The sequence below is a fragment of the Cibotium barometz genome, chromosome 22, assembly GCF_041138505.1.
Source record: "Cibotium barometz isolate CiBa-2024 chromosome 22, ASM4113850v1, whole genome shotgun sequence".
Lineage (NCBI taxonomy): Eukaryota > Viridiplantae > Streptophyta > Polypodiopsida > Cyatheales > Cibotiaceae > Cibotium > Cibotium barometz.
Window position 1 is genome coordinate 19,324,200 of NC_141067.1, and position 144,179 is coordinate 19,468,378.

At 45.1% G+C, this 144,179-nt stretch overlaps 2 protein-coding genes and 2 pseudogenes across 6 annotated transcripts; 2 read left to right on the forward strand and 2 right to left on the reverse strand.

The window, feature by feature from the left end:
- Positions 1 to 302: 302 nt before the first annotated feature.
- Positions 303 to 35,946, reverse strand: LOC147626345 (uncharacterized). The gene is made up of 6 exons (XM_086816487.1): positions 35,804 to 35,946; positions 35,622 to 35,727; positions 34,397 to 34,441; positions 34,167 to 34,275; positions 33,770 to 34,055; positions 303 to 748 (listed from the first exon to the last, which is right to left on the reverse strand). Exons 1-6 carry the CDS (start codon positions 35,879 to 35,881, stop codon positions 527 to 529), a joined length of 846 nt encoding a protein of 281 aa, XP_086672613.1. The 5' UTR covers positions 35,882 to 35,946; the 3' UTR covers positions 303 to 526.
- A 15,040-nt stretch (positions 35,947 to 50,986) lies between these two features.
- LOC147626346 (exocyst complex component EXO84B-like) lies at positions 50,987 to 111,254 on the reverse strand. Of its 5 annotated transcripts, none has more exons than XM_086816495.1 (8): positions 110,767 to 111,222; positions 102,716 to 102,831; positions 93,281 to 94,310; positions 66,126 to 66,650; positions 65,810 to 65,998; positions 65,534 to 65,670; positions 65,054 to 65,421; positions 50,987 to 51,574 (listed from the first exon to the last, which is right to left on the reverse strand). In XM_086816495.1, exons 1-7 carry the CDS (start codon positions 110,938 to 110,940, stop codon positions 65,271 to 65,273), a joined length of 2,322 nt encoding a protein of 773 aa, XP_086672621.1. In that variant the 5' UTR covers positions 110,941 to 111,222; the 3' UTR covers positions 50,987 to 51,574; positions 65,054 to 65,270. The 5 variants fall into 5 exon arrangements, with proteins under 5 accessions (XP_086672621.1, XP_086672620.1, XP_086672623.1 ...); XM_086816494.1 differs by having other exon boundaries at positions 50,987 to 51,627; XM_086816497.1 differs by lacking the exon at positions 50,987 to 51,574 and adding an exon at positions 52,092 to 52,441 and having other exon boundaries at positions 102,716 to 102,813; positions 110,767 to 111,254.
- On the forward strand, positions 71,982 to 72,636 carry LOC147626347 (glutamate decarboxylase pseudogene; annotated as a pseudogene).
- Positions 80,118 to 81,005, forward strand: LOC147626348 (glutamate decarboxylase pseudogene; annotated as a pseudogene).
- Positions 111,255 to 144,179: the final 32,925 nt, after the last annotated feature.

The following is a 144,179-nucleotide window of genomic DNA, read 5'->3' on the forward strand; positions in this document are numbered from 1 at the left end:
GTATTTGTATAGTAATCAATAATGACTCAAATTGCATGAATTTATGGATACACTACCAACATGTTTTCTCCCAGCTTTTGGTGTTAAGGCATTTGAACCCCCATGTTTGAAAACAAAGAACATTAATACCCAAGCAAGCCATAGAAAGAACTCTATTAGTGTCTATAAGACTTAGTTAATAAACCCATTGTTCTGGGTACCCATTCCAACTTGTGTGCGCACGCGCGAGCGTGTGTGGTGTGTGTGTGTGTGTGTGTGTGAGAGAGAGAGAGAGAGAGAGAGAGAGAGAGAGAGAGAGAGAATGAAAATCCTAAAATTTGCACCCTCAATCTGTGTCCATTATGCATTCTTTGCCTCTCAAATTTTGTCCTTACATGTACAATTTTTATCCAATCAAAAGGACCTTACAATCACAAGCAGCTCGAGCAGCTTTGCACCATACATACCCATTGACCTCTTTCATATCAAACAAGGTAATTAACAAGCTGTTGAAAAAGTGTCAATTTGAGTCTGACCCTTTGAAGAGTCACGAGTAAACATGGGGACCCTCATGTTCACTTGCACTTCCCTTCTCTTGCCATTTCTCTTGCCATTGCAGGTAACGCATCCTGTTGTACTCTCTCCTTTCAATCACACCCATCTTGCTTTTGCGCTTTTGCGAGGCCTTCCTGTTAACTGCCAATTTGCTGGACTCTTCTTCTGGTTCAGTTGCTAGTATGTTAAATGGATCTTCAACACCCTCAACATGCTGCAAAATAAGGCTATTATCACTGCCATATTTCAAAACTGGAACTTTAATACACGAGTGTCAGGAGGCATAAACATTGTTTATACAGAAACATGAACAAAGAAAGATCAATTGTATCAGATAAAACTGAGAACAATCCTCTGTTGAGGCAAAAGAGAGGGCTGGGGGCTAACTCCACAGCTGGCCAGATGTCCCACCAAAACACATAACCATGAAGATGTCATGAGCCAGCATTTGTGATACATGGACCCTAGGAGGGAGACTACATGTGGGAATCAGAGGGAAGAGCCACAGCAGGGAGTGTAGCACTATCTGTTCTTATCCATTGTGGCCATGGACAAGAATGGTACTCTGTTCCAGATGCACTGAAAAGCTGTTCTCTATTTTTGCATGGCCTTGGAATTGTTCTGAAGGTATTCCCAACGAATGTTAGAGATTTCTCCAAGTGGCACTGACAGACTTCCCAAATGGTTTGAGGAACCTCTCTCTGGTCTCTATGCAGCATGCCTGCAGACTGTGAGGCTGCTCATCACAAGGGCCGACCGGTTCGGGTAGTCAAGTGTGTCTGATGACTCGTGTCTGATGCCTCCACTACTATAATCCAATGCAGGTCAAGGTGCACTGCCATTCAGCCTTTCAGGTGCCATCTTCCTTGTAGTGGAGACCCAAGGCCCAAGCTACTGCTCTCCCCACCTGATGAATTGATTACTATGGCCATCTTGTGTAATGCTACACAAGGTGTAGTAGAAGTTCTTCATTGTGATTAAGGTGCGCATCAATTTGCTGATTATGGACGAGATTATGGAAGAGAGATAGAGAGAAGCAAATAGCATACACAGTACACCCGATGGGGTCCTAATCACCCACTTAAGCTACCCACCCCCCTCCCCATTTTTCCCCTTCCTCCGAAGAGAGTATTTGCTTGAATTGCTGTAAGAGAATGAGTACAAAAGATAAACTGTTTGCTGTCCCAACTGAAACTAACCTGAAATTAGGGTTGTCCCTTCTATGTTAGGCACCAGACTGGTCTGCAAGGCAAGCTTCTTGCAGCACGTTCTCTGGCGATCTGTTCCTGCAGTTCTGGAAATGGGTCATACCTTAAGAGCTGGCCAGTGCTTTTGAACCCACTTTTTTCAATGCATGGAAGGCCTCAAGAGCCTTACCCGTAACGGACACTTTTTGGCAGCGCATCGTCGCTCTCTTAAGCAGATCGGTGAGAGGTGCTGCAAGGTCGGAAAATTTGTCCATATGGGTACTGTAGGCCTGGCAGAGACCCACAAATGATCTGATTTTGTGAGCAGCGTGAAGCACTTCTGAACTCCCTCCCTCTCTTGCATGCTGCTTGCAGCGCCTCAGCCTCTCCCCCCTCTCCCTTCCGCACGCAGCTGCACCTCCCTGCCTTTCCACCCCCACCGCTGCCCCCCCCCCCCTTCCTCGGTTTTTTTCCGTCCTCCTTTTGTTTCTCATCGGCCATGCCCACCAGGATCCCGACCACGGCATCCTCACCATCGCTAGATCAGAACCATTATTGCTCGGCATCGGAGGCGCCTACCTCGCTGCTACAACCTCTCCATTCTAGACAGCCCCATGGCGGAGATACTTGATCTAAGGAGAGGGCAACACTTCAACTGATCAGCATACATGGATCTACCTGATGTACATTTTTCAGTATTTTCTACTGAGTATCATCTCGGAGTCTTACAGTTCTGTTCTTATAACTGTAGGACAATCAGTTTATTGTACTTTTTAGTCTCATTTAGTTGTTCTCTTTGATGAGACACCAACTTTACATGTACTCTCAGTTTTGACCTCATAGGCCACTATGGCCTCTTAGAGACGTTAATATATCATTTCATTTCATTTCTCCTTTTCTTTCCTCCCATGCAGGTTGGTGTTTTTAGGATCTTTGGGTTTTTTGCTCTATTCGGCAAGCTTCGACCTATTCTGGTCTTCGTCCTCAGGAGGACTCCATGGCCGCCGCTCCGTCATCCCCGACCAAGGCTGCCGTTGCTTGCATTTTTTTTTTCCGAAGTAGATCTTCAGATTCTCGCCACGACTGTTGCCTCACTTGAGGCCTCCACCCTGGTTTGCAAAATCGTTGGTAGCGACCCTGCGCGCGGACAGCTTAGGGATCTTTTACAGGTGAGCCACATTGGTGAACCTGCAAAGATCACCGATATTCACCCTCTAGGGCGCGGATACTACCAGGTGGAGTTCGGCTCGCCCTCGGCGTCAAACCGAGTCATGCAGCTGAGCCCCCTTGCATTGCGTACGGCACAAGCCTTCTTTGCATGGTGGTAGCACGGCTTTGATTCAGTGTCTGACCCTCTAGCTAGCGTTTCGGGCTTCCCAGTGACAATTTGTTTTCCAAGCCTTAGGAGGGCGTACCTTCCTCTTCTCTCAGTGATTGGTGATGCCATCGGGAGAGTGATGGAGTCTCCCCCCAGCCCTCCACATCTCTGTAGCCTCACCGAAGTCTGTGCCACATTGTATATCTATTCCTAGCCTCAACTTTCAAGGGCGAACCCATTCAGCAGCGCGTGGAGTATTCAAGCCTTCCAAGTCAAATGCTTCATTTGCAGGCAGATGGGTCATTCAGCCAAAGCTTGCCCTCAGGGGCAGTCCAAGAGAAACCCCCCCCCCCCCCCCCCCCCCCCCCCGGGAGTTTCTCGTGCTGACCCTCACCAGGGGGTAGGGAGAGAGGCAAGCCCTCAGGTAGCGGAGTACCAGGCCCTGCCTACAAACGACCCACCTGCCGGCGAGTGGCGGACGGTTGGCCTGCACCCGAGCTGCCAGACGACCACCAGAGCCAAGTGCCGCCGCCGCGCGCACCAGGCTGGCAGAGCTCAAGAGGATTCGTTTCTGTCAGAGAACCGTTATGAGCATTTATCTTAGCATTTTCACGTTGGTGACGTGCCCTCTCCAATCTCGGAGCGGGCCCCTCCAATCCTACCAGTATGGTGGCCGATCCCTCGTCGAGATCCCCCCCCGATCCCCCATGTTTTGTGAGACCGGCCGGCCTCTCTGAGGCCCCGACAGGCCCCTCCCTGGCCTCTCCGCCCCTCCGCCTGCCCCACCTACCCACCCCCCCCCCTCTCTCCATCCTCAACACTGACTCTTCCCGCAACAGTTCACCTTGCCCCGCCCTCATCATCCGAGACCTCCCCCTCCCATCTGCCTCTCCATAGCACTCTCGTCGCCCCCCAATAGCCCCTGACCCAGAGCGGAGGCAGTCGGTGGGTTCCGTCCATCGCTTTATTCACCAATTTTCTAAGCTAGTTGAGATGACCATTGCCGCCTCCCCGGTGAGGACTCTCCTGCCAGAGTTCCCAGGTGGGGCCCTCAGGATCTTAGGACAACCTGTGGACTATAGTTTCTTCCGTTGTCTGCCGATGGAAGGGACCGACATGTTTGAGGAAAGAGTAGCCCCTATTCGGGTATGTGTGGTTTTTCACGACTCTAGGCCCTCTATGCCGGATAACGGCGCGATGATCTTCTCTTTCCCCTTCAGTGGAGCCCCAGGGATATAGTGGGATCTCAAGTCGGTGGCAACTGCCATCCAGGGACAAGCAGTCGAGCTCTCCCACCACCTCCACGATCTTTGCATCACTAACATTCTCACCCATTTCTGGCGTTTGGCTAGGATGGAGCTTGGAGGTTCAGCCCATCAAGGCCAAGACGGGGAGATGGTAGCCTCCAGCCTGGAGGTGTTGCTTTTTGTATTCATGCATACTTTTGTCGCGGTACCTCTTCCCTCTTCTTACAAATACCTCCATTGTGATCAATGGAGTCCGGAGTATGCATACACTCCCGCTCGGACAGAGTGGCGTCACATGGAGGACAGGATTAGTGACCACCTGTCGCGCCTTCATCCACGCACGGATTGTGACTATTCGTCATCTAAACCCTCGCCCAAGACTCTTGGAGTGGAGGGCAGTTCTGCTAGTGCCACATCAAACAGAGATTGATATGCGGATTGTTTCATGAAACATTCAAGGTTTAGGGGAGACTTCAGTGCTTTCAGAGACGAGGTGTACTCAGAAGTGAGCTTCAGAGAGCCATAGTTGGAGGACCCATATACATTTTATTTCTCCAGGAGCATCACCTTTCAAAGGGGTGCACCCACCGATGCGGGAAGATTCTTCCAAGCAAGAGTCACACTTTCTGGTTCCCATCCTTTGGCCCCTCTGGGACGCACGGAGGAGTGTATTTCTACCAATGAGTAGTTGTTGCCGGCTCAAGGATCATAGTCTCGGGGCGTGCACAGTGGATTACCATTTTGATTTGAGAGGATAGTGTTGGCTTCCTCAATGTTTATGCTCCGAACGCCCTAATACGTAGAGCCCTCTTTTCGAGCACAATCCGACAAGCCCTTCCTCAAGCTAACTTTTGGTGCTTGGGTGGTGACTTTAACATGATAGAGGCAGCAAAGGATAGACTTGGAGGTGCCACGGCCACAGTCTCAGAAGCAGAGTATTCGTCTTAGGAGGAGATGATTCTTACACTCACGGTACAGGACCCTTGGCATCTTCCAGAGTTCGGGCGTACCCTAGGAGCCAGCCTTTGCTTCTCGAGATTGGATAGGAGGAGCATCGACCCCAACCTCTCTAGACTAGATAGGTTTTATGTTGATGAGTGGGCTTGCAGCCGCACGCGGTATGATTGGTATCTTGGCAAGCACTTCCTTTTCTCATAACGCCCCAGTTATAAGTATTTTTTTGAAACACCGTATTTTATCGTACGATAAGAAAAAAAATTATATCATACTATATTTTCCCGTACGGTATCGTATCGTAAGAATCGTATGGTATCGTACGTGACAACTATGAACGCACAACAGGGCCTTCTTTATACCTTTATGTGGAAGATTCTTTAGCATCCAATTCAGAGAGTAGAGAGACAAGAGAATGAGAGAGTGAAGTAGACGACATCTTGTTGGGACCCAATGTCACATGCACGCCCATGCCATCACTAATCTTCTGCATGAAGAGTCTTAATCCTTGGTTAGTGCAGCACTTAGGACAACATATAGTGTCATCATCAATAGCATCAAAAGCATCAGCATCAGTATCTACATCTCATCATCATCAGCATCAACCTCATCTGGGGGCATGGAACCTTGTCAGCAGGCAGACAGACAGCTGTCGGCAGCTAGCATACAGTCCCAAGCACTAGGCAGGACAGTACCCAATTGAATGGCTAGCAGTGGGACATATCACGCAGAAGCGCAACATTAAAGAGAAGGAAATTATGAATATTTGTCCAACATAGCTGACCGACAACAGGGGAATTGGCCGGCCTGGTCCTCGGTGAGATATATAAGCAACAAGTCATAATTCAGTTTGGCATTCAGTTCATCATTCATCTAGTCATCCAATAGAAGCATGTAGAAAGCGGCCAGAAGGTCAACCCCTTGGGGCTGACCAAGGCCCACACATGTACAAGCTTTTATGCAACCTTTTTGAACCATATTAAAATACCGAAAACCCTAACACCCAATCTCTCTCCTTTGTCTTAATCATGTGTTTAAATCAGCATCTTGTTCTTAATCAGGCTTAGGGTTGTGGATCAGTACAGCAAGGCTTCCGCGCATGCAACATTGGTATCAGAGCATTCAAGCTCAAGCCACAAGCAAAATCCCAAGGAAGGTGCACAGTTCCAACAAAAAGGATGTGGCAGGGTAGCAAATGGAGTGGTCTGCAACAGGAAAAGCCAAAGGAAGCATTCCCTAAGGGTATGCACGCAAAACTAGTACATCATTAAGCTCTCAAATCAGTTCCAAAGGCCTAGCAACAGGCAATCAGTTCTAGCACGTGACCCAACGCTGTGTTAAGGTTAAGGGAAAGCAAGCATGGGAACAACATTAGAACACATGCTCATTTCTTCAACAAGACTTGGAACTGGAGATCAAGAGTGAAGGTGTTGAGACAAAAATATCAATTCAAGTCAAAGTCAGTTATAGTAGAAGGTCAAAGTCACTAGCAATCCAGGGAGGAAGGTGTCAGAATATGCAGCGGAGATGAAGACAAGATCTGAAAACACAAGAGCAAGAGCACTGCAAAAAAACACAGCAATAGAGAGGGAGAGAGAGAGGCGTGTAACTCTGCTATATACACAAGAAATCCCGAAATACAGAATACAAAGTGTGGGGGGCCTAGGGGCCATTTTATATGGCCCCTATGATCCAGTTGGTCAGCACAGAAGGCAGTCGACAGCACCCTGAAGGTACCCGACCTGCAATATCTCCAGTCGGCCAGCTACATGCAGTCGATCAGCACTCAGGGACAGTCGTGCAGAAGCAGGAGCAGTCGGCCATCTCAACTGGATCAACCAAGAGCCACAAGACAGCCTCCCACACCAAAAAAATAGGGAAAAATATGGAGAGTGGGAAAAAATGAGAAAACACCTAAATCGGGCGGGCACACCCACAACAGAGGCCCTGGTGTAAATATACACATAGGAGATGACTGCTAACACCCCCTCTCAGCTCCTGGATGTGGAACCAACCCCAGTGAGCTGGAGTGCCGCCGGAGCAAAGCCTGAGATAGAGACTTCGTGAAGAGGTCAACCGCACTGTCCTCCGTCAAACAGAACTCTAGCAAGATGTCATCAGCAACGATCTTTTGACGAACAAAGTGCCTCTGGATGACCGTGGGTTCCACCTGTGGAAACCCAATCACGCCAAGTAACCTCTGCAACCTCACCACCTCGCAAGCAGCAGCACAAGCAGCCCGGTACTCTGCCTCTGTCGACGACAAGGCAATAGATGACTGCCTCTTACCGCTCCTGAGCCAAGGGAAAAACTATAGCCTGATGTCAAGATCCTCGTGTCTGGCTCTCCTCCCCAATCTGAGTCACTCCAACCGCGGAGTCTGACTCCATCCATCAATCCCCCTCCTGTGTAAAAGAGTCCAAGATCCTTCGCATGTTGCAGAAACCACAAGATACAAAAATCCTGCCTCCCAAAGAGTCCTCTGCAAACATGAGCTCAACAGCCTCATCAGGAAGCTCCCATCCAATCTGGTATGCATCAACCAAATCAATGAACCATTCTGCTTCCGAGTCAAGGAGGCATCATACTGCTCACAAGGATCAACATCTATAACGATGGGATGCCAAGTCCTGGAAACCTGCTGAAGACCACTCGAGGCTTCCGGAAACCTGTAAACCGCCCCCTTTGAATCCGGAATCACAAAGCCTGGAGAATGTGTAACATCCACCTCCTTCTGCAAGTAATCAACTGCCACCTGCTTGGCTTTCCAATAGGTCCCCATGGAAAGAACTTCCTCAACTACAGGAATTTCTTTGTCCCGAATGCTACGAGACATCAGAGCATAGGTTACCTGTAAAGTTTCATCTGACTGACGAACACAAGAACTACCAACATCTGTACTGGAAAGTTCCTACCAACTGCTACCATCATCCGGCAAGCCATCCACCATCTGGTCCGGGAAAGCCTGCACCTACAGTGTATCCACACTTAAGTGGCCATTACCAGACTGCCACTCATCACAAAACTGAGAACTTGGGAAAGAGAGTGCTGAAAGTTTGTAAACTCCATTCTCCACTCCGCCTTCCCAAACTACGTGGCATGTTGCCTCGTCCCGAAGAGCAACAAAATGCTCATCAAACTCCACCCGTATGCCAATCTTGCAAACCTAATGCACTGAAAACAGATAAAAACCAAGTGATGGAACATACAACACCTGGGAGGAATGCTTCCCCCTTCTGCCATCGGGAACTATCTCCAACCTGCTCTCACTGTGAACTGGATAGTGGATGTATCTCCAGTAAGAATGTGACCTGAATACCTGCAGAGATCCTGTAAAGCCGAACGGGAAGGAGTCATGTGCCTGGAAGTATCACTGTCTAGAATCCACTCTCAAGTATCCGTAGCGGAGAGTCCTCCAACCTCCTCCCTGCCCGAACAAAATGAAACATCGGTGTCCATCACCTCCAGGTGCACAAAAGCTGGAGTCTTCAAGGTTGTTGCTGAGGATTCTGCGCCCTTCTCGGTGCTCCGCTTGGGACACTGCTTCCAATAGTGGCCTTTCTTGCCACAATCATTACAGGTTCTCTCTGCCTTCAGTTTCTCGCGGTCTGAGTCGGACATCTTCTCAGAAGACTTCTCCGATGAAGCCTTCCCTTTGCGCTTGTTGTTACGGCCTTTCGACCGTTGGCCAGTCAAGGCCTTCGAACCTCCGCCCTGTGGAAGGTTCGTGAATCTTTCCTCTTGGTCCAAGACCATGGACACAAGCTCCTCCCATGTGATGGTGCTGAGCCTACCACTGGTAATCAAAGAAGAGTAAAATGCTGAGTTCTGAGAGGACAAATGCGACGGCAACGTTATGGCCATATCCTCCGATGATATCTCTTCCTAGCCCAGAGAACTTCCTGCTGAAGAGCCTGCAGCTTGTTGATGTGCTCCCGCATCGTCGATGACTTTGCACGATTCATCACCCACATCTGAACTTCCAAGGAGATCCTCTTCATGGGCGATACCCTGTTGTACAGAGAAGCCAAATGCTGCCAAATACCTTTGGCCAGTGTTATATGCTTGATATGATTGATTACCTAAGGTGTGCAATTGAGGAAAATGAAGGAACGGACTCTGGCATTGACACGATCCCATAACTTGTATGTGCCTCACGTTCCTTCCGAATCAAGGGTAACTCCCCTTCCTCTAACTCTGCTGTGGAACCCCAACAACAATGAAATCAACAAGGTCGTAAGACTCCAAAACAGATTCCATCATTACCTTCCATATGCCGTAGTTGTTCCCATCCAACTGACGGTCCAGTGGGAACGTGGGGAGTGATAGAATGTGCAGCGAAAGAAGGGAAAGTGGAAACACAAGAGAGAGAGAGAGAGAAAGATGGAGAGGAAACACAGGTGAGAACCTGCTCTCAATATCATCACCAAAAGGAATACATGTCCCGAGCAAGAGAGGAGAACCTCGTATGTGAGGAACTGCAACTAGGCAAGCAGTGAGATATGAGGGAGGCATGCCGGCTATATATATGCCTACATGAAGGCAACCGACTGGTGATAAAGTGCCTCCACGACTAGGAAAATACCCAGGACCATAAAATGGAGAATAAATATGGGTAAAATATATGTGAGGGGTGACCAACCCCTCAAGCTAACATGGTCAGTCCTAGAGGCTAAAATAGGACACCAAATAGGAAGCCAGCAAGTAGGGGATGATGTCTAACACCCCCTCTCAGCACCAGATGCTGAGTGAACTCCAAGAAGCCAGAGACGCCGTCCTCGATCATAGACTGCAGAAACAGGTACCTAGAAAGCTCCACAAGCAATCTCCTCAGCAACTCAACTACATAAGCAACAGAACAAGCTGCCAAGTACACCGCTCCTCTGGAAGAAAACAACCAAGTAGGCTGCGACCGTGCTGCTCCAAATAATGGAGCCAAACCCAAGTGTAAGAACCCTCCCCGAAGTCGAATGTCGTGTATCCAGCCTGGAGAAGGTATGAAAAACCTCATAACCAACCAAGATCAGATCCTGTATATAATCAATTCTAGGAGAAGCAAGTTGCTCCTCACTGGAACCCTCAAAAGAAAGAGTCAATCTGCTCCAACTCTGTACAAAGAGTAGCCAAATGCTGTATAAAAGCATCCTCTGAAAAGGTCAGCATCGCAAGATGTAAAGACTCTGTAGAAAAGATGGGGTCCATCTGCTCAAACTCCGTACCATGAGTTACCCAATGCTGTACATAAGTACACACAACTGAGGTGGGCATCGCAAGATGAAAGGACTCCACATCCCCCTCTGAAAAAAGAAGTCGTCGGACTGGTACAAGATAAGCCCAACCTAATTCTGATCCAAAGCCAAAAAACTCTGGAAGTACCACTTTGTCCCAAGCACGGTTAGCAACAACAAATCCAAGGCATCCAACCGGGTCCAAAAAAGCATCCTCCAAAACAACAAGCCTGCAGAATTGGCAGGGGGACGGGCATCCTCAAAAGCATCACAAAGAGAGGCAGAGGTAGACTCCTCACAATGAGGAAGGGAAGAAGGAATATAAACTGCAGTGGTAACAAAGTCCTCATCAACCTCATCTGGGGGCATGGAACCCTGGCGGCAAGCAGATAGACAGCTATCAGCAGCTAGCATAGGGTCCCAAGCACTAGGCAGGAATTCGATACCGTATGGGAATTTTGGTACGATATGAAAATTTGGAATACCGTACGATAAAATACGGTTTTTTTTATTTTACATTTACAAACTATGGAGCTTCAAGCTTGAATGTGAGGGAAGGTTGGAAGCAAGGTGTCCATAGTGCTTGAGGAACCAGAACATGGAGATGTGTCCCTCCATGTTGGATCTCCCAATTGTCACCAAAAAAGAGCCTACATGGCAATGCGATGCCGAAGGTCTCCCAGTGTAGTGTTTATGACTAACGGACCGTCCTTGCACAGATACGGGCAGTGCATCTAGGGTGATAGGTTAGATACGGGCAGTGCATCTAGGGTGATAGGTTTAGGGACTCCTCTGAGGATCAAAATGGCCATGTCCAAATCTTCTCCCTCGTACATAACTTGAGGATTGGACTGTCTAGCCTACCTATACGAGGATCTAACTGTCTAGCCTACCTATACCAAGGATCTCCAAGTGATGTAGCAAGATTCTCTCATCCTACCAATCAAATGTACACTACCAGTCTACCTTGCCAGATTCCTTGGGTCTCTCAGCAACCCGATAGGGAATGCCGAGTGGACAAAAAAGTTGCAAAGTATTGCAGGCATTTGGGATCTTCCGTCTTTAATTATTGAGCAAGATTTCTATTTTTGTTGAGCATTTGGGATCTATTTTTTCTGGAGGGGGAGGGGGATATAAAATTAAAAAAAAATCGTACCATAATACGAACCATATGGTACAAATTGGTTTGTATCAATACGAGAAACAACCATGATCTTAATTCAGTATTAATGTTCTTAATCAGACTTCGGGCTGTGGATCAATAGAGCAAGGCTTCCGATCTATTCATCACAAGTTCCTAATAAATAGGCTTAGCGCTGGATCAAGTACAACAAGGCTTCCATGCATGCAACGTGCGTATACACACACACACATTTCAGAAACCACTAGAACATGGTGTCATCCCACAAATTCCAGGTATTGTCATTTTTTGTTGTTGCAAGGCATTGTAGAATTTGGGATTGTAATTATGGGATTAAGGAGATTAAGTGTGATTTTAATTGTGAGGCAAAGACTAAGAAAAAGAAAAAGGGAAAAAAGAGAAGAAGTCGAAGAAGGGGGAGAGAGAAGAAGAGGGGAAGGAAGGAGAGGAGAGCAAGAGAAGGAGAATAAAGAAGAAGGAGAGGGTCCATGGGCATTCAAGTTGCTACTACATCGGGATCTACTCAAGGAAAAAAATTAGGGATTTTTTTTTTTGCATTTTTTCTCAAATCGTCATTGGCCAAGAGGTTTTGGCGTTTTTTGAGCAAAACATTTCAAAGGTTTCAAAACAATGAAACATGTTTTTTTTAAACCATGATGGAGGGGCAGGGGGGCTTCGACAATGGCCACTAAAGAGACCCATTCTAAGAGAGTTTGTAAAACTCATCCTCCAAATTGGTCAAGTACTGGGGTGGAAGAAACCTCGCTTTCAGGTCGGACACAAGGGTATCCCATATGTAATGTGTAGTGTCGGTGGTTGGATCTGTATGAAAACCGGACGAATGCTGCCACCAAGTAACGACTTTCCCAATGAGGTGCAGAGCCACCATATGGACTACCTTCAAAATCAGCAATCTTAGCCAACGAAAAATATGCAACAAATTGATGTATGAACTGAGTGACTGCAAAATGATCACACTTACTATCATACTTGTTGAAGTTTGGTTGAGCACGAATGACGGTGGTGGATGGGGTGGTGGAGGAATTGGGACCAAGTACCAATTTGGAAAGTGCTGCCAATCAGACTGGCCTATAAGGTTGCCAGTGTCTACTAATGCAACGTGCAAGAGTTGCATAGCTTCCCGATCGAGCTTGTGTTGATGCTCCAAAGCCATGTGTTCTGCCCGACGCTAGTCTTCTTTATCCTTGCGTTTGGCTTCCTTGGCCTTCTGTTCCTCATCAAGTTCCTTTTGCTACTTCATTAGAAGAGGCATGCGTTCAAAATTTGGGAGACCTTGCTCTTTAGGCTTTTCTACTTCTTTCGCTTGTTGAAGTTGTAACTTTAATAGCATGCTTTGCTCCATCAACTCTTGAAGGAAAACTTTAGTGCTTTGAGGAAGCGTTTCTTCTTTTGTGGTGTCTTCTTGGACACTTTCTTGACTTTCTTCTGCAGTGGTGTCTTCTTTGAAGCTTCTTTCTTCTTATCCTGACATGGTGAATGGTTGGGTGGTTTTTCCTACCCTTAATTTTATCATCCACGGCATGCTTTCATTGTAGGTAGCCAACCTGGGTCACAACCAGAAGCTCTAATACCATGTAACATGCAACGGTTTGATCGTGCGGCCTTCTTTACACCTTTATGTTAGTGAGCATGAAGCAATCCACTTTAAAGCTTTAATACAAGAGATAAGAGTTGTAGAGAGAGAATATGAAGAGTCAGCACCAGATTGGGTCCCAATCTACCCACTTAAGGGCCTCCTCCCCAAGCAAGAGTATTTGTTTTATTGCATTTTTCTTCTGTGCACAGCGGGCTTTGGAATAGAGCTGGCTACAGTTTGCTCCAAGTTTTCAAAGAAGGCTAGCTGCAAACCTGGAAGAAGAGTCTCACTAGCTCAGCTTTGTGTAGGGGAAGTGTTACGACCCTGTGTTTTTCCCTCTAGACAACAAGCAGACGGGCACGGGCACGGGCACGGGATGGACAGTGTGAAAGGCATCAATTTGGATATGAAGAGGAAACCCATATATGGTGGCCAGCCCAAGTGTGAAAGGGGACAAAAAGGATTTTTAAAGTTATAAGGTTTTTAAACCTTTGATGATTTAAAGGCTTATTATTATATTTTTTGAAAAGCATGCGTTTCCTTTAACCTTTGCTTTTTTGGCATTTTTAATAAAAGGGGCATCGCCTCTTTAAAAAGAGCGAAAGGTGGTGGATTGGAGGAGGTCGCCGTTGCATGGCGCATGGTGAGATGGCAAGCGCATCCCTAGTTACTGAGCAGGTCGCCGTGTGGGGGTGGCCGGATGTAATACGCCAGGTACTGCTGCTGTCGCCTGTTGCTGCTGCCACCGCCATGGTGTGCTGCTGCTGTCGCCAAGTATGCTGCTGACCACCAGGCGCTGCTACGCATGCTGCTCTTGCTGCCGTTGGGCGCTGATGCTGCCAGGTGTAACCACTGCTGTTGGGCGCTGTTGTGCAAGGGCTCTGCTGCATGGGCTGATGCCGCCGCCGCCGCCAAATGCTGATGCTGCCGCCAGCTGCTGCTGCTGCTGCCAGTTGAAACTCGCGGCGGGTGCCTGGGGGACTAGGGCCTTTGACACACTTGTTGATACCATCAATGCATATTAAAACATTTAAACATGGCCACAGCCTTAACACATATCCATCATCACTTTGCATAAAACATAAAAGCTGGAAAAAACATCCACAAATGCTGAAAATGGAGCTTGCACACGTGACACCGCATAGAGGCCGGAATGGGCCGACCCCCCCCTTGGAGTATTTTATTACCCAAGGAGAATATTATCATGTACAAGCTTTGAGGGCCTTACTCTCCCCACGGGAGATGCCGGACATCCATATACAAATGCCATAACACAGCCCAACACGAGGCAACTGAGCCAGAACATAGGCTGTAGAAATGCCGAGCCAACAATATAATCCATATACCTCCGTGTGGGTACTAATTCTTCCCCAAAAACCACGGGTCTTCATGCAATAGAAAGGGTACAGCAAGTACAACTCTCCATTCAGTCGGTACAACAGGTACAATGGTTGGTATAACCGGTACAGTGGCTAGTACAGCAGGTTCAGTGGCTGGTACAATCGGTACGGTAGCTGGTACAAGTACAACAAGTACAAAAGCTAGTACAATTGGTACAATGGGTGGTACAACAAGTACAAAAGCTGGTACAGCCAGTACAAGGACTTCAGTATTTCTTCGCGATGGAAGCCTCCAAAATAGTCCCCAACAGCCGGTATTCTTCATGGGCAGCCTTCAAGAGAGAGAGAAAGAGAGTAGCCATCATTAGGGCAGCTTGTAACGGTGGTAGAGGCTAGTGTGCAGCAAGAGAGCCTCCATTAATGAAGAGAGAGGGCTCCAATTTATAGATTTGGGCCTCCCATGAGCTAAAATGGCAAGAGAAGGCTACAATGACAAGTGGAGAGCCACACAATAGCTGAAGTGACAAGTGTGAGGCCACTTGTCTCACTTTGATCCACTTTCTAACAAGTGTCAGGCCACTTGTCTCACTTTGGTCCACATGTCCCAATCTAAGAGATGGGTCCTTCCATATACTTCATCTCTAAAAATATCCCAACTGGTAGACATTCTGTCATGGGCACTTTGCCAACTCTTGGTATCTGCTCAATTCCAGATGTAATGACGCGAACAGAATTTCCATCGGAGTCGAGCCAAAAATAGCAACTCCTAAATTTTAGGAGTGTGGTCCTTTGTATTCTAGCATTCCCAAAGCTTGTTCTTTCCAAATATTTAAACATCCTGGAGTCCACCAGACCCCTTTCAGACTGGGAAATGTCCAAGCTGGTGACATCCTCCCCAACTTCTTAAAAGTTGTCCACAACTTTAAACTTCAAGCCATATATTCAAGATATAATCATGTCCCATCGATTGGGCGAGACGAGACGGTCTCAAAAATCCAATATAACTGAAGAATCCATGTCCCAAAGAAATGGGCGAGACTAAATAAGTCTCCATAATACCAATATCAAAATCATGTCCCAAGATAAATGGGTGAGACAAAAACAGTCCCATAAGTTCAGATATCATAATCATGTCCCAAGATAAATGGGCGAGACAAATCAGTCCCATAAGTCCAGATATCATAATCCATGTCCCAAGTAAATGGGCGAGATAAAACAGTCCCATAAGTCCAGATATCATAATCCATGTCCCAAGTAAATGGGCGAGACAAAATAAGTCTCCTGCCAACAAGACATCGGTCCACATGACCGTTGGCATAGACATAAGTCCCGTCATGTCCACTTTACCACTTGCACTCCGTGTTGGTACTCTGACCACACACCTTGGATGAGAGGTGGGCTCAAGTAACAAGATAAAACAATCACTCGCAGGCATAGATAACCTGGTGTTCCATAAGCATTTCTCCTACACATAGTTTATAGGCATTTCGGCCACCAATAGTTTGTAGGCATTTCGGCCACTAACTGACACTACCCTCTCAAGTGCCCATGTTCCCTTCCATCTGCTCTCTATTGTTCCACCCACACATGGTAGAAACAATCTTCAAGAGAGCACGTAGGACAAGAGAACACTACACAGGGTATGTTGTGCTTGTCACTACCCTTTGAAGTGCCCATGTTCCCTTCCATCTACTCTCTATTGTTCCACCCTCACATGGTAGAAACAATCTTCAAGAGAGCACGTAGGACAAGAGAACACTACACAGGGTATGTGAATCATGAGTTTCATAAGTCCAATGCATCCCAAATAAAGGGAGCCAAGAAGAATAATCCATCCCAGTAAAAGGGAGCCATAAACATAATCCATAAACCTGAGGATGGATCCAAATCCCTAGAAAAGAAGTCCAGGAATCCATAGACTTGTATACCATAACTCTTACCACATACTCTGTGCTAACCACACACCTTGGAGTAGAGGTGGACTTTATCCATAAAAGCATCATATCCATGAGATATCCAAAGATTTCTTCTCTATAAACTCGGACAGATTCGTCCATAGATATCCAAAGATTTCTTCTCTATAAACTCGGACAGATTCGTCCATAGAAATTGCTTGTGAAGCCCAATATCTATATAAATCTCGTCCAAGAAAGAAATCTCCATGGATATAATCCATCCCAATAAAGGGGGCCATGAAAAGAATTCATCCCATTAAAGAGAGCCATAAACAATGTTTCCCTGAAACCATTGTTGGGGTAAAGGCATTATGCCCACCCTTATAGTGTGTACAAGCCCATAAGTTATAGTACATAGTACACTTAGTACTTTTAATGTACTAAGTGCACTATGTGTACTAGTGCAATATACACACTCATTCCCATGAGTTGACTTGTCCCCACAACTCTCTCTCTCCCTTGTTCTCTCTGTGTATGTCTCCCACACATGAACTCTAACTCTTAACCCTAATTCTCTCTCCCATTCAACTGGTATCAGAGCCATGCATTGGGGACGGCGACAAATCGGAGATGGACAACGGCCTCGGTAGATTTGCCATCATTTTAGGCACCGCCTCCATTAGTTCACTGCTGGACGGCTCTATCAGATTTCTGTGAGGCGTGGCTGCCCAGCAACGCGTAGCTGAAGCTGCAGCTGAAGCAGGTCGTGAAACGAGGGTACCGGCTGGCTGCCTCGCTGAAACCCACGGCCCACTCTTCCTTGTTGTCGACGTTCATTTCCATGCGGAACTTCACACTCCTGCAGTACGCCTGAAGAGCCCTCCAACAGCATCAGATTTCTGCAGAGCAGCACCAAATTCATCACCCATTTTTTTTCTGCAACAAAAAAATCAGAAATTACAAGGTATCTTGCTTCATTTTTTTTGGGACTTGCAATTGAGCAGGTACAATAATCAATTGAGCAGGTACAGGTGCCCAATTGCTCAATTTTGAGCAAAATTGGCAAAATCGGGTGACATTGGTCACAATCAGGATTAATTTGCAGGAAATTGGATGTCGAAATTTGGGGCTTTTGATGTAATTGTGCAATTAAGCACTCATACATGCTGTATGATGTGAGAAATCGCACATTCGGGCAAAATTTGCAGCAAATTGCAGTGCAAATCAAGGGGCTTTTGTGCCGATTGGATTGATTTGCATGCAGGCAATCGCATTTCATGCTGTGGATAATGTGTTGATGCCTTACAAGCACTCAATGTGCCTGTAAATCAAAGGGCTTTCATGTATTGGATGTATACGTGGCCAGGGGGAAGCACTGTGAAGACTTTGGATGCCTTCATGTGCGTCAATGTACCATGTATGATCAGAAATTGATCTTAAATCAAGGGGCTTTTCAAGTTCGTATGCTTGTTGAGCTTGGCAAAGCAGCAAGCAAGACTTTTATGCCTTGAATCCTCAGAAATCAGCTTGCAATCAAGGGGCTTTTGCCCAATTTCTGTTCGGGACTGTTTTATGCAGTGTTCGGGACTGTAAAAGTCTGATTTTTACTCATTTGGACAGCCAGGAGAGCATTTATTGCTACTGTACCTGCTGGTACAGATTTAGCACAGCTTTGTGCAAGTTTTGGCATGCTTGTACACTGATTTGAGTGAGGAAAAGGTTCAATTTCAGCTGCTGTACTTGCCGGTACAGGTTTGGTACATCATTGGTGAGCACTTAGTACTGCTGTACAGTACTTTGGAAGGGCAACAGAGCACATTTAAGGTGCTGTCCTAAATCTGCAGCAACCAGATTTTGGTGATTTCATCACATAAAGTGGGAGAAAAGTTGCATTTTTGCTTCCGCAGTGGGAGATAAAGCTTGGGAGAACAACTGTGAGCACTTTGTGTGCTTTTGGTGCAGTGTTTGCACATTTTGTAGGGAGTCAGACATTGACAGGTTGCATATTGCTATGGCAACCACAGGTGAGAGCTCTTCATTGCTTCACATCAAGAAGCTTGAAGGCTCACATAACTATGATATTTGGCAAACCCAGTGCTATAATGTGTTGCTCCAGAAGAAGCAGCACAAGCCTATCAAAGAAAGGGGTGTGATGCCTGCTTCTCTTACTGCTGAAGAGTGGGAAGATATGGATGAGCTGGCAAGATCTACTATCATGTTGTCTGTGTCAGACTCATTACTTTTCAGCATTCGTGAAGAGAAGACAGCTTGGGGAATGTGGCAGAGATTGCAGGACTTGTATGCCCAACAAAGTGCCTCAAGCAAAGTGTATTGGTTGAAGAAACTCATAGGTCTTCAGATGAAGGAAGGGGCGTCTATGACAGCCCATCTAAATGAGTTTAATGGTATTGTCAGCCAGGTCGTTAATCAAAAGTTGGCAATGGACGATGAGTTCAAAGCCACTTTTCTGTTATGCACTTTGCCAGAGAGTTGGGACACATTCAGGACAGCCACTAGCAATTCGCATGCTATGCTGTCATATGCAGATGTTGAGGGTGCTCTTCTTCAAGAAGAGATGAACAGGAAAAACAACTCTGTTGGAAAGTCCAATGCAATGAATGCACGTGGGAGATCCCAGCAAAGGGGAAAAAGCCAAGAAAGGGGAAGGAGCAAGTCTCGCTCCAAAAAGGATTTGGAATGCCATTATTGTGGCAAGAAGGGACACATTAAAAAGCAATGCTACAAATGGAAAAATGATCAAAAAGAAAAGGGAAAAGGCAAAGACAAAGAGAAAGATGAAGCCAAAGATGTAAAGCCAAAGGGCAAAAGTGGAGTCAAGATTGAAGAAATCAATGTGTCACATGCACGTGGCAGTGAGGATGAGGTCCTATTTACGTCTTCACTTGATGCCCATTCACTTCTTACAGGTGGTCATGGTATGCACTCATGGATCATTGATTCAGGTGCCTCCTTTCATGTCACAGGTTGCAGAGACTTGTTTGTCAGGTATACTGCTGGCAATGAAGGAGTGGTTTATTTGGGTGATAACCATGCATGCAAGATTCTTGGCAGAGGTGATGTGAGGCTTGTGTTTTCAGATGGCTCACAGCTTATGCTCCATGATGTCAGGCATGTGCCTGAGATCAAGAAGAACCTGCTTTCTACTGGACAGCTTGATGATGCTGATTATGTTACCACATTTGGTCATAGAAAGTGGAAGATTTGTAAGGACTCACTGGTTGTTGCCAGAGGCTCTAAGGTGGACACTCTTTACTTTATGCATGCAGGTGTTTGAAGGTGCTGCAGTGTTAGGGTTAGGGTTTACAGGAGTTTCAAGCAAGCGTGGAAACCAACAGTGAGAGAGGGCACGACTATTGTCTATTGCTTGATTATCAAAAGTGAAGTACAATAGCCACATAATAGTGACCCTAAAGATAAGTGTTCACATGTCCGGCCATAAAATGTGCCGGGTGGACCAAAACACTTATAAACTGCATATAAGTGAAACTGAACTAAACTGGGGGAAAAAACCTCCACTAACTGAAGTAAAAAGTGCCCCAGTAATCTACTGATGATCACTAGCACTCCTCTGGGTGCATACACAGCATAAAACCCAACAAACCCCCCTGGAGTGATATGTGATCAGTGTACATCATCCACCAAAAGGAAACAAATTCAAAGCATTGCGGAATGCTTCAAATTTCGGACGTGGTAATGCCTTGGTGAAGATGTCTGCCACATTCTGATCTGTAGGACAGTAGATCAGACTGATATCTCCTACCTGGAGTCTCTCCCGAACAAAATGATAGTGAATCTCAATGTGTTTCGTGCGAGCATGACCTGGACGTGGTTCATCACCACTAACAAAATCCCAAAGACCTTTTGCCACAAGCACATTTTTCAGCATAAAACTCTACAAGGAGTAGTTCGTGCCATCCAATTTGTCTTCCTTAGACAAATATGTGAATACATCACTTTGCTGTTGATTTGCCATTATGCTTACGCACAATGTTGTACCTGTTTATCAAAAAACCCAATAGCAGAAACCCTGATAATAACTGTACTCCACTGAATACAGTTCACCCAATTATGCCTGCACTCTCAATCCTCTGAATGTGCAGCTCAATGCACCAATGACTGAGTAGAGCAGCAAATGGCGTACACAATGCCAAAATGCCCCAAAAATGCCCAAATTTGCTGCACCCAAACTGTGCAAAAAACCTGTATAGTTCTTTGCTAGAAAATCTGCCTGTTGTGCCTGTATATTTTTCACAGAGAAAATAAAAATGCCCAAAAACAAAATTTTAATGCTTACCACTGAATGACTGAGTAGCTTGTGGTATTTCTGCAGGTACAGATCACCAAAGTGCAAGTACAGTTAACTGTACTTCACAGGACTGATGATGTGGAAGTATTGTGCAGGTACTGAAGGTACGGAAGTTTAAAGGCTTACTGTACGGGCAGGTACAGTACTTGAAGGCGGGTACTGAACAGGTACAGAACACCAAATATTGCAGGTCGCCTGTACTGACAGCTGTACGGCTTGTCTACGCAAGTGTGAACAGAAGCGCTGTCTGTGTACGGAGCAGACAGTGCTGTACGGTGCTGGGCGAGCAGGTACACGTCAGCTGCTGAAGGTACAGTACAGTGCTGGGCGAGCAGGTACACGTCAGGTACAGAAGCAAGTACGCAGCCTGCGCAGGTTTGTACAGTCGCCAGGTACGGAAGCAAGGTCACGCGTTGCACAGTACCTGAAGGCGGCGCTTGACTGTACGGGCCGGTACAGTAACTGAAGGCGACGATTTGCAGGCGGCGCAGACTGGGTGTACGGGCAGCAGGCGCACAGGTGTACGGCGCTCAGAAGTACGGGCAGTAGCACTGGCAGTGTACGGGCAGGGCAGGGCAAGCTTCAATGCTCTGATACCAAATGAAGGTGCTGCAGTATTAGGGTTAGGGTTTACAGGAGCTTCAAGCAAGCGTGGAAACCAACAGTGAGAGAGGGCACGACTATTGTCTATTGCTTGATTATCAAAAGTGAAGTACAATAGCCACATAATAGTGACCCTAAAGATAAGTGTTCACATGTCCGGCCATAAAATGTGCCGGGTGGACCAAAACACTTATAAACTGCATATAAGTGAAACTGAACTGAACTGGGGGAAAAAACCTCCACTAACTGACGTAAAAAGTGCCCCAGTAATCTACTGATGATCACTAGCACTCCTCTGGGTGCATACACAGCATAAAACCCAACAGTGTTTGTCACCATGCTAATGTAAATGCAACCGAGCTGCCGGAAATCTCTCTGTGGCATAGCCGGTTGGGACACATGAGTGTCAAAGGAATGGAGCAATTGTCTCGTTTGGGTTACTTGCCTTCTCTAAAGTTTTCAAGTTTTCAGTTTTGTGAGCATTGTATATATGGCAGGCAACTCCAATGCCCCCACAAGAAAGCTCTTGGACAGAAAGATGCTCAGTTAGAGCTTGTGCATACAGATGTATGTGAGATGCCTCAGCTTTCTTTGGGAGGGGCAAAATATTTTGTGTCTTTTATAGATGATGCCACACGCAAGGTGTGGGTTTATCCTCTTCGTTTGAAGAGTGATACATTCTCAGTGTTTGAGAAGTTTGTTGCTCTTGTTGAGAATCAAACTGGCAAAACACTGAAGGCTTTGCGTTCCGACAATGGTGGAGAGTATATGTCCAAACAGTTTCAGGACTTTTGTGATGCTAAAGGCATCAAGAGGGAGCTCTCTACTCCTTATGATCCTCCACAAAACGGGACAGCAGAGAGGATGAACAGGACCATTCAGGAGAAGGTCCGTTCTATGTTGTCACATGCTGCATTACCTCATGGTTTTTGGGCTGAAGCTGTTAGGACAGCCGTTCACCTTATAAACAAGTCACCTAACACGAGGCTTGGTGGGAAAGTGCCAGAGGAAGTTGTTGGAAGTCATCTCCTGTCTAGATTTATACACCAGGGCCTTTGTTGTGGGTGTGCCTGCCCTTATGAGGTGTTTTCCCATTTTTCCCCACACTCCGTATTTTTCCCCTATTTTTTCCCATTTTTCTGAGGCTTGGGAGGGCTGCCAGGTGATGCCAGGAGCACCCCAGTGCTGGCCGACTCCATGTTGATCAGTCGTGGGCTACTGGGCTGCTGGCCGACTGGATTTCATCAGTCGTGGGCACCTGTTTGCTGGCCGACTGCCTGTATGCAGTCGTGGGACATATTTATCAGTCGTGGGCTTCTCTGATGCTGGCCGACTGCCCTCTAGGGGAGTATATATAGGTCCTCAGCCCCCATACCTCATTTGTATCATATCTCGGGATCTTCTTGTGTATATAGAGCAGAGTTACACGCCTACATCTGTCTCTCTCTTGTGCTGTTTTTCTGCCTGCGTTTTTTGCTCTTGTGTTCCCAGATTTGGTCATCATCTCCGCTGCATATTCTGACATGGTATCAGAGCCTAGGCTCTAGATAGGTCTTGGGATTTGTGTGAGCAAGAGGGGGCTGTTTTGTGGCTGATTGGTGGACTGTTTTGGACTGTTCGGGAAGAGGAGAAGCAAGAGGAAGGCGGGCTGATTTGCTGGACAGCCACTTGCAGGTATCAGTTCTTCTTTGTTCCCACCCACCCACCCTTTTCAGAGTACATCCCCGCTATGGCAGATCTGTTAGAGATGGCCGAGAGACATGTGAAGATCCCGACACTCCCCACGTTCCCGGTGGACCGTCAGTTGGATGGGAGCAACTACGGCATGTGGAAGGTGATGATGGAATCCGTTCTGGAGTCCTACGACCTCGCCGATTTCGTCGTTGTTGGTGTTCCACGGCCGGAAGTAGAGGAAGGGGAGTTACCGTCGATCCGAAAGGACCGGGAGGCCCAGACACAGATGTGGGATCGTGTCAACGCCAGGGTCCGTTCGTTTATTTTCCTCAACTGCACACCACAGGTAATCAATCATGTAAAGCACATGACGCTGGCCAGAGGTATATGGCAGCATTTGGCTTCTCTGTACAACAGGGTATCACCCATGAAGAGGATTTCTTTGGAAGTACAGATGCGGGTTATGAGCCCTGCAAAGTCGGCGACGATGCGGGAGCATATTAACAAGCTGCAGGCTCTTCAGCAGGAAGTTCTCCAGGCTGGGAAGGAGATATCGTCAGAGGACATGGCCATAACGTTGCTGTCACATTTGCCCTCTTCGTACTCAGCATTCTACTCGTCGTTGATTACCAGAGGCAGGCTCAGCACCATCACGTGGGAGGAGCTTGTGCCCATGGTCCTGGACCAGGAGGAACGATTTACGAACCCTCGTCAGGGTGGAGGTTCGGAGGCCTTTATTGGCCAACGGTCGAAAGGCCGTAACTCGGGCAAGGGGAAGGCTTCATCGGAGAAGTCTTCTGAGAAGATGTCCGACGCTGACCGCGAGAAGCTAAAGGCAGAGAGGACCTGTAATGATTGTGGCGAGAAAGGCCACTACTGGAGGCAGTGTCCCAAGCGGAAGACCGAGAAGGGTGAAGACTCCTCAGCAATCATGAAGACTCCGGCTTTTGTGCACCTGGAGGTGATGGACACCGATGCTTCATTTTCTTCAGGCAGGGAGGAGATTGGAGGACTCTCCGCAACGGATACTCGGGAGTGGATTCTCGATAGTGGTGCTTCCAGGCACATGACTCCTTCCCGCTCCGGTTTACAGGATCTCTGCAGGCTTTCTGGTCATATTCTTACTGGGGATACGTCCACTATCCCAGTTCACAGTGAGGGCAGGATGGAGATAGTTCCCGATGGCAGAGGGGGGAAGCATTCCTCCCAGGTGTTGTATGTTCCGGCACTTGGTTTTCATCTGTTGTCAGTGCATCAGGTTTGCAAGACTGGCGTACGGGTGGAGTTTGATGAGCATTTTGTTGCTCTCCGGGACAAAGCAACAGGCCAAGTGGTTTGGGAAGGCGGAGTGGAGAATGGAGTCTACAGGCTTTCAGCACTCTCTCTCCCAGGTCCTCAAGATTGTGATGAGTGGCAGTGTGGTAATAGCTACTCAGGTGTGGATACGCTGCAGGTGCGGGCTTTCCGGGACCAGATGGTGGATAGCTTGCCAGTAGATGGCAGCAGTTGGCAGGAACTTTCCAGTGCTGATGTTGGTAGTTCTTGTGTTCGTGAGTCAGAGGAAGCTGAACAGGTCACTTATGCTCTGATGTCTCGTCGTGTTCGGGACATAGAACTTCCAGTAGTTGAGGATGTTCTTTCCACGGGGACCTTTCGGAAAGCCAGGCAGGTGACAGGTGTTTGCTTGCAGAAGGAGGTGGTTTCTCCAGGCTTTGTGGTTCCGGATTCGGAGGGGATGGTTGACAGGTTTCATCGGGTTTCCAGGACTTGTTTATGCACCGTAACAGGTGTTGATCCTTGTGAGCGGTGTGATGTCTCTGTGACTCAGAAGCTGGATGGTTCATTGATCTGGTTGATGGACACCGGATTGGACGGGAGCTTCCTGATGAGGTAGTTGAGCTCTTGGTTGCAGATGTCTCTTTGGGAGGCAGGATCGTGTTTCCTGTGGTTTCTGCGGCATGCGAAGGATCAGAGACTCTTTTACACAGGAGGGGGATTGTTGGATGGAGTCCGACTCCGCGGTTGGAGTGACTCGGTTTGGGGAGGAGATCCGGACACGAGGGGATCTACTTCAGGCCCAGGAGCAGTTCTACGGAGCAGCAGGAGGTTGCATGGCAGGTTTGGGCTTCCATTGGAGGAACCCATGGTCATCCAGAGGCACTTTGTTCGTGAACAGATCGTTGCTGATGACATCTTGCTGGAGTTCTGTTCGACGGAGGACAGTACGGTGGACCTCTTCACGAAGTCGCTCTCAGGATTTGCTCAGGCGGCACCCCAGCTCCCAGTGGTTGGTTACACAGCCAGGAGCTGAGAGGGGGTGTTAGAAGTAATCTCCTGTCTAGATTTATACACCAGGGCCTTTGTTGTGGGTGTGCCTGCCCTTATGAGGTGTTTTCCCATTTTTCCCCACACTCCGTATTTTTCCCCTATTTTTTCCCATTTTTCTGAGGCTTGGGAGGGCTGCCAGGTGATGCCAGGAGCACCCCAGTGCTGGCCGACTCCATGTTGATCAGTCGTGGGCTACTGGGCTGCTGGCCGACTGGATTTCATCAGTCGTGGGCACCTGTTTGCTGGCCGACTGCCTGTATGCAGTCGTGGGACATATTTATCAGTCGTGGGCTTCTCTGATGCTGGCCGACTGCCCTCTAGGGGAGTATATATAGGTCCTCAACCCCCATACCTCATTTGTATCATATCTCGGGATCTTGTGTATATAGAGCAGAGTTACACGCCTACATGTGTCTCTCTCTTGTGCTGTTTTTCTGCCTGCGTTTTTTGCTCTTGTGTTCCCAGATTTGGTCATCATCTCCGCTGCATATTCTAACAGAAGTATGGACAGGGAAGCGTCCGTCATACAAGCACTTGAGAGTGTTTGGTTGCGTTGTGTACGTGCACATACGTAGGGAAATGCGCACCAAACTTGATCCTAAGTCTCACAAATGCATATTCCTAGGATATGGTGACAGAGGTGAAATGGGGTATAGACTTTGGGATCCCGTGAATAGAAAGATTATACGCAGCAATGATGTCATTTTTGATGAAACATGCATGTATAAGGAGCCTGCAAGGCAACAGGAGCCTAGCAAAGTCATCTTTCATGATGATGGACATCATGGACAACAACCAAGGGCTGTAAATCAGCCATTACAGCAGGAAAACCAGCCCTTAAATGGTGCTGAAAATGTTCCAAATGGACAGCCAGAGATGGCAGAAGATATCCCTATGGATATACCACAGTTAGAGGAGATACCGGGCATGATTTTTCAGCCTTATGGCATGGAACAAGAGCCACCAATGGGTGATATGCAGGCTGGACAGCAACCTGCAAATGATGGTCATTGGGTACGGAGGTCCACAAGACCCTCCAAAGCCCCTGACAGGTTTGTTCCAGGGGTTGACTACTTGATGCTTACTGAGTGTGGGGAACCCTCATGTTATAAGGAGGCTTTACAGAGGGCAGACAAGGCTCTTTGGGAGCGTGCCATGAAGTCAGAGATGGATTCTCTGCACAAAAATGGAACATGGAAGTTGGTGCATTTGCCTGCAGGCAAGAAGGTTTTGCCATGCAAGTGGGTTTACAGGCTCAAAGTTGCACCAGATGCAAAGCCAAGATACAAAGCTAGGTTAGTGGCTAAGGGCTTCAAGCAGGAATATGGTGTGGACTTTGAGGAGATCTTCTCTCCAGTGGTCAAAATGACCACACTTAGAGCTGTGTTAGCTTTGGTTGCACATGATGATCTGGACTTGATTCAGATGGATGTGAAGACTGCTTTTCTTCACGGTGATCTCCATGAGGAGATATATATGCAACAGCCAGAGGGTTATGCAGTGAGTGGAAAGGAGAAGCTTGTATGCAAGCTGAAAAAGAGTCTTTATGGGCTCAAACAGGCACCAAGGAAATGGTATCATAAATTTGATACATTCATGAAATCCCAGAAATTCAGGAGAAGTGACATAGATCACTGCTTATACACCAAGAAAGCTTTGGATGGCAGTCTATTGATCCTCATCTTGTATGTTGATGATATGTTGATTGCCGGGAAATCTCGTAAGGAGATGGATACCTTGAAGCAGAGGCTGCATCAAACCTTTGATATGAAGGATTTGGGTGATGCAAATCACATTTTGGGTATGCGGATACTTCGGGACAGAAATCAGCATGTGTTGTATTTGTCTCAGAAGGAATACATTGGCAAAGTTTTGCAGAGGTTCAATATGGACGGGGGGAAGAAAACTAGTACTCCTTTGCCTCCATATGTGAAACTCAGTGCTATGGACAGCCCACAGTCAGATAGTGGCAGGGCTGATATGGCTAAGATTCCGTATGCCTCAGCTTGTGGCAGTCTCATGTATGCCATGGTTGCTACTAGGCCGGACATTGCATTTGCAGTGGGAGTGGTTTCTAGATACATGGCCAACCCTGGCAAGAAGCATTGGGAAGCAGTGAAAGGTGTCATGAGATACCTGAAGGGCACACAGGATATGTGTATATGTTTTGGCAAACAGGATGCATTAGTGCATGGTTACACGGATTCGGATTATGCCGGTCATCCAGATAACCGGAAGTCTACTACCGGTTATGTATTTACATTCACAGGAGGTGCTGTGTCATGGATATCCAGGATGCAGAAGTGCACTGCCTTATCTACTACAGAGGCCGAGTATATTGCAGCCACAGAGGCTTGCAAGGAGGCATTATGGCTATCTCGGTTAGTGGTTGATTTGGGTTATACAGGGGATATTCCATTGTTGCATTGTGACAGTCAGAGTGCCATCCAGTTGGCAAAGAACCCTGTCTTTCATGCAAAGACGAAGCATGTGGATGTGAAGTATCACTTCATCAGAGAGGTGATAGAGAACAAGCAAATTCAGCTTGTTAAGATTCATACGGATGACAACCCGGCTGATGTGTTGACAAAGAGTTTGCCTCCGGAGCGGTTTGCTCATTGCAGACACTTGATGGGCATTGGATGAGGCCAGTTTCAGCCTTGATATGGCCTTGTATATTATCATGTACATGCTGATTTTTCTTTTCCTTCATTTAAGGGCACTTTGCCTTTAAGTGGGAGGTTGTTGGGGTAAAGGCATTATGCCCACCCTTATAGTGTGTACAAGCCCATAAGTTATAATACATAGTACACTTAGTACTTTTAATGTACTAAGTGAACTATGTATACTAGTGCAATATACATGTGTGATAGGGGAGTCACACACTCATTCCCATGAGTTGACTTATCCCCACAACTCTCTCTCTCCCTTGTTCTCTCTGTGTATGTCTCCCACACATGAACTCTAACTCTTAACCCTAATTCTCTCTCTCATTCAACCATCTCAAGGCAAACAACAACACCTTTTTCCTTGCATAGCTATACAAGGGTTAGTGAACATCAAAAACACTTCATAGTAAATAGCCAAAGCACCAACTTTGCAAACTCAAAGTATACTTAGCTTTTCTTTGCCAGGTTGGTCATGAAGCCAAAAGAAATATCTCATCACCATATCCTTAAGATATCCTGAGATATATCTCCATATAGCTTGCCTGTAAGCTTGATAATGTAATCCACGATATCCATATGAAAAGAGTGCTAAACGTGTGCACATAAAGCCAACTCCATACTTCCAAGATAAATTTTGTGATTTCATAAATCCTTAGACCAAGCTGTCTATTGCTCATGCTCTTGCTTCATAGGCTCTGAAGTGGCTGGCCATGCTTAATAGCAATGATGGTAAGTGTGGTCCCCACTCCAGATCTTTTCTCTTCCTTATTGATAGAAGGAAGCCTCCGCTTCCAAGAAAGCCTATGCTCTGATACCAATGAAACTCGCGGCAGGTGCCTGGGGGACTAGGGCCTTTGACACACTTGTTGATACCATCAATGCATATTAAAACATTTAAACATGGCCACAGCCTTAACACATATCCATCATCACTTTGCATAAAACATAAAAGCTGGACAAAACATCCACAAATGCTGAAAATGGAGCTTGCACACGTGACACCGCATAGAGGCCGGAATGGGCCGACCCCCCCCTTGGAGTATTTTATTACCCAAGGAGAATATTATCATGTACAAGCTTTGAGGGCCTTACTCTCCCCACGAGAGATGCCGGATTATCCATATACAAATGCCATAACACAGCCCAACACGAGGCAACTGAGCCAGAACATAGGCTGTACAAATGCCGAGCCAACAATATAATCCATATACCTCCGTGTGGGTACTGATTCTTCCCCAAAAACCACGGGTCTTCATGCAATAGAAAGGGTACAGCAAGTACAACTCTCCATTCAGCCGGTACAGCAGGTACAATGGTTGGTACAACCAGTACAATGGCTAATACAGCAGGTACAGTGGCTGGTACAGTCGATACGGTGGCTGGTGCAAGTATAGCAAGTACAAAAGCTAGTACAACTGGTACAATGGGTGGTACAACAAGTACAAAAGCTGGTACAGCCAGTACAAGGGCTTCAGTATTTCTTCGCGATGGAAGCCTCCAAAACAATCCCCAACAGCCGGTATTCTTCATGGGCAGCCTTCAAGAGAGAGAGAAAGAGAGTAGCCATCATTAGGGCAGCCTGTAACGGTGGTAGAGGCTAGCGTGCAGCAAGAGAGCCTCCATTAATGAAGAAAGAGGGCTCCAATTTATAGATTTGGACCTCCCATGAGCTAAAATGGCAAGGGAAGGCTACAATGACAAGTGGAGAGCCACACAATAGCTGAAGTGACAAGTGTGAGGCCACTTGTCTCACTTTGATCCACTTTCTAACAAGTGTCAGGCCACTTGTCTCACTTTGGTCCACATGTCCCAATCTAAGAGATGGGTCATTCCATTTACTTTCTCTCTAAAAATATCCCAACTGGTAGACATTCTGTCATGGACACTTTGCCAACTCTTGGTATCTGCTCAATTCCAGATGTAATGACGCGAACAGAATTTCAATCGGAGTCGAGCCAAAAATAGCAACTCTCCTAAATTTTAGGAGTGTGGTCAAATTTTAGGAGTGTGGTCCTTTGTATTCTAGGATAATCCCCCATTCCCAAAGCTTGTTCTTTCCAAATATTTAAACATCCTGGAGTCCACCAGACCCCTTTCAGACTGGGAAATGTCCAGGCTGGTGACACCAGTTGTGGACTACAGCCAGGCAATATAGGGCAGCCAGGAGGCAACCAGCAATGGGTAGCCAGGCAAGCATCAAGCAAGAATTTCTCTGCAGATAGTTGGGCAGCCAGACGAGTGTCAGATGTTACCTTCTCTGCAAGCACCCACACGCTTCACCATGGGTTCAGCAGCCAGAGCTAGATTGACACGGGGACACCTCCCTGCTTGAAAAGGTCTTCTCCATCTCAACCATGGATCCCACGAACCCTTTTCCAAACAGCAGTAGGGCTGTACCAAACCATATGTCCTTCCTATAGTCACAGCCTGCATGTAACCTAGAGAAAACTAGAACTTGTTCACATGAATCCAGAGACATGCTTTCCACACGAAACCAAAGACTTGTATCTGATAAACCAAAGACCTGTATCCCATAAACCATAGGCCTGTTTCCTCGATACCAAAGTCCTGTTTCTTCTCGAAAGACCAATGTCCTATTTCCATGACAGATAAATCCACATATGCACCATCCAATCACGGTGCCAAAAACCTAGAGAGAGAAAGATAGAGGACGTGTCAAGCAATCCTTGTATACACATAAGTCCAAGATGAAGAGCTACACATATCCCTTCCAAGAACTTCATCCTGTGCATATGTAGCTTGATCCTCTGTATTCCAATCTCGTTAACAGAACCTGCTTGCGAAGAGAGATAGAGAGAAAGACCCCTTGGCTGTTAGCCCCTCGGTGCCTCCTTCAGCTCACCTTCTTCCAAGAGAGAGAGAGAAAGAAAGAAAGAAAGAAAGAAAGATTTTATTAACGTCTTCCAAAAGACCGAACTCGGCCTATGAGACAAATCGGTGTACTTGTATGGGGTATCCTCTGTCATCCCAACAAAATGAAAAAGTACTGAACTAAAAAGCTGAATCTGGGTGTGCAATAAGTACAATGAGTGGGGGAGGGTATGGAGCTCTACTACTAGGAGAATGCAAAGCTATATGCATGGAGTATACAATCATGATATGCAACCTAGCTAGCTCCATCCTGTACCATACTGGGGGTATAAAATGGTATACATCAATGAAGGGGGTGTCCACAGCTCCCTGAAGAACATGCCTGGGTGTGCTCTGAAGCGAGCCAGTCGCTCCGCACCCTCTCTATGAAACTGATCTCTGATCTCTGTCATCTCTCTCTGGTATAGGCGTGGTGTCCGAAAGCCAGGTGTCCTCTGTCTCCTGCGGGCTCTGAGTGTCTCTGCTCTCTGGAGAGTAATTCCCTGCCGTGTAGGGGCTGGGAGTGGGATGGATCTCTGAAAAAGTCGTCCCCCCTCTGGAGCTGTCTGAGCCTGTAATGATGTCTCTCTGTGACGCTGTATGTCTAGAATGAATCTCCCCAGTATGCGCTGGTCTGCTGCCTCAAAGATCTGGCGTAGGGAATGTGGCTCTCTGAATAAAATGGGATATCTCTCTCTGATGGCTGTATATGCTCTGCATCTGCATACATAATGCTCCTCACTCTCCACCTCCTCTCTGCACAATCTGCATACCCTCTCCTCTCGGGGGATCTGTGCTGCTTTGCCAGTCTCAATCTCCAATCTATGTGATGAAACTCTAAGCTGACCAATAGCCACTCGGGAGCCGTGTGGTAAAAAGCCCTCCATGTATCTAGGCCTCTCTATAAATCCATCATCAGTGATACTCATAAAGTGATCTCTGTAGTATAGCATCTTCGGTGGAAGAGGCTGTGTAGGCGATATCCATGTCTCTCGTGTATAGAGCTGCCACCATAGGTCCTGTCTCAAATCTCTGTTCCTCTCACTATGAGAGAGACGGATATGTGGTGCATCCCTGTCATATTGGAATGGTGGTAGATGATCCATGTCTAGGCCATGCTGTGAGAACCAATGTGTGACCTGTGCATACCATGATCCTCTGTCTCCCGCCTCAGCCAGCTGTCTAGATGCCTCAAAAGCTCTGGATGACAATCCGTCCTGTGGCATCTCTCTGAATCTGTCTAGCATGCATATAGTCTGAAATATGGCCTCTACCATCATAGGATGGCGCAGCAAACTCTGCTCGCATAATGTCATGAGGTACTGACGGTTTGCTGCGTATCATTCGTGCCATCATGAGGGCTTGTGGTCTCTCTATCTGTGTCCACCAATGGTGCGCCTACTCTATAGAGTGCTTTGATGTACTAAGCGAGAGTTCTTATTGGAAAAAGTCCTGGGTGAAAAGCTAAAAGGAATCCTATTGGTAAAGGATTCGACAAGTTGTACTTTGTACTCATTTTTGATCAAGTAAAGAAATACCGCAAGGGGCGCCACTGCGTTTTGGGGCCAATCGGTGTCCTTGTACTATTTGCAGGAGCATTCTAGCTCCCCTGTTTGTTTTGCTTTTCCAGGTTCTCATGGGTGATGAAGTGTTTTGTGTGCGAGTGTTTGTTCCACCGCCCATCAGATTTCTGAAGGCCGGTTTCAGGAAGTTCCATCTATAGCCTAGAATCTTCGCACTCACCCATGCACACATAGTTCACACAAGGAAAATAGTAGGCGGTGGACTCACCTCCCAATTGTAGGTCCGCTATACCAACATACCTAATTTCTTGCACATCACCATTGAGTTTAACTACTTTATCGATTTCTACACCACCACTCTCTATTGCATCATCAATTATGTCCCAAAATATAAACCAATTTTCTAACCTATCTCTACAACATTGATGTCTTTATCTAAGTGAAGGCCTAAATTTTTCTAGCTTTGAGTCTACGGCTCGAAACAAATCTTGGTCGCACGAGTAGGGCCTCTACTTCAATCACCTATGGAATCTTGTCCTTAAAAATTGTCATTTATTGACTTGCTCAAATTAAAAGAACCTAACAAAGCTCCCATCACTGTTGTGCATACCATGAGCCTTGAGCAAGCATTGAGTTGGAAACAAGCTTGACATTGCCTCTTTGAAAGTTTTTGGTTGTGACTGCTAAGTACACGTCCCTAATGATCTAAGGACAAAGGCAATGCAAAAGGCAAAGATATGTATCTTGCTTGGTTACTCATTACCCTCGCCATGCCTAGAATACATATGCAAAGTATAAAAGCTCAAATATAATTAGTTAGAGAAGAAGAAGAAAAAAAATAAGAAGAGTCAGTAGGTGAGTACACGTCCCATACCATGCATGGTACCAACCTACAAAGCTCAGTAGCCCTAGACCCACCTCGAGGATTGTCTAGATCGAGACCCACACATGTTTGGCTCCACACTGAATTATGCACCCACCCCTTGCTACCCATTGTCCTCACAATTGTCACTGATGCAACTAGCCAGTGGGCTAACCACTAGCTAGGCCCGTGTGAGGTCCCCCCTCCCAAGGTCTGAGTCCCACAAAGGAACTCCCAAAATAATGAGCCACAACCCATAATCCGTTCACATAAAGTAAACTGTCTGGTCTCATGCTAGCCCTGTTATGTCCAGACACGGAAGTTGGCTGTTGCGAAGGGTGGGCAGAGCCCAAAAGGAACATCTATCGTTCCGAACACCAAAGAGCATCTAAAATATACTTTCTTCCATAAAGTTTGAATTTAAAGCAGTATTTTGTACAGCCTTTACAAATGAATATATATTAGACTCACCATATGGGCATGACCGCCACCATGCACCCGTGAATTGTCCGTTGCTCCACTTTTGGCTGATTGTTTCGGCTTGGGAAGCCTATTCTCTTGTTGCAAAAAATGTGTGTCATCATCTGAATGACCTACTTCTACATTAGGCTTTTCCAAGCACGCTCCTGCTGACTCCCGCCTCCGCATCACGACACCAGGCATATCTTGACTACTATCATCATAAAGCGGTTCAAGATAGTAATGTTTTTCCAAAAGAGTTCGTATCTGGACGTTATGAGCTTGCTCTCTCTGCAAACTAGAGCATTAATCACGCTTCAATCCTTACATACATGTTGAAAATAGAACACACAAATCATGCTTTGAATGGAAGCTCCACAGCCCAAAACAAATAATACATACAACTCACATAACAGCTAGTTTTTCTTGAAGGTGGCTTCCATCAAGGGCAAGAATATCTTCAATACATGGGTTGACAGAGTGTTTTGCTATCAGATAGGCACCTGCAGCTGCCCCAGCTACGTAAAAACATTCCAAAGCATAGTCAAGGACTAGAAAAAAGCGGTGGTAGATTCAAAGCACATGCCTAGGTGCTGCACACACCAATTTGTATGAGCCATACTCTAGATGTGAGCTCACCTACTGTTGCAGTGAGTCTTTGCATAAGATTCAAGCCACCAGTAACTGTCTCACCAAAATAACAATACAAAAGAGTTAGAGAGCATATAAGCCTTCCATGAAGCAACTAAAAAAGCAGACCAATGGATCCCATCCCATCCTCCAATCCATCCTACACATTAAATCAAGGATGTGCCAAAGTCATTCCCCATCCTATCACTAGGACAGAGATGGAGGAAAAGTGTGCACAAAAGATCAGGGATGCCACACTCCCCACTCCTCCTCTGCTTCCTATCACTCAGGTGGCAAAGTTGTAAAAATCTGAAACACCCTTGACCTGGGTCCTGCGATAACTGAGGCTAGCGGAAAAAGTGATGTGGCTGTGGCTGCAGTCATTTCACCTACCCTTACATCTGAGTACATGTTGGGAGATTGATGATGATTCAAGTGCAACGCCTTCTCTTGAGAGAGTACTAAATTCACTATCGCTGCACGCTCAATGGTATATCAACCAATCAATTCCATACAGAAACACATCTTCCCCACATTAGCCAATCAAAAACACTACAAACATAACACACAAAGCTACCGTGTGTTCAATTTATGTGCTTTTGTGTGTGTGTAGATTAATGTAATATGTATGTATTATGTTCAATTTTTGTGCTTTTGTGTGTGTGTAGATGAATGTAATATGTATGTATTATGTATTTGGGTGTGTGCATGGGTGCAATCAGATGATATGTATGTATGTAATATATAAATTGTGTGTAACGTCGTGTGTATCTGATGTATGTATGTACGTAGGTGTATGTATGCATCTATGTATGTGTATGTAGGTATGTGTAAATGTATATATGAATGTAATATAAATGTGCATTTGTGCATATGTAACATGTGTGCCTGCAGAGTATGTATGTGGATGTGGATGTGGATGTGGATGTGTATCTATGTAAGTGTGTGCAAGTGTAGATGGATCGAATTCATATGTATTTATGTATGTATGTGGGTGTGTGTATGTGCGAGCGCCTCGCCTACAAAAGAGAAAGGAGCAGCCAATAGGTGACTGGGAAGGGGGAGGTCCCGGCTCCAAATCTGGGCAAGCTCCTAGTCACATCTGGGCCATTTGCCGCCATAATTCTACCGCCTTCGGACTACAGAAAGATCTACTTGGCCCCCGGGGTGTGGGGGGGTGTGTGTGTGTGGGTGGGTACGGAGGAAGGGAGGGAGGGGGGCGCAAACTACACACCTGACCAAACCGCACTGCCTGCTGCTACGAAGCCCTGAATCCCATGTTTTTTGACTCTGCTGCTGCATTTCACTAAGACTTCCGATTCCTCTTTGGTAGTTGCATACTGCAAGAAGTGCCCAAGAATGAAGATGGGCAAAAGGTAGTTCTGTTGACAGAGAAGGGTAGTGTTTCGGCCATACCTTTTCAGCCCGCAACATTTCAATCATTTGGGCGATCGGTGATTCTGTTTTCCTCTCGGAGGATGGTGCATCAGCCATGCTTCTGTCGACCCAAGCTATCCTTACACACCACTCTCACTTGAACATACTGAAATGAAAAGAAATTATTATTATTATTATATAAAGAAAGAGTTTCACGGGCTGCTACGTGGCGGGAATTGAGAGTCTTGGGGTTGCTACGTGGCAAGAATTGAGAGGCTTGGGCACGCACTTTGGAGGTTCGAAGACGGGTAGGCTCCTACCCGTCCAAGACGGGTGAGGTTACTCGTATTACAAAAATGCAGGTTTCTATTTCAGAGTAGTTACTGAAACTAGATGTCGTCAAGCTAGGCGAAACTTCCGTGCACCTCTACAAAAAATGCAGGTTTTTATTTTAAAGTGGGACTGAAATTAGATGTGTCCCTAAGATAAATTAAGGCTCTAGAGATAACGTTCAAAATGTTCTGAATGCTTGAACCTTTTCCCCAAAATATTGTGAAATCATCTAGAAAGGGTCTCATCCATTCTAGAAGCTATTCAATCAAGGTTTCAATCACCATCCTATAAAATGTAGCAAGAGCATTGTGTGACTCAAAAATGGAATAACTTTATAACTTATTCGTACATTTTTCCTATTGATTAGAAGCCACTAGTGGGGACCTGCTGCTGTTATAACAATCTATCCCCCCTTTGTACACTCTTGCCAAGTGGCAAAATCAAATGGCCCCACAGAGAGTGACATGTGGGTGAATGTTGTGGCCAAGGGCAAGAATAATGAGAATAATAGTGTGGAGATTGGTACTTGGTTAGCCACTAAATCAATTCATGAAGAAATACTACCCATGACTATCTATAACATCTGGAATTGCTATAGTAAATAGTAAGTACAACATAGTAAGGAGAATGTAAATGTGTCCTCCTTTGTCTAAGAGTTCCATTTTTATAGTCTACATAGACTCTTAGCTTAACTTTTTCGTTGCATCTGATTCATTTTGTATTTAAGTTACTTTATTAAGTGTGGCATGTTCTTTTAGTTCAATTTTATGCTTAAATATTTTTATATATAGAGCTTTGTATGACCATGCAAACATATTTGAGTATTCATTTAGGAGATTTATTAAAATTAAGATCTAACCCCTTCTTAAGCTTCAATGTTCTTGAATCTTCATCTGTCTCTCTCATTTTTTCTGAGCTCATCATCAATATGCCTTCTTGTGGCACAGGATCTCTAGCTAGCGTCTCATAAAATCTTCCCTCATGTTTTTTATAGATCTTGGTGAAAAACGATAGATTCTATCTCTTCTTAAGTTTTCTTGAGGTCTTTCTACCCATCATCCCTTTAAAATTCTAATCTTACACCGTGACAGTTTTGAGAATCTTTGTTGATAGGCTGTAAGTCCAAAGGCATCATTGATCTTGAGTTTTCTTGAGATTGTTCCCACAAATGTCTAGACTAGAAGGAGCACCTCGCCCATGATTTAACAATGGTTTTGTTCCCGCGCGACAAGTTTGCAAGGAGGCATCTTCATCAAAGACAGACTCATCAATGACAAACATTTTGGCTACATCAAATAAGTGAAAGATCATATGAGGTCAAAACTCTTGTGTAAGTTGTGGATTTATTGGGCATTTCCTTGGTAATTATTTCTATATTATTTTCTTGAGAAGGAATTGTTTTTTTAGAGACACACCCCAAGGTCAACTAAGGTGTGGGGTGATGGGGGTGGTGTTGTGTTTCTTGGCTCCCTAATTAAGCAGAAACATAAGCTGGTCCACATCTAACAAGACGAGAAGAAGCACCCCCCACGGCCAGTGGCGCCTATGCCCATCAAAAAAAGCAAACAAAAAGAACGATCTCATGGCTTAGCGTTGTCAAAAAGGCAGGGAGTGGGGGGGGGGCACAGAGAAGTATGTCATGGTGGCAAGCTCAGCAACAAGTTTGCTGCTCTACTTTGGAGCAACACTTGCTAACGTGACTGCAACCACATCGTTGAAGCTCAAAAGCAGGAGAAGGCTTGAGGGGGGGTTGTAGTGTTTAGCAAATCAAGGTAGTTGAGGTATATATTATATAAAGGAAGAGTTTCACAAAGCTACCACGTGGAAAGAATTTGGAGGTTTGGGAAGGGGAGGAGGAGGTTTGGGTAGAATTTGAATTTGGAAGCCTCAAAAGACATTCAAAGCACGGGTTGCCCACTAGCTCAGCCAAGTAGCAAGGAAGAAGGAGGTTGCAAGGCTGTGTGTCAGTGCTAAGCAGGAAAAGAGGGGTAACATCACCTATCATGGTACTGTAGCTTGAACAGCTAGGCATCATGGAGGAGCCATGTAGCACTGTAGAGTAGGTGGAGTGGTGTAGGTCGGGTCGGGGAGGTTGTGAGCAAGGAGTGAAGTGCTAGCCATTTTTGTGTGGTAGTGCAACGTGGCTTGAGAGGAGAGTAAGCAGCACTACGTGGCTCAATAGAGCAAGGAGAGCAAGAGGCGCAACACTTGAAAAAAGGAGGAAACAATGGTGTCAAGGCAGTATTGTGGGGCAATGCTGTAGCACAACGATGCGACTGGGGTTGTGTGGTGTTGGAGCTTAGCAAAGAAGGGGAGCTATTATCTAGTAGAAGCATTGTAATAACAAGGTAGCATAGCTCAGCCAACAAGCAGCAAGGAGGAGGTGTAGTAAGAAAAGGAGAAGGAAGGGAAGTGATGGCTGTGCACAGGTAACTCCCACTATCAAAGCGAAGGTCAAGATGGGGAGAAGGCGACTGCCGTCGACGCTAAGTTGAGCTCAAAGAGGGTCCCTCATGGGAAAGAAAGTTGCAAACGACCGCCAAATCTTCATCATGCACCTATACGGTTCTCCTTTTTATTTATACTAGTGGGCAACCCATGCTTCACACATCTTTTGAGTCTTCCAAATTCAAATTGTACCCAAACCTCCTCCTCCCCTTCTCAAACCTCCAAATTCTTGCCACGTGGTAGCTTTGTGAAACTCTTCCTTTATATAATATAGAGATATAGAGATTAACACCCGCATCCCTCACCCTCATTCTCTAAAGTACAAAAAGATTCAAAACTCAAAAAAAAAAAAGCAAAAGAGGAGTTTTATTCTTTTTGTGCCTTGATTTACCCCACACACGTCTTTTCACATTTGACATATCCACTAACATTTCTTAACACCATCTTGTAACTATGCAAGCATCTCCACACGAGCTTCATGCACATTATTCAATGGTGTGGGGTGTTTTCTTGTTCATTAAGGTTGCTTGGGAGGATTTAGCCAACCTCATCTTGGGCAAGTCATGGTTATCTCATTATGAGATAGTGTACTAATATTCCTTGCATTTCATGGCATTCCATGGTCATCTCAACATGAGATGATGTATTGATATTCCTTGCATTTCATGGCTTCCTGCATCTTCTTTTACTACTCCAAGGTCACGTGGATTTTTTTAATGCACATCTTAACATCAATCTACTTTATTTTGACCCTTGCATTGCCCCATCGCCTAAGGTCACATGGGTTTTATCAGTGTCACACATTCATTACTGCCTGCATCACTTGGACCACATCATGGTGTATCAGTGTCACACATTCATTACTGCCCGCATCACTTGGACCACATCATGGTGTATCACGAGAGGAGCTCCACATTCCCTTTATGGCCTCGCACATCGAGCTTTGTATCACCACATTTTGAGCCTTGTGAGGAGCTCCCATACCTCACATATCCTTGCCATCGAGCATTGTATCCGAGCACCCTCTTTCTCTTATAAAGGAGGATCTTCCCCCTACCACCACTGATACATCTTTTTGGGGGACACCCCTACACCAATGTGATTACTTGCCCCCCATTTGAGGCACATGCACCACTTCTATCATCATCCACCACCCTCACATTACAGGGTCTCACTCATCACTTACATTTGTGAGAGCCCCCGCTCTTAGCACGTACATGGGATCTAGGATCTTGGGGGACAGACACTTTAACCTCTTTATTAACTTTTGAGGAGGTTCCCACCTCTACCCTTGTTACATCTTTTGAGGGGAAGCTTCTTCATCCTTTCCATTCCACATCACATTCTGTACTAACTACGAATTCCAAGAAAAAAATCCATAGTTATTGGGAAATTAATTGATGTGGTGTGTCACACGCTTGGAGTGTGTTGGGTGAGATTCACACATGCATTGTGTTTTGTGGTGGTTTGGGTGATTTCGGCTTGGGTTTGGCACGCCTTTACGCATGGCACTCTTGCATGCGAACATGGAGGCATTCAAGAGTTGCCTTATTATAACATCCATGCCATCCATATAAGTGGACATGGAGGCGTCCTAGAGTTGCTTTAGGATGTGGACATTGCCATACACATTCACCACCCACGAGCATGACCTATAATGGTTGGATGACGCATGGTCATGATTTTGGTGTTAGTGATACACATGGTTACATGGCAGATGATGATCATGATGGTCTTTCATGGAAGGCATTTCACAAGTCATGGAGTGAGAGGATTGAATCCTTTGAGGATACACACATATACTGCTCTCGCAGTGGAGTTCGCATGGGCCACGGCAATTTCTACAACTCATATACAACATCTCCTAGTCATCATCCCATTGATTTCCATTCTCCTAGACCGATTCATTCATTGCATTATGATGTAGATGATGATGATGATGTATCACACACACACACACACATGATGTAGATGATGATGATGATGTATCACACACACACACACATGATGATATTGATACACGTGCATATGGTGATGCTCATACACATGCACATGGTGATACACACTCACATGATGATATTGTCACACATACATATGGTGATGATGTTGACACATGCACATGATGATGATGTATGTGGTATTGATATGTGTGTTGTAGATCATGTGGACATGATCTCGAGGGTAGGCATGTCGAGCTTCAAAGGGGATGATACACCTAGTATGTCTACCTACTTCCCTAGAGGTAATAGTGATGCATTAGATGCTCGTGAGGGCCGATTAGAGGATCTTGAGTATTCAATTAGTGATGCATCCATTGCACACGAGATTAAAGATACTCCACAAGATACCCATGAGCATACAATGGACCATGAGGAGCATAGACCTGAGGTTCTTGTGTTAGATGTGTTGGGCTATTCCTCTAGAGTTTTCTCGTGTGGAGATATCTATGGTTGACCTCTAGTCCTATTCTCTCATAGCATACCTGGCAACATTCATTTGGATATAGTTCATGTGTTTGAGCAGTTAGGTGTAGTGCACGAGGGTAGACTTCATTGAGGTGAGGCCTTGTAGGAGAGGCATGCTTATACACATGGATCTTCTTAACTTTGCATTTGACTTAGACATTCTCATAGATCCGGTGATTATGGAGACATACCATACCTGTGATGATATATTAGTTTTTGATTTGGGCATTGACTTGGATATCACGAGACATTCTTTTGTGATGCTCATGGATGACTATGCATGGATACAAATACCGTTTTTGGGCATTCACTTCTGGAGATCATCTTGTGAGAATTATTCTTATTGGTGCGGCACTCCATCACAACACATTCGTCTTCGACCTTGGCAAATATTTAGACCATGACCTTGGTGGTATATCTTACAGATTTCCATTTGATCAGGACTTCCTTGGTGATCATCTTTCAACAGTGGGGCAGAGTTATTTCACAATCGATCCAGGTGGCTGCATGCTCGTGACTTGGGTAATACAACTTACCCTTTTGATCTAGGTGGCATACTGGAGATCATCTTGTGAGCATTATTCTTATTGGTACGGCACTTCATCACAACACATTCGTCTACAACCTTGGCAAATATTTAGGTCATGACCTTGGTGGTGTATCTTGTAGATTTCCATTTGATCAGGGCATCCTTGGTGATTATCTTTCAACAGTGGGGTGGAGTTATTTCACAGTTGATCTAGGTGGCTACATGCTCGTGACTTGGGGTAATACGACTTACCCTTTTGATCTAGGTGGCACGAGATTTATGGTTATGATCGTGAGACTTCTTAGTTTTACATTCGATTCGGGAGGCTGCATTTTTAGCCTCATCACATCGATGTTGCTCTATATTCCTTTCCATTTGATCTAGGAGGGATCATACGCCTTGGTGTGATTTTTAGCTTTTGTATATAGCCTTTATATATGTTTCTTTCTGTGCACACCCACCCTTCGATTTCAAAATCATTATAGGAGGGGACGGTTTGTAATGAAGCAATTTTATATGCACATGCATATGTATGGGTTTGGGAGCCTAGGCACATGGACCTTGGGTTCCTTGGGCATAGATTTGGGCATGGGCATATTATTAGCTAGTGTGAAATGGCCAGGCACTATATAAGTGACCTTAATCTAGGCTATTATACCCTTTTATTATTTGACCATATTACACATCTACCTTAGATCTTTTAAGCTTCGATGGAGAACTTCTCCCATATCTTAGTTAATAATATGCCCATGCCCAAATCTATGCCCAAGGGACCTAAGGTCCATGTGCCTAGGCCCAAACCCAAACCCATACATATACATGTGCATATAAAATTGCATCATTACAATTAGCATAAATTAAAAAAATCTTTATTTTTCACAAAAAGTCCTAATTTTTTTTGATAACTAAGGCTTCAATTTAACCAATTTGTGCTCAATTTTTGAAAACTCCTAAATTTTTGCTAAAATAACAACTTTATTTTGATAGATTTCACTTGATTTTAAAAATACCGTAATTTTATACTAATGTGGCACCTACAGGTACATTTATTAAGCGATCGGGGAGGTGCCCTCTCTAGTCTAGGCATTCATAGGTCGATGGAATACCTGTGGGAAATGCTCAAGAGCTCATCTTACCGAAGCCCTCGAGCAAAGAGTAATGAATAAGGAATAAAGAATATGCTAATCTAAGGGGAATGAGAGGAGAGAGAGAAAGAGGGTAACAAGAGGGAAAGGAACCTAATCTAAAAGGAAAAGAAAATAACACCACAACATCATAGCAACTCACCTCCACAACATACTTACCTCTTACTCAAAATCCTAAGCTCAAGAAAATGATAAGGACATGATAATGAGATGAAGGTAAACTCACACAAGCTCTCAACCATAAGCCTCTCACACATGGGGAGTGCTCAAGTGTGAGCAAGTCACACCCAACACTCAACACCCTAAGCTCCACTCCTAAGAGAACAAAGAGGAGATACAATTCACTAATCTAAGAAGCAATAAAAGAATGGACTCCACAACTTGGGCTAGAGGGGAATTACATCTCCCTCAACCATGCTGTCTATAAATAGTAAAATTTAGGGCCATCCCAAATGCACAATGCCACATGGCGAGTATAGGTGAGTCCAAAAAAAGATACACATGAAGCTCAATGCTACCCAAATACCCTATGGCAAAATATAGGATATGTGCACCAAAGTGGTAGGCATATATAAGTGCATGTGCACCATCATGTGGAGAGGGTATATAGTGCTAAGCTATGGTTATGAAAAAGGGTTAACATCCCTCCACCTCTAATACACATCCAATCCCACGGATGTGGGCGGATGAGTTAACAATGCGTATAAAAATGGAAGGGGGAAGGGAAAAAAAAGGGGTATAGGGTCGATGTTAATGATGCCTAAAAAGAGGGGATATGGTCGATGTTGATGATGCCTAAAACGAGGGCAAGATTATGCTAAAGATGTGGCAATGTAGAGTATGATCCAAGCCCAAGGATCCATGATGTGTTGATGAAGAGGATCCTCCATGTACCAAAAAGGTGAAGAATCAAAGTGAGGGACACTGCCCACCTCGAAAGCTGATCCCACCTATTGGGATCCCATGTCGAGATCCCACCTCAAGAGTATAGAGCATGGAAGTGAGGGATGCTCCCCACCTCGAAAGATGATCCCCCCTACTGGGATCCTATGTCAAGATCCCAAATGTACAAGGTTAGAGTCAATGCTCTAGCAAATGCCAAGGAAAGGTATGTTGATGGAGACGGTGGCATCAATGAGCTCCATGGAAAGTCAATGTAGACTAATCTAGGATCCCACATAAAGTGGCTCGAGGGAGCTTGAGAGAAGGTCAATGATAAATGAGAACCATGTGAAGTAAATCCTAGTGTGTGAAAAGGAGCTAGCAAGCACTAATGTACGTGACACATATCACAAGACACAAGGTGCGTGAACAAGGGCTAACAATGCACCAATGCACTTGACACACAAGGTGTGTGAACAAGGGCTAAGAATGTACAAGTGCACACAAACAAGCCCCAACAAATCCACAAGTGTGCATACTGTGCGAAATGCCCCTAAGTAGATGTGAAGAGGTAAAGGGCTGGACAATTGGGAAAGAGTAGGACAATTGGGAAAGAGTAGGAGTGTGGATTGGAACTTGATTAGGGTTAGGTGTGGAAATAGGAAGTGTGAAAGGTTAAAACAAATTTTTGGATAGGGCAAATTAGTGTGAACCCTAAGCTAGGGCTTCAAAATAAGGTTCTCTTTTTTTTTATATGCTTAACTCTCACATTGCATTCTCTTCTTCCTCTCTCGTGTTGTTGGCAGCCGAGTTGAGAGTGGTGAATTGTGTTTTGAGCCGAGAGCTAGAGAGCTTTGAAGTGTTGTGTGCTTGCGTGTTGTTATCTCAAGTGGCCTAAGAGCTTTTCTTTTCCTTTTTTCTTTTTCTTTTTCATTTTTCTTTGTTACACACGCACACACATACATATATATACATGTGTGTGTGTGTGTGTGTACATACATACATACATACACACACACACACACACACATATATACACATGTAGACATGTATATATATATATATATATACATGTGTGTATGTGTATGTGTATGTGTATGTGTGTGTGTGTACACACACACACACACATATATACACAGACATGTATATATATATATATACATGTATGTGTGTATATACATGTATGTGTGTACACACATACACACACACACACACACTACTCTTCTATCACAAACATTACATCAATAAGAATTATCTGTTTTGCATACACACACTACTCATCTATCACAAAAACATATTTTTTTCCCTCTTTGCATACAAACACAAAACACACATTTCACATTGTATTAGCTATTATCAATGGTAAAGTATGCCTTGGTTAAAAATCGCATGGGTGGCTGCAATTCGGGAACATTCACACTACAACCAAAACCCCAAATACTACGCATTCAATGAGTTTCATACAAACTCTGCAATCGTATATTTGGTACATGCGACTACCGACTGTATGTGTCAGGCATTCTGGCTATGGCCGGTTGGGGTTATGACTCTGAGTCGCCCAGCGGTGTCAGGTACTCTGCATACAGTAACGCTGGATATGGTGCTTTGTGATTAAGGTCTCAAAGCATGGAGATGGCGTTAGCGATGTGCCTTCAGACGACAACTGGCAAATGACCTGGCTAGACCTACATATGGAGCCTGGAAGGTGAGTGTATACTCACTTAGCCTGTACGTATCTGGTCTTTCTCTAGCTATGTCTGTGGTTATTGTAACTATCGAGAGCTCCTCTCAGTAGCATATATGAACGCCTTTGAAATTACTCATGCCGGTTTTTCATAATACCATATTCATGTATTTGTAAAGAACCTCTCGGCTCTGCATAAGACGCTGATGAGACTTGTATATTGAATATTATGTTTATAAAAATCCTATCCAAGATTTTGCATGTGTGATTTATGGACATTAATCACATGATTTTTACTTGTTGAATACATAATGTTGCATGCCATGTATCCTTGAAGACTGGTTTCTCTACAGTATAGGATACTTGTTGGCCAAATACATTGATGCTCATGTTTGCAACTCATGGGCTACTCGGCCATGCATGATATATTGGGTCAATGACGTTGTTGAGACCCATATCGTGTAAGGCGCAATATTTGAATTCTTGATAGAATCCTATCATTGGTTTCTTTGAGTTTGATATTCTGCACCTTGTAATGGTTTTGATATGATTAATAAGGTTTTTTTAGGCATATACAATAATTTATGGGTTCCCCAAACTCCCAGACAAATTGAATCTCGATCTACTGGTTTTTGCTAGTTTATAAAGTTGCGCATCAATCCTTAAAGGCCTATTTCAATATTGGATAGACATGATTGACCAAGTACATTGATGGCTTTTATGCCTATGTCTGCAACTCAGATTGCTCAACTATGCATGATATATTGGGTCAATCACGTTGTTGAGACTCATGGAGTGCATATGCATTATATGAGTTATTGATGTCTCACACAAGAGTAATAAGGTGCAGTATCTGATTTTTTGACAAGTTTCTTATCATCGGTTTCTTTGAGTTCGCTATTTTGCACCTTTTAGTTTTGATGTGAATTTTTAGGCATATATAATAATTTACGGATGCCCCAAAATCACATGGAGATTGAATATTATCTCTCTCTATGGGGTTGACTGTCTATAAACATAACAACATGCTATTAAAAATGCATGCATTCACACTGTTGAAAATATTAACAGCACGTTGTTAAAAATGCATGCATTCATGAAGCTTTTTCGATATCTTTTTAAAGTGTTGCAGCACATTCCTATCAGAATCATTTAGGTTATGGTAGATTTTTTTTGGAGATAACCGGGTTTATATTTGGAGATAACTGGGTTTATATTGGGGTTTATATTGGAGATAACCGGGTTTATATTGGAGATAACCGGGTTTATATTTGTAGATTTTTTTTTTGGAGATAACCGGGTTTATATTTGGACGGATATACATAACATACTCTGGTTTCTGATGATACCATAAGATTACGATACTAAGATTACTATGCACATTCATGGTCATTAATCTTTGCATATTGATGGGACCTCTATTAAACATCATGTTTACAGTCTCTAACATGCTGATGGTATATAATCTTGAGCCACAATGCGTTGGGTTAATACCATGATTGCATATTGTCAACCTAGCCTCTGTTTATCTAGTTGGTGGGGACATATACAGAGGATAACTCCCGAGGGTCTAAACTAGAAACATGAATTATAATGTTTCAAACCTATATAAAGGTTTAGTACACATGGCTTTGTAGAAATATCGCTGATTTTTTACAATCAACTTACTTTTCATTTTTGGCCTATGAATATATATACAAAGAGAGAATGAATACCCATCATGAAACCAATGAAAGCAGATTTGGCATGGTCCTCTTAACTATCACTATATGCACATTCATGGTCTATGAACAAAAGGATACAGTTCTTATTCTATGTACCTTGGGCTAGGACTATGTCTGCAAACCTTGCGTATACATAGAAAAATATATACCTATGTGTGATAGGGTAACTGACACTACTATAGCATAAAATTGAGGCTATTTGGAGTGACATCTATAATACATGATAGGTCATAAGACACCTGCAATACACATACAGGCTAACGAGTTGTATGTCTGTTTGGATGGATGCAGGTAACATGATCTATTCTCTCAAAATATCTTTGGGTTTATGCTAAACGCCAAATGTTTTCAAATAATGGAGTCACTGTCTCCACTTACTTGTAACATGATTATTGTATACAAATCTGTTGTTATATAATCATGTTTAAACATTTTTACTCGTCAAGTTAGATAAGGTTCTTGGATTTTTTTGACTACTGAGGTAGAAGACTGAAACACACACTATAGCTGCTCATCTATCACAAAAAAATATTTTTTCCCTCTTTGCACACAAACACAAACACACATTTCACATTGTATTAGCTATTATCAATGTGGTAAAGTATGCCTTGGTTAAAAACCACATGGGTGGCCGCAATTTGGGGACATTCACACTATATTGAAAACCCCAAATACTATGCATTCAATGAGTTGCATGCGAACTCTGCAATCGTATATTTGGTACATGCGACTACCGACTGCATGTGTCACGCATTCTGGCTATGGCCGGTTGGGGTTATGACTCTGAGTTGCCCACCGGTGTCAGGTACTCTGCATACAGTAACGCTGGATATGGCGCTTTGTGAGTAAGGTCTTGAAGCATGGAGATGGCGTTAGCGATGTGCCTTCATGACGATAACTGGAAAATGACTTGGCTAGACCTACATATGGAGCCTGGAAGGTGAGTGTATACTCACTTAGCCCGTACGTATCCGGTGTTTCTCTAGCTATGTCTGTGTACCATATTCATGTATTTGTAAAGAACCTCCCGGCTCTGCATAAGACGCTGATGAGACTTGTATATTGAATATTATGTTTATAAAAATCCTATCCAAGATTTTGCATGTGTGATTTATGGACATTAATCACATGATTTTTACTTGTTGAATACATAATGTTGCATGCCATGTATCCTTGAAGACTGGTTTCTCTACAGTATAGGATACTTGTTGGCCAAATACATTGATGCTCATGTTTGCAACTCATGGGCTACTCGGCCATGCATGATATATTGGGTCAATGACGTTGTTGAGACCCATATCGTGCAAGGCGAATATTTGAATTCTTGATAGATTCCTATCATTGGTTTCTCTAAGTTTGATATTCTGCACCTTGTAAGGCTTTTGATATGATTAAGGTTTCAAGGTTTTTTTGGACATATACAATAATTTATGGGTTCCCCAAACTCCCAGACAAATTGAATCTCAAAATATAATTTTGGATATTGATCTACTGGTTTTTGCTAGTTTATAAGATTGTGCATTAGTCCTTGAAGGCATGTTTCACTATTGGATAGAGTAATGATTGACCAAGTACATTGATGGCTTTTATGCTTGTGTCTGCACCTCAAACGACTCGGGTATGCATGATATATCGGGTCAATGACGTTGTTGAGACTCATAGAGTGCATATGCATTATACGGGTTATTGATGTCTCACACAGGAGTAATAAGGTGTAGTATCTGATTTTTTGACAAATTTCTTATCATCGGTTTCTTTGAGTTCGCTATTCTGCACCTTTTAAGGTTTTGATGTGAATTTTTGGGCATAAATAATAATTTACGGATACCCCAAAATCACATGGAGATTGAATATCGGTTTAATATAATCTCTCTGTATGGGGTTGACTGTTTATAACATAACAGCACGCTATTAAAAATGCATGCATTCACGAAGCTTTTTCGATATCTTTTTGAAGTGTTGTAGGACATTCCTATCGGAATCATTTAGGTTATGGTAGATTGTTTTTTTTTTAAGGTAACCGGGTGTATATTTGGATGAATATACATAACATACTCTGGTTTTGCTGATGATACCATAGGATTACGATACTAATATTACTATCCAGGTTCACGGTCATTAATCTTGGTATATTGATGGGACCTCTATTAAACATCATGTTTACAGTCTCTTACATATTGATGGTATATAATCTGGAGCCACAATGCATTGGGTTAATACCATGATTGCATATTGTCAACCTAGCCTCTCTTTATCTGGTTGGCGAGGACATATACAAAGGATAGCTCCCGGGGATCTAGACCAAAAACATGAATTATAATGTTTCAAACCTATATAAAGGTCTAGTACACATGGCTTTGTAGGAATATCGCTGATTTTTTACAATCGACTTACTTTTTGTTTTAGGCCTATGAATATATATAAAAAGAGAGAATCAATACCCATCATGAAACCAATGGAAGCATATTTGGGATGGTCCTCTTAGCTATCACTATATGCACATTCATGGTCTATGAACAAAAGGGTACAGTTCTTATTCTATGTACCTTGGGCTAGGACTATGTCTGCAAACCTTGCGTATACATAGAAAAATATATACCTATGTGTGACAGGGTAACTGACTCTATTATAACATAAAACTAAGGCTATTTGGAGTGACATCTATAACACGTGATAGGTCCTAACACACCTACAATACACATACGGGCTAACGAGTTGTTTGTCTGTTTGGATGGATGCAAGTAACAGGATCTATTCTCTCAAAATATCTTTGGGTTTATGATCTACGCCAAATGTTTTCAAATAATCGAGTCACTAGCTCCACTTACGTGTAACATGATTATTTTATACAAATCTGCTGTTATATAATCATGTTTAAACATTTTTACTGGTCAAGTTGGATAAGGTTCTTGGATTTTTCTAACTGCCGAGGTAGAAGACTGAAAACACACACACACACACACACACACACACACACGGATATGTATGTGAATGTATGTGTGTGTGCGCACATGCGTGTATAAGTGTAGGACTCTTTCTTTTAAAGATCCAAATGTAAAGAGATCAAGGCTTTTTGGGCACTCACAGACTCTTCTTACACAATTTTTATCATGCTACCGAGAACTTTACATAATGGTCTAGAGAAGCATCTAGCCTCAAGCGAAGGGCTTGTTCTAGAGTGTCTCATGATATTTGCAAGAGTGCATACCTTGGACCTCTTATCTAGTGCGACCACGAGTCAAGAATGATGCTACTATTAGAGTGTTAGAGAGCAAATACTCGAGGCTATGCACCAAATAACCCGAAAAAAAATCAACCAAGATCATTCAACAGTGACATGATGTAAAAAAGCCTACCTAACCATGACCTGGAGACTCGCATCCTGCTACATTAATATTTATATGGATATACTTTCTTCACATGACATTAGTGTTCTTAAAAATTGTTATCGTCGTATATTCAATCAAATTATCATACTTGTATTTATTAAATGCCACTGACGTAGTATTTAATTAGTACAACTTTAGCACGACCCCCTACCCCCAAACAAAACCCCCTTCTTTCCCTCTCTTTCTTCACACATGACATTATTGTTCTTAAAATTATTGTCGTCGTAAATTTAGTCAAATTATCAGTCGTATTACTTTAATGCCACTGACGTGGTATTTAATTAATACAACCTTATTACATGACCCCCGACCCCGAAAATCCCCTCCCCCCTTTTTCCCTCTCTCCCCTCTACTATAATTGTGAGACCTTAAATAGAAAAGACATGGGTGAATGCATAGCAATAGAAAGGACAAGGAGGGCCATCATTTCTGACTTTTTCCAACATTAATCACTACATACTGAAATAAAACCTTTGAAAAATCCTCTTATTCTTGAAAAACTCAAGGAATACATTTAATGGAAATGCAAAACAACATTTTGGTGCCCTATTTGTTCTTAAAAATTTTCAGCCTTTATTATTGTAGTCATGAAGTTTCTTTTCATGCCACCGTTACATGATAGATACCATAGTTCGACTTTAACAGAATTTGATTTGCTTCATGGTTTTACCACCACATTACAATTACAAGACTAATATGATCATTTACAAACTCCTACAACTGCATACAAAGCGCACTCGGGTGCAACCTCAATATCTTCCACTGAGGATGTAAATACAGCTACACCAGAGGCCATAAAAGCCCCAAGACGTGTTCATTTAGTGAGAGGACACTAGTCCCAGTGCATGCATGCAATCCGAATGCAATGTATCAGAGCTTTATAAAAGCATCTCAGCACTAGCCATGAATTTAAGCAATTAGCTATTTTACAATAAACGAGCAAGATTAATTGATGCTAAACAAAAGGAGGCGCTGAGAAGTAATCCATCCAGTCTAAGATGAAGTCTCCAGAGTAATTGGGCTAATAAACTGCTGTGACTAGCTTGAGATGCCACTTGTTATCAATCAGTAGTGCGGAACACCCATACATATTGCTGTTAACCTTAACATTCCCTTAGCAGAACTCATATCATTTGCATCAGGAGCACCCAGCGGTTTCTACACAGGTGTATAACTTTGATACAAGATTAAGGTCAACAATCACATTTAGCCTGTCCACAATTTACCCAAATTCACAACAGCTCTGTGGAGGGCAACTTACAACCTTGCAAAGCATAAAATAGTTTACACAGTTACAATGTAGGCCAGTTCACATCCTTTACCAAACTCACAAGATGTGCACAGAATACAAAAGTTGATTTGCAAATCACTTCATTGTTCTTGCAAATAAAAGTGAAGTGCACAATGAAACCTAACCACCCACCCATTCACGCATGTGCACAAGCAGTAAAGGGAAGAATCAGGCGGTCAACACAAATTACAATGGAAAACTCGTGCCGGATTCCTTATTTAAAGATGATCATAATCTTGTCAATTCTTTAAACAATGTAATCACTGCTGAAACCACAGAGGGAGCTTTACACACCATGTAATTTTGAGTTCTCATTTGATGCTTCTTTGTAATGCATGACCTTGACAATGAAATGTGCTATGGCATAGCTAGCAAACTTACCAAAAAGCATGCTGCACTTTCAACCAATACTAATATATTTCTACTGAGATCCGTGCAAAAAAATAACGCCTTATGCATGGAAAATTGTTATTTACAAAACAATGCCGATGCAATTTCAGTGATTGGATATCCTTCATGTGGAGTAACAGTGTATTAACAAAAGAACACCGCTCCTGAATTTAGGGACAAAAATTCCTAAGCTGATGACACAAAAACTGCCCGTTGCCTCTCCTCACAAAGAATTTACAAACTGATGCCACAAACTTCCCATTGAAAATTCCTAAGAATTCCACAACATAGTATAGTACAATACCCCATTGATACGGGTCCATCCTAAGAGCTATACTTGCAACAGTCCCTCTGGTACTGGAAATCCAGCTCCGTCCACAATAATTGGGGAAAAAGCCTGCACAGAGGAAGTTAAAAAAAATTTAACATACCTCTCACTCAGCCCATGCTTTTGTTCCTACCAGTACAGAATCACACTTTCAAATTGATTGAGAACATTTGAACTAGCTTAGTTGGGCAGAACACATGGAAGAATTCACCTGCCAAGTGTGACGGTCGGGTAATGTGTTTTCTTCAGAGGGTTCTACTTTAGTGGGGACAAGCCACACCACCTCAGGCAGTGTATGCCAAAGGCACACTTGAAGAAAGAATCCATATGGCACCCCAACCTCTACCATACGTTTGCTACATGTACAGTTGTCAAAGCTTGGGGTGACGAGTCCCAAACAGTCCTTTCCAACCCCGTTGAAAGGTTTGCACCCCAGCTTGCTAGCCAATCATTTCTATTACAAATCCTATCTTCTCTAGGAGTTATGCAGCCTCTAAACCCTAATTACAACAACTAACAAAGATTAAGCATAAACAAGGGTAAACCAAAATTACATCAGAGGGCTATCTCCTTCCATCCACCCAACCATAGTATGGGCCCTTCTCAATTACATGACTCCCTCTTGAAGCCCCACTTGGTATTTCCTTCAATTACAGTCCCCCTTGCCCAGCACTTGCCATGGGGCCATAAATTCTCTAAGGCTAAACCCCCTTTTTGTGCCTTTCATAATTAAATGTTCAATTGATGCCTTGGGGCATTCTATTTAAGCGTCCCATCTTCACGCACTGTGCCGAAATGCGGAGGGTGCTGATCGTGATAGTCACCCCGCGGGGTATGCGCGTGCGTGAGAGGAGACTACCAACTATTACTACGCCATCATTACCCTCTTTGATTGCCAGAGAAGAAGCCAATTCATTTTACATTTTCTGGCAATTGTAGATCGTATGCGCTACGCACTGTGGGTTCTAATCCCAGCTTTTTCGTATCCTTGTGCCTCCACATCAAACACTAAAGATACTCCAATAAAAATGGCAGGTCAAAGGAGTCCTCTTGCACGAGTCCAAAAACTAAAAAACCACCACTGAAGCCAAAGATTCTCCACCTAGTGCAAACGGCAATTGTCAAGAATGTTCTTCAGAGGCTTGGTTGGAAACTTCCTGTAACTATTTGGCCATCCTAGCTCTATTTCACATGATGAAACCCATGCTCGGACACCAGACAAGTGGAAGAAGACATGGGGACAGGGTCCATAAGATTTGATTAAGAAAAAGCACCATTCTTGGTCAAAAAGCAAGAAAAAGTAAAAAGTCAAACAAGGTTGACCACAAGCCAAGGGCACCAATTGAAAGAGGAGACTAAGCCGGACCAAAAAGCTAAAAGTTGCTTTCTCAAAAAGCAAGGCCCTGAAGTTGTAAAAGCACAAATCAAGAACTTTGGTTATTATTATTAATAATATTTAATAAAAAGACAAAAGCAAAGCAAAAGCATTACTTTTTGGCAAAAAGCAAGGCTTCCCCAAGTATAAAAGAAGCATGAGCCTCTCTTGAGCATCAAGTTGAAGAAGAACCTCTTCATCGCGTTGCCATCTTCATTCAAGCATGGAGATTATCTTCTTCATCATCATCTATGAACCAAATCATGGAGTTTTTCATCGCTACCCGCTAATTTCAGAGCGCCTCTAGCAACTGCAGTGCCACGTCACCATCTTTCCATGCAACTGCACGGAACCGTACAGTTGTACGGATAGAATTTCAAAAACCCTAAAAACTGCTTTTTGGAGGTTTTTATCGCCTGAAAATCCTTAAAACAAGTTTTGGAGGTTTTTATCGCCCGAAAATCCTTAAAACAAGTTTTATATCAGTTTTCTTGCTAGAAAGAGCTTCTCTAGGGTTTTCATCATCGACAAGGTTATAGGAATTGTGGAGATTATTCATGGGATGAGCGAGTGGATTTAGAGCTTGGACATGAAACTTGGGCATAGAGCTTGGACATGGAAGCTTGAACTTGAGCATAGACATGAAGAACTTGGACATAGAGCTTGGGCATGAAGCTTAGACATGAACATGGAACACAGACCTTAGACATGGACCTTGGATTTGGACTTGGACTTGGATCTAGACTTGGACTTGGACTTGGACTTGGATTTGGATTCATTGGAATATTAGATTTGGCACTAGCTCGGTGAGAGATACTTGTGGATCATCCCCCTGGTGTGCTCGGCATCAGAGATCTCATGTCTCGACATCGACATCAACTTGGATATCCTGCATCGGCATATCTGTTTGTTTTGTATTCATTGATTGTATTGATCTTGGTCAACATGCCCGTGGATTGTTCCTGAAAAAATTCCTGAAAGGGGATGGGACCTGTTCCCCGCTCAGTGTGGTGTATTGTGCAAGATCCCTATTCCCTTCTCTCTCTCCCCTCTCTCTCTCTATATCTTTATCTCTTGGACACATGGTCGAGTCTGTCTCACTGCAAGCCCCGTTGGGCTTACAGTAGTATCAGAGCAGGATTTCTCTTGAAGAAACTTTCTTGACAGAGCCATGTCGAGAGAGCAGAGGGAGACCATGGGCCTCATGAAGGGAATAACTATCAGGCCGATCCACGACTTCGGGATAAGAACCAAGGTCGTTGATCCATTACTCATGAGACCGCAGCCATGTCTTCAAAAGAGTACCAGGACTTTCAGCAGTTCAGACAATTTCTCAAAGACGAAGAATTCTTGCGTGGAGAACCAAGAGGGAATGGGACCAAAGTAGGACTCAAATGTTTGAAGATTTCATGAAGCATTAAGCCACCGAAGCCGAAGGAGTTGAAGCTACTAAATCCTATCTTCGGGCCAAAGAAGTCACCATTGTAGGAAGATCTAGAGCTACCCACTCTATTAATCATGGAGGAGATGAGGAAGCTACTTTTTTTTTTTGCTTGGATACCATGCTCGTTGAAGCCTTCGCCCCCCCCCCCCCCCCCCCCCCCCCCCCCCTTGCTCGAGCCGCCCCTACTCGCACCCATCCTCCCCGCCCTCGTGACTGCCTCTCCTTGCTTGCTTGCACCCCCCTCCGCGTCCCTGTGCTTCTCGCGCCCCACACCCTCCCTTTCGTGCCCGTCACCCCTGCCCGCCTACCCCGTCTCCTTCGCGCCCCCCGCCCCCCCCTTCCTCCGCATCCCGTCCCCCCTACCTGTCCCCCGCCCTCCCCCCCCTTTTCGTGCTTTCCCTGCCCCCCCCCCTTTGTCCCCGCTGCCTCCTTTTTTTTCTTTTCTTTTCTCCGCCTCTGCCTTCCGCCCCTCCCCCTCTGTCTTCCGCCCTTCCCCCTCTTCCCCTCCCCGCTCCACCTTTTTTGTGCAGCTCAGTTCTTGCATGACCCTCCGTTTTTCGCTTCGCCCTCGACTCAGCTTAAACTCTGATGGAGGCTCCTCCCGCCCCACCTCAGAGGGACTCTTCCGCAACCCCCTCGCCTGCCCCTAAGGATACCCCCATCAGGCTTTCTCTTTTGCCAGAAGAGGAAGCGAGCCTCGCCGCAGAGGTGGAACGCCTCCAGCCACATTCCACCATCTGCCGTATAGTTGGCACTCGCCCCAGCAGAGGGGAGATCCGGGATCTTCTCCAGGCCCGCCTTCTTGCAAATGTGGGCAAGATCCTGGACGTTCAGTTACTGGGTCGCGGACACTACCAGATTGAGTTCGAGACAACCCAGAGCGTGGCCCAGGTCCTAGCCAATGAATCTCCTTGACATCAGGGGCGCTCGGGCCTTCTTCAGACCTTGGTAGCATGAGCAGCGGCCGAGCAAGGAGAGCGCCTATTCCATGCCACAGTTTGCTTCCTGGACTCCGCCCGCGAGTACCTTCCGCTCCTTTCTAGGATAGGATCATTGGTGGCTCGGTGCTTGAGACTGGCCCCACAGCAGCTTCAGTGGTGGCTAGAGCAGCTGACCTGCCTTCGGTCGTCAGAGTTTTGGTTCCTGACATCTCCTCCCTTCCAAAGGTCATTCAGTTACCTAGGATAGGGGAGGGATGGATCGATCAGAGAGTGAGTTTTCGGGGCTCCCGAACCAGTGTTTTATATGCAGGCAGATCGGCCACCTGGCCAAGGCCTGCCCTCGCAGGAGACCCCGACCTTCACCGCAGCAGCAGACCCCCGATGGCCCGCCCACAGATGCGGCTCAGCAGCAGGCAGCCTCTAGGACACCTGCTCAGCCCACAGAGACCTCGGATTGGCAGCCTGAACAGGGGCGCCGTAGAGGGAGACAGCCACAGCAGCATGCCCAGAGACCGACGCAGCAACAGTCACAGCCTCAACATCACTGGGTTCCAGTGAGGAATAGCTTTGCTCCCCTCCAGGAGGAGACCCCAGCGCAGACTGAGGATCAGGAGATGCCAACACCCCCCCCTCCCGTCTCGCTTCCACCTTCGCCTCCTCCCGTTCCCACTCCCGCTTTTTCAGCGGCTCCTTCCCCACCCCCTTCTCCCCCCCTCCTCCTCCCCCTCCCCTCGCCTCAGCTCCCCGGGAGGCACTGGCAGTACCCTGGCGCTCACCTGCAATCGGCGGACACTGAGCACCGACCTTGCTCGAGCACCGCAGAGGAGATCTACCATGCCGATTCGTGCTTCACGGATATCCTCTATCCGCAGTTGGCTGAGTAGTCTCGACACTAGACAACGCTCGGAGGCCTTCAACTACTCCTTCACACGCCTTTTTGGAGCGGAGGGCCCCCATGAGCCAACACCCATCAGAGTTCATGTGGTGATACCTCCGGCCCGAGGGAGGAGGCACTTGATTCAACGGTGGCCTTCTCCTTCCCTCTCTGCGGCACTAGCGACCGGGAGTGGACTCTGGATCTCGCTCTTAGTATTTTGAAGACTCACGCAGTTGAGTTTTCTCACCATGTGAGCGATCTGGAGATGACAGACGTGATTAGCCGACTCTGGGAGTTGGCACATTTCTTTGATACCGGGAGTGCGGATGCCTCCGGGATTCGACAATTGGTGGTTCGCATAGTGGCAGACCTAGCACGAGACCCTGGCTATGTATGCATACATGAGGTTCTCTCTCTGAGTGGGAGGCAGTCGCCATGGACAGCCACTGGCGCCTGGTCCGAGACTCTTGCAGCACACCGGGTGGGCAGATTCGTAGCTGCTTGGATAGGGACTACTCTCCATCCAAGCCGCTTGCGAAGGCCCGCCGTATGGCTGAGACAGCCTCCACCTCAGCAGGTCATCCATGAGGATCATCTCATGGAATGTACAGGGTCTTGGCAGCGCACACTATGTACGTTATCGTGGTTGCTTGAGGCAGGAGCTTCAGAGATGCCTGGTTGGGGGCAGTATTGATATTTTGATGATGCAGGAGCACCATTTGAGTGAGCAGGATTCGGAGATATGGTTCGGTGATGCTTGGTAGATGGGACACATTTTGGTCTGCAGGTTTTGACCACTTGGGTGGGCAGGGAGGAGTATAAGGACATCGATCAAAGAAAAGGCATTGAGATATTACTAGCTGAGCAGATGACACCACAGATATGGAGAAAGACTAGATGCACAAGCTCACCAGATAGGGCTAATACCTTCAAACATATGGAAGTACTTCATGTACTTGGAACACACAGATATACTTGGAAGATATGGACATGGTTGGAACACTTGCAGCCCGCAGTTGAGGACAACTGCGATGTAAGAGGGAGGGAATGTAACTATTTGGCCATCGTAGCTCTATTTCACATGATGAAACCCATGCCCAGACAGGTGGAAGTCACATCGGCATATCTGTTTGTTTTGTATTCATTGATTGTATTGATCATGGCGAGCGTGCCCGTGGATTGTTCCTGAAAAAATTCCTGAAAGGGGACGGGGCCTGTTCCCTGCTCAGTGTGGTATATTGTGCAAGATCCCTATTCCCTTCTCTCTCTCCCCTCTCTCTCTATATCTTTATCTCTTGGACACATGGTTGAGTTTGTCACTGCACGACCCGCTCGGCTTACACTTCCTCTATCCATACCTATGGCATGATGTAGTGAAGCACCCTAGGTGTGTGCTGAGAAATGAAAAAAGCTGAGACATGCACACATGCATCTCCTTCACACTCATTCTCTAGTTCTGGTGGTTGTCATTCTTCACCTGCAAAAAAGGTCGGCAGGAGAGACATCCTTCCTGTCTCACCGACGGTCTCATGGTTGCCACATTGGCGGCAACAGGTGGTTCTGATGTTTTCAGCTCCATTTGGTGCATGTGGCATTGATAGGTGCCACCCTCTTGGGGTGGGGAGACCACCTTAGGCACCACTCCGTTACTTCTGGGATGATTGCTGCAAGGCTATCATGAAGGAATTTGTTCTTGTGGACTACTACTGTGAGCTTAAGCTAGAGTGGGAGCGTTTTTTTAAAATAAACAGGGAAAATTGAGATTTGACTATCTTGTCCGGTTCAGAAGCTTCTACTCATGCTTTCGAGGATAGTTCGATTGTCAGAGCAAGTTGAGCGTTGTGTGGATGGTTTTTAACAGTCCCATCCTTGCACAGAGATGTGCATGTAGTCCGTCCCCATGATCTCTCAGATACGGTTTGTATGGCTACTGCCCTCTAGATGTGTTAGAGTTCCCAGTGTAGGAATTAGCAGAAAGTCGAGTCACATAAGGGCAAGGAGATTCCTAACGATGGAACTGTTAAGGCCATACAAGATAACAACGGTTCTAGTGGGGGAGTGTGAGACACGACTCTCTTAGCAAGAGTTCCAAGCCAAGTGTTTGGTGGGTCAATGTTTCAAGTGTGACTGCAGTGAGAACATCACGAAGGATTGTCCAAGGACCTTGGAGGAGCAATCCGAGGAGGAGCCTTCTTTACATCAGGAGTGAACCTCGTCCGGTACATCCCTACTTGCATCCAAAGGAGGAAAACACCCTCCTTCGACACCACTTCGCCCACAAAATCCTCGTGGCCTTACTGAGAAGCACGAGCCTAGATAGACATCGAATATGCATCGACAAAAAGCTAGGGAGCCATATCCATCTAATCACAAGTGGTTGTCAAGGCCTCAATTCATGCATCCACACGTAGCAATTTGCTCCTCCATACGAGAAAGTGCTTTCATAACTCCCTCTCTATCTTTTTCGGACACTCTTAGCTCGCTGAAGCTCTCCCCCCCCCCCCCCCCTGCCGCTTGAGCCTGCTGCCGTCCCTCGCCTTCGCCCCCCCGCCTGCCTGCCTTCGCCCGCGTCCTCGGCCTCTCCTTCGTCCCCGCCTGCTCGCATCCCGCCCTTGCCCGCCTGCCCCCTCTTCCTTTCGCGCGCCCCGCCCCCCTTTCGCGCCCTTCTCCCCCCTTTTTTTTCGCCCCCCCCTCTCGCACCCTTCCCGCCCCCTATCGCGCCCTTCCCGCTGCCCGCTCCCACTCCCTCCCCGCTTCCCCTCGCCTCCCCCCCCCCCCCCCCCCCCCCTTTTCTCTCCTCTATCATCCGCCCCTCCCCCCCCTCGCTTTCGGTCTTTCCCTCCCCGCTCCGCGCTTCCCCTCGTTTTCATGCAGCTTGGTTCTTGCAGGACCCTCCGTCTCCGCTTCGCCCTCGACTCAGCTTCAATGGAGGCTCCTCCCGCCTCACCTCAGAGAGACTCTTCCGCAGCCCCCTCGCCCGCCCCTGAGGATACCCCCATCAGGCTTTCTCTTTCGCCAGAAGAGGAAGCGAGCCTCGCCGCAGAGGTGGAACGCCTCCAGGTACATTCCACCATCTACTACATAGTTGGCACCCGCCCCAGCAGAGGGGAGATCCAGGATCTTCTCCAGGCCTGCCTTCTTGCAGATCTGGGCAAGATCATGGACGTTCAGTTACTGGGCCGCGGACACTACCAGATTGAGTTCGAGACAGCCCAGAGCGTGGCCCAGGTCCTAGCCATGAGTCCCCTTGACATCAGGGGCGCTCGGGCCTTCTTCAAACATTGGCAGCATGGTTTCGACCCAGCAACGGCCGAGCAGGGAGAGCGCCTATTCCATGTCACAGTTTGCTTTCCTGGACGTCGCCGCGGTACCTTCCGCTCCTTTCCAGGATAGGATCATTGGTGGGCTCGGTGCTTAAGACTGGCCCCACAGCAGCTTCAGTGGTGGCTAGAGCAGCTGGCCTTTCTTCGGTCAGAGTTTTGGTTCCTGACATCTCCTCCCTTCCGAAGGTCATTCAGTTACCTGGGGGATGGATCGATCAGAGAGTGGAGTTTTCGGGGCTCCCGAAGCAGTGTTGTATATGCAGGCAGGTCGGCCACCCCAAGCTGCCCTCGCAGGAGACCCCGACCTTCACCGCAGCAGCAGACCTCCGATGGCCCGTCCACAGATGCGACTCGGAAGGCAGCCTCCGGGACACCTGTTCAGCCCACAGAGACCTCTGATTAGCAGCCTGGACAAGGGCACCGTAGAGGGAGACAACCACAGCAGCATGCCCAGAGACCGACGCAGTAGACACAGCCTTAGCATTATTGGATTCCAGTGAGGAACAACTTTGCTCCCCTCCAGGAGGAGACCCCAACGCCCCCCCCCCCCCTTCACCTCCACCCCCCCCCCTCCCGCCTCGCTTCCACCCTTGCCTCCTCCCGTTCCCGCTCCCACATTTTCAGCGTCTCCTTCCCCACCCCCTTCTCCCCCCCCCCCTCCACTCGTCTCAGCTCCCCGGGAGGCACTGGCAGTGCCCTGGCGCTCACCTGCAGTCCAGCGGGCACTGAGCACCGACCTTGCTCGTGTACCGCAGAGCAGACCTACCATGCCGATTCGTGCTTCACGGATATCCTCTATCCGCAGTCGGCTGAGTAGTCTCGACACTAGATAGCGCTCGGAGGCTTTCGACTACTCCTTTACATGCCTATTTGGAGCGGAGGGCTTCCATGAGCCAGCACCTATCAGAGTTCATGTGGTGATACTTCCGGCCCGAGGGAAGGAGGCACTTGATTCAGCGGTGGCCTTCTCCTTCCCTCTTTGCGGCACTCGCGACAAGGAGTGGACTCTGGATCTTGCTCTTAGTATTTTGCAGACACAGGCAGTTGAGTTTTCTCACCATGTGAGCGACTTGGAGATTACAGACATGGTAGGCCAACTCTGGGAGTTGGCACATTTCTTTGATACCGGGAGTGCAGATGCCTCCGGGAATCGACACTTGGTGGTTCGCATAATGGCAAACCTAGTGCGAGACCCTGGCTATGTATGCATACATGAGGATTCTTTCTCCGAGCGGGAGGCAGTCGCTATGGGACACAGCCACTGGCGCCTGGTCCGAGACTCTTGTGGTGGGCAGATTCATAGTCGCTCGGATGGGGATTCCTGTCCATCCAAGCCACTTGCGAAGGCCCGCCGTATGACTGAGACAACCTCCGCCTCAGCAGGTCATCCATGAGGATCATCTCATGGAATGTACAGGGCCTTGGCGGTGCACACTATGTACGTTATTGTGGTTGCTTGAGGCAGGAGCTTCAGAGATGATTGGTTGGGGGCAGTATTGATATTCTAATGATACAGGAGCACCATTTGAGTGAGAGCAGGATTCGGAGATATGGTTCGGTGATGCTTGGTAGATGGGACACTTTTTGGTCAGTAGGTTTTGGCCCCATGGGTGGGCAGGGAGGAGTATGTATGGTCATTGCGGATGCATGGCGGCAAGCCATTGTGGATCGCGGGGTCACTGTTCCTGGTAGAGCGCAGTATGTTATTATGAGGATGCACGATGAGCACATTGGTGTGCTCAATGTCTATGCGCCCAATCATGCTAGTGCCAGAGCAGAGTTTTGGACCCTTGTTACAGATGCATTGCCCGAGGCCGCACATTGGTGTGTTGGGGGAGACTTCAACATGCTTGAGGACAGGGTGGGAGGCAGTCATGTTACAGTGCACGGCACGGAGCTTGCAGCTTGGGAGCGATTTTGTATGACACTGCGGATCACTGATGCATGGCAGCATGAGGCTTTCTCCCGTTCTTAGGACAGTCTTAGTTTTTCTCGGTCGGATCGCCGGCACGGAGGGACTAATCTATCACGGATTGATCGCTTCTATGTGGGCGACAGGTTCGGGGAGCGTGGTGGCTCCGTTGGCATTCTCGCTGGCACCTCTTTCTCAGACCATGCACCAGTTATATTGACTCTTGAGGAGAGGACACGGGAGACCAGCTTGCAGTTGAGGATCCCAGAGAGGATACTTACAGACCCCAGTCTTTTTGAGGACATTGAGAGGATATGGCAGGATAGCCAGAGCTCTGACCTGGATGTAGCAGGCCAGTGTGCCCAGGGGCTCATCGAGCTCAGCTCTTTTTTGCACGCTACAACCTTGACACGGCTGGGAGAGACACGAGAGCGGCAGCGTCGCTTGAGACGTAGCCTTGCTTCGCTCCAGCCCCTTCAGGAGCAGCAGCCTACATGTGAGTGGGTGGCGTCCCAGCTGAGCCAGGCACGCCAGGAGGTTAGAGAGGCAGAGGAGCAGAGACACGAGTTTTACTATCATCGCCAGGCCTCTCAGTGGACTCAGCTTGGTGATAGAGTGACTGGGGGGTTTTTTGAGATCACCGGACCCTGCCATGCTCGAGCAACAGTACGCCAGCTCAGGAGGCACGACGGATCGTTAGCCACTGAGCCCGAGGAGATTAGAGCTATTGCCACTGAGTTCTACAGAGACCTGCTTTCAGCGGAGCTAGCCACGGAGGCACGTGATGCTCGCAGACAGACTGTGTGGGCCCATGTGTAGAGGAGGGTCACAGATCGTATGCGCAGAGCTTTGGGTAAGCCCCTTTCAGAGGAAGAGCCTGGTGAGGTTTTGAGGGCCCTCCCGCGTCATAGTTGCCCTGGGAAGGATGGATTGACGCCTGCCTTTATTATGCGCTATTGGGACCCGCAGGGGTTTTCAGCATGTTTTGGACACTGGGGTGATGCCACATAGTTTTTCAGAGGGCTTGATCTTTCTTATCCCCAAGGGGGAGGGAGTGTCAGATGATATTCGGCAGTGGAGGCCTATTACGATCCTCAATACTGTCTACAAGGTCCTAGCCAAGGCCTTGAGTTTGAGGATCCAACCCTTCCTTGGGGATTTGATTTGGCGCAGCGGCCCTTTCTATACTCTACACGCAGGTACCCCCCGCTAGCACTACAGGCCACCTGTTTGGATTTTCCCCCCTCCTATTGTATGATATAGCCTCTCAGTTATTTGTATTTTTTGCACCTAGGGAGAGTCTCCCGGATCTCTGCTCTGGGTTTGTAGCCCATTGGGCTTTTTTCTTTTTATAACTAATGAAAGGATCTTTTCATGAAAAAAAAAAAAAAACTCCCTCTCTATCCATGATGAGGAGCGAGGCCCATGACTAGAGAAGCATGGCAAGAGATGCAACCATTCTCACTCAGGAAGGGGAGTGGAACAAGGAACTGGCTTTTTCCGAATCCTAACGAATAGTGGCATTTCCCAACCCTGACTTGTGCACTCCTGGAAACTAGGGCTCCACCCTAACCAAGCCTCCAACGCACACGAAACCCACAAGCCCACTTGTCAACATTACCGATTGAGTCTAGATAGCTTGGGGCCGGTATTCCTTTCGTCAGATCTGGACAAAAATAGACTCCCAAGACTACAACCAAACTCTGGAAGATGCCAAGGGTTCTGTCCCCTGAGAGCCAAAATCAACTCCTCCCATGCCAAGTACTCTTTACCTGATAACGTAGCCATGCCACCTCCTACTCTATCATCGGTCGACTCTAGCATGTTAAAGTCACCACCCATACACCAGAAATATGCCTACGACAGGAAGTGACGAATTGTACTCCATAAGGTGGCTCTACTTGCTGCCACATTCGGTGCGTGGACATTCGGGAAGCTGACATAGTCCTCTCCTATCCTGATGGTTACCCATCAAGCCCATCTAGTGACAATGGTGCCTGAGTCAACCAGTGCCGGAAAAAGCTGTGGCAAAAATGTATACTCCACCCTGTGTCCCAAAAGGGCCGGAAGAGTGGGATCATAAGGTGTAACTCTTGCCCTGCAATATCTTCCCGCAGCGGTGGGTCCGTCCCTCTGAAAAATGGTGCTCTTGTAAGAGGATGTCAATGGGTCATGTGAGGCACTAAGTTTGGGGAGGCGATGCAAATACGAAGGGATGGAACCCCAACCATCCTCACAAGAACAGAGGCGGTAGTGGGGGGGATTCCATCAGCCTCCCGATAACACCACCTATCACCAGGAGGAGAGGAAGGTATTCCATCCTAAGAAAGTAGACTGTCACAGGAAAGCCTAAGACGCCAACCAAAGGATCAAACACTGGGTCGAAGCCGTGCTGCCACCTCACAAAGAAGGCCTGGGCCGTATGCAATGCGATAGGACTCAACTGCATGACTCTGTCTGAAGCTGCAGGCAAATTGAACTCCAAGGGGGAGGCAAGGACTGTTGCAGGTGGGCAACAGCGAAGGATGGGGAAACGGCTGGCGCAGGCGATGGAGGGACGGAGGGAGGGCGATGGCGACAAATGTGCAAGGGGGGAAGCTCCAGCTTCTCGTTTCAATTGTTGATTATGTTCTTGCAAACAAACCACATAGGGATGCATAGTAGAATCGAGCTATACTTTTGTTCTCCTAGCTTTATATAGCTGCATAACAGAATCAAACAGAAAGTGGCCTAAAATGATAATAACAACACACTGCACTTAATTTGAACAAAGAAGTGTAAATTAAAAAATCGAGAGATAAAAACATACCTTACAATACCGAAAGAAAAAATGTCCCATTCTGACCCTATAGATTCTTCATCAACAGACGTATAAGGTGCTCAGTAACGTGCTCCCCTTTACAGCAGAATTTCCTGCCAGATCCTATCATGAAGAGACTGAACAGCTGCAAAATTATTTTTGCTTGATCAGACATGCAGCTTGCTCCGAATAACACGCTAGGGGCTAAGTCACATGACTCATATTTTCAAGGGCTGCCATGTGAACGGGTAGAAGACATTGAACGAGCTGATAAGGAAGCTGTTGGGCTTGCAAGGTCTCCTCTAGACCATTCAACCAACAACTTCTGTAGGGAATCTTGTGCCATAGTAAGAAACCAATCATTCTCTGGTAAGACACTGCACAATCGATACAGTAAAGAAATTAAAATAGCTCTTCTACGAGCTAAAGCAGTGCAACACAAGGTGCATGCAAATATTCCAAACATGAGCTTATGTTTTTCAGGACTACCTATTTGGGTCTAATCCAGTTCTGCTAAATGCTTCCACAGCTCTAGTGATTATGTCAGCAGTAACAGCTCGTATATGCCGACTAAGACATCTCCCATGAGAAGCTATCTGGATAACAAACTGCATGTCGAGCACAAACTGATGCGTACAAACAAACTGTTAGAAATTCAATATACACCGGCAATAAAAAGAGCGAAAAGTCCTAAAGGCCAAATTTCTTATCAATAACGAAATCCATGAGTCCACTCTCACAGTAACAATAAAGTAAGATGCATACTTGTTGCAAACCAGCTTGACCTAAAGCTATGTTGCCATATTCCATCTCTTCCCAGAAATCCTGATCATCAGATATATATATTACAAAGGTTTCGAGAAGCCTCATAAGAAGCATTGCCGTCACTCTTTCCCTTCCTACCAGTACATCAGCTGCTACATGGCTCAGCTTGTTCAGTTTGAAAAACAGGTCCTGCATCAGAAACCAGACACGGCCGGTTCACACATAATGGGCTTCTCTTTTTATCCATAAACAAAACACTTCAGATTCCCAACAAGAATTTGTGATTACAAGGGAAATATGAAACCATGTATCACACCTGAAAGATTTGAGAAGGCAAGGGCTCCGAGTTAGCACCATCATTCTCCAAGTTTAAATACAAGTATACACTAAAGTTCGCTTCCCCCTCTTCTGAAAAAATGAGATCCAGAACTTGCTGCTGACAGTAATGGTCACGAAGCTTCTCAACCATACGCTGCCAACGCCGCCTCCACTCCCTCAGTTCGGGCATCCGAGATGATGCAGTATTGGTCCTATCCGGAATCCGTTTACGCAACTCTTCTTTGCCACTGGTTGATTGTGCTGGTAGCACCTTTGCTGCTGCTCGAGGTAGGATTTCGTCTGCAAGGGCAGAGGCATTTGCCAAAAGGCCTAACTGTTGATTCTCCATTTCTGCTAGTTTCACAGTCTTATTGTCCCTGTGAGTGCTTAAGCCTTCATCCACTGGACCAGGCACAGCCATCATCAGCATGTCAACATAAGATTCAAAAAGCTGAACTAGGCCATCCAACATAAGGCCTCCTAGTTGCAAATTAATCAGAGGGGCCACATCATCGAAAAAATCCTGCAGGATACAAACAATTTCTGTTTAGCCTGGGGACAATACAACTCATAGGGGAAAACCACAATAGAATGGATACTATAAATGAAAAAAAAAAAAAAGAAGAAGCTTAATTACAGGTTCAAATACATGTTTGGCATCCTTGAACTGCCCTTTGAAAATTTTCATCTTTTTAAGTCACTGATCAATCAAAGAAGCAGATCAAGTATGTACACTAACCCTACAGTAAGAGACATAGTTGTCCCGAGCTTCAAGATGTGCCAGATATGCAGAACACCATTAACACCTGCTCATGTTGCTGCATTTCAATTATGCACAGAGGAAGTACTTGATTTCACAATTTATCTGGCTCCATACCAGATAAGGTCAACCAACAAGGCCAATGACAAGGAGGTGCACCATTACAAGGGCAAGAAGGGAAAATTAGAAATATTTCAAAGAGGGAGTTGACATAGGAGTCTCAACAATACAACTTGAGCTCTAAGCAGTACCCAAGTGTAAGTCCCTGATTGATGCTTAAGATTATGACACAAGTGTAGAAGTGATTAGTTAACTAGTGATTAGTCACAAGTGATACAGAAGAAATCCAGAAGGTTCAGCCGGTAGCCACTTTTTGAATACTAAACATCCAAATGGGATCAGCCATGCAGAAATCTCTCTGGCAGGACACTAGACATTCTTCTCTTGACTTACCATTGCCTGTGGATTGTAATGATGGACCGTATAATCTGAGCATACAACATGGAATATCTCCTTATACTCAGGCATGTACATCAGACAATATGCACCCATCTTTAGAGAAAGCAACAGTCACCACGCATAAGTCCTAATGTGGAGATCAGCCTACAAAGGTGCATCCTTGCATTTTTTAGCATCTACAGCAGTCAGTCAGCAATACTTGTGCAGAATTTTATATAAAAATCCACATGAAACATTTTTTTACAGAATACCTATAAGATCATACCACTATGCTATATTTGTTCCCTTTCAAAAAAGTCAGCCCACATAAAAGAAGTTGCATGTGCTGGAATTAAAGATCAACAGGAATACTAACTAGGCCTGAATGCATGCTAGAAAACGCTAACAACCAATGGACATTATGTCATAAAAGTTGTTAGATCATGGCCCATAAGAGCTGAGTGCCAGGAGCCAAGAGGGGGTTCTTCATTACTATCCTTGGAACAACGATTAGAAAAGCACAAATCACCAGACTACTCTCGCAACATCAACTTGGGCTGCAGGGATAGTCACCACCTTAAGAGCCCTGCTAGCACCATTGAAAGTGCTCAAGCCTCTTCCTAGTGAATGACATGTGGCAGCTGGGTGGGAAATTAATCCCACATGCAAGGGTTGTAAAGGCTGTGCGGAAGTATAAGAGGTAGAAGAAGTGGGACAGGTCTTCATCCCCATGCACTTTTGCGGGTGGCTAGGAGGGGGCGGTGGGATCTCCGCACTCAGCCAGCCCCTCCGTGGTTGCTGGAGTTTGACATGGTATTGGAGCCTGTTCAGTGCTGAACCTGCTGGTGGGTGTGTTGGCGCAGCTGTGTGGGGGTACCTAATAATCTTGCACTACTGTGTTTGATGGTGGTTTGTCAAATCCCCACCGGATCTCCTCGTGATCGTTCCTGGTACGAGACTCGAATCCTGCAAACAAACAAATAAACAACAAGGGGGTGCAGGCCTGACTCACCTCCCAACCATGACAGCCGTGGGTGAGCCCACAGTCTTGGCTGTCCCCACCGAGCCACGAGCTGAGCTAACTAGGTTGACGTACCGACCAATCTCCTCCTCGCGACGTCCCATACCGCCACGAAGCTACCCTCGCAAGCCTCGAGATTGTTGCCAACCTCGGCTGCGTAAAGCAAGTGCACGTCTGCACTAGATCCAGGCTCCAAGACCATAGAGCTCTCACAAACTCCCAAGACTCTCTATATCCCAATAACTAACCTTGGCCACCCTTTTATAGGCTCTTGGCCGGTCATCGGGCGTCCACACTTGGACGCCCGCCCGTCCATACTTGGGTGCCTGCCCGTTAGTTTATCCCTAACTCAGCTCGTCAATCAGCCTGCCTAGCTCCAAGCTTCCCCAAACCTCGAAGCTAGTCTTGCATGCGTGTAGCACACGGTAGATACACACTGTGCACGTGACATACTTCCCTTCCTCTAAGAGCTCACTCCTGAGCTCACTAAAAAGCCAGGATAATCTCTCTGAAGAGTAGTCAATGTCTCCCATGTAGCGTCCTCCTCAACACGATCCTTCCACTTGATCTTGTATTCCGTGATAAGCGTATTACGCAATCTTCTTTCACGAAATCAAAGAATCTTTTCAGGTTCGTGCAGAACAAATGTCATGTTCTATCTTTCTTTCTCTCTTTCTCTCTCTCTCTCTCCACCCCCAATTCCTCCGAGAGCGGCCAGCTGTCATGTGCACGCTGGGAGCAGGCAGATTGGCGAGCTAGAGTATGATATGTTGTGGGCGGACATGTGCTTTTTGGTCCGCTATTGATATCGTGTGTTTTTTGGGCGTTCCTTCTCTATTTATTGGGGGAAGGGGTACCAGTTGGGCACACACCGACGGATGGAGCATAAGAGTGCAAAGCGTGTGGAGTAGGAGCACCATCGCGGAGGAGGCCGACGTCCTTGGGGGACAACCCCAGGTGGTAGAGGACACCGGAAGAGGACAATGGCAAGGCACTCACGAGAGCATGACGATCTAGCTCATGGCTCGGTGGGGACAGCCAAGATTGTGAGGTTCGCTCACGGCTGTCATGGTTGGGTGGCGAGTATGCCTGCACCCAGATATGTTTCTTCCACTTTGCCTTCTAGGGTTAGGGTTCGTTGCTTTGTCTTGCTTTTCATGGCTGTTTTTCAGGTTTCCTTCTCAGAGAGATCTCAGGATTTGACAGTGGTATCAGAGCCTCTCCGGGAGGAAGATGCGAGCAGGACACCTTCGGGTGAGTTCTTTCTATGTTTCCTGCAGCGTACATGTGTAGGTTTATTGCAAGATGAAGAGAGAGACAGAGAAAGCTAACGGGTGTGCAAGAAAAAGCACCATGGATGCACGTGGTTTTTATCATAGTTGTTTCTCGTACGCGTACGAACCTATTCGTACGTACGAGTCGTACGGTACGATACCGTACGAATTCGTACGATATCGTACGGTACGAGTTAAGTTTTTTTTTTTTTTTTCCAAAAAGTTTTTTTTTCCTTGAAAAAAAAATTCCAGATGCTAAAAAAAAATAGAAACCCTGCTTTACAAAGATCCCAAATGCTAGCAATACTTCACAACTTTCGTGTCCACTAAGTATTCCATATGGGGTTGTGGAGAGACCTAAAAAATCTGGCGAGGTAGACTGGTAGTGTACACTTGATTGGTAGGATGAGAGAATCTTGCTACATCACTTGGGGATCCCTGGTATAGGTAGGCTAGACAATTAGATTCTCAAGTTATGCACAAGGGAGAACATTTGGACATGGCCATTTTGATCTAGAGAGGAGTCCCTAAACTTATCACCCTAGATGCACTCCTCGTATTTGTGCAAGGACGGTCCCTTAGTCATAAACGCTACACTGGGAGACCTTTGGTATTGCATTACCCATCCAGGTTCTTTTTTGGAGACAATCGGGAGATCCAACCGGGAGAGACACATATCCATGTACTGGTTTCTCAAGCACTGTAGACTCCTCCCCTCCCAACCTTCCCTCACATTCAAGCTTCAAGCTCCATAGCTTGTAAGTGTAAAAAATAAAAACCGTATTTTATCGTACCGTATCCCAAAATTTCATATCGTACCGAATATTCCCGTACGGTATCGTACCGTACGGTATCGTATTTTCGTACCGTGACAACTATGGTTTTTATGCCATGGTTGCTATGAAAAAAAGCGCCATGTTTGTATGCCCGTGATGGCTGTGGATTTGTGTGATTTGGGCTGTCCTCCATTTGCTGCTGCGTTGCTTTTTGCATTGCTTTTGCTCGCGTAACTGTGGGCAATTTGGTGGCATGGAGGCCGGCCTAGATGTGGCCAGCCAGCCTTGTGTGACCAGCAGCCAGCCCACTGCTGTGTGGCTGGGCTGCAAGAAGGCGGCCAAAGGCCAGCCCACAAGGCCGCCATGTTCAGGCCTGTGGGCAGCCACAGGGCAGCCAGACAGTGCGGGCAATAGGCATGTGCAGGCCAGCCAAGTAAGGCTGCTGTGTGCAGGCATCATAGACTAGCCCTAAGGCGGGTGAGAGGCTGCGGTGAAACCCCACAGGGCAGCCGTAGGGGTTACTGTGTGCAAACAATAGCCACAGGGATGCTGAGTAGGGGTCACCCAAAGCAAAGCAAGGCCAGCATGGCGAGGAAGCGCAGCATAGAGAGAAGAAAAGCATGCTATCGCATGCTTGCTGCTGTACGAGCAGGCAGAGGCCCATGTGCAGGCCACCAGGCAGCCACAGGAAAGCAAGGTAGGTGGCAGCGGCACAAGAAAAGCAGCAGCCAGAAAAAAGCTGCCCGCTAGGATAAGCGCCACCAAACCAAGGAAAATTTAAAATTATTTTTTTTTTTTTTAAAAGAGAGAGCCGCGATTAGCACGTTGTTTTTTTTTTTAAAAGAAACAGGTACGTTTTTTTTTAAATGGAAAAAAAAACACCTACCTTCCCGAAGCTGATGGTGCGCGTTGTCGTGCCATGGCACGTCTATGGTGTGAAACCATGCATATGAGGCCATTAAATGCAAATCCAGATGCATGGGATTAAGTGCCATGACTTGAGTCATTATATGATGCCTAAGTACATATGTTCATATTGTAAATGAGGTTCAATAAGACGAGCTGAGACTGAGCCAGGTCTCGAAGCCTCTGTACATGAGTGTGGTGTGAATTATGGAGTTTTATGCTTATGGTAGACCTTGTAGTAGGGAACACCCTTCTCAACATGTATGGAAATGTGAAAGCATGTATGATGTGAGGATTGGTTTTGAAGAATGCCCTTTTGAGATATCGTGTCTTGGAATGCCATGATTTCTGTTCTTACTCGGAATGAGCAAAACAAGGAGGCTCTAGTTTTGTATGATGAGATGCACTGTTGGAGGCTGGGGGTTGGCCTGGGCATTAATAAGGCAATGATGAAGCTAATGGAGGGAAAGGTCTTGGGTGGTGGCTTTCATTTCCATCACCCAGAATTAAGAACAAGGCTGACAGATGGATACTATGTAATGGATCCTGAGAAGACAGTCCAGCTAGTGAATGAGAACACCATCTGTGTGTGCACGATTCTAGGTTCCACATACAATGGGGAGTTTGAAGATGTGAAGCGTTTGAATGATCTGCTTTAGAAAAAGAACAAGGAAACAAGATGGGACACTCCAATTCATGTGGATGCGGCCAGTGGTGGTTTTGTGGTACCATTTTTGTACCCGGAGATAGAGTGGGATTTTAGGTTACCATGTGTGAGGAGCATCGATGTGAGTAGTCACAAGTATGGCCTCGTGTACGTAGGGATTGGGTGGGTAATATGGAAGAGCAAGAAAGACCTGCGAGAGGAGCTCATCTTCCACGTGAACTACCTTGGGGCAGACCAGCTCACCTTCACTCTCAATTTCTCCAAAGGAGCTAGCCAAATCATTGCACAGTACTATCAGCCCGTCCGTCTAGAGTTTGAGGGTTACAAGAGTATAATGGACAATTGCCGTTCCAATGCCAAGATGTTGTGTGACGGGATTCTCAAGACTGGGAGGTTTGATATTTTGTCAAAGGAGGTGGGCGTGCCAGTGGTGGCATTCTCTCTCAAGGACAAGTGCGAACACGATGAGTATGAAGACAACCTTCGCAGGTATGGTTGGATTGTGCCTGCCTACACTATGGCTCCGGATGCACAGCACGTGAGTCTACTGAGGGTGGTGATCAGAGAGGACTTCGGCTGCACCTTAGCGCAGACGCAAGGTGGCAGCTTGCGTGGCATGCGAAAGAGGAAATTTCCGATTAATAAGCTAAAAAAAAGGGAGGCGTAGTGTATTCGAATCGGGGGAAGCTCGAGATTTTAGCTGCAAAAGTGAAGGGCCCCCCAATCTCTTGCGAGAAAAGAGAGAAAAACCAGAAGCAGCGCATATCGAAAAGGGGAGGTGTGCAAAAATCAGAACCAGACCGGAATACAACCAGAGTTTTAAAATTCATGAGGGTGGCAACTGTATGGGGCATCTTGGATTTTGATTTAAAGAGGAAATGAAGTGCTATCTAGGGATATGATCTTCAAGAAATCTCACAATACATGAAGAAATCGGAATCTGGCGCATACGGCCGTGAAGCAAATAATGAGAAAAGCGAAAAGCGAAAGCCAAAAATTCGCTTCTTTTTTTTTCTGAGATAAGTGAATTTTTTTTGTTTTTGTTTATCACTTACGATTTTCAAAATCGTAAAGCCCTTAAATAATTACACTATCTTTTTTAAAGCATTTGGGGATAAGGCTTTGGGTAAGCTTTTTTTTGTTGTTTTGGAGAATCTTGGGACTTGGAATTAATTTTCTACTCAACTGGATTTTGGAATGCTAGACATGGAATTTTCAAAAATCACATGATTATGTTGTACATATGCCATATGTCATCTTTTGCTTGTGAGTTGTTGGAATCTGAAAGCAGGTTTTCACGAGATCAAGAGACACCTTGAAATGATGGAATTGGTATTATATGTTATATGTGTGGTCACATGTATATGGAAATCATTTGTAGATTGTGTTATGCCTACATGTGATTGGTTTGAGGCATTTGGAAAGAAGAATCAGGAGATCTATGCTTGGAACTGGTCATGCTCTTGACACACAATTTATGTGCAATCATCAAGCTGAATTTTGGGATGTATTGAAGTGAATTGGCACATGTACATGTCAACAAAAATGGTGATGTCTTATGCTCCTTGAGGAGCTATCTGTTTTGTTTCCTTGCTGAGATTTTGGAAGCTACTCTCACAGCCAGAAGTCTCGCACTTTCCCAGCGATACTGCCCATGTCACGACAGCTCTTTGGTGAACCCGACGTGAAACTGCTGGGGTGAGAGTGTGGTGAAATACACAGGGAAGCTATGGCTGAGAATCCTGAGGGTCAGGGGGTTCATTTTGACCCTCGAGTTATGCAAATGTTTCAGATGTTTACTATGTATATGCAACAGCAACAAGCTGCTGAGAGGGGACAAATTTCCACGACCAAAGCACTGCAGTCAATTGTGAAAAAGGTGGATCAATTTGATGGTAAGGACATCACAAAGTACCTGCGCAATTACACAAAGGAAATGGAGCTAAACAGGGTGACTGAGGAGGATATGGTTCGAAGCTTTGAGCTGGTATGTGTTCCTGAAATACGAGAGCGCATAAGAGGATTACAGACAGCACATGGTGGCAGAAATTGGGAGGAGTTCAAGCTTGCTTTAAAGGATGAATATTTCATGGAGGATTCCGAGCGGGTGACCAAACGAACTTTCTTGGAATGGGTCACAAAACCCAAAATGGGAATTTCTGCCACAGAGTTGCTAAGAGAGTTTGAGAAGCGCTATGCCCAGCTGTCAAGGATTGAGCGCACAACCTTGGACAAGGAAAAAATAGAGCTCTTCTTACAAGCAACTGGGAAAGATCTCCAAGAAAAACTGAAAATTCTCCTTGAGGATAAGGATACAGAGCAGGGAATGATTGGAATGATGTCGAGGATGCGGTCACCATGCTAGCAAAGCGACAGCGAAGGAGAGATAAAATGGTGATGAGCTCGGCAACTCCTATAACTGCTGGTATCCCTGAGAATCTACTAAAACCAGCTGCTGCAATCCCAAAGGTAGAAGGGCCGATGGATGAGCTTATTAAAGGCATGCGAGACCTAAAATTGAAGATGTCTAGGATTGAGGAAAAAGGGCTACCATTAGGGTAGGCTTCTATGCAAAGGCCTCAAAGCAAAGAAGGGTTTACATTCAGATGTATATGGTGTGATGACCCAGAACATGCAAAGAAAGACTGTGCTAGCTATAAAGAAGCCCTCAGAAATCAACTTGTGTTTTTCAAAGATGGGAAAATCCACCTTACAGAGACTGGTCTTCCATTAAGCACAAACTTTGGGAAAGGAGGGATGAAAAAGCTGGTTGAGGATATGGCTGCTAGCCATGCCATCTCTATGGTTGAGGCAGCAACCTATGGATTAAAGGGTGGCCAATCAAAGCAGGAATCTGAGAATGATGAAGATTATGAGAATGAAGATTTTTGGCCATCAACAATGGAACTAATTGCGTCAAAGAAGGTGTCTAAGCAGGCTTTGCATGAGGCAGGTGACTGTATACGTCTTGAGACTGGCTGGGAAGAGCCTGTGGATTCTTTATCTGTTCATGCCTACATTGCAAAATGCCAAAATAATGAGGCACAGGTAGAGGAAAAGCGTAAGAGGGAAAATGAGGAAGGAGGGCCATCAAAAAGGGTCACTCGTGGTAGTGAAAAGAAGGATCCTGGGCCATCACATATGCCTCCACCGCATAGCAGACCTCCACAAGAAGTATCAATGGAAGAAGTGCCAGCAAAAATGAAGCATGAGAAGGAGAAGGGTAAAGGGAAAAGTCCACTCTACAAGCTTCAATCTGATATTGAAGCCGCAACAGATCTCAAAAAGGTACTTGAAGAGAGGATTTTAAACAGCAGGGTGGAATTTACACTAGGGGAAGTCTTGTGGATTGCAAAGAAAGAATTCCATGATGAGATAATTGATATTATACGAAGGAAAAGGCAGTCCATAATTGAATCTATTCCATCACAAGGGGAGGCAAGCACTTCCAAGACTCATGGAGTCCAGGTACAGCAAAAGGAAGAGAGAGAAAATGAGGTGGAATGTAATCACTCTGCTGAAGGGGCACGACAAGTGCGCTTTGTGGATGAGGATGATGAAAAAGAAGTTCTTACAAAGAGTCATTACTCCAGGAGCCATTGGGCAAGAGCAACCACTGAAACCCTTGTCAAGATAGGTGACTTGGAAGAGCCGTATGTCGCTCTAATTGATCATGGGTCTGAAATAAATCTTATGGCTAAAAATCTCTACAACAAATGTAAGTGGCCAATGGATGTAGATCATGGGTGGACGATTAAAGCAGCTAATGACTCATCTGGAGAGCTCTATGCAGCCTGTCCAAATGTAAGGGTAACTATAGGGGATGTGAAAGATGATCAGAACTTCTTTGTTCAGGAGATGTCATCGTATCCCCTCATCCTTGGGCAACCCTACATTACAGCTGTGAGGATGGAAACAAAGGTTTTGGATGATGGCTCGGCATATGCAAGAATAAGGAGTAAAGATGGTAAGAAAGCTGTTCAGTTCTTGACAGTTTGCATTAACCATGAAAGGAACCGTGAGTCTCTTCGAGCACAATCACTCCCAAAGATAAACAGAGAATTCATGAACTACAGGGAGATGAGGGATTTTGGCCAGGTGTCATTGTAAAGCGGGATTCCAATGGTACAAGGGAAAATGAGTTCTCGCAAGACTCAATCAATGTAAATAACTTTTCAGCAAATTTTCAGGGATTTTCTAGCTATGGGTCACTGGTCTTTGTAAAAAGCAAGGACTTGAAGCGGGGTATGCGTCGACATGTACAAAATGAACAAAAAAGTCTTGAGCAATGTGGTCTTTTGGAGAAGAATGAGTTTATTTCAGGGGTGCTTGATGAGGTGTCATTTGTGGATACTATGGATGTGCTTTTTGCTATGGGAAGAGCATGCTTACAGGGTGGAAATGAGATGATAGAGGTGTCATCTGTGGGGATGTATGATATAATCTGGGAATTTGAGGGGATGGAATGTAAAAACATGAATTGTGAGATGGATGCTCATGTTGATACAAAGTACAAAACAGTTGCAAAGAAGGTGAAACCAGTTGCCTTGCCCTTGCCACCAGGAAGCAAGGAGAAAATAGATGAAGCCTCTATGCAACCGAATCTCAGAGATCCGAAGAAAATTGGGCATAAGTTTACACAGGAAACCCTAAAAGAGCTGAAGATTGGTGAAAAGGATTTTCTGTTGCTAGTTGAAAGGGAATGCTTTGAGGAGATGCTTGTAAAACATGGGAAAGCCTTTGCTTTTCAGCCGCATGAGATAGGCTGTGTTGATCCAAGTGTAACAGCGCCAATGGTGATCTTCACTGTACCACATGTGCCCTGGAACCTGCGGCCGATTCCAGTACAAAAGACTCTCTTGCCAAAGCTGATGGAATTACTAAAAGAAAAGATCAGGATGGGAATTTTGGAGCCATCATGCGCTCCATATTCCAACAGATGGTTTACCGTGCCAAAGAAAAATGGAACATTGCACTTCATTCAAGACATGCAACCTGTAAACAAAGTCACAATCAAGAATGTGGGAGCAGGTCCGATTGTGGACGAGTTTGCAGAAGCATTTGCAGGGAAAGCTATATACTCTATGGGTGATCTGTATTTGGGATATGATCAGTTTCAGCTGGATATACAAAGCAGGGACTTGACCACAATGAAAACTCCTTTGGGATTGGTAAGAATGTGTACCTTACCACACGGAGCCACCAACTCAGTGGCGCATATGATGAATGGAATGAATAAAGTCTTGCGAGACTTCATACCACAAATAACTATGCCTTTTCTGGATGATGTGCCAATAAAGGGCTGTGATGAGAAAAATAAAGATGAGGATTTGGATTCGAAGGGGTGCCGCAAGTTTGTGGCGAATCATATAAAGGATTGTGATATGATTCTATCTAGGCTTGAAGAGGTGAATCTTACTTTATCTGGACTGAAATCAGTGTTTGGGGTTGGTGAAGTGCTAATAGTGGGGCATCTTTGTAGTACTAGTGGACGCCGACCTTGTCCAGCCAAGATAGATGCAATACAAAGAATGAAAGAGATATGCATTAATGTTACAGAGCTGAGGAGATTTCTTGGTGCATGTGTCTTTTATGTTATTTGGATCCCACATTATGCACATGTAGCAGATCCTCTTTATCAACTTTTGAGGAAAAATCAAAAATTTTTGTGGAGTGCAGTACATATTAAAGCTATGCGGAAGCTGAAATGTTTGCTCCAATCATCACCTACTCTAAGGAAGGCAGATTATGAGTGTGGCAGGCCTGTGATTGTTACAGTTGATACTAGTCCTACTGGGATAGGATGGGCAGTAGGGCAAGATGATGAGGATGATCACAGGTATGTAATCAGATTTGGAGCAAAGGTATTAAGCATTCGTCAACGAAAATATCCGCAGATCAAGAGAGAGTTATGGGGAATAGTCATTGCTCTAAAATGTGAAAAAGAATATCTTATTGGAGCATCTGTACTTGTGGAAATGCCACTCCTTGGGATAATTGCAAGCTGCACCACTCCAGATATTGCTATGCTTAGGTGGATTGCCTATATCAAGTCACTAAATCCTGAGTTTGAGCATATTGCAGGAAAAGATAACCCAGTTGCAGATATGCTATCAAGAGCCAGGTATGAAGATGAAGAAGGGATGATTAGTGACATTGATGATGTAGGTACAAAGTTCTACACTATTGTATATGCAAAAAGGGACCATACTTGCCTATCAAATGCACTTGAGTCTTTTACTGAGGAAATGTATGAAGGAGATTGGTTGCTTATTGGTCAATACTTGAGTACTTTGACAAGACAGGAAAATTGGTCTGACTCAGAATTTAAGAGGATCCGCAGAAAAGCATATGGGTATTTTCTAAAAGATGGCTACCTGTAGAAGCATCCTAAGCAAAGGAATGCTATGCCACAGAGAGTCATATGTGATAAAGAGACTCAAGGGAAGCTCATGAAAGAATTCCATGAGAGTCTCTGGGCTGGACATCGAAGTGTGTGGGCCACCTTTACCAAAATAAAGGAAAGATATTGGTGGAAAGGAATGTACAAGGATGTATCCCAATATGTGGAAACATGCATGGTATGTCAAATGTACTCGAATGTGCGACATCGTGATGGCCTGCAACCAACCTACCCACCTGCCATGCACTACAAATGGGTAGTGGATCTAGTTACAATGCCTTTTGGAATTTGGCAGATGTGGTACATAGCACTTGTAAGAGAAGATTTGACAAATCAGGTGGAAGGGCGTGCTCTTAGAACAAAGAGTACGGAAACAGTATGCAAATTTCTCTTGGAAGATGTGATTTGCCGGTATGGTTGTGTTGGGAAAATAACAGCTGATAGGGGTGAGCTAGATGTTGAAGAAGCAAGAGAATTCTTCTCTAGAATTGGCATCAAACTGGCTCTAACATGTGCTTATAACCCTGAGGGCAATGGTAAAAGTGAGCGAGGACATCCTCCAATCATTAAAGCTTTAGCTAAGGCATGCAAAGGAAGAGTACGAGAGTGGCCAAGGTTGCTACCATATGCTTTGTGGGCTGACCGTACAACTCATAGCTCAGTGACAAGATACATGCCTGCAGAATTAATGTATGGTCAGAAGCCAGTAATGCCAGTTGAAGAAGTAATTCCAACTTGGAATGTATTACCCTTGGTGGAAGGATTGAACAAGGAAGATCTCCTTGCATTGCGAATAAGGCAACTGGAGAGGAGGCCTGAAGATGTAGAGCTTGCTAAAGCTTGTTTGAAAGATGCAAGGTTGAAAAATAAAGAAAGATTTGATAGAAGACACAGACTCCGGCCAAAACCTATTGAAGAAGGTGATTGGGTCCTAATGTATGATAGTAGCCTTGACAACCAGTTCACTGTTCAAAGAAAGTTTGCAAAAAGATGGTTTGGCCCTTACATTGTCAAACATGTGCATGGAAATGCCACGTATACCCTGTGTGAGCTTGATGGAACAGAGATAAAGAATCTTGTAGCAGGCAAAAGGATCAAGATGTTTAAAAGAAGGCATGACAGTGATCCTTTTGATTCACAGGAGACTCAGGATGAGAGGCTTGATAGTGATGGTATGGATATGGCTGAAGAGGAAGAGGAAGATTTCCCTGATAATGTAGAAGATGAAGACAACATCCAGATATATGTGGATCTTGATGATGATTTGGCACATACCAGAGGATGTGCAGGTTTAGAGGGGGTGGATGTCGTGCCATGGCACGTCTATGGTGTGAAACCATGCATATGAGGCCATTAAATGCAAATCCAGATGCATTGGATTAAGTGCCATGACTTGAGTCATTATATGATGCCTAAGTACATATGTTCATATTGTAAATGAGGTTCAATAAGACGAGCTGAGACTGAGCCAGGTCTCGAAGCCTCTGTACACGAGTGTGGTGAATTATGGAGTTTTATGCTTATGGTAGACCTTGTAGTAGGGAACACCCTTCTCAACATGTATGGAAATGTGAAAGCATGTATGATGTGAGGATTGGTTTTGAAGAATGCCCTTTTGAGATATCGTGTCTTGGAATGCCATGATTTCTGTTCTTACTCGGAATGAGCAAAACAAGGAGGCTCTAGTTTTGTATGATGAGATGCACTGTTGGAGGCTGGGGGTTGGCCTGGGCATTAATAAGGCAATGATGAAGCTAATGGAGGGAAAGGTCTTGGGTGGTGGCTTTCATTTCCATCACCCAGAATTAAGAACAAGGCTGACAGATGGATACTATGTAATGGATCCTGAGAAGACAGTCCAGCTAGTGAATGAGAACACCATCTGTGTGTGCACGATTCTAGGTTCCACATACAATGGGGAGTTTGAAGATGTGAAGCGTTTGAATGATCTGCTTTAGAAAAAGAACAAGGAAACAAGATGGGACACTCCAATTCATGTGGATGCGGCCAGTGGTGGTTTTGTGGTACCATTTTTGTACCCGGAGATAGAGTGGGATTTTAGGTTACCATGTGTGAGGAGCATCGATGTGAGTAGTCACAAGTATGGCCTCGTGTACGTAGGGATTGGGTGGGTAATATGGAAGAGCAAGAAAGACCTGCGAGAGGAGCTCATCTTCCACGTGAACTACCTTGGGGCAGACCAGCTCACCTTCACTCTCAATTTCTCCAAAGGAGCTAGCCAAATCATTGCACAGTACTATCAGCCCGTCCGTCTAGAGTTTGAGGGTTACAAGAGTATAATGGACAATTGCCGTTCCAATGCCAAGATGTTGTGTGACGGGATTCTCAAGACTGGGAGGTTTGATATTTTGTCAAAGGAGGTGGGCGTGCCAGTGGTGGCATTCTCTCTCAAGGACAAGTGCGAACACGATGAGTATGAAGACAACCTTCGCAGGTATGGTTGGATTGTGCCTGCCTACACTATGGCTCCGGATGCACAGCACGTGAGTCTACTGAGGGTGGTGATCAGAGAGGACTTCGGCTGCACCTTAGCGCAGACGCAAGGTGGCAGCTTGCGTGGCATGCGAAAGAGGAAATTTCCGATTAATAAGCTAAAAAAAAGGGAGGCGTAGTGTATTCGAATCGGGGGAAACTCGAGATTTTAGCTGCAAAAGTGAAGGGCCCCCCAATCTCTTGCGGGAAAAGAGAGAAAAACCAGAAGCAGCGCATATCGAAAAGGGGAGGTGTGCAAAAATCAGAACCAGACCGGAATACAACCAGAGTTTTAAAATTCATGAGGGTGGCAACTGTATGGGGCATCTTGGATTTTGATTTAAAGAGGAAATGAAGTGCTATCTAGGGATATGATCTTCAAGAAATCTCACAATACATGAAGAAATCGGAATCTGGCGCATACGGCCGTGAAGCAAATAATGAGAAAAGCGAAAAGCGAAAGCCAAAAATTCGCTTCTTTTTTTTTCTGAGATAAGTGAATTTTTTTTGTTTTTGTTTATCACTTACGATTTTCAAAATCGTAAAGCCCTTAAATAATTACACTATCCTTTTTAAAGCATTTGGGGATAAGGCTTTGGGTAAGCTTTTTTTTGTTGTGTTGGAGAATCTTGGGACTTGGAATTAATTTTCTACTCAACTGGATTTTGGAATGCTAGACATGGAATTTTCAAAAATCACATGATTATGTTGTACATATGCCATATGTCATCTTTTGCTTGTGAGTTGTTGGAATCTGAAAGCAGGTTTTCACGAGATCAAGAGACACCTTGAAATGATGGAATTGGTATTATATGTTATATGTGTGGTCACATGTATATGCAAATCATTTGTAGATTGTGTTATGCCTACATGTTATTGGTTTGAGGCATTTGGGAAGAAGAATCAGGAGATCTATGCTTGGAACTGGTCATGCTCTTGACACACAATTTATGTGCAATCATCAAGCTGAATTTTGGGATGTATTGAAGTGAATTGGCACATGTATATGTCAACAAAAATGGTGATGTCTTATGCTCCTTGAGGAGCTATCTGTTTTGTTTCCTTGCTGAGATTTTGGAAGCTACTCTCACAGCCAGAAGTCTCGCACTTTCCCAGCGATACCGCCCACGTCACGACAGCGTGGGGGTTCCTTACCTGGTCGCCTGTGCTATGGACATGGGAAGGACTATCGATGGCACTGTCAGCGGTTGCAGGGATTGTCGGGGCTCGATGGGGCTTCTGGCAGCCCACATGGGGACTGCACCTTGCTGATGGAGACCCCTTTGGGGTGAGGAAGCCCAAGTTTTTGGGGCTGTTTCCCATGCAGCCATGCATGACGTGTGCACACACTCATGCAAATGCAACGCAGTCTAGCAGGGCCGCACATGCCACAACCATCCGTGTTACCCGAGGTCTACCTCACGCAACCAAAGGTTGTGGACAGACTCATGTAGGTTGTCCAGATAGAGGCGTACGATCGTCAATGGGCTGCCCTACAGCAGCAAGTGATGGCGACATGTTTTTCCACGATCTCTCTTCAGATTCTTTTCTCTCCAAAATGTCTAGGTTGTGTACGGGACTTTGTGGTGTACTTGTGAGGTTCGGATGCACGTGCTTCGTTCTATCTCAGTTTTGGACTAGCGTGTTATGAGGTATGTGTTTATTTTTTTACATGCAAGGAACATGCAAGATAGAGTTTAACAATAAAAGCACAGTGTTATACCGTGTTATGCAAGTACACATGTTTGTTCTGGGATACACATGGGAGTTTTTACTCCAAGAACTTCATGGACACAGAGTTAGTCATGACCTTGTACCATGCAAGACAGAGACCTAATACCCTACAGATATTGGAATGACCATTGTTTTCGTTTTTGGGCTTTGATAGGCAAGACTTATCTACATATGTAGGATTGAGGAATAGTTGACCACACGTTGACACTGTGGCTACACAGATATTTGATAGAGGGCATCTAGATTAAGTTTACATCTTGGGATTCGTTGTCAGATTGCATGACAAGACGGTTATGCGACAATACCCAATATGTACGTTTTCAGCCTTACACTCCTTAAGGTTTTGATGGTCCTCTACATAGCAAGAGTGTGTACAATCCTTAAGGTTTTGATGGTCCTCTACATAGCACGAGTGTGTACAGATATTCAGGCTATTCCAAGTATACCCGCCTATTCTTATACCAAGACTATTGAATCATGATTATTCAAGAATTTGCGTGATGCGCATAAGTTTTTGGAAGCAAGTTTTAGTTTCCAAGATTTTCTGGGTTTAGACAGATGCTTTGACTGGGATGTTGGTCAAGGTTGTTCTTCTTTGTATACACAGATGTTGTCTAATCCCTGGACCGAGTTCTTCCTTTCGAGAACTTGTTTCAGTTTGTGGCACATGGTCAGCCATTGGCATTTATTGTTTTTGATAGATCGCGACAGATCCACAAACAGGTGTTTTGTAGTAATCGTAGCACGCGTATGGGGTGTATCATGGTGGTATGGGACGCCATGATCCATCGCATGTTACGGGGCTACACCAGATTGTCAAGACTTTATTCAGACTCTGTGCCTACAAACACAAGGCTATCTCAATATTTTTGATAGATGCTAGCTTGAGTCATAACCAGATTGTTGGAACAGTTGTTCCTTTCATGTCCAAGGTACTCATAGACTTTCTGAGATCTGTTTGGGAAGTTAGACTTCAGAGGTGACGGAGGACAGATTGATGATCTTTTCTAGAAGATCGGTTCTTCTCTTGTTTGGGAAGAGACTACTGTTGTGTTCCACTTGGTTCAGGCTTCAGTAGTAGGTGTTGGGTTTTCCCACTTCTTGTGGTTTTTTCTAGACCAAAAATTTTTTTTTTTTCCGAAAAAACGATCCTTCTATTAGTTAATGAGAAAACGCCATAAGGCTACAAAGCTCACCTCGCAAGGAGGGATAAAAAACACAGTGAACACCTGAGCTCCACCCCCGTGGCTGGCCGCTCTCTGGGGGGGGCTACCTAGTAGTACATGTGGGAGGTGAGAAAAGCCAAACTGGAGGCCTGTAGTGCCAAGTGACATCCTCGCCCCTCGCGGTGAGGAAAGGGCCAGGCTGCCAAGTGCGGAGGAAAGCCTTGCGGCGCCCTCTCATGCAATCCGAGTCGCCCTGGAGTTTCCCCCAGTGTCCTCTCAAGGTGTGAATGATGTCCACCCAGAGGGCCTGTATGACCTCCGCCGGTGGAGTCGCCTGGCGGTCAATGGCCTCCCTGCATCGGGCTCTCCAAATGTGCCAAGCCGTCATGCTGCTGATCATCTCCCATCTGTGCCCGACCCCCTCCTGAGGGGCTGCCGAAGAGAAGTCTGGCGTCGGAACCACCGCCATCGCCCTGTCAGAGACCTGGATGGTCGCACTGCCAGGGACGTCCTCATATCCAAGGGCCGGGCCGCTGTCCGTGGCCCAAGCCACCGCACCCCACGTCACCAGCATCTCACCTGGTGAGCCTGCAAAAACCATCCTGAGAGCGCGCTGCCAGACCTGCTGTGCCCGTGGGCAATCCCATAAGCAGTGCCGCTGCGACTCCTGTGCATGGCCGCACCGAGGGCAGGACGCTGGGTGACTGCCGAAAGCTAGCCAAGCCCCCACAGCCAGTCCTCTATGCGCTGTGAGCCAGAGAAACAGCGTCACCTTCCGGGGCCGGAAGCTGGCCCAAAGGCGCTGCCAGAAGTCCCTAAGAAAGGCAGGGGAGAGCCCCTGTCGCCGCCAATGCTCGGCCGCCGCCGGGGTGCTCGCTATCCTGTGTCTCTGAATCCGCCGCCCCAGCCTCGCTGTGTACTGAAAAAAGGGGATGCCTGGGCTGGTAGGGGCCAAGTAGGGATCTCGCCAAAACCACTCACCTGGATCCCACTGAAGGCGAATAAGAGGCCTGCTGTCCCAAGCCCATAATCTCCAAGAACAGTCCTCCCCTATCGAGGCCGGTGAGGGGTCTACATGCCACTGTCTCTGATGAAAGCCGACCACCCGCACCCTCTGAAGAATACATCCCTGGAGCCCATCCAAATCTAGTCGTGTCCTCTGAAGCTGGCCACCCTCTCCCACCTCGAAAGTGAGTGGGGCGACTCTCTCCGCTGTGCCGCAGACCGCTAGAAGGATCTCATGCCGAGTAAAGACACCCATCCACTGTGGAGGTGGAGGGTCCTGTACTGGGGTCCGCCACTCCCGGGGGATGGCCGCCTCAATGTCCTGTCTCATCAACTCTCTGCCCCTCATCCCACTGAGTCTCCTCTCCTGAGCCTCTAGAGGCAGCTGCTGAAAACCTATCCAGTCGTCTAGGGACTGGGCTGGGCCAGAGCTCAGCGGGCCCCACGACACGTGAGACCGTGATCCAACCATATGGCCACTGGGGAGACGAATCAAGGGGTTCCAGATCAAAGGCTGCCTCAAGCGCTCCTCATCGGTGCCCGGGAGAGTCTGGAAGAGTGACGGCCTCAGATGCGCCCAGGCCCTCAGAAGGCTAGCTGCAAAACGCTCCTCGAAGCCAAGGCCCACTCCTCTGGATCGCTGCTCTGTAAAGATCCACCTGATGCTGGGGGTCCAGGGGCCGCTAAGAGAAGGGGTGCGGCTGAGCATCCTGGAAACAAGAAACTCCTTCCACGGCTCAGCGCCTGGCAGGAGGCCACGAACTACCAACTTGCCAAGCAATGCTCGGCTTTGGCAAATAGGATCAACAATGCCCAGGCCGCCTCTCTCCCTCGGCTGAGTGATCACCGCCCATGCCACCTTGGCCCTGGCGGGCCGCCCGTCGCCACCGGACCAAAGAAAGTTCCTGATGAGCCTCTGCACCTGGCCAATGCACGCCCGAGAGAAGGCCCAGCAAGAAGTGATGTACCACATAGTAGCAAGCAGAACCTGGTTGGCCACAACTACTCGGCCAGCCAAAGATAAACGAGCGGTACTCCAATACAGAAGCTTCTTCCGAATGCTCAGAAGAAGGGGGGCTATCTGCTGCTCCGGAGATATGTCAATGCCCACATAGCATCCCAAATAACGCACTGTAGTGCCGAGGGGCAGCCACTGAAAACCGTCAACTGGCCTCCAAGTCGGGGGGGGGGGGGGGGGGGGGGGGGGGGGGCATAGAGCTGACCCACAACCCACACGACTTGTGCCAGTTGATCAAAGCGCCCGAAGCTCTGCAAAACCTGTCCATGGCTAAGGCGAAGCGGCGGAGGTTCTCCTCACCTCCCTGAAGATAGACAGCAGTGTCATCCGCAAACTCCGAGTCTAGGAGCTCCTCTGAGGTGCGGATGGGAAGCTGGAGGCCCCGCAAACCTGTATCCTGTGCTGTCAAAAAAGTGCTCATGGCCTCCGCCACAAAAAGAAAAAGAAAGGGCGCCAAGGAGCACCCCTGCCGCACCGAGCGCGAGAGCTGGAACCTCTCTCCGCGCACGCCCTGTATCAGCACCTGGCTATGAGCCGATGTGTAGAGTGCAGAGACCCCACGGATCCACTGAGGGGGGAAGCCCATCCTCTCCATAGTGCCTTCCAAGAAGGCCCAGTCCACCCGATCATATGCCTTCTCGAAGTCGAGAAGGAGCACTGCCAGATCCTCCTGTCGAAATCTAGCCAGAGCCGTAGCCTCCCAGAAAGAGAAAATGTTATCCAGAATGCTCCTATCCTGGATGAAGCTTGTCTGCGTGGAGTGGATAATGTCCGGAAGGTGAGGCTGAAGCCGCCTGCTGATCGCCTTAGCTAGGACCTTGTAGGCCGTGCCTAGCAAGGTGATCGGTCTCCACTGTCTAATCTCCAGTCTGTCTCCTCCCTCTTTGGGGATCAAGTGGATCAACCCCTCTGCCATGCTGTCTGGCATGACTCCTGACTCCATAATCTCCTGGAATGCCAATCTGAAGCCCCTATGTAAGAGGCCCCAGTACCTCTGGAAGAAAGCCACCGAAAGACCGTCCTCTCCTGGGCATTTGCCCCGAGGTAGTGCCTGAAGAGCCTCCTCCAGTTCCGTATCCGAGAAGGGGGAAAGAAGGGAGTGCTGCAAATGGGCCGGCACAACCGGTCTCGTGAAGCTCCAGACTGCCTCCCGAGCCTCTCTCACCCTGTCATCTGCTGGCTCAGCAGAGAGAAGATCCCTGTAAAAATCTGTGGCTATAGCCCGAACCCTGGGGGGATCCACCACAACCTGGCCATCAGCCTGCCGAAGACGCCTGAGACCCTCTCGTCTGAAGCGAGGCCCTGTCGCCTCGAAGAAATCTCGAGTCACTCTGTCTCCAGCCTGTGTCCAAAAAGAAGCCCGAGCATGGAATCGGAACTCCACCCTCCTCTCCTCGATGGATCTGATCTCAGTGCGAGCTGACTCCATCTGCTCTGAGATCCAAGGGCTCGTAGGATCCCTCTCCTGGAGTCTCTGGAGGGACGCTAGACTCCTCCGTAGGCTCCTCTCCTGCTCTCTGAAGGCCTCCAGCCGGTCCAAGACAGCCTGTCTGAGCATCTGGCTGATCTCCTGCAAGCCACTAGCAAGATCGCTGGCTGCCGATCCTCTCCTGAACTGCAGCTCCTGCCAGACCTGCTCAACTCTGATCGCAATCTCGGGCTCCTCTATGAGACAATCTGGAATCCGGACGCTCTGGCCCTGCTCTCCTCTCGTGGGGTCCTCGATCTGGAGAAGCACTGGAAAGTGGTCTGAAAACGAGGAGCCTGCAAGTATGCCCACTGTGCCACCTCTATCACAGGCCCACTCATCAATGTAAAACCTGTCGATGCGGGAAAGGTTAACTCCTGTGGCCCATCTATCCGAGCGCGAGAAAGATAGACTCCCCTGCAACCTGCCAAACTCCGGGAGAGTCCACGGATCCTGGCCTCTCACCTGTAGCACTAGTTCCTCCCAGGCAGCGAGCTCCGGCCCATGAATGGTCTCCTGGCTGCCCCCCATCCTGTCCTCTGCATCCTCCAGCATGTTGCAATCCCCTCCGAGGCACCAGTGGTCTGCCAAGGGGAGGGACTGCCTAATGGTGCTCCAGAACTCGGCTCTCCCGGTCGCCCCATTAGGGGCGTAGAAGTTGAGGAAGCCAATGCAGTCTTCCCCAACCCGAAGGATGATCCACTGCGCACGACCCTGGACCAGAATGCCAGAGTCCACAACCTCGGATAGAAGCTGCTCGCTGACTAAGATGCATACTCCACCCTGGTTCCCCTGGGAGCCATATGCCGGTGACCAAAAAGTGTGACTCCTGCCTGGCAAGATCTTCCCGCAGGTGCGGGTACGCCCGGCAGAAAGGTGGTGCTCCTGGATGAAAAGGATATCTATGGGTCCTCCAACGAGAGCCCTCTGGATCTCCTGGCGAAGTCTGCCCCGACCAATGTAGCAGCGATGTCCACCGAGACCCTGGATGTTCCATGAGAGGATCCTCATGGATGAGCTAAGGCAAGTGAAGCAGCCTCCACTGGCTCACCCCTCTCAGCCGGCCCGGATGATCTGCCCTCCACTCTGTGAGTCTTGGGCGCCGGCTTGGAGGGAGAATAATCACTGTCTGTCCGGGTGCGGAGTCTCTCCAAAAAGAGGGTGACCTGTCTCTGTGTCCAGCCCCACTCCGCCTTCGCCCTGTCCAGGGCATAGGCGTGAGACCAATCCTCTGCATATATGTATCTAAAGGTAGGCTACACCCTCGGGGCGGCATGGAGGAGAATCAGAAGCACCGCCTCAACTGAGGTGTGGACCGGATCCGCCCGCCAGTCTCCTATACCAAACAAGCTCATGCGGGCTGAGTGTAATCGGGTCTGCAATAGGTCCGTGAGCCCCAAGTCACTGAAGTGGTGAGAAAACTCCAGTATCTGATCACGCAAAACTTCCTCTACAGAGTTGCAATCCCATGCTGTGTCTGGGGCAACACTGAGAGGAAAGGAGAAAGCCACCATGCTGCTCACCACTGAGGGAGAACGAGAGGGATGGCACACCACGCAAACTCGCAAGGGCGCGACCAGTGTCTCGAACGGGCCAGCATCCAGCTGGAGGCACCTGAAAAAACCGTAATCCACTGGTAGCCCCATCACTCGCGGGGGCCCCCCAGGGGAGGCTGGAGAGAACTCTGTGGCGGGAGAAGCAAGGATCGCCATCTCCACCGGCCCGGAGTGGCGGTGGAACAGCCGCTAGACTGAGCTCTGGCCTACCCAGCTGCGCTGCCCCGGGGCAGTGGGTGGTCTGGCGAAGTATCCTGGAGAGGCCGAGGGAGGGATGGGGGCTCGCGGCGAGGAGGGGGGAGAGCGAGGAGAGGATGGAGAGGCATCTGCCAGAGGATAAGTGTCAGGGGGGGCCGCCGGGGGAGGCAGGAGAGGGGGGGTTGGGGGGGGAGAGGGGGGGGTGGAAGGAGTGCTCTCCGGGTGAGGGGAAGGGGAGCCGGGGGTCGAAGAGTGCAGCCCGGGATCCTCAGGAATCTGCTCCAAGGAGGGGGCGGGGCCCCCCGCGGGGGGAGGCGAGAGCGGGGTCTCCACGTGGGAGGCTCCACCAGCGGCCTCAACGGGCACTGAGTCTGAATCCTCGTCCATCGGGGTGGGACCTGCTGGCCGCCTATCCCTGACTGGAGCATAAGTGCGGGTAGGTGCCTGTACGCCAACCGGAGTCGCCTGTCCGCCAGCCTGTGCTGCCTGCTGGCGTCTGCGACGGTCCCTGCGGGCCGGGCGTTTCCGCCGGCGAACCTCCTGACATCCGCCAGCCTCCTGGGTCTGCGCGGCATCCTCCGCCGGGGCCTGCTCGTCAGATGATGGCGCCTGCTGTGGCGAGCCAGGGATGTCCGGTCTCTGAGGTGGATGGCCACCCCTCGGGTCTCCTGCAGGGGGTCCAGAGGCGGCATAGCGTGAAGGATGAACCCCCTTGCGGGGACAGGCGCGTGCGAGATGGCCCATCTCCCGGCATGTGTAACACTGGCCGGGGAGACCCGAATACTCCACGCGCTGTATCAGATGTCCTCCAGAAAGACAAGGGAGAAGGATCGTCTTCGGGAGGGACTCCGGTGACGGAACCACAACTCGAATGGCCGGGAGTCCTGCTGCCCGAGCAATCACTGAAGCCGCTGTCTGAGGCGTCTCCACCGCCTGCCCGAACGCCTTGCCAATGGATGACAAGAGGGGCAAGTACTCCCTACGGAGTCCAAGAAAGTAGATAGTGACGGGGAAACCTGTCGCGCCTGCTAGCGGGTCAGAAGCGGGGTCGAAACCATGAGTCCATCGCGCCAGGAACGCCCGGGATGAGCGGAGGGCAATGGGGCTCCGAGCCAGCACCATCTGAGCTGCCTGTGGGGACTCGAAATCCACCTGGTAGTAGCCACGTCCCAAAAAATCTACGCTGACGATCTTGGCGGGCACGCCAACAAGGCTGCCTTGCAGAAGGTCGCGAAGCTCTCTCCGCATCGGACGGCTACCCATCATCTTGCAGACCAAGGAGGAGGCCTCAAGAGCAGAAACTGTGGAAACAAACAACTGAAGATCTTCAGCTATGAACTCCAGACGGAGACCGGAATCGGCAGGGTTAGTCGGAGCGGCTTCCATGGAGTCCTCCAGAGGGAAAAGGCCAGAAACCGGGGTCACCAACGGGAGGGACACAGCCCTGCGAGGAAAAAAGAGAGGCGGAGGGCTACAGGATAGCGGGGGCGGGGCGGGGGGGGAGGGGGGGGGGAAGCTGAGGCGGGGAGGAGCTAGCGGTGGGCGGAGGGGCGAGACGGAAGGGAGGAGAGGGAGAAGGCGGAGGGGAAGAGATGCGCAGCGGAGGAGAAGGCGGAGGGGGGAGAGGTGGCGGGGGAGAGAAGAGAGGCGGGGGAGAAGGAGGCGAAGGGGTTAGAGAGGCAGTGGAAGAGATGACGGGGGAAGGAAGCAAGCGGCGGGGGGAATGGCGGGGAAGGCAGCGTGGAAGGTGGCGAAGGAAGAGAAGGCGGGGGGAAAGAAGGCGGGGGAGGAAACGAGGAGGGAGGCGGGGGAGCGAAGGCGGGGGAGCGAAGGCGGGCAGAAGGCGGGGGAGAGATGGCGAAGAGGGGCGCACTGAAGGAGGCGGGGGAGAGGACGGAGGAGAAAGCGGTGGACTGGCGGGGGGGAGAGGGGGGCGCGATGGCGAGAAGCAGCGGGGGGGGGAGAGGCGGAGCTCGCAGGCGAGGTCGTCAGTCTTCCCAGGGGCCTAATACACTTGGCAGCAGAGCATGCAAAAATCAATAGATAGAGTGCTATTCATTGTCCTAAAAGTATTTGAGCATAGCTCCTTCAAATCATCCTTCTAGACCAAATTTATAGAGGACATCAAGATGAAAGCATGGTAGTCAAATGGAAGATACTTTTGGTTTCGGGATAACTCTTTAGGACAGTGGTTGCTTACCTTTGGTACTGGTAGCATTGTCAGCTTCGAGTTACCCAGATGATCCATTTTCTCCAGATTACGCTTTTGTAACTAGGACTTGACGCTCATGTCTTGTTACCTAAGCAGGTCGATCTCTTAGTCGGATTGTCCTTGAGACTATTGGTTTCGACCAATAGAGGGTGTTTCTCTAGTGTTGCGAGTGTGACTTCTTCTCCTTGAGTTCTTTTTTTGAGCTCAAGAGTGAGCTCTTTTGAGGAAGGGGAGTATGTCATGTGCACGCTAGGGGCAGGCAGATTGGCGAGCTAGAGTATGATATGTTGTGGGCGGACATGTGCTTTTTGGTCCGCTATTGACATCGTGTGCTTTTTGGGCGTTCCTTCTCTATTTATTGGGGGAAGGGGTACCAGTTGGGCACATTCTCATAGATCTGAATGAGGAATTACTTTTGCTTAAAGGCTTGAACCACGGAACCATCTCCTCCTTTGTGACTTGGATGGGGTGGGTGTGCCATCAAGTAGCAAGGAGAATACCCTAGCCAACCATCTCCACTGTGAGAGGTGTTGAAATATCAAGCTCGTATACAGCTGGAGGATAGCACATGGGTGCTGACAGAGTGACAGTATGGTAGATGGATATCGTGTGGTGTGTTTATGACCGCATCCAGCTAGTCATGTGTGGTGTGGACATTACATTAGGTTTACTTTGTAGTGTGGACATAACACTATGTTGTGTTCTCTTTTGTGTGTGTGAGAGAGATGATGACTATGGCTTCTCTCCTTCTTTATGATTGATGTGGATATGGATTAGGGTTTGCTTCTCTTGTGTGTGCTCCCTCCTTCTTCTGTTTTTTATCATGGTATCAGAGCCTAGAGCTCATTAGTTGTGTTGTGAGAGTGAGTGAGAGAAGAGGGAAGAAGAAGAAGAAGCTGTGAAGATTTCCATTGAAGCTGTGGAGCAAAAGAAAGCTGTGGAGCTCACCTCGGTTACAAATCTGAAGCTTGGCCTAACTGGTAAGAGTAGCAAAACTCCCTTGAGCGGATTGCAGGTGCCAAAGAGCAGGTTCAGTGAAGATTGAAGTGCATAAAGCAAGCAGAAAATTTCTGTTTTGAAGCTTTCATGGAAAGCTTGTGAATGAATGTATTTTGGCACATGTATTTGGGGAAATGCAAGCAAAGAAGTGAAGGTCTCATGTATTTGGAAGGGCACATGTACTAGCAACTCAGGAGCAAATCATTCATGCAAAAATTGATGCATTTCAAGTGATGTGTGAAGGAAAAATTCTAGTTTTGTGAACTTCTACAAAACAGAGAACATAACCCCCGTGGAGGATCAATCCCTAGAAACGCGTTTCTCCATTTCAAGACTCCATCCATTTCCATGGCCGTTTCTCATTTCCCAAGTGATATTGTCACAGGAAACGGCCATTTCCACCCCTAAAAACTCGTTTCCCCATTTCCATTCCTCGAACGTTTCCGTTCTTGTTTCTCGTTTCTGGTGACTATGGTTCTCTTCCTTCCTCCTAGACGTGTGTTCTTGTGAAATCTTGCACTTGCACATCTTATATCTACTGGCTACTCCACGCAAACACAATGATGCAAAAAAGATGCCCTCTTTTCAATCTGACAAGTAATCATGCTGCCCACACCTCTCCTTTACCTTTTCAGACTGCATACTATAGTCGCGGGAAACTCCCGAAACTCAAGGTTTTTGGGTCATTTCAGGGGGGTCCAATGATCCGAAACACATTTCAACCAGCCATTTCCATTTCCGAAACGTCACATTTCAACTATTTCCCTCATGCTATTTCAGCAGTTTCCCCAACAACACTTACCATTTCCCTTGCAATACCTTGATCTTAAGGCGATATTAGCTGCTCTTTTGTTCTTTCTTTACACCTGTTGCTATCCTAAAACAAAAAACTCAATGTGAAAACTTTTTGTGTTAAGAGTATAGAGCAGAACATCAAAAGTACAACAGTTAAGATTGAAACCAAAAGCTACACTAACATTCACAGAGAGCTACTGTTAGGAAAAGCATAAAACATGCTGAATTCCCACACAATGACAAAAGCAGTAGCCATGCAATCACCTGTATCAATGCCTGAAATCTATGGGCACTGCTTGACAGCTTCAAACCACCAGATATATAAGTTCTGCTTCCAGAGCGGGAAGGACCTGAAGCATGATACACTACCCAATCATCTGCAGCTGCAAGAACAGAAACGCTTTCCTCAATGTGCCTGAGATTAGCTTGTAGAGCCTGTTCAACATTCGGTCTGAAAAGTTTCAACAGAGCAGGACAAAGAGCCAGGCCCTGTGCTTCTAATAACGAGCAATACCCTAAAGCAACCTGCACACAATCTGCTGCAACACGAAGGCCACCAGCTGCTGCAGCAGACAACAAGACATGCCTCTCCACAAGGGATGCAAAATTTGTTGTCTCATCAGAAGCCCACACCACAAGCTCTGATGCATATGCTGCTTGCTCCCCAAAGACAGACTGTGAATCTTTCGCAGCCTGAGAGATGGAAGAAAATACAAGCTGTGAGAGGGCAGCAGTATATGCTCCACCATAGGTGGTTCCAGACGCTCGCAGCCCCTGCACATTGTGTTGAAGTTTTTGACTGTGTGCATTTAAGAGCAGTGTATGGGCGCAGTGGCCATCACCAAGCCTGTATAGAGCTGAGATTGCCGTGCAAAGTTCACGTCCCCTGGTAGAAGGTTGTCGTGCAACTGCAACAAGTTGTTCTGCAAGCCTAGCTCTCCGCTCAGAAAGTGATGATTGTAACCAAACCACAGAGGCATGACCCACAGGCTCTTTACCAGATGAGCTGGTGATAATTTTCTCCCCTTCAAACAAAGCAACTAAAGCTTCCTCAACCCTTCTTTCTGCTATTAAAACATCAAGAGTATCTGGCAGGGCATGTAGACGCATTTCATCCTCAAGTGTGTGATGATCTTCGAGATAAGCTGCACTGTCTGAAGCTACATCAGCCCCATCCGGTAAAGCATCAAGTTGTGCACCATCTGCTAAACCATGAATCAGGGAAGCTTGATTGGAAAGAAGATTACGCATAGCCAATAATTCACCTTCCAAGTCTGAAATCTCCTGTGAAGTACTGTGACATAGATGAACAATATAGCAATTCAATTATGAAGTCATGAGTAAGGTCCACAGTTTGTAGAAAATAATTGACATCTACTCAAAGCTTTCAAAATAGCTTAAAACACACAAAAGCATACATCAGAATTCAACATGCCACGACTTATAGTAAAACTACCATCACAATAACACGAACAGTCAATTTAAAGAAGACCCAAATAAGCCAGAACCTTGCATTAAAAAATGCAAACAATTGCTTGTGATGAGGGCTGTCTACCAGACCCATTCTTATGAATATGAAACAGACACATACCTCCGTAAGGCCCGAGTTCACAAAAAATCCTCAATCACCATTATGCCCAAACCTAAAGATAAAGAATGTTGGATGCACTGCTGACAAGCTTACTGCACAAACATGGCTCCAGCTGAAGCACCACCTAGCCTCAGGCTACACCTACACCTTATGCACACCACTTGAACATGGCACCCTCCATACAAGGCTTTTGTGTGTCACGTGCATCCCGCACTTGGATGCCGCGTGGACATATCCGTACAGCAGGTGCAGGACCTATAGTGGAAACTGGTCCCTTGTGAGCCCCAGTTTGAAAAGAGTCAGCCAGGTGTGCAAATCCCGTACATGGTCTTGGTCAAGTGCGCAAGTCCCACACATGAATCAGTGCCAATCCGTACTGTGAGTCACCCTGTAGAATGATGACAAGTGTTCCAAGAATTGATAGGCTTGTAGCCAGATGCAAAGCACCTCAGGAAGCATGTAGATGCATGTAGATTTGCATAGTGTATGGGCCACGGGGTCACCAATGGTACCCAACACTTGGGCCATGTGGGGCAGCCCATGGGCCATGGCTTTCGCCCATAAAGCCCCATAGCATGTTTGGCCAGCCCGAGGAGGCATGGGCAGCCTGTCAGCCAGCCCTACCAAGCTTGGGCAGCATGGCAACCAGCCAAAGGGGCTGTAGCCCAGCCAGCCAGCCCTTAGAAGGGGCTGTACAGCCAGTTGGCCAGCCTCTAGACAGCCATGCAGCAAGTCGGCAGTCCGGTATGCAAGGAAATATGTTTGGGGGCATGCAACCTGGAATGCAAGCAAATATGTATGGTGGCATGCAGCCAGGTATGCATAACGGAATGTTTGGAAACATGGCTGGAATGTATGGCATGCCAGGTGTGGGAATGGGTAATGTTGATCCTATGATGGGCATGAATGTTGGGGGCAGCAATCTTGCGAAGCCACTTCATTTTGATGTATCAGATGAGGCTCAGCCGGAAGTTGAGGAACTTGATGAGGTTCTAATTCCAGAGCAGATACTGGCACATAACGAAAGAAAGGTACGAGGTAAAGTTTCCCGTCGCTATCTTGTGAAGTTCAAGAACTATTCACCGATGGATGTGAAGTGGATGGAGGAAGGTGACTTAACAGATTCACCTCAGGTTTTGCAGCTTTATCTCGATGCCTTTGAGTTAGAGCCGACTCTTGTTGTGGCTCATTCAGGTTCAGCAAAGCATGGGTCTGGAGCATTGCCTGATGCTCATGAGGGGGGTAGCACCTCCACTCCCTTGATACAAACAAGCTCAGATGACATCTAGAGGTCGCTTGGTGCAGTTTTTATCTCACCCGAAGGTACTGATGGCTGACAGTACATCTGTTTATGGGACTTCTATGATATACGTGTACTAGTCACATGGGATATTGTGGTTGTGTATGGTTCACAGTGGTATACACAACTTGGACTACTACTACGCCATTGGTTTGCAGTGAATGTTGATACATGTGCATGGCTTAGAGAGATTGGGACGCTGATCTTGCCATATTGTATATTTCACTTTGGATATTTTGCTGTATCACCAGAATGCAATCAAGGACGCTTGCCATTTTTCAAGAGGGGGGTATGTCATGGCCCTGTGAAAATGGAACAACACAAGTGTGGGCATGGTGGTTGCTGAGCAAAAATATTAAAATATTCGCATTTGGGATGCCCGGACAAATGAGAATGATGTGTGGACACTTCAGATGTGAAAGGGGACAAAAACATTAATGTTTTTAATGTTTTATTGAAGGTTGCCCCTAGGCCTTAGTGGCCCCTAGGGAACTTTAATGATTATTAAAGTTGGGGCCCTAGGATAAGTTTGGAGAGGGGGCAACTCCACTTTTGGAGTGCATGCCTCTCTCACAACACTCTCTCTCTTGCTTTTGGGAGTCGTGTATGCTCAAGCGTGGGGGGGAGGTGAAGCAACAACGACTGCTGGTGGTGGATTTTTGCTGTTGTTTTCTGTGCAAACCTGCCCGTACAGTCCACGTGTACATGTGTACGGCTGCTGCAGGACAGGCGGCTGTTTTCTCTGCTGCAGATTCTTCTGCTGGTAAAGGCGGCGCTGACAGGCTGAGCAGGTACAGGTGCTGTGGGTTCTGACAGAAGGTGTACAGAAGGTACAATCGTACGGACAGCGGGTACAGGTGGCTGTACGACTGCTGTCAGGCGGCTGTGCTGTAGGTACAGAACTGTACAGCAGGTACAGTCGGGTACAGCAGGCTAGTTTAAGCAACTGCAGTACAATCCATACAGCTCTGTACGGACAGGTACATTCAGTCTCTACTGTGCTGTACGGACAGGTGCAGGCCGGCATTGACCTGTTAGTTCTGGACAGTAAAACGTTGCATCTCCAGCTACACGTGGGATTCTATCAGAGTTTATTTGGGTGCAACAGTCACGTGGTTGCAGGGGAAAGAGTACAGACAGTCGTTGTCAAGTGCAGACTGGTACGAACTGTCCCACGAGTGCAAAACCACGAGCTGATTTGGTAAGCTCTGAACTTGTTCATCTGTCTTTCTTTCCATTGGCTTGTGTCTGCTGCAGAGTTGTGCTATCTGGCCCCTTGTGAGAGGAAGGGTATGGCAGATTGAAAAGGGTGGAAACAGAGATTGGGACAGTGAATGTATGTTTGTGCTGAGTTGTGGAATCATGTGCATGAGATATGCCAGATGTATGCTCAAGGCTGTCCTGCTGAATGGTCTTGGCTGATCAGAGGGAAGCACAGAGTGTTGCTTTGAGACATAGATCTGTGTGTGAATCCTCTGTGCTAAGAGGTATTGTGGGCTGCCAAATTGGACATATAGGTGTATTCTCTTGGCTGGTTTTGTTGTACTCGGCCTTTCATATTTTTGAAATTGAATAAAGAAATACCGCAAGGGGCGCCAAGCTTTGGGACCAACAGGTGTCGTTCTATTTTCAGATTTGGGGCACTCTAGCTCCAATCCAATTTGTTTTCATATCTAGACTACAAGTGGAAGGGTGACTGCTAGTCTACCGCACTTTGGTTTCTACCAGAGGCCGTTTTCAGACTCATTGGGCCTAGGCCAATTCCAATTATGGCGTTGCTGCCTACGAGTAGGACCAATTTGTCATTGACCTCAAGAAGCGGCTTGTACCGCCTCATTATCTTCAACGACTCGACGATGATTATCGGGGATTGGGCCAAAACGCGCTACTTGTCCTCCAATTTGCAAATAAATTCACTCACCTGGCTTTACAATTGTAGAAATCAGATGCCAACAAACGAGGTCAATTCCTCTAAGATTTGGACATGCAAATCCAGTGGGATGTGCACATGTTTGAGTTTGAACCACAGACTTTTGATCGATGCAAGTAACATCGCTGTCAGAGCGGTCTTTCGACAGAACGGGCATCCAGCCGCTTACATGTCCTATAAGCTGATCCTTGCAGAGAAGAACTACTCGGTCTATGACTGACAACTCCTAGCGCTGCTACAGGCCTTGAAGCATTGGAAACATTTTCTTTATGGGAACGACTTTAAGGTTTGCATAGATCACCAAGTGTTGTGTTGGCTTCAGAATATGCCAAGCGTGAATTAGAGTAACCGTCCACACCGCTGGAGCCAAATTTTTTGGCAGTTAAGTGGAATCATCAAGTACCTTCCGGGCAAGGCCAACCTACCAACCAACAAGGACAAACGAGATGTGATCTTCTTGGAAGTAGAGTGGGTATATCTCAAGATAATGAAGCAAAGGTTGAAATAGGTGGGCAAGCGATGCCCAAAGCTATCGTTTTAGAGCTTCGGACCCTTTCCCATTCTAAAGAAGATCAATGAAGTTGCTATGAAGCTAAAGCTATCTCCCAGTTGGACCATGCATGATGTGTTCCATGTCAATTGGTTGAAGCCTTATATTGGACCTCCTCTCTCCGATGTCCACGATGATCAAGAACAAGACATAGTGGACGAAGCTGAAGTTATGGATCCAAAACAGATCCTCTTGCATCATTTCAAGCATGACTCCGGCCGAAAAGAAAGACCATTCCTCATGAAGTTTCAAGACCCAGGGGAAACATGAAGCGCTTTGGCTTGATAGGAACTTCTTCAAAGATCATCCGGCATTATTGACGGACTATTTGGAGACTTTGCAGCTTCCATCAAGTTAGGGGATGGCACGTGCATCACGCACTTGGATGCCAAGTGGATCTATATGTACAGTAGGTGCAGGACTTGGAGTGGAAACTAGTCCCAAATTCCAATCCAGGACGAGTCAGCCAAGGTTCCACTCTAAGCGTCCAAGGTCAAGTGTACAAGTCCCGTACATGGTCCTAGTCACGTGTACAAGTCCCACACATGAAGCAATGCTAGTCCATACAGTGAATCAAGGTGTTCTGGGCATTGATAAGCTTGTAGCCAGATGCAAGGCACCTGACGAAGAATGTAGATGCATGTAGATTTGCATAGAGTGTAGGGGCCACAGGGTCACCCATGGTACCCAACACTTGGGCCATGTGGGGCAGCCCATGGGCATTGGCTTTCGCCCAGCACAACAGTGGCAGTATCATCAAAGGCAGCAGTAGCATGCATCAAACTACAGATCTATCGATGATGATGATGGCTCAATTCAGAAAACAGCAAGGCTGAATGGAAGAAAAAACGTAGGTTTTGATGCTGGGGCAGTAGAGAAAACACAGAAACCCTAAAATGCAAAAACCTTAAAAAAACAGATCTGGTTCAGCCTAGCTCTGAACCCATATTGGAAATCGCAAGAAATCACTCATGGAGCTATGGAGGATGAAATATCATCATCATGGTTGAGTGTGTGAGTAGGAGATGAAGCTTGAGCGGAAGAGGAGATGGACGTCAAGTCATGGTAATGAAGTACAAGGGTTACAGCGAAAGAGAGAAAGAAAGAAAGAAAGTTATATTAACGTCTACAAAAGGCCAAAATGACCTATGAGACAACATCATGTCCATGGCACCAGGAATACATCATCATGGGTACTAAAAATAAAAGGAAGGAACAAGAACTGAAATGCCAAAGCTGATCCCAATACAAAGAGTGTCAAGCTCTCACATCACCCTAAAATATCCCGCATAGGGCGTTGCATCATGATACCCAATGTAGTAAAATTGAGCCGGCCAGAGAAAGTCCTGTGGTGGTGGGAAATGATGGCTCTCATCCTCCTGTGGTGACAAGAGCGTGAGCGGAGGCCACTGGGTCGGGGGCGTCAGGCTCTGCATAGCTCAATCACTTTGTCTAGTGTTACTCCTCTCGGCCGGCGGGCTCTTGCATCAACCTGGAGGTCAAGTGTAACGGGCAGATCTACACTCGGAGCTCTAATCTAGAAGAAGTCAGTGAGAGCTCAAGTACGAGAGAGCAAGATTGCACCACGAGTGTGGAGGTCGAGTGTAATGGGTGGATCTACTCTTGGAACTCTAGTCTGGAAGAAGTCAGTGAGAGCTCAAGTCTGATAGAGCAAGATTGCACCACACAAGAATGATCGCATTATGATAATACTTCCACAATGTACAATGCTTTTATAGGCACCAAGGCCTTATCTTTTGATCCTAAATAAGAAAGTGTTCATACCTAGTGTGTTCGCACCACTAAGGACACTTGACTAGACTCCAGACTAACTCTGAAATACCCAACAGGAGGGTGCACCTAGGCTTTACTGTAAGGGTGGCAAACGGTCCATGTGAAGCTGTGAGAAACCAGTGACTCGGGCATACCACACCATATCCTGCCCCTGCTCTGCCAGACATCCGGATGATTCCAATGCAATCCTTGGTAGCCTGTGATGAAGTGTGGCACTTATGGTTTGCTCTGAATCATACGGGAAAACGTTATCCCGATGTCCGAATCATCCTGCCCCTGCTCTGCCAGCCATCAGGATGATTCCAGTGCAATCCCTGGTAGCCTGTGTCTGTCCAGGATGTGGAGGCGGTGTATGAATGTCATGTCTGGAAAAGTGCATCCACTACTAATGGTGCTGCTCCAAACTCTACGAGTATGATGAAGTGTGGCACTGATGGTTGGCTCTGAATCATATGGGAAAACGTCCCTCTCAAGTCTCAACCCTCCTCCCTGAGATCCGATCCCCAAAAACAAGCCCTATACATCACTACTTGAGCCACTAAGGTGTCAACTAATCATCCCTTAGTAGGTTCATGGACACATGTCTGAAAGCACTACTCTCTCAAGAAGGGCCAGGGCTGCATATCCCTTGGCCGATCCCTGGCCTGGGCTGCAGGGCACATGGTAAAAATTGAACTGGTGAAGGTAGCTCCAGATAAACATAGAAATTATCTATATCCACTGAATAGGTAAAGTGATGTCTGAATACCTTTTAGTGTGAAGTGTTAAAAATCATCCCCTTGGTCTTGCCAAGGTTCAGTGTGAGGTCTCCATGCAAACAAAAATAAATGTAATGCATCAAGATGCCTCTGTAACCCCTAAGCTGAATCTAAGATGAGCACTATAGCATCTGCATACAGTAGGATGAGGACCAAAGAGTGGCTAATGGAGTGCATGTACCACCTGATCTGTCAATGAAATCAGAGATCTTTCTCATCTATGTAGAGCCCAAATAGCATCAGGGAGAGAGTGCAACCCTGTTTCATCCCAATTGTGCTAGAGATTTCTTCTTTCATGCCTCGCAAAGCTTTGCCCTGCCCAGTGACTAACTCATGTAGTGCTACGGCTCTCCATATCATCTTCAAGGTAAGCGGTGGCTGATTAGATATGTTGTAAAGATTTTGTGCAAACAAGGTCACTGATAGGTGTGGGCAACTATTGCTCAAGAAGCCTGCACCATGCCTTCCCACTATGCGCGCTCAAAAAGAGTTGGTATAGTTCATTCTTGCATTTCACTAGGAAAGCTCTCTTCTGGTGATGAGTAGGATGGCGGTGCACTTCGCGCCTTGTGATTTTTCCGGTTGCTTGCTCTTGCAAGAGGTGAAGGCGAGTCATCGTACCAACTATTTTGGGGCATGGATCTGAGGGAGGTTTGGTAATAGAGCAATGTGTGCAAGGGAAAGAGACTTTGGCTGATTCATGTAAGCTAGTGAGACGTGGGTGTCATGAGTGGGGCATAGGGGTCAATTTCACAGAGGTAGTGATAAATGTTATCTTTGTATATGTTATCTAGGTCCTGGTGAAAGTGTACCTCTGTTGTGGGAGAAAATGAGTGGAAAATGCCACAGATAGAAGGATAGATTCGTGTGATCAATACCAAGTGGGTTTCAGCTTCAGCTTGTTCGCACCTGAGGCACCAAGGAGGCTTGCCATATTTTTGCGTCAGTGAGCGGGTATATTGATTTCCTTTCCAAGAAGTAAAGGAAAAAGATTTCTATGCAGAAGAGTAAATGATAGAAAAACGAAAAACTACTTGTCGGTGATAACACACTTATTTGATTTTGCTGAAAGAACATTATAGATGTCCTCATCTCTCTCAAGAATACCAGGAAAGCCTATGTGTATAGTAGTGAAAGCCCACCATTCGAAAGACTATAAAAATCAAACTCGCGTACCCCAATGAAGCATACCCTACATGTCCTCTCTATAACTCAAATCTACCATGTCAACACATTTTCTCCCATCTTCAATAGCAGCAACTACACAATTGCACATTGTAGCATTGGTTCTATCAAATAGTGGGGCAGCCCTACAACCCCTTTCTATAGAAAAAGGAGGTGGCATACTAGGTGTCATATCATGTGTGCACGTGAGATGAATTGAGCATTTGTGCCATTCTCCAGTCCCTTTCCAGAGGTCCAAAGAATAATCGGCTGTGGCTTCATGCTTCTTGACTTCACTGACACGACTCTTGGACATGGCATTTGCCAAGAATTGCTATGGGTTTATGGACAAGCATTAACAAAATAAAACACGCCTGTCTTACTAACTTATTTCTGGATTATTCAATATGAATGAGCTTTTCCTGCAGTCCCAAATATTGATAAGGTTGTCAGTACTTTCCATAGATGCAATGCTTCCATTTAATGCATACAAAAATTTGTGACATCAGTAAATAATTATACAAAAAAAAAGCTGCGTAGTTGGCATGGATACTGCAGTACATCTTTCTTAAGCCAAGATTTAGGCTCCAAGGCAGTAGAAATCAGTTATACCGAATAAAAGCTGCATAATTGGCGTATACACTTCGCCTCATTTCTTCAGCCGATGCCTTCTTTAGTGTTACAAGGTCCAAACATAAGCTTCTGATTCCCTGGCAAGGATCCCGACACTTTAATCACAAAAGATGCTTTACTATCTTGCATTTTCTCAATCATGAATGCAAACTTTTTAAAAGCATTAAGTTAACATGCAAATGTAGCCTATACACAACAAAGTATCAAACATCTATCACTTTAGCTGAATCAAATGAAATTTGTCTACTCTTTGAAGCATAGCTTTCGACAATATCAACTCATAGTGGAACTCCTCAAATTAGTGCCACCAGGTGATTGCCTTGACCAGAAGATAGAAAGATGCTTCTCATGTTTTCTACTTTGTTCACATGCATCAGTCTTAGATGTCGTGCCAAGGCATCCTGAGGACACGTACACAGTAGAATAGGGAACTAGGTTTGGCACACCATGGAGCTCTCACAAAAGGGACGCAATGTAAGAAGAGTGGATCCTCGAAACCTTAATTATTCATTTAATTGACCACACCATACAAAATTGTTCCCCTTTATGCATGTTGGGTGCACCCGTGCTTAGCACACCACACGAGGCGCCAAAGATGGGCCAAGCCTCCCTCTTCTAAATTCATTATTACCAAAAGGGAAATTAGGTACAAAGCTTTGTGCGTACCCAAGGACAACTTCACCTTTTTTCAAGACAACAAAAAATATCAAACAACTCGATGAACATTCCTCTATTGGTCAAAATACCATGTAGGTTCTCCAAAGCTTTCACTGCCAGCAACCTACCAAGCAAGTTCTCTAAAGCTTTCAATGCCTACTAGGTAGGTTTTCCAAAGCTTTTGCTACCTATTAGACATGTTCTCTAAAGCTTTCAAGAATTCAAGTTCTTATTTTCGGCCCGGCCAACTATCCACCGAGTTTACTAGTACCACTACACTCAAGCAGGCATCTGGTTCATGTTGCAACGCAAGCCCTTGAGCGGTTGACAAATCTCAAGCTTAATCCGTGGGCTTGCATTAGGCATATATTGGGGGAGGTCAAGTGGTTTTTAGGGGCTTTGGCTATTAGAGGCACTAAGTTATTGGCTCAATTCAGAGCGGAGAGCTTCTCTAGTCTTGGCCTCGTACCTTGGCATGGAGTATTTGTTCCAAACCCATCCAAGGTCGTCTGGGTGCCAAAGCAGGCCCCGCAACCCAAGGACAAGGTGTCTCAAGAAGATCTCCTTCTACCCAAGAGTGTGGCTAGTCAACCCGCACTAATACGCATCCTACTTGGCATGGTGCCAAGTCTACATATGTAACCACTTCCTACAGGAGGCCTGATAAATCGAAAAATAAAATACACATTTTTAGATCACTTAACTAATACAAATAATGGACATTATTAGCAACATTAAAACTGAAAATGACAAAGAACACTTGACACCATCACTGGGGCCGGAAAGGGCCACCCCCTCCCCCCCCCTCTCAATACAATTGTATTTCTTGGAGTATTTATATGTACAAGTGTTCACGGGTGCAAGGCCAAAATTTTCCCATAACAAGGAATGAGTACAACTGGAAAACAATAAGATTTTGTCAATGAAGAATCAGTTGTCGGAGTAGACCAAATCACAAGCAATCTACCACCTTCATTGGGTGAACACCTGCCCTCACTGGTCTTCCGAGACCGTGCACCAACAGGCACGCCCGTACTAACGCCTGGCAAGGTAAAGCACCGCGGAAAGAGTAATACATGATGCTCCCAAGTCAACTTTGCTCCTAGTTTTCCTCGTACCCAAATGACCTTCACTGGCTCCTCTAAATGTGAGGACACGATCAGGGTAATCATGAAAAAAATCACCATCCCAGTGGCCTTCCTTGGTGAAGGCAGCTAGGGGTGATTCTTGCCTGGCAAGACTTGTAAAAACAACATTTAATTTTAATAATATCTGAATTTGAAAATACATAAATAAGTACCTAACAAAGATTCAATTTGGGGTTGTCAAGTGAAGAGATTGTTCCCCCTTTTTGATGTGATCCCGGTCGATGCAAACAGCGGGCACAAGTATGGCAGCCAACAGGTATAGAAGTTGGGTACAAGGTAGCAGCCACAACAGGTTTTGAAGTAGCAACCAAGCAGGTGTTGATGTAGAAGTTGACAACAGATTCAGGAGCAGCAACAGCCAGTACTATAGGAGGGTACAAAGGCTGCAGCAACACATAGGTGCTGTAGGTAGATTCAGGGCAGGAGGAGCAGTTGGGTACTCAGCAAGTACAGTCGGGTACACCAACAGATACAGGCGGGTACACCAACAACAGGCAGGTTGGAGAAGATAGATTTAGGGCAACCAAATCGGGTTTTGAGCAGCAACAGTCAGTTTTTGTTGGAGGCGGGTATAAAGGAATACACGGGGGCCAATTTCCAGAAGTGGCAGCCAGGCGGGTTGGAGGAGGCGGGTTCAAGACAGCAGGCCACAGGTGTATGTAGGCGGGTTCCAGTGCAACAGCCAGTCATTAGACTCTTTTTTCCATCAACCACCCCACACCACCCACGTGTGGAGGGGATGATGCTTCACATGTAATCCTTAATCTTAATTGAGATTAGGTCTTAATCAAAAGTTAACTCTTGGGCACCCACAATAAAAGTGTCCAGTCAATGTTTTAAATGTGTGTGAACACCCAACCTTATAAACATTAAGGTTTACATTACTTTATGGATTTTACATTTGAAAAGGCCAAAAAGGGCAATACTTACAAGTTACAAGTTACCACCTGTTCACACGCCACACCAACTCGTCAGCAGACAGCACACCCACGGTACACTGGGACATCCCGTCCAGTGTACTGGCACGTCATAGCATGCAAACACATGAAAACAAGTCATGCGAAAACAAGTTTATGCATGCAAACATGAATGCATGTGCACATGTAATGAACAAAATCTCCCTTTTATGAAACTTGTACAAGGATTTCTTGTTATGGAGTGACAGTCCAATAGGCAAAACACAAATCCTAGCACGAGCCTTCCTATGGAGTGACAATCCCATCGACAAAGCTCAACACAAATATCAGTCCTACCATGGAGTGACAGTCCCATGGATAAAACAAGATCTTGGTCATACACATGTGGCAGCAAACATGCTCCCATCCATATGGCACAATACTGGTCACACGGGTGGCACAAAACTGGTTCCCATTCATGTGACACCAAATTACTGACCCTTTCACATGGGGCACCGACCTGGCCACATGTGAACATGGTACAAATCTGGCCGCTCTATGGAGTGACAGTCCCATAGAAGTGGCTCCAAAAATGGAGATGGACCAAATGGTACAACATATGTTGTCTCCTAACCATCCCGCCACACATGGCCAACACCCAGTGTCTAAACTTGGGACTGGCGATGCTCAAGACAACAAAATTTTCTTACACAAGAGCCTGGGCCGTGCGCAATGCAACGGGGCTCAACTGCATGACTCGATCTAACGCCGTTGGCAAGTTGAACTCAGCCTGGTAGTAGCCACGCCCCAGAGGATGAATGTCTGATCTTTGTCGACCCACCAAGGAGACTAGCCTGTAGAAGATCTCTAAGTTGTTCGCGCGCAAGGCGGCTACCAACAATCTTGCATACCAGAGTGGAGACCTCTAATGATGCAATAGTCGTAGTGAGGCCACTTGGTTCTCACAATATGGGCTCCACAAGGACCGCCTCCCACCCCTTCAATACAGTTTGGGCTCCCCTTTTCTCCAGCTCTCTCATGAGAACACTAACCGGATTATTTGCTTAGATCTCGTCAACCTCTACATCCACTGCACACGGATCACATCTTTGGAGCTCCCGCCGAAGATGCACTTCTACAGAGATCACTTCTTCACGCTCAATGAGGATGGACTTATCCAACAACTGGCCTACCTCAATATTCACATCTCCCATGCCATGCAGATTGCGATTGGCCAAATACTGGTTTCATCCCACCGCCTCAAAGTGGAGGCAAGAAGAGCTGAGCGCATCTTCACAGCCCATTTGGAGACCTGGGAATGCTACCTTTACCTAGAATAGTATCGTTTCTCGAAAGAAGCCATAAATCTCATACGAAGTTGCTGAACTCTCCCAAGGGATCAATCATAATACCCACTTCCAACTTTTTTCTATGGCACCAAAAAGAAACTCAAGCCCCACCCAATAGATAAAATCCCTGGATAATCAAGTTCTATATAAGAAACCCATCTTTCATGCAATAAGTGATAGCCTCTCTCATCTCAAAACCTGAGCTAAAAACTAAGGTGTATCCTAAATGCACCTTGAGAAAACCTGCTACCATTACACCTTGCAAGAACTCCAGAACAAATGCCATTCAACATTTGCTATGATCATGTGCTAGAGTACATACGTGAGCCAAAGGCTAACCAATGTTATTCTTGGATGCACGAAGGAACTATCAATCATGACTACTCTGCCAGCAAAATAAAACTAGATAAATGCATAGTATACATATGCACTATCGAAGTCATGCTATCAATCCTTCGCATACTCTCCTGGTTCACACCAATCACTAGGATCCCCACAAAAGACCTGGATTCTCACTTTTGGACACACGGGTTACGAAATAAACAACAAAGGATATCTGCCTCCAAGTGTTCATCTAACAAACTCAAGGCTACCTTGGCAAGACCAGCCAAAGAAGGCGCTCTATTCTCCCAAGTCAATGATCTCTATAATACATTCTTCTTTGCAAGTCAAAGATTTTACCCAGAAGGAAGTCACCCAGCTAACCGTTGGACCCACTCAAAAATCCAGAACAATAATCTGTCAGATATCGTGTACTAGATGGGACACCAAAGTATATGTCTCAAAGGTGTTTATCACCATCTAAACCTCCCAAGAGATCAACCACTCTTGGTTCGCCTCCCTCAGATCACCCCTACAATGGTCCAGATCTACTCCTTCAGATCAGTCTACCACAAGTCTGGATAATCAAGGAGAATTCTCGTCCAAGTTGTACAGTTAAGGCATTACGAGCGCATAGAAAGCAAAAAGCTCTCAAGAAATTTGTTTCTCACTACATACTCAAGCAACTCTCGTTCTGCCTATGTCTCCTGCTTGTGGGAGTGAAGGCCACGATACCTCTAACGGAGAGGAAAGAGCCATCCAGTATTTGGAAGGAATCATGAACGAAAACTCAATTGATTTGCATCAAAAACGAAAATCTACTGAGATTAAGTCACTCCCCAAACAAATACCCCATAAAGTATGACGGTGAAGGATTAACGCCTTGCGCGATGAGGTAAGGGTTTGGTGGGGTAGGGAAGAACAAAATATCGTATAGAAGCAAACCAAGCTTTCCAATTGGCCTATGCTATAGAAACATAATGTCTACCAATGCTTGCTTTTCCCATGTGTCTGCTCCTTCTCACCCACGGATGCTTGAGAGGTGTGCCACGGTAAACAAGTGCGGCTGTCATGACCATAACTACTGAGCCCAGGCCAATGAGGTGATACCTCAAGTGGTGAAGGTGTTTGCCTAGGACCAAGAGGTCCTAGGTTCAAAACCCCCCTTGGTACTTCCAAGGCAATATCGCCTACGGGTGGATAAATAAGCGCCTACGGGCGACTGTCTACGGACGGTGAAATTTGGTAACTATGGGAGGATCTTGGACCAAAGGCCAGTTGAAAAAAAAAAACTATTGAGCCCAAGTGCCTATCTTCAAGTGGCCATCTTATGGTCATGCTACTCCCTGGTCATCCTGGCCATGGATAGGGAGAAAAGGGTATAGTAAAATACATGCTGATTCTGGATTTTTAGAAAAGCAAAGGGAAAAATCTCCGAGATTTGTGCTTGAACCCGTTACCTCGACTTCCCCACGACCGTGTACAAAAAGAAAAACGCCAGCTCTGCTCATCGCAATTTTGTCCCACGCCGACTACTATTGTGTAGTTCAACTTAGTGTAGGAGATATAGGTTGATACCACTATGTGTGCTTTTTGTTTGCTTTTTTTTTTTACAACTCTATGTTTTTAGCTTTGAACAAACCGTTTTTAATTGAAAAAGCTAGGTGCCCCCTTTAACATGCCCCCAAAAAAAACACATGTATTGCTCAAAAAAATTTGGCACCCTCTTTTAACTCCAAAAAGCACCCTTGGAGGCAACTTTTAGCCTCTACTCACACACAACTGGTCATAAGCGACCTCCCCCTCTTCTTCTGATGGTTGTCCAGACAACAGCCCAACCTTGGCTACCTCCACGCCCGAATTTGGGTGCTTTTTCTGTACCCGCCAAAAGTAGAGGCGCCGGCTTGTGTGCATTTTTCCGCCTCTGCTCACAGCCCTATCACCCGTGCGAGCCAAGCCTGTGTGCGCCATCTTTTCACCCCATGCACCCCTTCTCTCCCTCCTCATGCCACATGTTTTCCGGCCACCTTGATCAAGCCCTCCTCCCCATCTTCTCTCTTGCGCAAACACCCAAGACTTGGTTGTCCTACACAGCTAGATGTGTATGCTTTGCTTTGCATACCCACGAGATACCTATGCGCAAGCTGAAAAACCAGCCCTAAAAAGCTTTACTTACTCACTCTCCTCCCCCCCATGCTTGCATGCCAACATACATGTATAAAAGGGCAGGTACATAATCACGCTAGATGGGAGAAAAAATCAGAGAGAAATGCTAGCCCTAAAAGGCTTTACTTACTCACTCTCTTCCCGCACCCCCCCCCCCAAAATCCTTACATGCCAACATACATGTAACAAGGGCAGGTACATGGGCACAAAATTCAGCCAAACATGAGAAAAAGTCAGAGAGACATTAGGGTTTTTCCCATGGGGTTTCCTTCCAGATATTCTCTACCCACATGGTTTCGAATATTCCCCCTCTCTCAGAACCCATGTAACCTAACATGTCAACACAACCCTAAACTTTTTTCCTAAGATGAAAACTTAGGCATGGCATAGAGAAATACCTTCCATGAGTATGCACCGATCAACCTTAGCACAAAAGCGTAGAGAATACCTGGATCTTGCAAATCCATGAAAAGTAAAAGCTTCTCCCGTGCATTGCGATACCTTTTGCATTTAGGCCACTCTGATACCAAGTGTTACAACCCCATGGATCTCCTAAACGCAAAACATGAGTGATTAGTACAAACCCCTAAGAGGGGTGCAAGCTAGCTCACCTCCCAACCGTAGGTTCTATGCTTTGAACCACCCCCAAGCCAGGGGCTAAGATCTAACTCCCACAAATCCATGCCATTCCTTCAGCATGCCAATCTATGCCCTGCCACACACGTAGCCGGAGTCTTGGTCGAACTGTGACCAATAGCAAGGTTATCACAATTATAACCCATGGTTCACTTATATGGTGCCCACTACCGCTATAAATAACCATCTAGTTATAAATAGCTAGTACACATGGATTTATTAATAATAACCTTAGCCAACCGTATTAGCCTACTTCCTCCTAATCCCAGGGCTCCCCTAACCCTGACGGATTAGGGTGTTTCACGTTTCAATTTTCACATTCTTTTTTAGTTCTTCCATGATACTGTATACCCCATGGTATCATTGTACTATTCATAGTCTCATAGGCCCTTCGGGTCTTTTGTAGACGACAATCTCTCTCTCTCTCTCTCTCTCTCTCTCTCTCTCTCTCTCACACACACACACGAATGTGCTCTTCATATCCAATATTATCTTATCATCTCTGGATGACTACATTCCAACAAATATATATACTCAAATATGAAGACAGATCTAGACTACACGGCTTTTTCAATTCAAATGCGACGGGACCAAGAAGGGAGGGGCTGTTGTGCAAGTCAAAGTACTTTTTGCTTCCAAGAAATGTTCAAGAGTGCTGTTTTCTGCGTATGCTTGTTTGCTTTCAAAAAATGTTAATCGTGATACATGTTGATCAAAATGCTTTCAAGACATATTTTATTAGAGTGAATACAAGCTTTTTGCTAGCAAAAGCCCTACTGCTTTTGAGTATATTAAAATGACTTCTACTGTTAAGATTAATGCTTCTAATCACAACGAATTTTGTAAACAGTGCTTACTTTCTCACTCATGGTCTGGCAGCGAGATTGGACATAGCTATCGGCATCGAATCTCTCCGTTTTGAAAGCTCTGAGCTCCTCAATGAGCACCTCTGCTTGGAGATGAGGAACATTGCCGTTGGCGATGGCAGGAGAGACCGCCTTGGAACGCATGGAAGGCTTCAAAGAGCCCATGGCCCGAGATCCTTAATCAGATCAGGTCCTGTGATGAGTTTTGTATTGTACAGGGAGAAGAACAACACTACTTTCCAAGCGCGATCTCTGCTGCGGATTGCAGGAAACTTGCTGTTGCCTGATTCGTGTGCTTCTTCTTCTTCATTAGCCGGGATATCTCTGGTCAGGAAACGGGTTATGGTTTGCAGATCTGCAGCATGCGTGCTAGAGTTTGCAGATCTGTACGACCAGAAGCTTTCCCTTTGCCTTTTTCGCTGTCTAAATAGGACAGCAAACACAGGGAAAAGGCCCGTTAAATTTTAATTTAAGGGAATAAAGTTAAAACCAGTACCCCTTGTCTCTTAGTTTACAAGATTCTCTTTTTTGACTCGTGAAATTTATTTTCTTAAGTTCAAAAAATGAAAATTTTAAGAAGATTTAGTTATAATTTTAGAAGATTTAGTTATAATTTAGCTCCAAAAATTGTCCATTTTTAAATAAATGTGTAAAATCTATAAGTTTTTTTAATTGATTGAAAATAAAATTCATGTGAACACTGGGACTGCTTGTGTCTAATGGCCCCACTCACTACACAATACGCACACACACAATGTGTGTCCACACCACTTGGCAAGCCGGTTGAGCTCATCCCATTAGAGAGGGGTCACACCAACCCTCCAAGTTGTTTAGTTACCATCTTGCTAATAAAGTGGGAGCGCAATATCAGTTGGGCACATTAAAAGCCTCGCTGTTTTAAGCACACACAAAATTCCCAAATAATGTATGTCAACTTTCAAGTAACTCTAATCTTCATCACTTGCCCATTTGTAACATATCTTTTTTTTTTAAATTTGCACAACTAATTCCTAGTTGATGAGAGGACTCCTCTCAGGGCCCCACATATCATTAAAAGTTAGTTTTGGCTTTCAAGAGATGAGACCATCTTTCCCATGTGGACAAGGGCTCTCCGACATCGTGATGATGAAAGCATCCTTGCCATTGAGGAGGACCTTAGGTTCTCGCTTCTTTGACACTCCACACACACCTTTCACAATGCATGGGCCTTAGACATACATGCATGGACTTTAGACCTTCAGGTCTCTACACATGAAACATGCATGTGTTAGCACGAGGGGTTGGACGTGCATTGCTTGGACTATAGCCCTCAAAGACTTCACACATGCTCCACTACAAAGTGGCTTTGGGCACTACAAGAAATAGTGTGCTAGGGCCAAAATGGAGAGTAGTTAATAATGACAAGTCTCTAAGTGGAGAGAAACATAGTTTATTGTGCCAAACGATGCATTTTCTATTTAAAGCATACATGGACCAATCAAGAACAAGTGTGCATCCATTTAAGGTAAAATACCTTTTAAATCTCTTATAGTGGACCAATAGCTTTGTAAAATTTTGCAATATAACTAGGCAATTAATGTGCTTTATGAGGCATGTACTTGAGAATATCCTAATACTTTTTGAGGCCCATGCTTGAGAACATCCTAATACTTTTTACCTCCATTTTGCTTGGAAAATGATAAAGATTTGGAACATGATTTCTAAGTATATTTCTCTTGTGTTGCTCAATAATGATTCCCTTTTAACCCCTTGTGTTGCTCAATAATGATTCCCTTTTAACCCCTTACTTTTGTCATTGATCTCTAAATAAAGCAACTACATGTAATGTGAAGATAGTTGGACTAATGACACTCTAGAAAGTAATGCGAAGATAGATGGATTAATGACACTGTAAAAAGTAATGGGCCCCTCTACCTTAGCACTTTCACAAGGATCTCCAACCTTAAAGTTACAACCTTGAAGGATGTTACAACAATGCTCACCATACCGACCTTTGAGTGAGGAGGAAGGTGACTTTTAGCCATCCCAAAGCCATAGGATGGATCTTTTGTAACTCTCTCTCTCTCTCTCTCTCTCTCTCTCTCTCTCTCTCTCTCTCTCTCTCTGCCTCTACTACTTAATAATGATTCCCTTTTAACCTCTTACTTTTGTCATTGATTTGGGAATAAAGCAACTGCATGTAATGTGAAGATAGTTAGACTAATGACATTATAAAAAGTAATGGGCCCCTCTACCTTAGCACTTTCAAAAGGATCTCTAAACCTAAAGTTACAACCTTGAAAGATGTTACAACACTGCTCATCATACCAAACTTTGAGTACTTTTAACCATCCCAAAGCCATAGGATGGATTCTCTCTCTCTCTCTCTCTCTCTCTCTCTCTCTCTCTCTCTCTCTCTCTCTCTCTCTCTCTCACACACACACACACACACACATACATTTTATTTGTGGACTATGTAAACTAATCACACACACACACTTTTTTTTGTGGACTGCGTAATTGCATTAAACTAATCATCCAAAAACTATGCTAGTTTAATGGGCTTACTTTTGTTTCATCAATGATTTGAATCCCATTTACCATATTATATGTACACAACATGTGCTTATAATTGATAGAATTTAAAGGATCAATTATGACAACTTTTTTGCATTGCCAAAGTATGTGTCATTTCACATTGCAATGTGCAATGTGTGCAAACTTTGCTCCTTGCAAAAATTCCTTACGCATGCCTTTTTGTCATGCTCTTTAAAGACTAAGGGATATTAGCCACCAAGACCTTTCATAATGCCTTGCTTACCATTAGAATGTGTTTTATTAAATGATCTTCCAAATGTAATTTTCATCATTTTTTATTTCATGATTAAGTGTTTCAGGGCATGTGTTACAATGTCCAAAATGAATAGCTACATAAGAAATGCATAATTTAATTATTCTCAACTTGTAAAAGTGTGATGAGATTCCATCCTACATGTGTGTATACATGCAAAAATGTTATATCTATATGGAAAATCTATAAAGTAGACATGTTAAGCTTCATTGTCTTGCTACAATTAATATAGTCTCAACATATGTGTTGTACATTTTCTTTAGTTTTGCCTCATTGTGCATGTCACCGTAACCTAGAAAGAGACCTTGTGTTTCAATTGTTTCTACACTTATACAAGTTCTTAAAGCTTATATAGTCTTTTACTTTGTTTTATTATGAGGAGAGAATATTTATGACAACGTTGTAAGCATTTTTTTTGGAAGTCCACCTTTTATAAATGCATTATTAACCTCATTTACGAGTAGTCTATACAATAGCCTAACAATTTTGACATAGGATATTATGAACCTTTTATACTACCCGACGTGCCTCGTAAACCTTTGTACTCTCTTGAAATTTGTGGATGGAGGTAATTCCAGAATTAATTTTACCTTGCTCCCATCTATAGAGATACCATTTTTAGACACAATGTCTCCCAGTATAACCCTATCCTTTACCCAAAATTAGCATTTTTTAAAGAATTCAAAGTGATTCAATACAGTTGGCACTTTTAAATATTTTCCTCAAGCAAGCTTTGTGGTTGCAACTCTTTCCAAAACATGCTTAGTATATGGTAATGGTGGGTAATGATCCTTTTGAGTGACTGCATTGACCTTTTTTAAATCCACACACACTCACAACTTTCTATTTTTCTTCGAAACAATGATAACGGGTGATACCCAGTTAGTATGCTTGATTTCATATAGATGAATCCTATTGTAAGTTTATCAATTTCTTCTTGCACAATGGCAGAATATTTGGGGTTCATTTGATAAGGCATTTGCCTAGTTAGCCTTGATCCTTCTATGATAGGGATTGTGTGTTGTACCACCTCCAGTAGTGCAGCATTCCCTTCACATCCATGTACTTGCAGCACAATAATCCTTGAATTCTTCAACAACTCAATTGATTCCCTTTCCTCTTCCCGAGTTGGATCCTTGGCAATGTACATTGGATTGGGCTCCTCCTCGGCTTTACCTAAGTCTACCTCCTTAACTTCAACAGGTCTATCATATGAGATTCCTTCTTGCCCTCCTTAAAGCATTGGGCTCTAAGGCTATTTGTTCACCCACTTCATATGTTTTACAATGCTCAAGGATTGGCCGTAAAGTCCATTGCATCACCTTCCTTGGCCTTAGTTTGGGCTAATATAATGGTGGCATCTTGCTTTACTTCCACCAAGGCTTTGTTTCTTATGTCTTTCTGATCTTTTTCTGGGACTTGGGGTTCCTTTCTAACCTTTTTTTGGGACTTGGGGTCCCTTTCATCTTACCCAAGGTAATAATCTTTTATAGCTCTTTGTCACAGTTTTTAGAAGACTCCTTATGCATTTTTGTAGCCTTGACATATCTGACATATCTTAGCCCACTGCGCATTAATCCATTGACTTTGTAACATGTTACGTCTAGCTCAATAGCGCTTTTACCTTAACCATTTCCTAATGTGCTTTCCTCTTAGAGATGATTCGTCATCAAAGCTTGTTGACAACTTTGTTTCTGCTGACACATCGGTAGTCCCAGGGCATCTTTTCATAAATAGATTTGGTCTAAGCCCTACTCATGCACCAACCTGGCCTCCCTCATGAAGGGCCTACAAAGTCTAACATCGTATGAATCTGATTGGTGTAAGAAGTTTATCATTACAAATGTGTGATGATAATAGAATGAAAATATTTTTACTTTAGTCAGTTGCTGTAAGACTCCCATGGGCCTCGTAGATGTTCCATTTGCCATTCTTACAATAAGATCTATCCATTCTAAAGCCAAAGTTTCCCGTTTTTCTTAGCATTTCTTTGTGATGATGCTCACACCTACTCACAATCTAGGATTACAATTTCCTGGTTTCCATTATCATAGATTAGAATGACAGCATATGTACCATCATTCTTATAATGCCCCAACTAATTGACTGGGATTTGTATGAATGTAGGAGCATAATTTACTCTCTTCCCACAAATGTTGTGCCTTTTTTATTGTTGGTTCATGTCCCAAATTAACCTATGGTTCTAAAGGACCTTTAACCCATTCTTTTATGTCCCTCTTTAACGTCCCTCCATAGGGTTGGATTACTATTGAGGAACGAACTAATAGGCATTTTCAACTTTGATGATGACAAAAATGACGCCAAGTTGGCTACATCCCTAGGTTCAAATCCTATGTCACTTTCCTTAACTAAATTCTTAATCCCATCCTTGGATCTAAGAGAGTACACCTTATCCATAGTTTCAAGCATTCTATTCATAAGGTCATCTTCAGACCCTTTCATGAAGCTAAGCTATTGCTCCTTCTGCTATTCCCAAATCAGCTTTGGAATATCCAATCCTCAGCTTCACCTTACCTCCTCGGTTGAAGGTCCTTCATTCATTCAAAAATTCTAACACCCCATGTGCACCTCATAGTGTGCAAAAAATTTGAAAAGAAGATTAAGATGAAACCATGGACACTCATCTCTTGCAGATACCAAATACACCTCGAAAAGAGCACCTGCAAACCTGACTCCTGGAACAAAATGCCACCCTGAAGAGTAAATAAATTTGCTTAGCTCTTGGTATAGAATTATGAGTCTATGAAAAACACTGCTCCCAGTGTAGGTACATAATTGGGAAAGATTCTTCTAGAATGCCTACATGGAAGAGGAGAATTCTACCATGTGTAAGTGGGATCTCCACCTACATGCCACTTAGACTTGGCTATTATCTCATCACACTTTCAAAGTCAAAAAGTCTTTAATTTTATAATCAATAGAAGACAGCCTAAGAGGACAATTGATGGTGATATCTACCCTTATGTCACTGAGGGATTGAAGATTTTTATGTTGTAATTTGTAACAATGGAAGAGAGGGTGATTCTCCACCTATAAAAGGAGCCCTCCTCTCCCTTTACACATCACATCTCAAAAGACCTCGATCAATGAACTTGGAACTCATCCAATCCATAATCTCTGCCCACTTTTATTTTCCACATCACTAGCCTATCTACCATACCAAAGTATTTATCAAGCATACTTGTGGCATTTATAATGTGTGCACCCTAAATCAAGTAAAACCATTATATTTGAAGATAGAATGCTGTTATTAGGGTAGCCGCCAAGCCGCCGCATCACCATGCCGTTATTTCATTGTGGGCGCCGCAATCTTCTTGGACAAGCTTCCACCTTATTACCATTGAGAAACAATCAAAATATGCACAAAATTAAAAATAAAAGATATCAAATTTTTATGTCACATCTTTTCCCCCCAGTAGATCCTCCATGCTTGTCTTGGGGGTCTGCTGGCCATGGTGCTTGAGGGTAAAATATCTTTAGCCGCCGCCGGTACTTATTGGCACGTCCGAGAACCTCGTGGCCACTTGCATTCTCTAGAAGATAGGTGTTATTTTTGAACTTTTGCTTTATCCTAAAGGGGCCTTCCCAGTGTCGAAGAAGCTTCTTATCTAGCCGTTTCTTCATTCCTTGCCTTGCACCGTTGTTGTGTAGCCTCCAAATTTTGAAGTGCCTGAAGTCGCCTCTCATCCAAGGTCTCCAGTTGTACTAGGCGTTGGACATGTGTTTCTTCTTCACATTATTCAAGCATGTAAAAGATGTGCGAAGGCTTGTGATTTCCAATTCTATTGGCAAAATAGCATCCATTCCATAAACTAACTGAAAAGGTGTGAAACCAAGAGAGAGTTTGTGAGTTGTCCTATAGGCCCATAGGACCTCTGGCAAATGCACATTCCACTTTCTCTTCATAGTATCCACTAGCTTAGACAAAGATCCACAAAGCAGTCAATTAGTTTTTTCTACTAAACCATTACATTGGGGATAATAGGGAGTTGACATAGCATGCTTTATTTTTAATTTCTGCACCAAAGCTTCAATCAAGTGATTCTTGAAAGACCTCCCCCCATCTGTAAGGATTTTTAATGGACACCCAAATCGGGTATAGATGTATTCCCTGAGAAAGGATGCCACAGCCACTGCTTTATTATTGACCATGGCCTTTGCTTCTGCCCACCTTGTTGCATAATCTGTGGCCACCAATATGTAATACTTCCCATGTGAGGAACGAGGGAGTGGGCCCACAAAATCTAATCTCACCTTTCAAATGGACCATATGCTGGGATAGGGTTTAAGGGTTCGGGAACCAATTACTTATGCCCATATGCTTGGCATACTTCACAGCTTCTACACCACTCATAGACATCTTTGCTGAGTCGAGGCCAATAATAACCTGTGTTAAGGATCCTCCAAGTTGTGTTGGCTGAGGCAAAGTGACCTGAACATTCATGACATAATTCCATAATCCTTTTAGATTCTTCCAGGCTCACTACCCTCCTAAGAATCTTATCCTTACCTTGCTTGTAAAGAACATCCCCTAGAATTGTGTAAGGATGAGCTTTCCTTGTAAGCCTTTGCTTCTGTTGAGGATTTAATCTAGGAGGGAAGTATCCTGTATCTAAATAGTGTTGAACATTTTGGAGCTCAGGTCAACCTGTATCCATTAATGCAAGAGTAGCTACTTTGAAAGAAGCCAAGGTTTTAGTAGCCAATTCATCAGCCTTTTGATTATCCTTCCTGTCAACATGCACAAATTTACAAAACTCAAAAGCTTCTTCTAACTCCATTGCCCTTTTAACAATTCTTGGAGATTAGGACTCCTTGCCTTATATTCTCCTTTCATTTGTCGGATGACCAATTGCGAATCCCCTTTAATCTCTACCTCTTTAATTCCATCTTTTATGTAATCTTCTAATCCCCAAATTAATGCATTGTACTTAGCCACATTATTTGATATAGCCTTTGGAAATTCCCTACCCTTGGCCCATACCTCTTTTCCTTCTGGATCAAATAAAACTATCCCCCTAGCCCCACATTGCCTGGAAGGGCTAAAGGCTCCATCAAAATGCATAGTGAAAGCAGTTGGTGGTGTCTCCAAATCTTCATATACTTCTTCCTTTGTTCCTGTTCCTTCTTCCTCTTCCTTCCTTGTAAGCAAATCTGCAAGAGAGGCCCTAGTGATGTTTTCTGTAATAAAAGTGAAAGAGAATTCTTGAAGCTCACAAATCCACTTTGCAAACTTCCCTCCTACAGGATTGGGTTTGTGGACCAAGAATTGTAAAGAAGGTTGAGATGTGAGGAAGAAAAAAGGGCGAGGTAACAAGTATGACCTGAACTTCTTTACTGTAAAAACAAGAGACAAACCACCTTTCTCGGCATCAGTGAGTTGTCAGCTTGCATAATACACTGGTCGCATACGCCCTTGCTCTCCCTTTTGCAAGAGTATAGCACCCACTGAATGTGATGAGACACTTGGGTTCACATAAAAGTCCTCCCCCCACCTAGGAGGCTGCACAATTGGACTTTGACTCATGCATTCCTTGAGCAAACAAAAAGATTGAATTTGATCGGCCCCCCATTGGAAAGAAACATTCTTCTTTGTCAACAGATTTATAGGATACATCTTCTCAGAGAACATGTCAATACAAAGCGTTGGTAATACTTTGTTTTACCCAAAATCCTCCTTACCTCCCTTACATTGGTAGGTGGTGGGAGGGCCACAATTGCCTGCACCTTCTCAGGATCCATCTCTATGCCTTCTTCTGAGATAACATGTCCTAAGAGAACCACCTTCCTTCATGCCAAGCGGCATTTTCTAGGATTGAGACACCCTTTTGCATCATCAATACTTTATAAGGCCAACCTCAACTTTTCCAAGTGATCCATGCGGCTTGAATAAATGCAAAAATCATCCAAAAAGACCCTTATAAAATTTCCCAAGTAAGGTACAAATACCTGACTCACGAAGCGTTGAAAAGTTGCTGGTGCATTGGTCAAGCCAAATGGCATCACCCTATAGGCATACACTTCCCAAGGGGTGATAAATGAGGTTTTCCTTTGATCTTCTTCACAAATCCGGATTTGAGAGTATCCAGAGTATCCATCACACACTGAATACAACTCATGACCTGCAACTTGATCCAAAATCTCATCTTGAAAGGGTAGAGGATAATAATCCCTCTTTGTGCATGCATTAAGAGGGCGAAAGTCCACACACACACGCCATTTTTCACCCTTTTTGGGAGTGACTACAACTGGGAAAATCCACTCTGAATTCTCTACTGGAAAAATAAATCCAGCTTCAAGCAAATTAGTTATCTCATTCTTAAGCACCTACGCTTGCACTACTCCCAAATGCCTTAGCCGCTGTACCACTGGCTTACTTTGGGGCTTGAGATCAATCTTGTGCTCTACTAGGGTAACTTGGCGTACTTGTGAGTAGCTGTTTGCAAAAAGGTTAGGAAATCCATCCAACATTTTTAAGTAATTCTCCCTTTCAGTACCTACTATGGACTTATCAAGAAGAAGCTCATTCTGTTGGTGAAGACTAGTGAGGTCCACATCTCCTTTCTTGAACATGGTTGAAGAAGCTTCCCCTTCCAAGGCTCCATTATCTTCAGCATCCCCTCCGATCCCTTCCCAGGGAAAGACCAAATGCAACTCCCTCCACCTCCCCTTCTGAGATGGAATCCTCGGAGCTACCACTTGTCTCCTCTTCATCGGATGACTCTAACTCTGAACTTTCGGAAGTTAAAGGTTCACCTCTTACCACTTTCTTGTGATGACTCTTAATGTTGTAGTGGACCTTCTTATTCTCACCTTGTAGAATAAGATCACCTATCTCCCACTTTTGAATTGCCTTCACTTGGCGAAGCTATGGCCTACCCAATATTAATGGTGGGTAAGCCCTAGCATCAGGCTTTGTAGGAATGACCTGGAAGGTTGTAGGCACAGAAATACCACATACATCCAATATTAATGGTGGGTAAGCCCTACCCAATATTAATGGTGGGTAAGCCCTAGCATCAGGCTTTGTAGGAATGACCTGGAAGGTTGTAGGCACAGAAATACCACATACATCCACTCCCAAATTCCTGACAATTCCAAAGGTTTTCACCCTAGTATTATCAGTTTGATGCGATAGGGAGAGTTAGTAGAAAACTTTAAATCGGCATCTTTACTCATGACATTGATTGACGCACCTCCATCAATGTATGCATTAGAAATTGTTTACTCCTCAATGATGACATCAATCACAGGCACATCATCTCCTACATTAATATCCACCTTTTGAGCCATAGGAGTCCCATTATCCCTCTTCTTATTTTTCTTAGATTCCCTTGTGCTAGCCAGCTTACCCCATTCCTTTCTGCTTTGGAGAGAGTGCCAAAAGCTGCCCAAATGTGATTTGTGCCGTTTTTCCCCTAAGATCTGTTAAGAGGTTATAACTAAGAGATCCTTGTCCAAGAGGAAAGTCAGATTGTACAATTTTTCTCCTAGATGACTTCTTCTTCTTCTTATTTTTCTCCTCTTCTTCAGATTTATCTTCTTGTTCTTCTTTTTCTTGGCTCCTAGTTTTACGACCCCTTTTTGCCATTAATGGCATCAATGTTTCCTCTTCTTCTTCTCTGTGAGTATGTTTCCTCTAAAAGTGCTAAACTTTTATCCTCTCTTTTCCTCAATTTTGGACACTCAGTACGATAGTGCCCCTTCTCTTGACATTCATAGCATGTGACACTACTTCTATCCCCAGGTTTATCCTCAACTCGTGGAACCCTAGGTGCCCTTGCATTGACTAAGTGTAACTTCAAATCAGCAAATTCTGCCATAAGTTGTGCAATGTTATGATCCAAGGATGGAGCTTGTACCTGAGATGTTGAGGCTATCTCTACTCGTGATGGGGTTGGCACACTCAGAGAAGATTGGAATGTGGACTCAATATGAAGAGTGGTCTCTTTCTTCAAAGCAATACGAAGAGCCTCTTTAAAATTAGTGGGATCTTTGCTAAGAGCTTTTCCATGCAAGCGGGGATCCAAAGCTATGATAAACTTGCTTATCTTAAGGTGCTCCATTGCTAAAGAACTCTTTGAATCTCCCATAGAAGGTGGAAAAGAAGAAGCAATAACATGTAAAGCCATGATAAACTTGCTCATCTTGAGGTGCTCCATTGCTAAAGAACTCTTTGAATCTCCCATAGAAGGTGGAAAAGAAGAAGCAACAACATGTAAAGTAGCTTGTTGATATTTGATGAATAAGGCTTCATACCTCACTGAAAAGGCAGAAACTGACTCTCCTTCCTTTTGGTGGAAAATCTGATCCAATTGCAATAATAAAGCATTTGGTGACTCCATTGTCCCAAATCTCTCCTTCATTGCTTTGGTCAACCTTTCCCAATCATTCTTGGACTCCTCTGGCAAAGCCTCATGCCAAGCTAAGGCCACACCCTCTAAGAAATCTGGAAGTATTTCTGCCCTCTCCTTCATAGACTAACCCGTCAAGCGGCATGCTCGGTTAAACTCTCGGAGATAACTCCTTGGGTCTTCTCTTTTCGATCCTTGGAACACCGGAATGTTGAACATCTTGCACCAAAAGATGAGTAGCAACAAGGAAAATTTACTTATTTCAAAATAACTTTTCTTTAATCATGCGGGACCTTGAGGTTAAAATAGAATAATTCCAAGTAAAACCTGCCCGTCGTCTGCACCAAAAGATATGACACAAAGTTGGGGTTTTGACTTCGGTCACTTCTTAGAATCAAAACACACTTGTATGAAACCTCACAGCCTCCTCACCTCCCTTTCTCTCCCTAGGTTAAGATAAAGATAAACACATCGAAGGTGAGATCATAATTCATGGAAGGAAAGATGAAAGGCTCAAGAGAAGCAAGAATTTCTGCCAGTCTAGCAGCTCCAAACAAGAGGGTAATTCTTTGTTGGAAGAAAATCTTCTGACTCAGAATTATGTGAACGAAAACATACGGGGAATGTTGGTAAGGTTCATCCATCCAAATTGGGCGATTTGGACAAAACATATTAAAGTAAAAGAATATAGCAATCACTTACAAGAGGATAAGACACATGGGATTTGCCTTTTGATAAGAGATTTGGAGGAATTAATCATTATTATTAAGAAGAAATAATGACCAAAAGTCTATAAAAACAGAGATACACAAAGAATTACAGTTTTAAATCCATATAGACTGTATAAAAGAGGATTATATAGGTGCGTAGAGCTTGAAGAGAGCTTCGTGCCTGTATAAAAACTTTCAAAATGGGCAACCGAGCGAAAAGTTATGAGCATTTTACTACAAGACTATAAAACTGCCAACATTCACCTAAAAGTTAGCAACTTTGGGAGAAATTATGATCATCAATGAAGTAAAGGATTAAGAAATTAGTTACATGAGTGGAAAGAGCATATAAAGAGCTTCCTAGACATATGATCAATTTTAGAAACCAATACTCGAGTGATGAGTAATTACCGGTTGAAATTTGGGTATTAGACCACAAAAACTGCACTTCCCCGTCTTTGCATGAAACCTCAATTTTCACATAGCCTCTTGCCTTTCATCTCCTTCATGATTCAAGCTAGAGGGTAAGGGTTAACATTGCTCAGCAAACAATCGTAAAGATTTACCTATGGTCCCCAAAGTCTTTCCGCATACTCATTACTGCTAAAACCATTGGTACCTCCAAAGGAGGGCGGCAAGGCAAGGGCTGCCTTGAGAAGTCACAGGCCCACCAAGATAATAACTCCTTATCTCACTTATCATGAATCATCAAAGAGGTCCAAAATTGGGATAAGCATGAGGTGCTAATGCTAAATGAGACATTCACATGTAAAGAGAGTGTTTGAAGATAAGAGAATGGCAATGACACAAAATGCTCAATTGAGGAGGCTTCATTCATTGATTTGAAAGGGAGAGGAGGGCTCCTTTTATAGGTGGAGAATCACCCTCTCTTCCATTGTTACAAATTACAACATAAAAATCTTCAACCCTTCAGCGACATAAGGGTAGATGTCACCATCAATTGTCCTCTTAGGCTAAGTCTTCTATTGATTATAAAATTAAAGACTTTTTGACTTTGAAAGTGTGATGAGATAATAGCTAAGTCTAAGTGGCATGTAGGTGGAGATCCCACTTACACATGGCAGAATTCTCCTCTTCCATGTAGGCATTCTAGAAGAATCTTTCCCAATTATGCACCTACACACACTCCTCCACATGCCTTCCACACTCCCCAACTTGTAGCCTTATGGTGAATACTACATTAATAATACAATTAAAATCCATGTGAGCATGAAGGCCCACTTTTATTTTCCACATCACTAGCCTATCTACCATACCAAAGTATTTATCTAGCATACTTGTGGCATTTACAATGTGTGCACCCTAAATCAAGTAAAACCATTATATTTGAAGATAGAATGCTGTTATCAGGGTAGCCGCCAAGCCGCCGCATCACCACGTCGTTATTCCATTGTGGGAGCGCTGCAATCTTCTTGGACAAGCTTCCACCTTATTACCATTGAGAAACCATCAAAATATGCATAAAATTGAAAATGAAAGATATCAATTTTTCATGTCACACTACCACTACCAACTGACTAGTGCCATATAATAGAGAGATACTTCTTTGAACCTCTTGAGTCGATGTTCAAGCCACGGCTTGCATAAAAATGTAATCTCTATTGAATTTATTTTTCTTGATGTTTAACAGTGCATTCTTAACTGAGTGCATGACATCGTGAGTCATGTTTAACAGAAATCTAGACACTTTTCTATCGACTGACACAACTTCCAACTTAGCCCTCTGAGCCACTTGTTAAAAAATGACATCCTTGGTACTACCATAATCCAAAAGAAGTGTGAGCAGGTAATCATTTAGATGCCCCCTAGCCTTAAACAACTTAGAATTACTAGCCTCCTCAACGAAAGCCTAATAACTACTAGCCACATAGTATTCTCCACTCATAGGACTAGTTGGTGAACTTTGAAGCACACCAATATGGATAGCAGGTGAGACCCCCTCGTGTGTAGATTTTTGACCTCGCCCAAGGTTGAGACCCTAGTCTGTTGAGCTTGAAACCTAGTGACTAGCTAGAACTGGTGTGCTACTACTAGTAGCTAGAGTGTGCCCCCTATGGTTCACTCACTACTGACATTCTTGGGACACTTCGACTTAGAATGGCCTACTACATGACAATAAAAGCATCAGTTCTCCTATGCCAGATGGGCATCAATATCTCCCTAGAGCAGTAGTTAATCCGTATTCTTTTGAGCAATCGGAAGAAGTTACTATACTGGAGTTCAACGAGGCTTTCCTTAGTCGACGGGGTAGTGGAGGCAAACTAGGTTCTTCTTGCCACCATGTGGTATATCACTTCTTGTTGGGCCTGCATTGGTTAGGTTCAAGTGATCCACAACTTTCTGTGGGCTGGTGAGGATAGATTTGTAGCCAGTTTACTACGAGCTTGGAATCATCTTAGACCAAGCAGCACTCCGAGAGAGGTGGTCGGGGTCAAAGGCTCGTGTCGGTGGATGCAGAGGCGCTCTGAGGTTGTAGTGGTAGTGGAAGATGAGGTGATGTAGGCTATGGTTAAGGGTGTTGTGGTACCTGAGGTGGTAGATGAAGAGTAGAGAGGGCTACCATCCCAAGTGGTGTAGTGGTGCAAGATCTGGTGGTAAGGGTGCTACAAGACTTAAAGGGTGTAGGCACTGGTGCCAAAGGTGCTGCATACTTGAAGGGTGCAGGCTCTCTGAGACAAGGGTGCTACGTACCTGAGGGGTGGTGAAGAGTAGAGAGGGCTGTCATCCTGAGGGGTGTCGATGTTGAAGATAAATAGAGAGTGGGCTGCCGTCTCAATGGTGTGATGTAGTAGAGAGTGGGATACTGTCCCAGAGAGTATTGACGATAAAACGATGATGTCTTGTATTGTAGCAAAGAGTGGGCTACTGTCCCGATGGTGTGAGCTGAGGAAAAATGCTGAAGTGCTCTATGTAGCAAAGAGGGCTGCTGTCCCATGAGCTAAAGATAAAACACTGATATGCTCTACTTTAGCAGAGAGGGTTATTATCCCATGAACATATATGTAATACTGATGTGATCTATGTGGTAGATAGGGCTATTGTCCTATGAACAGATATGTAATGACGCTGATGTGATCTATGTGGCAGAGAGGGCTGAAGATAGGGCTATTGTCCTATGAACAGATATGTAATGACGCTGATGTGATCTATGTGGTAGATAGGGCTATTGTCCTATGAACAAATATGTAATGACGCTGATGTGATCTATGTGGCAGAGAGGGCTGCCATCCCAAAGTGTAGCCAGATGCAAAACGCTGAAGTACTATGCTATAGTAGAGCGGGGTACTATCCCAAGGTGTGGCTAGTAGTAAACGCAGATATGCTACTGGGGTGACAAGTGATGATGATAAAGCATGTATGGTGTATGTGTCGATAACAGTAACAAGCCAACAGATGGTACCTGATATGGTCAAGAAGTGGTACAATGGTGAAGTGCCATCCCAAAGTGTAGCCAGATGCAAAACGCTGAAGTACTATGCTATAGTAGAGCGGGGTACTATCCCAAGGTGTGGCTAGTAGTAAACGCAGATGTGCTACTGGGGTGACAAGTGATGATGATAAAGCATGTATGGTGTATGTGTCGATAACAGTAACAAGCCAACAGATGGTACCTGATATGGTCAAGAAGTGGTACAATGGTGAAGTGATGAAGCATAGTTATATATAGTTTGTGGGACTACTAGTTGGCTAGCCTAAAGGTTGTCGACCAGTAGCAAAGACACAAAAAATCCCAAATAAAACCAATAAAGCCCATTAAAATCCCCTTTTTAGGCCTAGGAAAAATGTTGTTTTCACACACCCCCTCTTAGGCCAAAAAGGGGACCATGAGAGAAGATGATGGATGCTAGGGTCCCACACTAACACACTTAGTAGAAGGAATGTATCCCCCTCTGGAAACAAAATTTGATAAAGTCAGAGAGGGTGATCTTTATGGCAAAGGTGGTGAAGGTGAGGTGATGTAGATGGGTTGATCATCTCCCAAAGTAAGATCTTGAATGGGACTCTCCACTGAGTAAGAAGTCCCATTCCCTATGTGGTCCAGATCAGAGTTTGGAGAATCAACTTTTGGTGAGAAGAATTGGTCCTTGGGGAGTGAAGGTAGAAGATTCATGTTATGCGCTCTCGAGGTCTTCAATCCCTTTGGTCACGATCACTCTGATACCATGTGAGGGTAAAAGGATGAAAGAACCAAATGTACGAGAGATCAGAGCAAAACAACATAGCATGAAATAGGTGAGTGAGTCTATATATAATGGTGAGTGAACATATGTTCAAGAGATATGAGAGGTGATTGTGAGTAGAAGACCGGTGCAGAAGTAGAGACGATGTCGGAGCAGAAGCACGGTCGATGATAAGGGCTTGCATCGATGTGAGGCAAAGCACTCTGAGAGGTGGTTGGTGTCGAAGGCTCACGTTAGTGGATGCAGAGGCACTCCAAGGTTGTAGTGACAGCAGAAGATGAGGTGATGCCAGCTGTGGTGACAAGGGTGCCATGATACCTGAGAGGTGGTAGATGAAGAGCAGAGAGGGCTGCCGTCCCGAGTGGTGTAGTAACATTCAGGTACTGCAGCGAGACCATAACACCCTTCTCACTAGAGTTTGCATCATCATGATACCTGAGAGGTGGTAGATGAAGAGCAGAGAGGGCTGCCGTCTCGAGTGGTGTAGTAACATTCAGGTACTGCAGCGAGACCATAACACCCTTCTCACTAGAGTTTGCATCATCATCATCAATTTATCTTTCGCTGCCCACTACCACCTTGGAGTACCTTTACATCCACCAACGCGAGCCTTCAACACCGACCAGTCTTGTAACACCCTTATCACAAGAGCTTGCACCGATTTAAGAGTAGAGAGGGCTTCCGTTCCCGAGTGGTGCAAGCTCTGGTGACAAGGGTGTTGCAATACCTGAGGGGTGGTGAGGAGCAGAGAGGGTTGTTGTCCAAGTGGTGTCGATGCTGAAGATAAGTAGAGAGTGCTATCATCCTGATGGTGTGAGATGGTGAGCAGAGAGGGCTGCTATCCCAAGGTAAACTGTAGAAGAAGCAAAGACGACTGCCGTCCCTCATAATGTGAGATGGTGAGCAGAGATGTCACATGCATGCTCGTACCATGGATTAATCTTCAGCAGCATGAACTGTCTAAATCCCTAATCAATGGTAGCATAAGCATCTTCATCATTAGCATGTTCTACAATAGCATCAACATCAGCACCATAGCATTAGCAACATCACATCATCATCATCATCTTCATTTGCAATAGCATACAGTGCATGAGGGGTGTGGTACACTATCGGTAGCCAACATGGTATTGTCAACATGGTCAGTTTAGCCAACAGTGCTGTCCAGGTTACAGTTAGCATAAATGGCAATAGCAAGGCATGGGGTGTGATCAGCCATAGTGAAGCGTAGTGAATAAAGCCAATCAGCATTTGTTTTATCCACCCAAAGTTGGCCGACTTGCTGTCTACTTGTCTCGACTAGTCCTCAGGAAACATATATAAGTAGCTCAAGCATATTCAGTAGCTCGCAAGTCATAGTTCAGTTCATAAATCAGCATTAAGTCACATAGCAAGAGTAGAATAAATGTAAAAGGGGTAGGGTTAACCCCTATGGGGCTGACCACAAGCCTCATTCATGTAAAAGCATCAATTACCTTTTTGTAACATAGTTATACAAGAAAACCTTGAGCACTAATCGCTCTCTTCTTCTCTCTCCTCTGCGTCTTAATCATAAGTAATTAGCATATCAATGTTCTTAAGTATGCTTAGGGATGTGGATCAGTACACATGATGAAGATTAAGCCATGGCACGGGTGTGCACGTAACAAGAGAGGGCTGCTATCCCGAGGTAAACTATGGATCATTACACATGCTGAAGATTAAGCCATGGCACGGGTGTGCACGTAACAAGAGAGGGCTGCTATCCCGAGGTAAACTATGGATCATTACACATGCTAAAGATTAAGCCCATGGCACAGGTGTGCACGTGACAAGAGAGGGTTGCTATCCCGAGGTAAACTGTAGAAGAAAAATGATGATGTGCTGTAGGAGAGAGTGGGCTACTATCCCAAGATATGTACTAATAAAACCCTGATTTGCTCTACAGAAGCAGAGAGTGGGCTGTTGTTATGGTTGGAAGCGCTGATGATGCAAACTCTGGTGTGACAAGGGTGCTGTGATACCTAAATGGTGAGATGAAGAATAGAGAGGGCTGCCATCCGAGTGGTGCAAGCTCTAGTGATAAGGGTGTTGCAATACTGGAGGGGTGGTGAGGAGCAGAGAGGGTGCAAGCTCTAGTGATAAGGGTGTTGCAATACTGGAGGGGTGGTGAGGAGCAGAGAGGGTTGCCATCCTGAGTGGTCTCGATGGTGAAGATAAGTAGAGAGGGCTGCCATCCCAACGATGTGAGATGGTGAGATAAGGGTGTTGCAATACTGGAGGGGTGGTAAGGAGCAGAGAGGGTTGCCATCCTGAGTGGTCTCGATGGTGAAGATAAGTAGAGAGGGCTGCCGTCCCAACGATGTGAGATGGTGAGCAGAGAGGGCTACTATTCCAAGGTAAATTGGTGGTGTGGTGGGGTTGCAGAACGGAACGGGGGGTGGGCTCACCGCATGGCTCTTGGGCAGAGAGGGGTTGCGGCGCTGCATGGCTCTTGGGCAGAGAGGGGTTGCGGCGCTGCATGGCTCGCCTGTATGGGGGGTCACCACACCGGCTCCTCGTGAGGCAGGGTCATAGCACGGCATGGATAACGAGGGGGGGCCTCACTGCATGGTGGGGGTGGGGTCGCGGTATGGCACGACACGGCTCTGGGGTTGTGTGACATCACGAGGGAGAGGTTTGTTGTCGGATGGTCGGCCAGGATAAGGCTGCTGTCGGATGGTCAGCTAGGATAAGGTTGCCGGCCTGTTTGTCTGGGTCCTCCACAACCTCATAAACCATATAGTGCTCTAGGTGGTATGGTCTAGACCTCAGTGTCAATGTCGTGTTGGAGATATGGTGTTTTGGTTATGGTGGTTATGGTGTCCCTAGTCAATGACCTCGACTAGGGACATGGTCAGCTAAGGGTCAACAGCGGTCAGTTACTGTTAGCTCAATGTCAGGGAGTTGTTTGCATTAGGATCATTTAGGTAAGCCTTGGGCCCAACAGTGGTCAGTTAGTGTTAGCTCAATTTCAGGGAGTTGTTTGCATTAGGATCATTTAGGCCAGCCCATACATGATAGCTTCTAGGCCATAGGAGGGCTTGGGCAGCCTATGGGTTTCCCTACACATGCCCATTGGTTGTGGCCAGCATTACAGTCTCCCCATGGGCTGTCAGCATAGCAAATGCTCCTGCTTGCATATAAGATAAACCCATCATTTCATTTAGAGCATCACTCCTCCGTAGATCATAGCTTGCATAGGAATCATGGCTTACATCGGAATTGGAGTAGATCATCATGGCACCGTGGACACACGGGCACTTATTTGAATATGTGTGTGTGTGTGCGTGTGTGTCATTAGGGGAAATATGGACTACCAAAAGGGCCCTTTAGGATTAATTTTAATGACATTTTAATCAAGTTTGGACCAATGGGAGGGGGGGAGTGCACATTCTATCCACTAGCTTTAGGACCTAAAGTAGGGGTATTTATTGATATACTTTAGGCTTGTCCCCCTAGTAACCCCAATCACATCACCTTTTTTTATCTAGTAGCCCCACTAGTGTCACTTCACCTCCCTTGGGCCCCACCAAACCTGCATGGCCAAAAAGTAACCCTAAAAATTGGAAAAAAATTCCTTCCAAAAATGTGATTTTATCCCCAAAGAAGTGCTTCCATATTATTCTATAGTGAAAAAAGGATTCTCCAAGCTTCCTAGCCTCTTTCTATGCTCTTAAACTAATTACACATGTAAACCATTAGTCCTAGAGCTGTCTAATCCCTCTCTAATCTTGCTTGCAACCTTCTAATCTTGCTTGCAACCTTCTAATCTCTTTCTCATCTTTGTTGTAAGCTTGTAATCTCTCTTCAATCCTCTTGTATGTCTTTAATCTCTCCTTAATCTTGCAGCAAGTTTCAAACCCTCTTACAAGCTTCCATATCTCTACTAATCTTGTTATAGCCTCAGGCTAATCCCTCTCTAATCTTGCTTGTAGTCTTCTAATCTCTTTCTAATCTTTGATGTGAGCTTGTAATCTCTCTCCAATCCTCTTGTGTGTCTTTAATCTCTCCTTAATCTTGCAGCAAGTTTCTAACCCTCTTGCAAGCTTTCATATCTCTACTAATCTTGCTATAACCTATTTAATCCCTCTCTAACCACTTGTAAATCTTGTTGCAAGGTTTAATGGCTCTCTAAGCTCTTGTGTAATCCTCTAGCAACCTTCTAACCTCCCTATTCCTCCTCTAATCCCACTTAAGTCACTTTATCCTCTTGTAAGCGAGTTCTCAGCCATGGAAACATCGAATAGGAGACCTACTAGTGATTCCATCTTTGAGTATGTTCTTAACAATTCTAGGAATGAGCAAGGTATGTGGGTTGGAGAGAGATTCAGGATTAATGATTGGGTTTACTTACAGCTAAGCTTAAGAGGGCCACACAGAGTCAAAGCTTCTAGTGTTTTGGAACATCATTGGAAGGGAATATTACTAGCTTTCAAGAAAACTCAAAATGAAGGCATGGTGGCAATGGTTCAACATGTCTACATGGCTTCAGACATTCATCTTCCTCCTCAAATGGCAAAAACCAAGTTTCCTTGTAATTGTAAGCATTTTGTTACTAATGTGGTTTTATTCAAATCATTTTGTTATACCCTTGTTGTTCACTTTTTTTTTTTGGGTGGTTTTGTGTATGTAGACATATTCCCATCAAGTTATATAGAGGAACAACCATTGAGAAGAGCATAACAGGGACCTTCAGTGCTTTCCATTCCACCATAGGTGAGGTTTTATTTCCCAACAAGAATCCTAGGACACTTCTTGTTGGCAATAGAATATTCTTTTTCACACACACTCTTACATAGTTCCCCCTAGGCCTAAAGACTATGGAAGACTTGACAAGCTTCCATTTATCTCATTAGGAAGTATAGAGTGGCCAATCCTAGACAAATGGAGTGTAGATGCCTTCAAACAAAAGATGATTAGTGATATCCAATCTTCTTTAAAATTTACAAAGCCTTCTCGATCAATAGGTCTTAGTTTTGATATGCTCCCATTCATCTTTTTGTGCACGTAATTTGGAAGCTCTTGCCCGCAAGCCATTCCAGCAATGTTTATTTGCAAGAAATTGCAATCTGAGCAGATGAATGGTTTATTCGAAAATGCACGGGATATAGTGGAAGGGGTGCATAAGGGAGATGTATATTCTTGTAGAGTTATGATTTCAAGTATCACACTTCGATACTTGAAAGCACGCTCAAATTTATATATCCAATTCCACTACGAGCAATGGATGAAGAAAAAGGGGGAGTGGATACCATTGCAGTCATTGTAGTCATGTGAGGGTGTTGATTCACCCATAGAACTACCGTTCAAACTACCCAATGGCACCATTGACCTTGTCAATGCTAGCAAAGAATGGAGCTTAGAATATGTTCAAGAACACCTACTAATCATGGGATTTGAGGAAGTACAAGATGCAAGCTTCAAGATAGAACATAGAAAGGTATTAGATTTTTTCTCATTGATTTTTCTTAACCATCCATGATCTGGTGATATTTGTTCATATGTGTTTGTGTATATTGGGAGACGTATGGAGAAGTCTTTCATGGTTTGTGATTCTTGGAGGGACAGGGGTGTGGAATGACAATTAGGAGTGTAATTGGGTAATGTTAATGTAAATTTTTTTTTGTTGTAATCTAACTTTTCCCTTTTTGGTCGATAATGTAATGAATGGCACGGACTGTTTGGATCAAGCTTGAATGATCACAATAAGTTCAATTTGGATAAGTTTGTACAAACTTATTATTTGGATATGTCTGATTAAATATATTACTTGAATCAAGTATTGTGATCAAAATGACTACGTTTAATAAAGTATTTTAGGCGGGCGGCCCTTTTTAGTTAAGTGTGAAATTGTTGATTTCAAACCTTGGTTTTTTCTATAAATAGGGAACCTTGCTCATTTTTGTCATTTGTATCACTAGCACTCGTGCGCACTTTGCTATCCCTACAACTTGTCTTGCACTATCATTGTGATCCTAATGGATCATTCCATGGCGTATGAGAACTTTCTTGCATTCATAGAGAGGACTGAGTGGGTTGGCTAGCAAGAGCTATTTCACATTTTCTCTCGCACCATTAACATCAAAGAAACTATCCTCCTTTCTGAAAATGACTACAAGAAGGAGACCTTGGAGTACATGGAAACATACATAAATCCCTTTTCTGTGATCATCCCCGATAGTAACGCTCTATGGGTCCCTTGCGAACTTCTATGCTACATCAACAAAATTGATGTAAAATATCCTAAGAGATTGCATAGGTACCAAAAGTTGTACAAGAAGATGGGCACTTCAAGGTGCTCTCCACTTAGGAAATGGCTGCCCTTGGTAAGGGAAACATCAGCACCAACTTTTTGTCATGGATATCAACATTCATTCTCATGTTGAATAAACAAGACTTCGATGATGAGGTTGAGGTTGGTGACGTTTCCCTGGACGATTTAGTTAAGGGGAAGGAGGTAGATCCAAAGCCCGATCTCCTTGATCAAGTGGCAGAGCAAGTTCTGGCCTTGGTTCTTCTTCAACAACACGAAGAGGCAGAAACAACTGAAGGTACCACCTCATGAGCCAGTCGAGAAGGGTCATCAGCAATGGTAGCGGTGGATGTACTCGGATGAGGCCGATGAGATAGGAACAACACCAGATATGCCCGAGTTGGCACTAAGTATGCTTAGCTCCATAGTGGGATGGAGAGGAGTTTCTCTTCTTGTAGGACTTATAAAAAATGTTTAAAGTAAAGCAAGATGAGTGCTTGTCTCTCCTTGCCACCATTGGGCTAGATTGTCCACTTGACAACAAATCCTCTCAATACATGACAGAGCAACTTGTACTAGTTGATGGTATGGTATTAGAGAGTGTCCAATTTGTTCAAGGGAAAATACAAGAAGCTAAGTAGGGTCAGGTGCCCGAGGAGGAATTCAAAGAAGTACAAGATAGCTTGCCCTAAGTCAGCTTGGTGCATTCGCCTCCTCAACAATTGGAGGAGCACAAGTCATCAATTAACATTGAGCAGTCAGATGTGATAGGACATCTGATGAACTACACTCTCTAAGTTAATAATCCCCAGTTGTTTACTCCTATTCATGGCATGATTGATTGCTAAAATGTGGTTTGTATGTAGCATGTCATGGAGTTGGATGCCTGGGCACATCGTAAAGGTGGCACAAGGGATCCCTTTGGAACTAACTCTGCATTGGCCCATTACATGGTCCATATTCCAACAAAAGACATTGTGGCTGTCCACAATGCTTTTAGTCCTATGGGAGGATTCCAACTTTTGGCTCTCAAGGCCTTATCCAAAGTGTTGTGCCTGTCTAACATCTCTAAGAATGCAAAAAAAATTATCCTCATCAAGAAGTCGGCCATTTTTGCAATCTTTCAAGGAGGCTATGCTCCTAAGGTCCTTATTAATACAACCATCACCGAAAGTGTAGGAGAGAGAGATGCCGCATGCATTGTAGATTCCATCATGGCGGGCACTCTTCCCCTCAACAAGAGAAGGCACAAGGCCTCAAAAGAAGCAATCAAAAGACTGAAAAAATGGGATGTAAATTGTAATGCTTATCATGTAATCCCCTATTTCGGTAAAAAAAAAACTTTTTTTGAACTATCTACTATGAGGGGGCCAATTTTGATTGTTGTAGTTGAATTTTACATGAAGTGAATTTTTTTAATGTGCAATTGATTATGAATTTGCAGTTGATTATGAATTTGTAGTCTAATGGAGTGAGTTCAATTTTGTAGTTGAGTTTGTACTAATTAACTGAATTTTTGTAATTATATTTGAAATCAATAAAAAAACATTCTGAAACATTTGTTTTGAGCTTGTATAGGTCTTCCAAGTCCTCCTCCAGGCCTCGAGGGGGTTGCATGGGCCCAGAAAGTCCCAAGCCAGCACAGGGCGACCTAGGGCCATACAAGCCAAGCAGCCCCCCCGAGGCTTGGGGGAGGGCTTGGAAGGCTTGTATAGGCTCAAAAAAATGTTTCGAATAAATTTTTTGAAAAATATTCTAGTTTTCCTTGAAAATTTTTGTTGCACATTCAGAATTTAATTTTGCGATTCAAATGAACAAATGTTTGATTCATCCCGCCGTTGAGGACCAGCAAGGTCAATCAACTAGATCCATGCTGGAATTTAGAAAACAACTCTTACTCCTTGTTCTAATATCTTCCACAATGTATGTGTAGGTATCTTTGGCGACCGAGAGCCCGAGCACCATATGGTCAGCACCCTCTAGGATCCTTCGCAGGTCACCTAGCGCTTCACTCATAGGCCGCTTCCTTAGTCCCTTATCCATCGTACCGAAAGCTCACCATTTAAATCGAACTGAGGCTGGTCAAGACCTTGGTCGACCTTGCTATGCGAGACGTCCTCCGTGTAACTTTATCAAATAGGTCTCCACGACCTCATTCACAAGATGGTCAAAATGCTTCCCCAACATTTTTGACATAAAACAGTCATTTAAAAACAGGTCATAAATACAGTTTCTATAATGAACTCTCGTCTTTCCACATTCATTAGGAATTTTTTGGACCCAAAAAGGGCCTCCTAAGGATTCCTAATTTTGAGGGATTAGAGCTTAAAAAGCTAGGCTTAAGGGAGACAAAGGCTATGATGACCCCTATTTTTTGCCTTGCCACATCAGCCATACCCCCCTAGTTTCACTTTTTAAAGGGAATATTCTCATACTATCTCTCTTACTTTTTGAATTTTTTATCTTCACTCTCTATAAATTGAATCTTTCTTGTCAATTTGAAATCTCCTTTCTCATTAACTCCCACCATATCTCCCTTCCACACATCAGCAAAACATTCTCGTATTTAGGTGGGTCCCAAAAAGTGAAATTTTTTTATTTTTTATTTTTTACATTTTGAGGTGGAAAAAACACCACCCAACCAATATGTATGATGAAAATAAATTTTTCCTTTCAAAAAGCTTGTAATTCAAGGATCATGTCAGAAGCCTGTCAGGAGCCAGTACATCCATAACTAACTGTCAGGTCCCCACAACCCCATAAATATAACTAACTATCAGATCCCAAAATTGTGGGGACCCTAAAAATTATTATTTTTTAATTTTTCTCATAAATGTAATTTATTGAGAAAAAATTCCATGTTAGTATATTTGTATATCAAAAATATCATTTTCTACTTAGAAAAACGGATTTGTGTTAAATCTGCAATAGCAAAGTTTTAACAGTCTCTCACGCACTCTCTCTCTCTCTCTCTCTCTCTCTCTCTCTCTCTCTCTCTCTCTCTCTCTCTCTCTCTCTCTCTGCTTTAGCTTCTTCCTCTGCTTAGCTATGGAGCCTTTGCAAGCTGTGTGTATAGCCCCTTGTGAAGCTAGAAAACGGAAGGTTGATTTACACATTCGTATTCCTGAAGAGTATGGCAGCTCTAAAAAAACCCATCCTACTGATGCACAATTTGTCCAAGCTTCTTTTTTTTGAAGCAATTCATTTGTTTCAAACCCCCCTTTGTAACAAGCCTATCTGGCTTTCATTTGTAACCTTTTGATAATTAAAATTTTAAGTTTCTCTTACAATGTCTCGGTGTCATCATGTTTGTTTAACATGGAGTGTTTATCATGTGCCAGTTTGTCACCCAAGGCATCAGAAATACTCCTGGAGGACTGAGAAAGCTGTGCAAAACAGTGCGAATTTGGCCTCCGCAACAGTGATGTAGGCTCAAAATTCGCACTGTTCTGGTACTTCTCTCCTAGCCACTCAAGATCATTTATAATGATGCATTTATAAATGAAGTTGAGCACACTAATTGTGAGAAACAGTAATTTATAAGATAAAAACACCTTTAATCATGTGTAAAAATATAGTGTTTATCATCCAATACATCAGAATTGCTCCTCGAGGGACTGGGGAAGCTATGCCAGAACAGTGTAAATTCGCACTGTTCTGGCACTGCTCCCCCAGCCACTCTAATGAAGTTGAGCACACTAATTGTGAGAAATAGTAGTTTATAAGATAAAACACCTTTAATCATGTGTAAAAATATAGTGTTTATCATCTAATGCATCAGAGTTGCTCTTGGAGGACTGGGAAAGCTATGCTAGAATAGTGCGAATTTAGCAGGTGACGGTGCAGGCTCAAAATTTACACTATTCTGGTACTGCTCCCCCAGCCACTCAGGATCATTTCTGATGCATTTATAATGAAGTTGAGTACACTAATTGTGTGAGAAACAATAGTTTGTAAGATAAAAATAGCTTTAATCATGTGTAAAATTACATTGTTTGTCATCCACTGCATCAGAATTTCTCCTGTGGAGGATTGGGGAAGCTATGCCAGAACAGTGCAAATTTAGGCTCTACAGCGGAGCGGTGAAGGCTCAAAATTTGCACTATTCTGGCACTGCTCCCCCAGCCACTCAGGATCATTTTTGATGCATTTATAATGAAGTTAAGCACACTAATTGTGAGAAATATTAGTTTATAAGATAAAAACACCTTTAATCATGTGTAAAAATATAGTGTTTATCATCCAATGCATCAGAATTGCTCCTGGAGGACTGGGGAAGTTATGCTAGAACAGTGCGAATTTAGGCTCTGCAGCGGCGGTGCAGGCTCAAAATTCGCACTGTTCTGGCACTGCTCCCCCAGCACACTCAGGATCATTTCTGATGCATTGAAGTTGAGTACACTAATTGTGAGAATTAATAGTTTATAAGATAAAAACAGCTTTAATCATGTGTAAAATTACATTGTTTGTTATCCAATGTTCTGGGACTGCTCCCCCAGCCACTCAGGATCATTTCTGATGCATTTATAATAAAGTTGAGTACACTAATTTTGTGAGAAACAATAGTTTATAAGATAAAAACAGCTTTAATCATGTGTAAAATTACATTGTTTGTCATCCAATGCATCAGAATTTCTCCTGGAGGACCGAGGAAGCTTAGGCTATGCAGCGGCGGTGCAGGCTCAAAATTTGCACTATTTTGGCACTGCTCCCCCAGCCACTCAGGATCATTTCTGATGCATTTATAATGAAGTTGAGTACATTAATTATAAAAATAGTAATTTATAAAATAAAAATACCTTTAATCATGTATAAAAATACATTATTTGTCATCCAATGCATCAGAATTGCTCCTGGAGGGCTAGGGAAGCTATGCCAGAACAGTGCAAATTTGGGCTCTACAGCAACGGTGCAGGCTCGAAATTTGCACTGTTCTGGCACTGCTCCCCCAGCCACGCAGAATCATTTTTGATGCATTTATAATCAAGTTGAGTACATTGATTATGAGAAACAGTAATTTACAAGATAAAAATACATTTAATCATGTGTAAAAATACATTATTTATCATTCAATGCATCAGAATTGATCCTGAAGGGCTGGGAAAGCTGTGCCAAAACAGTGCGAATTTGGGCTCTACACAGCAGCGGTGCAGGCTCAAAATTCGCACTGTTCTGGCACTACTCCCCCCAGGCTCCCAGTGTCATTTTTGATGCATTCACAAAAACATTGATGGTACAAACTAGAAAAAACAATGATATACTTGATGAAAATAAGTTTGCAAAAATTGTATTGTATTCATAATAAGAAATGATACATCATCTTTACAAAAGCTTTCTTACAATATTGAGCTTCCTTCTCTTGTTATTGGGCAGAGTGTGCTCAAGGAGTGATTGGGCTATTTCTTGAGGATTCTCTATGCCTATGCTTTTGGCTATACCTATACGAGCAAGAAGCTTACCCCTAAATCTAGAACCAAAAACATCGACGAGGGCAAGGGATTTTTAAATCAGAACTATACATTTGGTGCTGTGTGCCATAGAGGCTACACAGAGCACCTTAGAGAGGGCTTTCAAAAAGAAGAGAGTGAAGGCAGATTGAGGGGTGTAGTCTCTGTGGATAATGGCGATGCCATCCACAGGAAATCGACCAAGATAGTGTGCCAACGCAGCATCATGTCCATGGACCTTGGCCTGGTCTTTGGTGCCGCCGCCGCCTCTCCCAGTAAATGCGTCAATTTCAACCACCCTCTGCAATCAAAGAAAAAATCAAAATATTTTCCTATACATAATTACAAATGTTTCCAGGTTGTAAAAGGTCGATTATTACCTCTTGCTCAATGTCTTCTTTTGCCAAAGTGCTGGTGGGGGCGGAGAGGTCAATCGAGGACTTAGCCTCATTCTTTTTTGGTGCTTTGGTCTCCTCCATTACTCTAGTAGCAAGGGTATCCTTTTCAGCCTCTAGCTTGTCTTGTGAGGAGGTGAATTCCTCCTCTGGAACTAGGGCTTGCTCTGCGGTCTCAACCACAGTTTCCTTGACCAAAGCAACTGTCTCTGCGAGATAGATTCTCCAAGGGGTAATATAGCACTATCTAAGTGAGGACCGAGGTTGGACGTATCAAGGTCCACCTCACATCGCGTGCATATAATGCCCAAGCTTCGTCCATTCTCAAGCCAGCTGTCTTTTCAAGGTCATGAAGAAATAAGTATTCTTCACCTTCCACCACAATGGTGCTCAAGAGATTGATCTCAAGCTTTGGCAGCAACTTGCTCTCCTCGTGTGGGGAAGATGGCCCCACATATTCTACTACAGTGGGCTGTTTACCTGTAGATTGTGCACCCTCTGGAAAGTGCTCTGATGCAAGCTGCTCTTCTACACCAGCACTCGTTCCTACTGCCTTCACTTCCTTGTCATCTCTCAAATACCCTGCTAACTGCAATGTAGGCATCTCTACCTCCTCATCCGAATCCTCATCTCGTTGATGAGGAACACAAAAGTGGCGAGCCACGAGAGGAACCTAGTTCCTAAATTGCCCTTCCCCAACCTCTTCACCTCTTGCTTATTGAAGGTACAGTAAGCTCCTGCGGGGATGCAGATGTCGATGAAACGTTCAAGGCGCTGGATGTAGGGACGGGCATATTGTTGAATGTACTTAAGCAGCTCAATAGGCACCCATTGATCATTGGGGCAATGGGGAAAGGAGATGGAGTGGGGGGCCAAGTATTGCTCTATGTATGCAATCTGCGTCTCATAATGTTGGGATGCAAGGACGAGCGACTTTTCAAAGTTGACTTCACGAGAGAACATGACAAAGAGCTTGCTCTTGCCCGCCCATGGGGTCTGCCCATGGGGTGGTGGAGAGGAACTCACAGAAGTTGTCAAAGTGGGTAGCCATGTGAATGCAAAGAGATAGTGTGAGCTCGTGCTTGGTTTCTATTGTGTGAAAATGAGAAAGAGGGCACCTTTGGCTATTTATAGTTAAAATTTAAAGTTTGGCCTTTTCACACTAGACCGCTAGACAAAAAAATTACAGTTTGCAAAATATTAAGATTTTAATTAAATAAAGATTGGTTAAAAAAGAGCCTGCTACAAAATTACAAGCATGTCATCTAATCTAAAATTGTTATAATGTCTTCATTTTTTGCCCCTCTTGTGACATTTACTTCATGTTGATCTCCATCTCCTTGTTGACTTGAAAGCTTGTCATTGCCTTCACCTCGATCCTGAAACTCTTGCCCCTCATGTACATCAAAACAGAGGCTATTTTCCCATATACTCAGTTCATCTTCAAGCTCTTCCACATGCCTACTATGTGTTGGTAGGGCTATGCACCTTGTTGCTAAGGTCCCCCATTTGCCATGATTCTGAGACCATGGTTGTCTTTTCCTTACGCTTCCCAATTTGTAAAAATATAGAAAATGGCACAATAACCAGAAAGTGTAAGGGTAAACTCTGGACATGCAGTGGAATCAGATATACCTTTCTTCTCATCAACTTGAAACTTGACTCTTCCACATTGTCAAAGTCCATGATGATAAAGTGTTGACGCAGGTCTGTTAGGCTCTAATGCTTGCTTGCTGCCACTCGCTCAATCCATCCATTTTGCATCATCACAGCTACCTCAATAGGCATAATATCTTCTTCTGAGGCTTGAAGTGGGATCCATGTCCCGTGCTTTTGCATCCATCTTTGGTAGTGCAGACGCATGTACAAAATAGAGCGTGCCTTCAAGAACCATAAAGACACTGTAGAATCTACTACATTGTACTTGTACACATCACCTTGATGTGACCTCTCATTAACCTCCCAACCCTCTCCTAGTAATTCTTGAATGAGGTCAGACCGTACCCCCTTACAAATATACATTATTTTTGTTTGGTGCATTGGCATGGAATTGAACATGTGCACAAAAACATGTAAAGGACAAAACCAATTTAGCCCTACTAACCTAGATGCCTTTGAAAACTTGAGTGATGTCTTGATATCACTTACCATCTTAAACTTTAAGCATAAGATGGTCCAAGCATCAGGTTTGGGCCATTCGGGATTGTTAAGAGGGGGGTTGGGGATCTCTTCTAGCTTGCTAAATAAACCAGGTTTTTTATCTACAAAATATGAGTGAGAAAAGAAAAAGATATTGTTCTGTACAAGATCACTTGGGCTTTGAGATACAAACATTGCCTCTCCAATGGATGCATGCATAGCATAGAAAACTCCAGTGAGGCTTTGGAGTGGTTGTTCCTCAACATAATTAGAGGGGAAAATATCTGCAGAGAGACATAAGAAAATGGAGAATCATAAGAAAATTTGAAACAAAAAATCCAATAGCATGTTGTTAAAGCTGTGTTTATGTTACACTGACAATTTGAAGGAAACCTTGGTCGTTGGCCTTGAATGTACAGGTCTCCAAGGGTATACACATTTTGCACTATGGCAACCAGTCCTTCCTTCTTAGTATGCTTGAAGCCTTGTAGCCGCCCCTTCCAATGATGTAGCATATTCCCCAGTTGATGCACTCGATGTGGTCCCTTAGAGCTTGGCTGTATGTAGACCCAAGCCCCAACCCTGAATCTTGTTGGAGCCCAAACTCCATTCTCATCTCTTGTGTTATGCAGCACAAGCTCTTCCACCTTCTCCCTAGGTCTTCTCACATTACTAGAAGAGGCCATTGTGGTAAGAAAAGAGAAGAAGGGAAAAGAAAAGCTTGCTTTACAATAGAAGAGTGGAGAGGAGAGAAAGTTCAGGGTTTTCAGTGCAGCAATGGAAAGCTTAAAAGAGGGTTAGAGTTTGAGAATATGCTTTCTCAACCTAGAATAGACTAAAGAGGGATAGAGTTTCTGCAGCAATGGAGAGGGAGGGAGCTTGAGAGAGAGAGAGAGAGAAGGAGAGAGAGAGAGAGAGAGAGAGAGAGATTGAGAGGGAGGGAGCTTGAGAAGGAGGGAGAGATTGAGAGGGATGGAGTTTCTGCAGCAATGGAGAGCTTAGAAAAGGAAGAAAGAGGGAGAGGGAGCTTGACAAGGAGGGATTGCTTGAGAGGTATGGAGTTTCTGCAGCAATGGAGAGCTTAGAAGAGGAAGAAAGAGGTTCAAAATGAGCTTTCCAAACCTAGAGTATGTTGGGGGGAAGTTTGAGAGGGAAAACACACTTTTGGGAAAAAATTAAAAAATTTCATTTTTTAGGGTTTTTCATCTGCGCGATTCTAGGTGGGGGGACCTCTAAGTTTGGGCCCAAGAGGTAGGGAGACAAGAGTAGTAATTAGGCCCCATTAGCAAACCAAAGCCTAGGTCCCCTAGGGTCAAAGAAGTCAAAAATGTGCACCCAGCCCTCTTCCTATTGGTCCATTCCTAATCAAAAGTTAATCGCCCTCTTTGGGTCCAAAAAATTCCTAATGTGTTCCACATCAATCCTCATTTATTTCATATGTATTCCATTCTCATCACATAATTTTCCATCTCATCACATCTTTCCTCATTTATTCGCATCACATCTTTCCTCATTTATCCGCATCAGATCTCATCCACTCGCATCTACCCTTATCCACATCTCATCACATCATATTATTTCACATCACATATTACATCTATCCCAATTTACATCACATCTCATTCACTCACATCCCGATTCACATGACATCACATCTCATTCATTCACATCCCAATTCACATCACATCACATCTATTCACTCACATCTCGATTCACATGACATCACATCTCATTCATTCACATTCCAATTCACATCACATCACATCTATTCACGTCTATCGCATTAATTTACATCCATCACATCACATTCATTCATCCATTTACATCCATCAAATCACATTCATTCATATTCATCACACTCATTCATTCATATCCATCACATTCATTCTCATAATCATCCCATCACATACATTCTATCCACCTTATATCACATCACTTCTATCCACATCATATTTCATTCATACGCATCTCATCTCATTCATCCACATCCATCCAATCGTTCACATGTACGAGTACTCACATCTATCCATACATTCATATCTATCACTTCACACCACATATATTCATGTCACATCACATCTCTTTACATCACATCACATTCTTTCACATACACATCCACATACATTCATGTCACATCACATCTCTTTACATCACATCACATTCTTTCACATACACATCCACATCCATTCTTTCACATACATCCACATCCATTCTTTCTCATACTCATTCACATCCATTCTTCACATACACATTCACATCCCATATCATTCCTTTACATTTCGATTCCCATGACATCACATCTCATTCACTCACATCCCATTTCACATCACATTACATCTCATCCATTCATTCATTCACATCTATCTGATTCACATCACATTACATCTCATCCATTCATTCATTCACATCTATCTGATTCACATCACATTACATCTCATCCATTCATCACATCTATCTGATTCACATCACATTACATCTCATCCATTCATTCACATCTATCTGATTCACATTACATTACATCTCATCCATTCATTCACATCTATCTAATTCAAATCACATCTCATCACATCTATTCACATCACATATCATCATATCTATTTTTCTATGCAAGTTTTCAGTTTGATTTTCTTTTAAATACAAGGAGTATTTCTTGAATCAGTATCCCCAAAACGTCTTGATCGGAATTCTGAATTTCATACCAGAATTCCTCGAATTCTATAACCTTGATCCACAGATCAATTCGAAGGGTCTCAAACTTAGTTTCAGATTTGGCGGGAGTTTTGAGTGTATTTTTCTAAATTGGTCACACCTTCTTTCCTCGAAACTGACCAAAGAGTTTGGTCTTGGTCATAGTCTAATTCAAGGTTTGAGTCGGATAAGATTTTTCCTGAACTATCTTTCTCGAAAAGGTTTGATAATTCAGTTACTATTTTATTGAATTTCTTTCTTTGAAAATTCACTTAACTAATTTCTAAATTAGTTACGAATTCCAATGAAGAATAAATTAATCATTTGTCTGAATATTTTGATCT

What these genes read in the sequence shown, in the direction of transcription:
- LOC147626345 (XM_086816487.1), bottom strand. Translation starts at nt 35,881, where the DNA reads ATGGCTGATGCACCATCCTCCGAGAGGAAAACAGAATCACCGATCGCC. An exon ending in AAATGTTGCGGGCTGAAAAG is followed by an intron (nt 35,728 to 35,803) that starts GTATGGCCGAAA and finishes CACTTCTTGCAG; the next exon opens with TATGCAACTACCAAAGAGGA. An exon ending in AAGACTCACTGCAACAGTAG is followed by an intron (nt 34,276 to 34,396) that starts GTGAGCTCACAT and finishes GTTTTTACGTAG; the next exon opens with CTGGGGCAGCTGCAGGTGCC.
- LOC147626346 (XM_086816495.1), bottom strand. Translation starts at nt 110,940, where the DNA reads ATGGGCTCTTTGAAGCCTTCCATGCGTTCCAAGGCGGTCTCTCCTGCC. An exon ending in GATTTCAGGCATTGATACAG is followed by an intron (nt 66,651 to 93,280) that starts GTGATTGCATGG and finishes TGTATCCTGCAG; the next exon opens with GATTTTTTCGATGATGTGGC. An exon ending in GTCAAGCTGGTTTGCAACAA is followed by an intron (nt 65,671 to 65,809) that starts GTATGCATCTTA and finishes TGTACGCATCAG; the next exon opens with TTTGTGCTCGACATGCAGTT.